Below are 140,749 nucleotides of genomic sequence, written 5' to 3'. Positions count from 1 at the left end.
AGAAATCCAGAGCGTGCCACACATTCCTGTCTGGTCTCCAAATCGGACCCAAGTTATTCACACCAAGCACTCAAGTCCAAGCCACTACTCCACGTCTGATTCTGAGCCCTAGTGTCTGCTGTCTCCCACCTCCCTCCATCAGCACGCCCTCTGGGTCTTCCCTCCCAAGTATGGTTTCCCAGCGTCCCCTGCCCTCTGTCACTGCAGCCATCACGCTAGTCAAGCTGCCACTCTTGGTCACCTGGAATATGCAATAGCTTCCTCTCTGGTCTCTCTGCTTTCCCCTGGGGCAGAAAGAAGTATTGAAAAGTTCCCTCTCGACCTCTCCATCTTTGGCCTCACTCCCTCGCCCTGCATTTCATTTTTCAGGCAGGTAGACAAACGTTATGATCCCCTGATCTTGGATGTACGGAAAGGCTATGAAGCGGCCCGTGTCTGTATTTGTCTGTATTTGTAGGAGCCTGGATGACTTTTTTGCTACATGCCCCGGGGGCCGTGGGGAGAGAGTGTATGTCTGGACCCAGCCGCAAAGTCAGACCTGAGACTGTCCCAGAGTGGGGAAGGAGAGAGTTCTTTGTGCTTCCGGAGAGCTGTGAGGAACCCAGCCAAGGCTCCAGGGAAGGAAGGAACTAAATCAGACAGCCTAGCAGCCCAGGGTGCCAAGGAAGGGGGATTCTACCCATGGCCGGGCACAGAGTCACTGGGGGGAACACCCTTGTCTTGAAATGTCAGGATATCTGCTGTAACCAAGTCAATTACCAAGTCAATTAGAAGCCCTCAGCCAGAGTTCTGAGTGGTCCTGAATGGAGAAGGGGGGTCTCAGTAATGACCTTTCAGGAAGGAAGGGGCTTAAGGCAGAATTAGGCCGAACTACTAGAAACACAGCAATGTTTCTTGACGATCGGATGTGGATCAAGATTCACACCTACGATACACTTAGGGTCGTCCCAGTTTGCTCCAGCTAGAGGCTCTCCCAGGACGTGGGACTTTGAGGACTGAAAGGCAATCAGGGATGATTTGTTCTCCCTGCCCAAAATTCCTTCTACAAAATGGTAAATTAAAAAAAAAAAAAAAAATCAGATCATGTTTCGAACCCAAATTCCTTACTAAGGCCTCCAAGCCTCTTGTCACCTGAATCTCCCCTCCCTCCTCATCCCTTTCTGCTCTGGGACCACTCTGGCCTCACCCCTCCCATCAGCCACCTTGCCTCCGTCCTGCCCTCAGCAGGCCAGGTGTATCCCATTTTCTCAGTCTAGGTCACTTCCCTCTTGTTCCTTCTGCCTGAACTTTTTTTTTTTTTTTTTAAGATTTTATTTATTTATTTGACAGAACAGAGATCACAAGTAGACAGAGGCAGGCAGAGAGAGGCGGGGGGAAGCAGGCTCCCTGCTGAGCAGAGCGCCCAATGCAGGACCCGATCCCAAGACCCTGAGATCGTGACCTGAGCCAAAGGCGGAGGCTTAACCCACTGAGCCACCCAGGCGCCCAGTCTGCCTGGACTTCGTCGCGACTTCCTCCTGAGCCTTCTCAAGAGCCATCTCCTTCCGCCATCTCACACCATCGCTCTCAAATAGCCCGCTCTACCCGGACCCCAGGTCCCGTCTCTAATATCATCCTCTTTAATTTGCTCTCGGTATTTTTCACGTGCCGAAGGTAGCATGTTGGTGTCCTTTGTCTATTGCCGGACTCCCCCTTGGCATAGAAGCTCCCAGACTCTGACTCAGGGCACTAAATAAAGCTCCGTAAGTGGTTGTTGCCTGGCTGACTGCAATTTTTTGCGATTTCAATTTTCTCTCTCTTTTTTTTTAATTTTACCAAAGAGAAACAGTGAATAAGCAGATTAAATTTTTTTGAGACTGACACTTATTTTAGTAGATCAGATGAAAACCAGTCATTCACCCTGCTTAGCATTGGGGATTATTAAAATAAGTGTTATTTTCTTTTTCTTGGCAACCATTATAGCCTAGTTCCCTTTACCCCAATCCTCCTTTGGCATTTTCTTTCTAATCTCTATATGGAAAGAACCCGTCAGAGGGAAGGCAGGAGACGGGGAGAAAAACAGAACAATAGAGCTGATAGCACAAAGTAAGAGAGTATTAAAAACAAGCACGTATGTATGAAATGTGCAATAAATTTAACTGTTCTTCATTTTTCATTTAAAAGACTGTAAGGAGCACTTGGGGTGGCTCAGTCAGGTAAGCATCTGACTCTTTTTCAGCTCAGGTCATGAGCTCGGGGTCATGAGATGGAGCCCTGCATCCGACTCCACACTGGGCATGGAGCCTGCTTGGGATTCTCTCTCTCCCCCTCTTTTTGCCTCTCCCCCTCCATCTCTGTCTCTCTCTCTCCAAGAAAGAAAGAAAGAAAGAAAAGTGAAGGAAGGAGGGAAAGAAGGAAGGAAGGAAGAAGGAAGAAAGGAAAAAAAATGTTGTGATTAGATTTTTTAAAAAGTCAGCTATGTGCTCCTTACATGAGATGCACCTAGAAATAAGGATATAAAAAAGCTGAGAATCAGAGAATAAGAAAAGATAGATCAGGAGAATAGTAACCAAAAGAAAGATGATGTCAGATAAACTCGATTTTTAAGATAAAAAGCATTACTAGGAAAAAGGAGGATCACAACATAAGGGGGAAAAGTTCAATTCACCCAGGAAGATATTACAGTTCTAAACCTATATTGTGCTTATTTAAATAGCCTCAAAATACATAAAGCAGAAATGAAAGACTTACAGGGAGAAATTAACAAATTTGACATATCTCCATCACATACCATTGATATATCAAGCACACAAAAAATAAAATTTAGAAAGATTTGGGGGAAAAAAAGTTAACCTGTGTGATTTAGTGTACTTACATAGTGTAAGGGAGGCAGTTCTCCACTGGTCTCTCTCATGCTTCTGCAGACCTTATCAGTGCAGCTTTTGCTCAGGATGTCTGTTCAAGGATGCTTGCGTATTAAACGGCCTTGGAATAATATCCATACTGTGTCTCCCTTCGGAACTGAGGAATAATTTGTTCATTATCCAGTATAGTCTAGATGAATTTTTCCCTCCAGAGCAAAATCTGAGCAAGTTTGCTTAGAGCCCATTATAAAACTGGAGCTTCCTAAGCTTGGGGATCCTCAGCTGTGAAGGAGGCACGTTCAGCATCTCCCTGGGCCCCACCACATCGCCCTGTGGCACTTGAGGGACCAGGGGCTAGGACACCCATACTCCCTGCTGCATGGTAATCAAGTGACCCAGAAGCCTCCTGTCTTCTGTCAGTGTTCCTGAAACTCTAGACAGCGAAGTCACTATGCTACAAGTAGGATAAAACAATGGACCCTCTACCGTTTTCACACGTAGAACCTTGCACCCAACGGTAGATGAGACCCCATCTTCTCAAGCAAAACACAGAGAGCGTGCAAATGGCCTAGCACGGCGCTTACCATGAGGACGACATTCAGTTACCATTAGTGCTCACGTCCCTCGGGCACACCAGCTCCTCTTAACTTCCGTGAGCAGTTAGTGGCCACGGGGAAGGAATGAACCAGGTGAACAGAAATCACAAATGAGCTTTCAGCAGCTTGAGAGGGGGTTCTGTCCCTCCCTAGCATGAAATGGGAGCCCAGGGAAGGACAGTGATACGCAGCAACTCTTTCTGGGTTGGCCCCACACTGTGGGGCTTCGTGATTTGGGGCAAGACCATTGCCAGGACAGCAGCAAATATTGTATATTTATATTCAAATGTCAAGAGTCTTCCCTCAGGTCCTATGGAAATTAAATATCTCCCAGTAACCATTTTCTTATAGCTCAAATCAGCAATAATCTGGTTTACTAAATCATTATGAACTCATTTCTTCACCCTCCTTCTCCCAGAGCTACAGAGCTCAATCTTGGATTACCTCTATTTTTTCTGAAACTGGCTTTTCTTTCTCTAGCACCTTCCACCACCGTAACACTCAGATGGGGAGAATAACATGTGTTAGATCTCAGTCCAGTGCCTGAAAACTCACTCTTGGATGACGAGAGCAGATCTCCAGTCTGGGTGTCTATGAGCAGACTCAAGGGCTGACCCCTACTCGGTAGCCACACTCTGGAGAGGAGGGGGCCAGTGGGCCTTGAATGTGTGGAGGGAGGCCTGGCCCTGCCTGCTACACTCCTTTCCGAATCATCCCAGCTCTGGATGGTCCATAGTGACTAGGCCTTTGAGGGCAGCCGTGTTCTTCATCACACATTTGCTTAGGGACCAATCGCAGCTTATCCCCAGAGCCCCTGAGTCACAAAGCCAGTTTCAAGGCACTGGTGTGCAGGGTAGACGCGCTGGGGAAGAGGAGATGCGATTCCAATCCGTTCTGTCTCGGAAAACCCTGTGCATCTGCCGAGTTCTCCTAGAACATCAACTCCTTCCTTCTCCCTCTCTGCCACCCCAACCTCCTCTTTTGGCCTCGCAAACCAGACAGCCCCAGCGCCCTCCCCAAATCTCCTTCTCCAAATCTGGGGCTGCTCGGGACTCCACGGAGCAGGTCCAAACAGCCCGTCTGCGGTTCGGTCACACACACTCCTCCCAGCCCTGTGGCTTCTGTGGGGATGTGCGACGCTAGGACTCACGGAGCGAGACTCCCACCCTCGCCGTGGTTCCCGTGGGGCGCGCACTCCGACTTCACAGGTTTTCTGCTTCATCATTGCCCTGACTTCCTGCAGATGAGGAGTCTGAGCTACAGACCGGCGAGGGCTGAGGCTCTGCAGCTGCTGGCAGGGAAGCCTGCGGCACAGCTGAGGCCTCCTGACATGAGCTTAGCGGCTTCTACCTCTTTAATTCGTCGTGGCAAAGGAGATGCCTGTGAAGTGAGCAGGTTTCCCAATCATTGCAAATTTTAGGATGTTTCTGGTCTCCCCCGCCCCCCTTCCCCCGCTATCCTCAGTCTTCAGGAAAGGCAAATGAAACTCACTGGGTGAATTTCTTGGCCTGGATCCCAGGCAAATTAAATGTGAGACATGTTTTGTGGGATTTTTTTGTTCATCGTTTTGTTTTGTTTTTAAGATTTTTATCTATTTATTTATTTGACACAGAGAGCGAGAGAGAGCACACAAGCAGGGGGAGCGCAGGCAGAGGGAGAGGGAGAAGTAGGCTCCCCCACTGAGCAGGGAGCCTGAGGCGGGGCTCCATCCGAGGACCCTGGGATGATGACCTGAGCCGAAGGCAGAGGCTTAACCTACTGAGCCACCCAGGTGTCCCTTGTTTATATGTTTCATAATCCATACTCGGTGACCCTCTAGAAAATGGCGATTTGCCTGACCCAACCCATGCACAGTTCCATTGGATTTTTCCTAAATGAAACAGAGATGACACACAACATTACATTAGTTTCAGGGGCACAGGGTAGTGGTTCAACACCTGGATACATTACGCTCCGCTCCCCGTTCATGTGGCTAGCATCCGTCACCTTACGGTGTTACTACAATACCTGGTTTAGTTCTCCGTCTAGTAAGTGGGAACTAGTTACGAGTTCATCCCGTCGTTCTTTCATTCGACTGGTATGAAGACGAGGTCTGTCCTTGCAGAGCTCCCATTCTTGTCTGGGATGGCAGCCAACGGGAGGACCAAGATCAGCATAAACCCCCATAACACGAGGCGATGTCCCCAAGCCCCAAAGGAATATGATCCGTTCATTCTGCTAAGGGAATGAGACCTCACAGACACTGGAGAACTGAGCTGGGTCTAGGATAATCATGTCAGGTGGAAAGTGAGCAAACTGTCAGCTTGCAGGGTGCGGGTGCTCAAGGCCTAGGGTGCCCTTGGTTGTTCTGGGGCCCGGTACCCCTCAGCTTCTGCAACGTGTGACCCAAATTTGACCCCAGTGTTATTCTAGTCATGTCCCTAAGATAGCGGTGGTGATGGTGGTGGTCACGATGGTGTCCTGTCTTCCCAGAGTCCCAGGATAGGTCCAGCAGCAGATCCGTCTCCTAGAGAGGTTGCTGTGGTTTTGCCGAAGCATCCAGGGACTAACGAAGTCTTGTTCTAGGTTAAAGGTGACCATTGTACATAGACACACCCAGGCATCAGCTCCCAAATCTCCTCAGGTCATCAAACCTCTACAAACGCCCCGAGGTGAGGGGCTGGAGGAAGGAGCAGAATCTGAGAGAAGCGACAGAAAGCGTCATTTGCGTAGCTGCTGCGACCCGTGTTCGCCAACCCCCCAGGGTGGGCAGGGCGAGGAAGGGAGGCAAAAGCAATGGAACCAGCACCTGAGTGTGGGAGAATGAGGGGTTTGGAGGAGAAGCCCCTGCCAAGTGGGAGAGCTCGCCCGCTGGTGGGAAGAGGGACACACCACATCATCTCCGAGGCCTCCCGAAAACAAGCCCAGGTGGCTGTGTGAGGGGCCCTGCCACCGCCGAATGAAGAGGAAATGTGTCTCTCAAAGATTCTGCCTGACACCGACATGAGTCCAGGATGACACACTCGGGGAGAGAATTGGGTGTGGGTGTGGGATTGCATCGGCTGTTTCCGCAGTGATTGGCTGGAACCACACCCCCCGCACGCCCCCGATCTCCAGATGCTCCATAGCTGCACCACCTCCCTTGTCCCCAGAGCTATGGTCACCTGAAAGCACGTCCTGAGTCCAGGTCCTCTGGCCCCTCACATAGAGCCACAGAAAGACAGCTCATTGCTAAAACAGCAGAACAGGACGGCTCAGAAGGTCTCCACGTCATGGTTCGTGTCCCCTTGATAACAGATGTGGAAGCAGGCAGCGAGGGACGTCAGCCTCAGAAGCGTCCTCGAAACACGCCTGGCTCCCCACGGGCACGTAAGTCTTCACTCTATTGCCTGGCTTTCCCCATCTGCCCCAGGGGCCCAAGTCAGTCCATACCACAACTCAGACCTACAGAGAAAACAGATGTTTACATTTTTGTAGAGAGTAGATCCAACCTTCCCAATAAGATACTATCCGCTGAGCAGAAATGAAACTGAAATGGCTGTAGTTCATTCCAGAGACTGGCTTCAACGGGTGTAGTAGTTTCCATGACTCCTCCAGACCGTGTTACTCAGGCTTCCTATCTGTCCTCCTGCCTCTCTGCAGAACGGCATCTGGGATGTGGGTGGGGTGCGTCTGTGGCTTGTGTCCCCACCGCAGTGGGACGGTCCCTTAGATCTGTGCGGTGGCTCTGATCCTCCCTAGTCTGGTTTACCTCTGCCCCAGCCTGGCCTGGTTCCAGGCACAGATTCAGTCATAAAAGCCCTGGACGTCTGAGTCTGGGAGGGGGTCCGGCCTTTGTGTGGCCAGGTGCTGCAAACCGTGTTGATTTGGCAAAACCCAGATAAGGCCGCGCCGGGTGGTCTGTGAGGGAGCCCACGCCCAGCCCAACGTCAACCCTGGGGTCAGCTGACCCAGTGGCACCCCCCAGTGTCCTCAGAACCCCCGTGGCCACCTGGGGGCTAGGGCTGTGTGAGCTGCCCTGCTGAGCTCCCTAAAAGAGCCCCTTCACCCCACCCCTTCCACAGTCCACCTCAAAACCCCAGCACGGACGAGGGAGTTGTGGCCCAGGAGACACGGGCCAGGATCAGACTGGCTCTGCCAGACGGTGGCCCTGGAGTACAAGTCCTGGCTCTCTGGAGCAGAAGCCCCCAGAGGGCTGTGGGGAGCCTGACTGCCATCTGGTGAGAGGCCCCAGCTAATCCCCCCACCCTACCCCCCACCACCCTCATCACCCCTACCGTCCTACCCCACCCCCACCCCTGGTGCTGGACCAGGAAGGAGCCGAGATAAAGCTGGAGCTGGGTGCATCAGAGCTGGATCCTCCCGGCACACAGGAGCGCGGGAGGGGCAGCCCCAGCGGAGAAACACCATCGGAGATCAGGATGGTGTTTCCTCCGCTGTGCTTCACACTCAGCCCTCAGGGCCTTCGGAGGCCCAAACCTGGCCCATCAGCTCAGGGCATAGCAGAATTCCTCGCTTTGCCACATCTGCGACCTTTGTCCCCTGTTCAAGCAGCTTAGGTCACACTCCATGGACGCATTGGAGCCCTACCCTCTGCCAGGCCCAGGCAGGGGCGGCGAGGACGGAGGTGGGCCACCACGGTTCCTTGCCTTGAGCAGAGATGGATGGATACACGATCGGCAATAATGACAGTGGCTCCTATTCTGGGAAAGGCCGCTAGGCGCTGTGGCACAGTTTATATACATTTTTAGTGTCCATTCTGTCGATTCCTCTTCCTGGCCCTGGCGAGGGAGTCCATCTCCGAGTCATCAATGGAGAACGGAGCTCAGAGTGGTCAGGCCCTCTGCCCTTAAGTGGTAGAGCCAGGATTCCGCTCCCCTGCCATGAGCCCCCATGGCCACAGAACCGCGACATCGCCAGAGAAGCCTGGTGCGGAGACCGGGTCTGCCGGGTCTGTGGTTCCCAGGCACAGGGCAACGTGGGCCCTGCCTGTGCAGGCACCCCTGCCTTCTGATTCACAGGAGGGGCTCCCTGGAGACTTCCATGCACCATGCACAGTGGGAAGAGGAGGCCAGAGAAGGAGGCACACCCCGGCTGACCTGGGCACCAGGTCCGGGGACTGGCGAAGGCTCCCCCTCCCTGAGGCACAGGCCAGCTGCTGATGGCGCTGCTGTAACCACGAGAGTCCCAGTGGGAAGTGGAACGTCTGTGTCGGGGCCAGAAAGGGCAGGAAATGAAAGACCCTGGAAGGTTTACTGAAGCCACTACTACAGAGTGTGGACAGGATTAGGGGGATTAAAATGGGGTTACTAGGGCATCTGCCTGGCTCAGGTCATGATCCCAGGGTCCTTGGATGGAGTCCCACATCGGGCTGCCTGCTTGGTGGGAAGCCTGCTTCTCCCTCTCCCACTCCCCTGTTTGTGTTCCCTCTCTGCCTGTCAAATAAATAAATAAAACCTTTAAAAAATAATTAAGATTTAGCCAATAAAAAATAGGATGCCAAGTTAAATTTAAATTTCATGTTAACAATGAATCATATTTTTAGGATAAATACTGTAATATTCGGGACATGCTTATACTAAAGAATTATTTTTGATTTACTAGAACTGCAAATCCAACTGAGCATCCTGTATTCGTTTCTGGCAGCACTGGGTAAGGAATCACGCCCAAGGACTAACTAGAGCAGTCACTAGGCCGAGAGGGCCTGCGGGAGGGGACTGGAGCTCCTTGGAAGTGGAGAATCAGTCAGCCCCGAACTCGGCAAAGCAGGGAGGAAATGCCTCTGGTCTCCTGCTCTACCGCCCTTCAGCAAAGGAGGCCCCGATTCAGTATTCTGAGGGTCCTTGGTACCAAGCAGGACAGAGAACAGATCTGGGCAGAGAGACAGACAAAAAATATCCAACACAGGTCACATACATATTTCTCTCCTCTCCTCACGGACCCTTCAAGGGTTTGGGTTAAAGGTATTACAACCTCCTTCCTGTAGGACCCTCAATGGCTCCCACTGCCTACAGGGCCAAGTTCAAGCTCTTGAGCATCCCAGGAGTCTTTGCCTTATCTTCCTCAGAGCCAGCAGGGCTCCCGGGTGAACAAGAAATTCACATTGGCTCGACCCAACCTCAGGGCCTTTGTTTATGCTATTCCTTTGAGCAGTCATGGAATTTAGAGCTGCAAAGGCCCTCAGGGAAATCTGTTCTCACCCCCTTATGGGCAAGACATGAAACTTCAGGCATGGTAAGGGGAAAGGACACGCTTAATGCTACTTCGTCTCCAGTCAACCAGCCTTCCTGGACCTACTATGGTCTGCACCAGGAAGCCAGGAGGACTCCCAGCCAGGGCGTGGACGCACAGTGAGGGTTCCCTCCTGTCCTGATGGGCAGCCTTGTTTCGACTTGTTGTCTGTGTGTCCCTCTTCCCTGACCAGAATTCAATGTTCTTCTTCTAAGCTTTCCCTCCGGCACAGTGCTGGCAGTGCGAACACAATGATTTTCCTTTAAAATTACATCCTTTTATTATAATTCAATGATTTAATTATAGTTATTAAATAACTAAAGATCTGCCTAATTTGGTACTTGTGGTATAATGAGAAAAAACAACCCAAAACACAGACTTTAGAATCAGAGGACCTCAGTTTGTTTACATTTTTTTTTCTTCAATAAATCATTGCTGCATTTGCTCTGGGGACAGAAATTCTTCCCGCAGCTGGAAGTGTCACGCGGGGTCAGGGATCCTGGGGGCCGGGGACTGTCCTAGTAGAGTGTGGAATTTTCTGATGGACGTTTCAACTCCTGCTTTCTGCACTGCTCCCCTGAGGATACACACAGAAGCATTCGAATGAGATTACCTTTTCCATGTCAAGTTTTCTTTGTAAATTGAACTCAAGAGCACCAAACATCTTTTTCATATTTTTTAAAAGATTTTATTTATTTACTTAGAGAGAGAGAGAGTGAGCCAGAGGGAAAGAGAGAAAGCACAGGAGCCAAGGCAGAGGCAGAGAAGCAGAAAGCCCAATGTGGGACTTGAGCCCAGGGCTCTGGGATCATGACCTGAGCCGAAGGCAGATGCCCAACTGCCTGAGCCACCAGGTGCCCCTTCATATTTTTTTTTTTTTTTTAACAAGGGCTTGATTCAAATGATTTGTGCCGCTTCTCCCAGGGGAGAGAGCTTCCTCTAGTTTTTGCTGTTCTGAACTTGGTGTCCCTGGATGAGCTTTAAGGAGCCTATGAACTCTTTCAAGAAGCAGAGGGAATGTTGTGGGGGGAGGGTTCACTGCAGCCCCCTCTGCTCATCGTGTACACCCCGAGAGCTCCTCTCCACGTGGGGTTGCCATATGTGACACGCACATGCCTGAGGACCAGCTTGGGGACGGACTAAAAGTATACTGTTTCCTGACCATCTGCATTTGCACACATCAACTATTCATTAATTCTTGCTAATGGTGCAGCTTTTATTAGTCTTATTTTTAAGAAATAGTCTTTTGGCCCCAAAACAATGTTATACAATTATCTGTTAACATGTACGTGGTGTTAACGGACTTAGAATGTTCATAGTCCTGAAGAAAAGTCTTAAAAAAAAAAAAAAAGAAATCACAGGATGTCTGGCTCAGTGTCCCCCTATTTCGTATTGTAACAATCCCCTATTTCCTCAGCAATGAACAACGGTCACTCATCCTAGGCCCTTCTCACAGGCTTTCTCCTTCCTTCCGTCCCCCCTGCCAACAACACACGCACGTTGCCAGCAGCTTTGGTGACAAAGTTCAGACACATCCATACGTCATCCTTTATGAATTAACATCGTTATAGTTTTCCTCAAGAATAATGGCCATATTCTATTTGTGGGGCTCAAGGGCCCTTTTGGGAGGTGAAGGAAAGAAGGGAGCGGGGGGGGGGGGGGAGGACAGAACAACAGAAGGGAGGAAGGAAAGAGGCAGGAGAGGGAGGGAAAAAGAAAAAAATAGGTTTGCTCTAAAGGCCAATGAAGCGCTCACCGCTGGTGCCAGAAGCCACTTGCACGTGTGAAAGCCCTTCCTCCATGCAAGTGTGAAAGCTCTCGGGGCTCAGCCTTAGGTAGAAGCCCTGTGCACAGATGGGAGCATGGGGGTGCACGATGTTAGCGTGCACACGATGCTCACATGTGTGGAAACACAGTGACCGGCTTCCTTGGATGTCCCAAGAGCCCATAGCCTTCTTCTGCCATTTCTACCTTGTTTGTTCGTTTTTTCAGTAGATTTTATTCATTTATTTGACAGAGAGAAAGAGAGCCCAAGTATGCAGAGCGACAGGCAGAGGGAGTGCGAGTGGGAGAAATAGGCTTCCGGCTACACAGAGAACCCCGATGCGGGTCTCCATCCCGGGAACCCGGGATTACGACCTGAGCCAAAGGGAGGCTCTTAACCAACTGGGCCACCCAGGCACCCCATGCCAGTTCTACCTCTTGAGAACTTCAAACCCACCTCCTCCTTGGAGTTTTGTCTGATACTTTTCTTTTGATTACAACAACTTTCTGTCATCTGCTGGGACCTTGCAGACAATGGCAGGGCCTCGTCGGGGGACAGTCTAAAGGATGTCGCCAAAGCGAGACTGGCGGGAAGGAGCATTCGGGGCCCTCTGCTGGGAACGGCTGCTGGCGGGGATCTGCACCGAGCCCATCTCTGGCTCGTGGCCGAGTGTCTTGGGATGGGCGGCCAAAGGGACGCCAGACTCTGAGCAGAGGGACAGCTGCAGGGGATTAGCGCAGCTGGCCCCCATGGGCAAGGAGGGAGGGGTTCAACTGTTCGTTTTCACACGCTGTGATTTTTTTTCTTCCTCAAGGGTACAAATGGGACAGAGAAGACGCTCCAGAAATAATCTTAAATGAAAATGAGTCAATGAATGGTTTTCCAGAGGTCGGGAACTTCCAGGGGCCGGGAGCCCCACGAATCCAACAGCTGGGGTCCTGTGAAGAGGAATCCCCAGGTCGAGGCTGCTGAGGAAACAGCGGTGTGGTCCAGCACAGCCTGCAAGTCGCTGTGGCGGGGCTCCCAGGCTGGGGAGGGAGTCGCAGGCCTGGCGGCCAGTACAGGCCCCAGTTTGGCCAGCAAGATCCAACAGCATCGTCCAAAGGAAGGTTCCCAAGGACCCTCTGGATCCGATTTCTCTCCACATCAAATTTTCTGCGCCTCAAACATCAGATACCGAGATTATGGGTGATTTCAATTTTCTTCTTTATATTCTTCTGGATTTTAAAAATGTTTTGGTCTATTCAGAGGGCTTCACCAGCCCCCCACCACCTTTCCTGACATCCCCCATTCCCTTCTCCAAACATCTGGCTCCCCTGTGGAGTTTCACGGATGTCCCGGGTGACCGTGACCGTCTGGCCTCAGGGTAAGGCTGAATCTCAGCCTGAGAGCCTTCGGTCAAGCCTTGCTGTGGACCGGAGGAGAGGGGCTGCCTCGTAATTCATCTGTCCAGACCGGGCTCCGCTTCTTCTAATTCTCACGGATGTGTGCAGGTGCCCGCGAGGACAGGCTGATGTTACCTGGGGGGGCGAGTCTAGACAAAGGTACTCAGAGTGGCCACCACTGCCCCCTTGGGCTGTGCTGTCAGATCCCGGTGGGCTCAGCCGCAGCCGCCGGGTCCCCTGCCCCTTCTGGAAGCACGGCCATGGCTGCAGGCGCCCACGACACCATGATGGGAAGCAGGGCTCTCCAGGAGATGCCACCGTGGCGCTCTGGAGTCTTCAAAGGCACATGAGTCCAGGAAAAGTGACTCATTCTGCCCATTGTTTCCCAGTCCAAGCCTCCGTCGCTCAGAGCGATGGTGACGCCACATTTTATAAGCTCACTCTACGTTACTTTAACTATGGGATTAATTTAACTGTTGAGGACGTGGGGGTGCCAGTGAGGGGGTAAAACTGGCTCCTGCTCATTAACTGCTCGAGACACCTGCTGACTCAGGCAGCCTGGCGTGGACCCTTGGGTCGGGTGGCTGCATGCTTTCCGGGCGACATTCCCAGTGCAGGGTATCTGGCTCGGCTGGAAGCCCCAGTGTGGGGGGTCCAGGAGGCCCCGATGCGCACACGGTGCCAGCCCCGTGTTCACACGCCTCCCGGAGATCTCTCTCAACCCTGGGGTAAAAGCATGGGTCTTCGGCGCCACTCTCAAGGCGCCCCCTGCAGGACACCAACCGAGCTCTTCTGGGCCGTGGGCTTTTATTAAGGACACACCAGGCCTGCTTGCAAAGTCCCCCCCACCCGCCCCCAGGCAAGAACTTACAAGCACACTGGGTGAACACATTAATATCTCCGTGAATCGGGGGCGCCTGGGTGGCTCAGTGGGTTGAGCCTCTGCCTTCGGCTCGGGTCATGATCCCGGGGGCCTGGGATCGAGTCCCGTGTTGGGCTCTCTGCTCAGCGGGGAGCCTGCTTCTCCTCATCTCTCTCTCTGTCTGTCTCTCTGCCTATTTGTGATCTCTCTCTCTGTCAAATAAATAAATAAAATCTTAAAAAAAAAAAAAATATCTCCATGAATCGTCCCCTCACCTCTTCCTCGGAAATCTGACCCCTCCTGTATCCGCTTGCCACTTAACGAGGGTGAGATCCTGGGGGCAGAGGGACAGAGCAGCGAGGGGAGCGCTGAGACACCAGTGAGTGGAGACCATCTTTGGGAAGCCTGCAGGCCAGTGCAGCGGGGGAAGGAAGGCCCTCTCGGTCCTGAGGGCAAGAGAGAGTCCCGTTCGGTTCACATCACAGGCCAGGGTTGGGTTTTCTGGATCTCTCGGGAATTTCCCCATATGCGTCCGGCCCTGATGAGAAAAGCTGAGATGGAACAAGTCCAGCGAGGGGCCAGACATGGCAGTGCTGGTCCTGTAGGAGACAAGGATCAGGGTTTCCGGACCTCACGGCCTGGTGGGGAGGCAGCCTCGTGCACTGAGCCAGAGACCCTGGTGAGTGGGATGTCCTCACGAACTGACAAGGGACAGGTCAGGGAAGGCATCCTGGACAGAGGTGACAGCTTCTGGATGGGAGACATAATGGAGGCTGAAACACCACAGGTGTGTGCGGAGAGGAAGGGGAGTGGAAAAATAAGCTTAGAAAAACAGCCTACTTTGGGGGTAAAATTCAAAGAGCACTGAAGGCCTGGCAGAGGGGAGTGTGTGTTTTACTTTAGGAACTTCATCGGTTTTACCTGTTCATAGTTTGGAGGCCTTTGTCCTCAGACCCACCTCTCACCTTCTCCCCCTCCCCACGCTTCCAGTTGGTTCTTTTAGTATATATCTCCCCTGCTCTAAATATGACAGGAGGGACGCCTGGGGGGCACATTCGGTTGAGCCTCCCACTCTTGGGGTCAGCTCAGGTCATGATCTCAGGGTCATGATCTCAGGGTCGTGAGCTCGAGCCCTGTTTTGGGCTCCCCGCTCAGTGCGGAGTCTGCTTGAGATTCTCTCTCCGTTCTCTGCCCCTACCCATCCTTCAATGCACTTGTTTGCATGCTCTGTCTCTAAAATAAATCAATCTTCTTAAAAATAGATATATAAACAAGTAAATATGACATATATTACCACCATTTGATTTTCCAATTTTGAATTTCACGGAATTTCCACCACAGAAGATGAGGATTTCACTCTTTCCCACTAAACCTAAACATATTTCCTATCCCTTAAAATATTGTTACATGAGAACTTTAGCTAGATGAATATTTTGCCTTTACTATTTTATTATTTTTATAACTTTGTTTATTTACTTTACTACTAATTACTATTAATATGTTAATGATACTGAATTAAACGATACACAATGATCGCTTTTTTTGCTTGCTCTTTTTTGGCTTTTCCTAAAATTAATCATTATCTTTGGTTTGTTTTGTTTGGTTCTAATTATTTATAACTAATGAAACCCCAAAGTATAAAATAAACTCCAGGGACACCTGGGTGGCTCAGTCAGTTAAGCCGATACCTTTGGCTCAGGTCATGATCCCAGGGTCCTGGGATCAAGTCCTACATCGGGCTCCTTGCTCAGCGGGGAGCCTGCTTCTCTCTCTGCCTCTGCTTGCCACTCTGCCTGCTTGTGCTCTCTCTCTCTCTCCAACAAATAAATAAATAACATCTTAAATAAATAAATAAATAAAATTAAACTCCAATGTTATAAATCTGGAGTAATATAGAGTATATACATCTCCTTTCAAGGTTCTCAGACCGCTGTGGCAGCCTACCAGTTTTGTCTTCCTGGGAGTCCCTCCTGACACTCTCATCTGAATGATGACCCCAGAGGCCTGTGAAGGATGCTCATCCCCTCCCCTGGGTTAATGTTCCCTTGCCTTCCTTCCTCTTGTTGCCCCCCACCCCGTATTTTGGAGGAGCCCATCTCCCAGTAGCTTCCCGGGGAAAAGTGCATTAGAGGCAAATTTGTCAACACTTGAATATCTGGAAAAATCTTTCTTCTACTCTTGCAATTGATTGATGGTTGGGCTGGAAACAGAATTCTACATTGAAGATCATTTTCTTTGAAAATTGTAAAAATGTTTCTCCATTGCCTTAAAAATTATTGCTATTGAGAAATATGAAAACATTTTGATCTGCACTTCCTTTGTACGGGACAGGATTTTCCTTTTAAATGCCATTGATTTTCCTTTGTCCCCAGTGTTCTGGAAAAATTCGCCACGGCTTGCCTTGCTGTGGCTCTCTTTTCATCCACTGTTCCTGGTCCCTTTCAATGTGGAAACCCTTCCTTCCAGTCTAGGAAATGTTCTTGAAATACTTCATTGAGGATTTCCTCTGACAGTAGGTTTTTTTTCCTATGTCCTGGCTATAGATGGAGATACTATTTCTCTCCAACGTAAGCAGATTCTGTGGTCCTAGAACACATCAGGTTTCTCATGTCCACAAGGTGCCCAGGCACCTGTCCATAAGTCCTACCTTGTCACTGAGACTTTCTCTGAGGAACCCGCCTAAGGTCACACTCTGTCTCGGTCCATTTGGGCTGCAGCTACACAATACCATCAACTGGGTGCCTTATAAACAACAACAAATGTCTATTTTCTTACAGCTCTAGAGGCTGGAAGTCCAAGGTCATGGCACAGGCATGGTCAGGTTCTCTGAAAGCCCTCTTCCGGTTTGCAGACTGCCAACTTCCTGCTGTGTTTTCACATGTTGGAAAGGGCGAGAGGTCTCTCTGAGGTCCCTCTTGTAAGAACACTAATCCCATTCATTTGGACTTCCACACTCATGACCTAAACCCCCACATCCTAATACCATCGCCTCTGGGGGTTAGGATTTCAACACGTGAATTTGGGGGCGACACAAACATTCAGAACACAGCACACCCCATCCCGCAGACCCTGGCATCTTACACTGCTAAATTCTACTTGCCACATCGTAGGTGCTCAGTGTGTGTTGGCCCCGGGTGGAGCTGGACTCCCTGAGTTTTAACTTCTCCATCTTTAAGCTGAGGGGGTTGGACTAGAATTCTCAGGCCCTACTAGCTCTAATGTCCCATAACTCTGCTAACTATGCTGGAAAATGACTTGAAAATGAGAACAAAATAGTAGCTGTGTGTTTTTTCTTCCTGTGTTTAACGAATTCTTTAGCGTAATGTTCATGGACGTGTATGTCCCATCAGCTGGAGGCACTGAGCACCCCCCTCCCTCGCCCCTGCCCCCAAAAGTCCTTGGGGGCAGCAAGTCACAACACCTGCCCCACCTTTAGGGAAGGAACAAACCTGGAGAGCCTGGAGCAGGTGAGGAAAAGGACGTCCATTTCCAGGAATGTGTGACTCCTTTCTCTCCAGTCTCCTGGGAGCGGTCCCAGGCTATTCCTGTCTTAGAACCTCCCTGTCCCATCTGGCATTACCAGGCTTCCTCCATTCACCTTCTGAGGTCTCTCAACACACTCCACTCCCCCTCTATTCCTTTCACCTCCCCAGGACGACTTTCATCTTCTCTCCCCTGGTCTCTAACAGTGGCCTCCTAACTTATGTCCCTCCACCTGTATTGCCCTCCAAAACTATCTAAGACACAAAACAGACTATATATCCTTTCCCTATTAACAACCTGTCATTGCCCGCCCCTCCCGAAGTAGGGAGCGCAGGCCATAAATCCCCACGATCCATACCTTAGTGCCTTATGGTCGATGATGTTCGTTGCACAGATGGGCCCTCTGGTACCCAGAACAGCCCTCTGACCCAGGGGGAAGCCTTCTGGAAGACAAGAACCTTGGCCCTGTAGGATGGACTCATGAGCAGTCCAAGCCACTCAGGAGGCCTATGAGGAAGCCAGATTCCTGACCTCCCCCGTCCTCCTCCTGGTGCTGCTCCCCTCCAAAGGCCACATCTAACTGGTGGTTACCAACCGGGCTCCAGTGTGGGTGGGTGATCACAGAGATGATGGCACAGAGTAAGAAAAAAATAAATAACAAGAACAAGAAAGACAGCCTGGGACATGACACAGCAGTGTCCAATGTCGGTCCTGCCTGGTGGTGGCTGCCACAGCACTGTGGCTTCCGTGGGAGCTCCATGTCCTAAATGCAGCCTTCCCTCCTCACCAGGGCTGACCGGAGGTGGAGGTTTCAGCGGCCATTTCAGGAGACTCAGTGTCATAGGCATGGTGCCATGCCTTCCTGACACCCTCCTCAGGGGCTGGAGCAGGGCCATTTACCCACACGGAGGTGACCCAGAAGAAGGCAGTGCAAACTTATTGGCGCACACACTGAACATGGGAAACACAAGAGAGGTTAAAAATTACCTTACCAGGGCGCTTGGGTGGCTCAGTGGGTTAAGCCTCTGCCTTCGGCTCAGGTCATGATCTCAGGGTCCTGGGATCGAGTCCCGCATGGGGCTCTCTGCTCAGCAGGGAGCTTGCTCCCCCCAGCCCCTGCCTGCCTCTCTGCCTACTTGTGATCTCTCTCTCTCTCTCTCTCTGTCAAATTAAAAAAAAATTTTTTTAATCAGAGAAAGCACATTTCTTAAAAAAAAAAAAAAAAAAATTACATCACCAGTGACAAGAGACTGAATTTTTTTAAATTCTGTGAGTAAAACGCCCGTTGGTAATCTCAGCGTTCCGCTGGACGGATCTGCTGATTGGCAAGGGCGCCCCCCTGTGTTACTACAGGGTAATGTCAACTCGGTCGAGGCCGCGGCAGTCTCCATCTCCCTGCGATGGTCTCCTGCCTGCACTTTCTCCTTGTCCAGGGCTGCTGGGCCCACTTCGGGCTCCCTGAGAAGAAACGCCAGGCTAGGGTCAGTCCCTGCGGGCGGGAGCAGCAGCAGCCAGACGGAGCGTCTGTCCCTTTACACGCCACACACATTTACACTCTTAGAAATGATCAAGGATCCCAGGACGTTGGTGTGGGTTGTATCTCTTGGTTTATACTGTTAGAAACTAAAGTTGAGAATTTTAAAAAAGTATGCATCACTTCATTTAAAATAGCAGTACTAGGGGCGGCTGAGTTGCACAGTCGTTAAGCATCTGACTCTTGGTTTCCATTCAGGTCACAGGGTTGTGGGATCTCGGCCAGCTTTCAGCTCTGGACTTAGTCAGCTGAGTCTGCTTGTCCCTCTCCCTCCCCCCACCCTCTCAAATAAGTAAATAAAATCTTTTTAAAAATAGTAATAATAAATCCATGTTAACACCTTTTAATGAAAAATAACTAGAGTTTTTAAAATGATAAAAATTAGTTTAAAAAAAGGGGGGCATTTTACACACTTGCAAACCTGTTAGTCTGGATCAGAAAACAAGAGCCAGAGTCTTATGTTCACTTCTGCATTCGGCCTCTTGCCATGTCGCATGTCACGCAGCCCCTGGAGAATTCCCGTGTACACTCATGCAACGATGAGAGTGAAAAGGGCGAATAACAGCTTAGTATTCTCGTGAAAACAGGTTTGACCTCAGGACCCCCTGAAAGGGTCTTAGGGACCCCCAGGGGACCCTAGAGAACTACGAGAATGGCTAAGTTAAGAATACAGACACATGAGCTACAGGCCTGGGTACAGGTCTAGAACACAGTATTTTTGGTAATGGCCACCTTTGCCGTTCCGGTTTCCCTTCTTCGCCGACCAAAGAAGACATAGCCCTGAGATGGGCAGGGAGCCTGCTCCCACAGTGCTCTATACACGAGAGAGAGGAGGAAATGTCCCCAAATGGTCCCTGTGTCCCGTGAGATCCTGACCCGCAGGCCCACCGCAGGCAGGAGGACAAGCCTTCCAGGGAGTCACCAACATCTGGGTGAGCACTTTTCAGAGAGTTTCTCACCCATCCTCCTGTCTGGTCCCGCCCTGTAGCCTGTGCGGGCGGCTAACGTCGTCAGGCAGCCGAACCATCTGTTCCAGATACTCCTGGACCCCTGAGCAGAAAGAAGCAGGAGACACTCTTTCCTCAAAACAAGAAAGTTGAGAAAGATTTCTTGCTTGTCCCAAGAAACAGCCCTGTCCCTGAGCCAACACGTGCCACCAAAGAGCACTGCTCAGAGGGCTTGGCCCTGCACACTCTACTTTCTGCCTCCCTCGAGGTCCCTGGGCAGCTCTTCAAACCCTAAGCCTCACCAGGTTTAATGATCACCTCCCACACAGGGGACAGTGACCTCTAAGGCCTTACCCCTCAGAGAAATCTCTGCTGGTAGGGACTTCAGACATTTCAAAGAACCATTGAAGGGAACATTTTAGGGTAGGGGATTTGAGGCTGGGTTCACCATTGAGGCTGACCCCATGACAGTATTGACTGAGATTTCCAGGGAGAAAGTGTTCATTCATGATACCCTTGGGCCTGGGCAAAGGGGTTTCTGGAGGAGTCTGGCTGGTGGGATTTTGAGCCAGCCACTTACTTACTACCTATGTGACCTAGAGACGCTCTCTTTGTCCTTCTCAACTTCAGTGTCTTCTTCTATAAAATTGAAATTAATGGAATCCCTTTTCCCAGTCGTGGTAGGATTCAAAGATGCTGACCAGGGATTCTGTAGACCTGAGGCCTCAGCCATACCATTTCCTGATTGTGTGTGACCTGGGTGAGTTCCTTTTAGGAAGACCCTACTTTGAAATGTTTCTAGATTCTGACCACTCTCCGCATCTCTTCTGTGTTCATCCTTGCTCGCAGCCAGTATCATCTTTTGTCTGAATTAGTGCAGGAGCCTCCTAAGTCAGGGGTGACTTAGCTCTGACTTAGCTCCCTCTGCCCCAGCTCTCCAGCCCTGCTCTACTCTCTGCCACGACAGGAACTGATAGTTCTAAGTCAGACTGTGTGACGGCTCTGCTTAAAATCCTCTACTAGCTTCCTATCTGACTCAGAACAAAACTCGAGTTCTTTCAGTGGCCTTCTGGGCCTACAAGATCTGCCTCGGGCCCACTCTGAGCTCACCTTCTACCTCTCACCACTGCCTTTCATGTCCCATGGCCCAGGCACAGTGGTCCCCTGTGGTCTCCTGTTTCCTCCCCGTGCCAGGCATCCTCTGACCTCAGGAAATTTGTACTTAACTATTCCCTCTACCTGGAACTTCTCCCCCAAACATCCCACGAATTTGGATCCTCATTTCTTTCAGGTCCTAACTCAGAGACTTTCTCTGGACATTCTATCTAACACCCCATCTGTCAGTCCCTGGCCTCTTACTCTTACTTCTACTCGTCACATCAAAGGTGCTCAATATTTGCTGAACTGAGTTGAAATGATCTCCTGGACAGTAACGCCAACCTTAAAATGAGGGAGTTGGGCTAGAATTCTCAGGGTCCTACTAGCTCTAATCTCCCATAATTCTGCTTATGCCCCTATGTTGGAAAAAAAACTTGTGAGAATGAAATCGTATCTGTACATATGTTTGTTTGCCTGCACTTAATGACTTATTTAACACACAAGCAAGGATCCCGTTACAGTACCCCGATTCAGCTTCCAGAACACCACGGGAGCACGAACCCTGCCCGCCTCAGTGCACTGTATGGTCTTCGGGAGAGCACAGGAAAGGGAATCCAAACTCCAAAGGAGAGGTGTTAAAAAAAAAAAGTAGGTGCTAGACCTGGACCCAGGCCTGCGATTCATGTGTCCACGTTCTTCCTTCAGCAGTTCTCCAAGTGGTCTAGAGCTCTTTGAGGGTCCCCAGGACCCTTCTGGGGAGCCCCAAGTTTAAAACAGGCTTCATGGCTGCTCCCCTCTTCCCCGGCCCCTGCAGCAGTCCCCCAACTCCTTACCCTCCACTGGAGCAGCCAGCGGGCCGGAGGGATCTTCCTAAAAGGCCCCTCACCTCTTCTCACTTCCCAATAAAGCGTTCCCCTCCAAGGACTTCCCCGGGCTCCGCCTGCCTGTGCACAGACACGTGCTCAGAGCGTGGTGGCCAGAATGGCGTCCCCAGACCCGAGGACACATCCTGACACAGCCCTCCGGGCTCACACGGAGTGCAAGTCTCCTGTTCTAGCTTTAAGTGCGGGGGGGGGGGGGGGGGGGGGTGTTTGCATTACAGACTCCATAAGCCATCCATCTTTACAAATGTAAGTTTATGTATTTATGTGCTCTCAGGCAAACTCAAGAAAGGCAAGTCACGTGTCTTTTGTGACCTCTGGATTTCCTGGCAGGTCATCAAACGCCTGGGGTGGGGGTGGGGGGCTCCCCGCTCTCCTTTGCAAAAAAGTCCCAGCTCCTCTGTGGGGTGCTGAGGCCCCTCAGCAGGCGTCCCGCCTTAGACCCTGGGGCCTCAACCCTCCAACCTTTGTCCCCCACTCTTGTGCTTCTCTCCCCACAGAACCCTCCTGTCCCACCGGGATGGATCTTCCTGGATCTCCGGTCGCATTCCCCTCCGAACACTCCTCTCCTGCCACTGCTCCTACACGGCATCGGTCACTCTGCCACCCGACTCCGGGCGGCCACGGGAATGACGCCGGATTCCCTGCACCCGGGGATGATCCGCGGAGGCTGGTGGACTAGGTCGCTGCGGGGCGGGCGGCGGGCAAGGGACGCGCGGCAGTTCCGGCTCCGGCCGCGCGGGGGGGTGGGTGCCCGGCCGGCTGCGCTCCCGCTCCGGCTTCTGGGCGCTTCCCGCCTCCCGGGCGCCTCCCTGGGGAGGGCCAGCGGGGTACCTGCAGCAGGCGCGGCCCTGCCTGGATGGCGGCCGGCTGGGGACGCGTGGGATGCCCTTGTACCTTGTCGCCGTGGAACCCAGGAGCCTCCGTCGGTTCCACACTGTGGAGTTTCGTGTCCCCCATCTCCAGGCTGGTGGCCTTCCTGTGTCATATCAGGCCTGAAAGCCGCCGCCAGCCTGTACTTTGCCAGATGACCCTGCACTATTCTGGGCCTGGGAGGTCTCATCTGGACAGAGCCGAGACGCAACTGTCTACCCAGAGGATTCAATAGAAGGGGAAGGGGGTGAAGGCTGCGATGTCCACGCAGTCGTCCCGGCTCCACTCCTGAGGTCTCTGGAGCGAAGGCCTGGAGCCCTACCAGGACCACGCTCCTGCGAGCTAGCGCTGCCTCCGAGGCCCCGGTGGGCTGGGAGCCAGGCGTGTTGGGGCAAGGCCCGTCTCAGGATGGGCACGGATCATGCACTGATTATCTGAGCGCTAACAACGTCAGGCGACCACAGGGCACCTCTGAAGCCCTTCCAGGGCCTTCCTTGGGACCTTCAGGACCATATCTCCTGGGACATCTCTGCCCTCAAACCAAGCTGCCTTGCTGGTGTAGGTAGGAGGTGGACAACGATGATCCCCCAGCCCCTCCTGCCTGTGTGCAAGTGAGCTCCCCCCCATGGTACATCTGAAAACTGCTTTCTTGTGTGTGTGTGCAAGAGGTGTGTGAGGGAGATCTTGTGCACGCTCAATTAACATTGCTTGAAACCAGATCACGATTCCAGCAGGCTGCAGAGACCACGCACCACAGCCGCAACCTGGAGAAGCTTGGGCCTTGAGCTAACTGTCTGAGCTCAGCCTGAGCAGACTCCCAGGGATGCTGGGGGAGCTCGGGCACCCCTCCGTGCCATCTGCCCCCGTCCTAACCTCGCATGCCACCGTCGCACAGCCTGGACTCTGACCTCCTGGCAGCCCGGTCCACTCTTTCTCTCTGCTTCCTGGTGTGCTCCCTGCCCCGGCCCCAACTCCAGGTGTGTCGGAGGAAGGCCCACCGTGGCCTCGGCCCGTCCTAGCAGCCCCACACGGAGTGCCTGGCCGGGCACCGGGCACAGAGGGGCACTTAGAAAACGCAGGTGTAACCCAAGGTGGGCGGGTCAAGCTTGTGTCGGGGCAGGACCAGAGAAGCAGTCTCCGCCCTGAAGTTACTGTGAATGACAATACACACCAGTTGCAGGAAGGCGGAGTATGTAAAACATCAAGAATCTAAATAACTAAACAAAAGAGGGTCACTGACAGGGCACCAGCTACAATCACACTTTTCTTAAGTGGAGCTGTTGGATTCCATGATTCATACTCTGGAATCCCTGCTTTTATGAACATCTCTAACAAACACAGGCATCTGGTTAGTAAATTCACAACAGATTAGGAGGAACAAATCAGAGCATCATGAAGCTGCTTTGGGTTAATGCACAGGTGAGAGCCGGCAGCCTTCACAAGCGAAAAGACCCATTTTTGGGACCGCGCTATCCTAAGGACGTCAGCCCAGCCGCCTGGGGCCATCCGGCAGGCTCAGGGCACAGAGCCACACCTAGGCAAGGCAGTGCCCTCTAACCTGGTGTCACTTTGCAGCTCAGTATGGAAATGATGTTCCTAATGATTAACCCTGAATCACTAAGAAAAATTAAATGACGTTCAAGTGGCTGACTGAGGTAAAGGAAGCATCTTGCTCGTTTTACGTCCGTTTCCCCACCGAACAGTTAAAATTGTTTGAAGGAAGCTTAAAAGACTACGTCCTCTGCTAGCGAGAAAATGAAGTGGCAGCTTCCATCTCTGGTGTCTGAACACTTTGTGCACAGTTTCTCAGCACTTGGGAGACAAGGGTGGGTGACTCACTGGAGGGTCCCATGGCCAAGGAAGAAGGGCAAGTCTCAGTGTTAAGTGTTCTGGGCACTTCCAGCAGCTCCACTTCCCCATGGCTGCCCCTCTTGGGGATGACTTAGCCCCCGAGGGCTCCAGATGGACGTGACTGTCCCAATGTTGCAAACTGTCCTCTTAGCGTTTATTTCCACTCTGGCTGTCACTCCCAGCACCTGGGAGACCCTGGGTGTGACTTTCACCCCTGCTGCATCTCCCACATTAGCACAGCTCAGCACTAGGCAACCCATCGTGGGTATCACTTTGGTTCTAGCCCTGGATCTCCTCAAACTGCTTCTTCAGGAATGTGCTGGACACTCAGGCCAGAGGCACATCTAACCCAGAGTTAACCATTTACCAAGAGACGGAAGGGCAGAGAGGGCTCCAAGGTCAAACTTCCCGAGTTCAAATTCCAGCTCTGCTACCTACTAGCTATGTTGCCTTAGGAGAGTTACTTAATCTCTCTGTGCCTTGGTTTCCCCACCTGTAAAATACATGTAATAATAATACTTCACTCAATGGATTGTTGTAACTGTCAAATACGTTGATATGCGCCAAGTGCTTAAAACCGTGCAAGCGTTTCACACATATGAGCTGTTATTGATAATCCAAGATGATTTACATACATCATCTCCATAACCTGTCTCAAATCCTTTTTTAGAACAAGACTCGTTATAAAGAATCTCGAGTTGTCATACCTATCCCATAAGGTAGGTATCAGCTTTCCCATTTGCAACTGAGGCTCCTGAAGCATAAAGTCAAGTGACCAACTTGAGGACAGAGTGCCAGGAGGTGGCAGAATCGGGATTTGTACCTGGGGGCTATGGTCTGAATGTTTGCATCCCCCACCAACATAGGGTCTTAGGAGGTAGAGCCCACACGATTGGAGTTACCCTTGTGCAAGAGAGCTAACCTATCTCTGCTGCCCCATGAGAGTCCAGCCAGAGGCACTGGCCATGAACCAGAAGGTGGGCTCTTACCAGACACCAAATCTACCTGCATCATGACTTTGAACTTCCAGCCTCCAGAACTGTGAGAAATACGTTCATTGTTTCTAACCAGCAGTCTCTGGTATTTTGTTGTATCATCCTGAACAGACTAAGACATTGGGTCTACCTGATATTTGAGTCATGATCTTTCTGGAACATCGTAACTGCCTGTCTCAGGCAAAATGCCCGAGAGAATAACTTCCTTGGGAAAGTGAGTAACAGGGTAGTCTTCCCGCTTCTGAAAATCAGAATGTGCCTGCTCTCAAATTCTGCTTTGCGAGATTGAATCACCCAGATATTACCATGTTCCAGAACCTAAGAAGGAAAGCTTGGGAGGAAGGAGTGAACTTACATTTTCCATAGTAGGAAAGACTGAGAGGCAAAGGTTGTCCGTTATCATCATTTGTGAGTGCTCTGGTGACCTCTTGCTCTGCCAATCACCTCAAATCTTAGTGGCTTAAGAGAACTACAGTTGACCCTTGAACAACACGAGTTTGAACTGCACAGGTTCACATATATGCAGATTTTTAAAATAAATGTAGTACAGTACCATCCGTGTATCTTCTCTTCCTTATGAAGTTCTTAATAACATTTCCTTTTCTCCAGCTTCCTTTATTATAAGAATGCAATGTATAATACACACAACATGTACAATATATGTTAATCAACTGTTTATGTCATCAGTAAGACTTATGGGCAACCCTAGGCTTTTAGTAGTTAAGCTTTGGGGGAGTCACAACCTATACATGAATTTTCAACTGCATGGGGTGGGGGTCAGTGCCCCTAACCCCTGTGTTGTTCAAAGTCAACTGTACGATCATTTTATTATCCTTTTCCCAGTTCTGGGGACAGGCTGGGCTCAGCCTGGTGGTTCTCACTCAGGGCCCTTCTGGAAATTGCAGTCAGATGCTGGTTGGGTCAGTCATCTGGACAGTCTCCTCACTCACATGGCTGGTCTGGCTGATGCTGGTGGCCAGCCAGGACCTAGCGGGAGCTGCTGGTCAGATCTCTCACATGTGGCCTCTCCAGGTGCCCTGGGCTTCCTCCCGGCATGACTGCTGGAATCCGAGAGCAAGAGCTCCAAGAGAAAAGGGAGGACGTGTATGGGATTTCTCTGACCTAGCTTCGGAAGTCACATAGTGATTTCTGCGGGGACTTCCACTTGTCAAGGCAGTCACAAAATTTCATCCAAGTTCAATGAAAGGGGACACAGACCGCTACCTGCGGGGAGGAATTCAAGAAGAGCGTGCAAGATGGGAGACGCCACAGGGGCCATCTTTATAAAATATAAAAGCCTCACGGCAGGCTTTTCTGGAAGAATTTTCTATTTGAAGGAAAAAGGTAACATGAATTACGGCTCTGACAAGGACGCCTCCCTGTAGTCACGTCTGACGGTAGCTCCTTCGGGGAACCGGCCGCAAGAGACAGGACTGGCAGCAAGATTTACGGCGCTGCCAAAGCTGTCATTGAAATAAATAGGATTAGAGCTGCAGTGACTTCATCATCCGGACTGTTCTAATAACATGTAATTTGCAGCCATGCTGTGACCAGCAAAGCTGCCAGGGCGTGTGAGTGGGAATGCCTGGCCACCTCTGGGCTGGGCTCATTTGCTGCGAATCTTGCGGGCCCTTGACTTTGTCCACCAGGAGACAGATCTTAAATCCTCCCCTTACCAGCTTTTTTCATGCCGACAAAAGCTCTGCTTTCCCCAGCCCCCCTCTCTGAGGTCCCAGTCCTAAGCCAGGGAGCTCTGGAAATCAAGTCAAACCAGTTGAGAGCTTTCCTGCTGGAGAGCACAATTGTGCTGGGGCCTGGCTCTCAGGGGACCGATGTCCAGCCTCCAGGCAGGCTTGGTAACCAGCCATGATCCAGGCCGACAGCCCTGTTACACGGTGGCTCCTGAGAGGCAGAGCACAAGTTACAGGTTTGGGAAAAGACCGCCGACCCCACCTGGCACCATCGGTTTCCCCACAGCTCCCTGACCCGGCCAGCTGCTGGCTTCCTTCTGGGTTCTCTCACTTCAACTCCCAAACCCTGTTGCATAAAGCACAGCCTCTTCCTGACCCTAGCATCCGAGGCCCTCCTGGGCACCTCCTCTCTCCCAGACTTGGTGTTGCTCTGGGCCCTGCCCCCTCTGGTCTGAGCAATGAGAGGCAGGGACGGCCTTCCTCGAAGACCACAGAGCAGAGAGTGCCTTCATTCCATCATCGAAGCTCAGGCTCCTGTGGGACCATCCTGCTTACTGGAACCGTGGAGTGAGGCTGCAGGTGAGCAGAGGAGCTGAGGAGGGGCAGGGCTCAGGCCCCTGGAGGAGATGGGCTGCTGCCCTGGACTTTGATCTCACTGCCTCTTTTAACCCCAGCAGAGGCTCGTCCCACCATGGGCTCTTCTGATCCCACAGGAGGTTCCCCTGTCTAGTGAATTGCCCTTGATCTCAGCTCCCCACCTGTGAACTCTCAGTAGAGAGCAGCAGGGAAATCCAGAAGTTTCCTAAAGTGCTGGGTGGCTTGGCTTCACCCAGAATACCCAGATCCAGAGGAAGGTTAGTAGTGACTATGGCCATTTATTGAGCATTTATTATATGACAAGCACAATGCCCAATGCCTTCTTCTTCCCTCATTATTTAATCCTCACAATAACCCATTTTACAGGTGGGAAAACTGAGGCTCCCAGAAGCAAAATACACTTCTCACTGTGTCATGCTGATAAGTGTGGGAGCTGCTCTAGGAGTCCAGATCTGTCTGCAATTCTCCATGAAGTGTTTCTGACATATCCTGGGCCTTAGGAGGCAGCTCCTGAGCCCATAAAATGACCTGACGTGGGAGCTTCCCATCCCGTCTTCAGTCCCTTTGCACGGGGTAGAACGAGGCGGCTGGAGTGAGAGGAGACAGGCAGAGTGGCAGGCAGGCTGGTGGGCTTTGGCGGGTGAGAGGAGGGGCTCCCCACCATGGGAAGTTGGAGAGAATTCTGCCTCAGACACTAAAGGTGCAAAGATGAGGGGACCCCTGAAGATGAATCTCAAAGGCCAGAGGTACTGCTGTCAATTGTGGACAACTGAGCTAGACCCAAGGGGAAAAGCCCCACCCATGGCTGCCCCTGAGAAAGCTCCTCGCTCTTGCCTTCCTCTGCCAGGAAGCACTCCCTTCAGTGGGAAGTGCATGGACTTTAGGGTCAAGTCTGTGATTGGTCCTTCCTAGATGTGTGACCTCGGGAAAGTCACTTAACCTCTCTGAGCCTCAGTTTCCACCTCTGCGAATGAGGACAATATCACTCATCTGACTGTTGTTGGGAGGATTGGCGATCCCGAGCGTGAAGCCCTCAGAGCCCGGCAGGTGGGAGGCATGACCACGTCAGCATGATGGTCCCGGCCCCCTCAGAGGGCAGGGTGCTGCAGTGGGGTTGATCAAAGCCAGTTCAGAGTGTGGAGGGGCTCCTCCATGAAGACCCAGAGTGGTCAGCAAATTTTCCAGTGCAGGCATGGATGGGGCTCTCTGATAAGTCCCAGGGGCTGGCTGGTGCACAGGACAGACATCCCGCAGCCAGCAGGGAGCAGTCGCTGTCTCAGGGGGTGCCCTGATGCCACTCATTCAGCCAGGGGCAGGAGGGGGCCTGCAGAAGCAAGAAGGAAGGGCCAGCGGAGGGGCAGGGGGCTGGGCAGCAGGGTCCACGCCTGCACGAGGCTGGCAGGTGGGACTTAGCCCATCGGATTCCGAGGACTTCTCAGGAGCCACTGGCTGGGAGCTCAAGGGGACAAGAGCAAGAGCTTCCAGAACATGGCCTGACTCTGGGGGCGCTGAGCAGCCAGCAGGCACCGGCCAGGGGTGCGGGCGAACTAAGGGCTCAGGAGTCTGAGGGGAAGAACTACCAACCAGGAACAGCCCCCAGTGTGCCTGGCCTTTTTGTCTCTATCTTCTCAAATTATCCTCATGATCACCACTTGGTTTTTACAGACGAAAACATCAGGCGCAGAGAAAGTTAATAGGCTTTGCGTCAGGTCCCAGTAGGGAAGAACCCGAGCCAGACTGTGAACCCTGGTCTGTCGATCACTTTCTTTTGAACCAGACGGAGAAGAAGGAAAAAGCAAGTGGGCCCCAGAGGGTGAGATCTTGTTTGTTGGGAACCCAACCCCAGAGAGCTTTGTGGGAGAGCTGGTGTGAGGGCCCTGCCCTCACCAGGGAGCCTGAAAGGGCCCGAGAGGGCTGGACAGGAAAGGCAGGTTTCCTGCGGCCTTGGCCTCGGGCTCTGGGGCAGCCGGGCCAGACCAAGAAGATCTGGCAGAACAGGCCCATTGGCGGCCACCACTGCCCACTAGGCCAGCCGCTCACAACCTCTAGACGCAAGCACCCCCTTACCCCAGCCCCGGTCCCCCGTGATAGCCTCTGGAGTGGCAAAACTTAGGAAACTACCTTTACCGACAGTATGGAGGAAAGGGAGCACAGGGTTGGCGCAGCGAGGGTCCCCTGGGCCCCTTACCACTCCTCCCAGTGGGCCAGGTGCCGTCCTTGTGAGGGGCGGCAGAAGGACATGATGGTCAACCCTGCGGCCACAGCCACGTCCTCTCATGGGGAGGGGGAGCTCCCGTGAGCCCCTTCAGACCAGGAAAGGCAGTCCTGGGAACCCACGCAGGACAGACGGCATGGAGAAGCAGCTGCCGCGGGGCCCTTGGAAGCCTGGTTCGCACAGCAGCGTCCATCAGAGGTCGCCCTGCTACTGGGCCCTGGATGGATTCCACCCCCATGGCCAACTTCCCCTACATGCGGCCCAGGGGGGGCTGAAGGCCACGTTCCCACGCCGCTCCTGCTGGAGTCCGGCCAGGCCCCAGGCAGCGCCTCTCACCGCCGTGCCAGCTCACAGCCCTGAGCACCTCAGGGCTTGGTCTGAGGGGAATCAGGCAGTCTCAGTTACCTGCCAAGAGATCCCACACAATCAATGCCTCTTTATTTCCTGAACTGCCCCATGCTCCACCAACGGCTCTGGTCAGACCCGCAGTCTCTTCCCGTGCAGGCAACCCCCTGTGGGGTCTTGGTGGAAATGGAGACGTCCCTGGTGCCTGCACCAATGGGCGAGCCGGATCCCGAGTCCTCGCCCATGCCCCCTGCTGGGAGGGGCCGGCAGAAGGGGACTTGAACTACCTGGGGACCTGAATCCGTTTATTCCCTCAACAGATACAAGGATGCTTGAATGTCCACCACCTTCCAGGCGCTGGGGTCATACAGCACGATTAAGGCAAAGCGAGTGGCAGCCCACGGACCTGACCTGAGCAAGTGGGTTCTCTGGCCCCATGTCCGCGCTGTCAGTGAGAGGGTCTTTAGGGGGCCCCCGGCCGGCAGCGGTTGCTTACTATGTGCAGGCCTTGGCGAGGCTGCGCCTTAATGCTGGGGCAGATGAGAAGAGATCCTAAGTGGCCCAAGCCGGCTAGGGGTTGTGGACGCCCTCACAGGCTCCCGTGGTCAGGCAGGGAGGCCCCAGCAGCCACGGATAAACCCGAAGTTGCAGATGGGACCCTCTGGGTCCCTTCAGTCCTCGCTTGGCTAGAAGACACTGACAGTCAATGAGCAGATCTCCAGATCACGGTGGTCCTCCCAGGGACCCCTCACTGGCCACGGCCAAGTCAGGGAAGGACCTGCCCTCTGGCTTTTCATCTGCCATGGCCACAGAGGAAGGTACCCGAGAGCCTGAGCTCCCTGGAAGTTTCTAGATGAAGCTTTCCAGTAGGAAACCAGGGTAAAGGCCTCAGCCTGTGAACAAGACTTCCCTACTCGATGGGACCAGGCAGGGCTAATTCAAAGAAACGCCTTTTATGGCTTCCATGACAAACTGGCCAGTGTCCTGGAGACCGGGCATTCCAGCATCCCGGCTGCCTTTCGCACCCTACCTTGCCTGTCACAGCCCTCATCCCTCCACGGAAGACGACTGGTGAGCTGAGCCCCTTCACACCCACATGGAGAGACCAGGGTGAGACCTGGGGGTACAGGGTTCTCGGGTATGGGAAGGATAGACACCCCCAAAGAGCAGGAGCAGAGGTTGTTGGGGGGCACTGTAGCAGGAGAGCTACAGAGGGATGCACGCAGGGGAGGTCTCCAGAATCCAGCACAGGGCCTCGGGGGGCCTGGAAACAAGCCCTGCCCTCTGGGTGCCAGGACCTGTCTGACCCTGGGCCAATCATGAGCTTGTCAGAGCCTGAAAACGAAGTGAGTCAAGGAGATAAGACAGTGCATCAGCCAGGAATCTTACGGGCCTCCCGAATCCCTTCACCTCCAGGGAGCATTCTGTCTCTGCTGTTCCTCCTACGTCGCACAGGTAGAGAGCGTGCCGATGACAGCGGGGGGCTCCTCCAGCACGTGGCATGAGACCATCACATGTGGCCTCGCTGGGGAGTGTGAGGCAGTGGACCAGGAGCATGTGGGACACCAAGGCAGCCTGGGACATCGTGCCAAGGCTGCCACTTGTCTGCCATGTGACCCGGGCAACTTCCTTCAGCTCATCTATAAAATGGGCCAGTAATGGTGTCCTCCAATGCTCTGGGACCAATCAGTTGAGCCAAAGGAAGTGGGCCTGTGGGGAAAGAGCAGGCGCTGTGCCTGTGTGCGTACACACACACACACACACACACACACACACACACACAAGGAACTCCTGCTCTTGTCGGTGTTGGTGTTGTTTGGGCCCAGCAGTCAATTGTTCTATGACACGCACAGTCACAATGAGGATAAGCTTCCCATAGTCACCATGTCCCCCCAAATTCCTATGTGGAGGCACTGGTCCCCACTACCTCAGAAAGTGATGGCATGTGGAGAGCGGGACTTCAAGGAGGTGACCAAGGCTAAGCCGGGTCCAAATCCAATCTAGCTGGTGGTCTTATAAGAAGACAGAGACACCAGGAAAGGCCACGTGAGGACACAGGGAAAAGGTGACCATCTGCGAGCCCAGGAGAGAGGCCTCAGGAGAAAACCACCCACCAACACCTTGATCTTGGACTTCCAGCCTACCTGTGAGGTTGGAAGCTGTGAAAAAACAAATTTCTGTTGTTTAAGCCCCCAACCTGTGGTGCCTTGCTCTGGAGGCCCCAGGACACGAATACAGTAACAGAAGGGATCCCCCAAGGGGCCTCCTTGCTTGTCCCAAAAGCTCCTCTAAGGCCTTCTCCCAGGCGGTATTTCCCTGGACCTGGGCGCTGCTGGGCAGGACAGGCTCCTCTCTCAGCCGTCGCCCTTTCTCACCAGCCACGGCCAGACCATCAGCCCTCTCAAGCGTCCCTGGCGCTCAGGGCCTGTCCCCGGCTTGCAGCCTCGCGGCTGAGGTGAGGCCTGCTTCCACCCAGTAGGGCACGGTTAGCCCCTCCACGGGCGTCTGGGGCTAGGTGTGGGCACCTCTCACCTGTGCCACTTCTGGGCCCTCAACCCACTTATTCTCTCACCTGGCTCCCAGCCAGCTTGAAAACCCCTCCAGGAGGGCTCAGCAAGTATTTCCTGAGGCTGAGGGCTCAGAGCTCCTCCGGAACGCCAGTTGGGGTTTCCGGTTCTCCCCTAGCTGACCAGGGTACTCAGGACAACCCTGGAGCCAAAGGAGAGGCGGGAACTGATAGAGGAGCAGGAGACTGGGCATGACGGCCCATCTCCCCTCAGGCCTGGTCCCCGGGGAGGGCACATCTTCTTCAGCAACACTGTCGGCTTGAACCAGAACTGGGAGCCCTACTGGACATGACAGCTGCTTCTTGCTGTGATCCCCGACTGGACGACCTCTTGGCCCCGCAGGGCCCTCAGCCTGAGGTCAGGAGTCTCACCACACCACGTGAGCAGCCGGGGCCTGTGGACCTGAGGCTGCTCTGGCCCCCAAAGCCTGATGACCAGGAGGCCACGAGAGAAGACAGTCAAGCTGAGAGGCCCAGCACGGTGTCCGGAGCTGAACTGACACCCGGCCCTTTTGTACTGGCCTCAAGGCGGGGAAAGACTCTTTCTCTCCTCAGCCCTTAAGGACTGTCTCCGCCCTCCCCTCTCAGGGGGAGCTTCCTCTGAACCTGGAGACCTTCCTGCTCTGCCTGAGCTGGTCTCCTTTATCCCGGCTGCACTGCAGGGACGCGATGAGAGAGGGCGACAGGCAAGGGTTTCCCCCCCTTGGATGGATGGCTGCTTTGATGGGTCCACTCATTCATTCGTTCAATAAGAATTTATGAAGCATCTTTCTGTGGCAGCTACTGTGCTCGGCCCTGGCCCACGGTGGGTGAGAAAGCTGTGGAAAAGGCCTGTTGTTTGTGCAGGAGTGGATGACTAACCCAGGGATGAAGGAGCCCTTTCTCCAGAGGCAAGTGGGTGCCTGACAGTGAAGGAGAGAGACACACACACGCACCCCAATAAAACTCCTCTGAGAAGCTCTTTGTGGCTGGGCTGGCTCCCGGGACAGCCTGTTTGTCAGGGGCCGGGACCTAGCCCCACACTGTGCTATCTTTGTGTGCCTGGGTCCACCACAGGGGAGCGATCGCTGTACGTCGCGCTGGAGCGGGGGCGAGGAGGCCTGGGCGAGCAGGAGCGGGCGTTGCACGCAGTGATCTCATCCTTCTATCCGGCCCCCAGGTAGCTCCCCCAGCCGCTGAAAGGGCTGCTGTTGTTTTGACCTCGGAACATAGTGGGGGCTGGCAGGGGCGGCACAGGACTCTCCGCTGGTGCGGCCGAGGTCCGCAGGAATATTTGAGACGCTTCTCAAATGAGACCATTCTCTAGATCAGGCCCGAACTCTGGGCTGTCCAAAGGCCCATGTCGGGGAATGTGGCTGGAGAGAAACAGGTCGCACTTATCTGACAGAATTCTCGTGTGGGCACCCAACATGGTGTTACTCCCTACACAACGCTGGCATATCCACTCTACCGTCTCTGTCCCCAAAGGCCACATGTTCCCCACTTTGTCCTGTATGACACTGGGAAAATAGAAATGCTTCATTGTCCCCCCACTACAACTCTAAGCTTACTTGGATCTGTAGCTGTCAACTCAACCCAATTCCTATCTAAAGCCAGCGGAGTCTTGAGCTCTGGCTCCCATCTTTCTTGCTCTGCCAGGATGTTTGCTCATGACATTCTCTTATTATCTTCCCTTCTCCGTCATGATTTTCCCTCTCCACAGGATCTTTCCCACCAACATACATAAATGCTCTAGGAGCTCCCGTCTCTTTAAAAGCAAAAATTCGGGACGCCTGGATGGCTCAGTGCATTAAAGCCTCTGCCTTCAGCTCAGGTCATGGTCTCAGGGTCCTGGGATTGAGCCCCACATCGGGCTCTCAGCTCTGCAAGAAGCCTGCTTCTCCCTCTCTCTCTGCCTGCCTCTCTGCCTACTTGTGATCTCTGTCTGTCAAATAAATAAATAAAATCTTTTTAAAAAATAATAAAATAAAAGCAAAAATCCAAACAAAAACAAAAGAAATTTTAAAATCTCTGGGTGCCCCATCTCCTCCAGCAGTGTCTGCCCTGATGGCTTGTTCTCCATCACAGTGAAATTCCTGTAGGAAGATCTCCCTCCCCGGTACTCTCACTTCTTCAGCCCCATTCTGTCCATGGACCCACCCCCACTGGCCTCCATCTCCAGCAGTCTGCTAACACTCCTGCGTCAAGGTCTCTAGCAACCTTCACATTGCTGAAGCCCGTGTCGCTTCTCTGCCGGCATGGGGGATCCCTCATCAGCGTCAGAACGGTCGCCTGGTCTCTTCCTTGACATTTCTCTTCTCTTGGTTTCAGGGAAAACCACCTCCCTACTTTACTTCTCTCTCTGTCTCTCTCTCTCGGACCATCTCAGGCCCCTCTGTTGGTTTCAGTCAACCTCTAAATGTTGGCATGTGTCAAGGCCTGGTCACCGTTCTAATAGTCTCTAAATGTGCACTACCTAGATGATCTCATCAAGGCTTTCAAACCATCTGTAAGTTGAGGGCTCCTACACTTGCATCTTCAACCCTGACCTCTCCACTCTGCTACAGGCTTGTATCTCCTTGTCATCTCTTCTGGAGATCTACCAGGTGTTTCAAAACTGACACAGGCAAAACAAAACGTTTGCTTTCTGTCCCCACCCCAAACTGATCTGCCCCGTCTTCATAACCGGTACCAGCACGCTCTCAGTGTCCCAAGACTAGCAGGCCTCCTGGGTTCCCCCTTTTCTCTTTTGAGCCATGTGATTTTCATCAATAGGTCGTGTAAATTCAACTCAGTGTATCCTGTTTTGTCCTTTCTTTTCCATGTCCGTGACGGCCTGTCTCCCCCATGGGACTGCTAGCCTCCTCTTGTTCCCTACAATCCATCCTACCACAACAGCCCGAATGATCTTGGAAGATTTCAGATAGGAGCATCGCCCTTCCCTATTGTAATTTGAATAAAACCCGGATTCCTTACCATGGTCTGCAATTATATAAAAATAGAGCCGCTGCCTGCCTCTCCGGCCTCGACTCTTCCTCATCCTTCTCTGCCTCAGCCTTCATCCTGCTGTGCGAACTCGGGGGGCCGGGCCTCGTGTCCTTCTTGGGGCAGTTCTTCCCTCTGCTTGGAATATTCTCCACCAGACTGCTGCCTGTCTCCACACCAACACTGGCTCCTTAAAAAGGCATTCTCTGACCCCTCCCAGCTCTCAAGGCTCTCAGCGGTGTCGCTACGATTTCTGTCCTCTACAGCACTCAGCCTCTTTGAAATGATCTGTTTGTTTCTGATTCAAATATTAGTCTGCTTGTTTGTTGTCTCCCCCCGGCCCACCCGCACTGAGGGGGAAGCTCCATGAGAGCAGGTAGCTTCTCCATCATGCTCATTTCCACATCGCCTGGGTCCAGAACGGTGCCTGGTACCCTAGCAGGTGTTCAGTAAAGAACTGTCCCTCAAATGAACACACGGAAACCAGGCAGGGGAAGGGAGATGGGAGCAGAACGTGTCGTGATCCCTGCCCCCAAGCACTCAAACGTGGAGGCCCAACGGAGACAACTGGCATTTATAATGCGATGTGATAAGGGCTTCCATAAATTTCAGGGCCTGTGCTGGGGGGCCCCTCAAAAAAACACCTACCCAGAGTGTGTGGGAGTCTGTGCGGAGCGGTTTCCTGGGGAAGCTGTGTCCGAGCTGAGATCTACCGGAGGACAGGCTGTGCAGGGGAGAGGGAGGTAGAGGAGTGTTTCAGGTAGGGACACCTGACCATGCAAAGCCAGAGGAGAGGAGAGTACAGTGAGGGGGTCAGAGGATCGCCCCACGCAGACCATCCGACCTGCTCGACTGGAGAAGGGGTGCTACTGCCTCCCTGGGCTGCTTGAAGGGGGGAGGCCATCATCTGACGCAGGGCACGCCTCCTCCATCGGTCCCTTCCACATGACCCACTGGGCTCTGACAACGTGCCGGGACCTGCGCTAGCTGCTGGGGAGTCAGAAAGGAGAGGGCTGAGGCCTCTGTGGTTGGAGAACCTGAGCGGAGCTATGAAGTCTCAGCCAAAGGCCACACCATGACCCCGCAGCCACTCTGCGGAGGGCACTTCTGGGTTCCTCTGCCACACATGTGCCTGGGCTTCAAGGCTGAACCAGGGACACTCCTGCCAGCCCTGCAGGGACTTGTCCCGGAACCAGTCTCACTGCCTCTCTTTCTGTTTCCATGATCACACATGCAGGTGTGCACATCACCTTTGCTCTGGTCACACGCACACACCCATACAGGTGCCTATGCCCTCACACACTCACCCACCCCGCCCCAAGCAGGGAACCCAGTGTGCAGAAATCCACAGCTCACATAACCCGCTTGAGCCCTCCAGAAACTCCCAGGCTTCTTAGAAGGACCACGTGGGTTCCAGAAACATTCACTTCCCAAAACATTTATAATATTATAGACAAAGTAGTACAAGGTATTGAAATTGGAACCACATGTATACTGCATGACAGGGTTACTGAAGCAGGCCTCTTGGGAAAAGAGAATTTGAGTCAGGTCTTGAAGTCAGTCATGGAAACGTGAAAATGAACAGAAAAGAGGGTTTGGGGCTGATTTTGGATTTAGACACACTGAATCAGGCTACAAAAAAAAGATTATGTATTGATGGACGCATGGAACTGAAAAGTCAGGGTTGTTCTGGCTTCAGGCAGTGTTGGAGGAAGGACAGAAGGATGTCTTTCTGTATTTCCCAATTGGATTCTCCCCTTATGGGATACCAGGCTGATTTTAGCAACTTAAGTGACTAGAAACTATTTTTGCCAAGAACTCCTGCAGAAGGGGCCCCTGGGTGGCTCAGTGGGTTAAAGCCTCTGCCTTCGGCTCAGGTCATGGTCCCAGGGTAATGGGATCGAGCCCCACATTGGGCTCTCTGCTCGGCAGGGAGCCTCCTTTCCCCCTCTCTCTCTCTCTGTCTGCCTCTCTGCCTACTTGTGATCTCTGTCTGTCAAATAAATAAATAAAATCTTTAAAATCTTAAAAAAAAAAAAAAAAAAAAGAACTCCCGCAGAAAAAGCATGGAGGACTCTGACTGGTCTTGTCTGAGATCCCATGCCCACTTGCGAACCAATCCTGAAGGCCGTCTATCTGGAGTTCTCTGACTGGCTAAGCCTGAGACACGGATCGACTTCTCAAGCAGCCCTGCCTCACCCAAACCACGTGGAGTAGGTTTCTTAAGGGGAGGAGGGGCCCTGTTTTCAGAAGCAAGGAATGGCCACTAGACAGGTGAGCAGACAGAAATCCAATACCCCTTCCTTAAATATCAGTCCCTCCCTGTGCTATAGCATTTTACACTTTTAAACTTTTCCACATAACTTGTCCAGTATGCGCATCAGGAGACAATCGTGAACCAGGCATGGGTATCCCCCCCACACACACTTTACCCTAGATTAAGAGCAGTTGCAGATGTGATTGAACTTGATTTTTCTTTTCTACTATGATAGAGAATCAACTTGCAGTCCCTTGAGCCATCTCCTCTGTAAGGACAAGCGACCTTGGAGCGCCCGGTTGAAGCTTCTCTCAGAAGCGGGGGGTGGGGGGTTAGCTCTTGACACTGAGCTTGAGGTGCCGTTGGGACATCTGGATGGAACAGCCCAGGAGGCAGCTGGGTGTATGAGCCTGGGACTTCCCCCATGATGGCCAGACGCTCACCGCCAAGCTCAAGGCTGTTTTCAGCCTGTGCATTAAAGTGGCCAGTCAGTGGACAACAGGGTCAAGGCCGTGAGCACAGGCAGGATGTGTGGCTGGAGTGGGGAGGGGGTTGTATAAAGGAGATTGGGCTGAGATCGGCACGGGGTTGAGAGGACAGGATCATCACCGACCTCCCAGGCCACCCCTCATGTCCCTCCTCGAGGCCTCAGCTCTTACCTGTCACTCTGCAGGGCTGCGTAAGCTGGTTTCCAACGATGGTCCCCAGTGAGGCACACTCAGGCCATGAGGGAGTCCCCCTTCTGCGCCGAATCCAGGTTGGCCGGGAACGCACACTGTTCAACAGAACGTGGCAGAGGTCTTCAGTGTCAATGCCAGCCTTAGCCTTTAGGAGAAACAGCAACGTCTACATCCTATCTCTTGGAAGGTTTGCTTTTGAGATCCTGGAGTCGCCACGTAAGATATCTGGCTACCCTGTTGAAGGGACCATGTGGAGAGCCCATACAGAGAGGAAGAGAGTTTCAACTGTCCAACCTGAGGATGACTCCAGCCCCAGCCTCGATCTGAGTGCCCCTGCTGGGGACACCCCGAAGCAAGGCCTGCAGAACCAGCCGGCTGAACCCAGGAATCCACAGAACCATGAGAGAGAATTAAATAGTGGTTGTTGTAAAGCACTGAGTTTTGGAGCAGCCTGTTAAACAGATTAACAAGAACATTCTTCCTTGGAGGAGACTGACTGGTATTCCTGAATCTTGTGCCCACTTCTTCCCTGCCCCCCAAAGCCTAAGATGGTTAAGTCAGGTCTTGGTTAATAACCAAGTGAATTATCATATTGATAACCATTCCAAGCAAGCCGGCCAGTTTTTAGGACAAGTCTAGAAATGGACGCATACGTGCCATCAGACTCTAGGGCTGAACTTCTAAAAATCACAGTTCCCACAGGGTCAGAGACCAAGACAAGGGGACTCTATCTCTGGGTGGTGGCCCAGAGAAGCAGATGGCAGAGCTCAGGTACCCCTCAGATGCCCTTGCATGGCTTGAGGTGGAAGGCCCTAGGGGAGGGGTAGGATGCTTGAGCCACCTCCCAGCCTGGGTGACAGAGAAGTGGGCCACCTGAACAGAGCCCCACTGGCTCACTCAGGACCAGGTCCCTCCAATATTGTCCCAGCACCCCAGACCCCGTGCTTCTGCTGCAACCCCCATGCCTCATTGGCCCCGGACCGGCTCTTTGCTGACTCCCGTCTTTGCAGCCCTGAACACCACTCGCAACCTTGATCACTTCCCTATGCTTGGGACACTTTCCTTCTCTTTCCTCCAGATCTCCAGGTTCACAGGGTCATTGTCATATGTGGCTTGAACGTGTCGTGTACGACTCTTATCCCACTGCTAGGCCTTGAGCTTCTAGAAGGCAGGTACTGTGGCTCCATTTTGCCCTCTAATACATTCCTTCACTCAACAATCTACTATCTGCCAGTGTCTCTGTTTGGTACAGAAGGTGAAAAAGTATTGTGCTTGACCAGGAGGTGGGTTTGGTCCAGCTGGATGGACAAGCGTGAATGTGCACAATTATTACACACCAATATAATCCTAGAATGAAGGTGTGTGCACAACACAGCGGGGACCCTGAGAAGTACCCAGGTCAGCCTTGGGGGAAGCGGGCTAACAGATAAAATTCTCTGTGGTTATTGCATGCCAGGCTCTGTTCAAAGCACGTCACTTGTTTTTATTTATGTTTTCATTATTTTGAAGTGCTTAAAAGAGTAAGCTCTTATTATAGGCAGATGTAGATACAATAGGTAAATGTACACAAACTGTAAAAAATTCAGAAGGCACTAATGTCACCCAAAGAGGCTTCCCAGAGGAGCGCACCCCTGCCCGTGTTTTGTGCCTTCCAGACATCCTGTACTTTATGAATCTAAGTCTGCATGTACACGTGTTCACATGCACACTCACCACACACATGCAGTCTTTGTGTAGATGGTTGCACAATACTCTGCATGGGTTTTTTTTAAAAATGTATTTAACGTATCCTAGAGCTCCTTTCATACTACCGTAGGGATACCTCATTCTTGGCTAAAGACAACACATTGCCGTAGTATTCCATTATATGACTATACTGTAATCTGTTAAACCAGTCATCTATTAATGGCAATTAATGCTTTTTTCAAACTGTTCACTATTTCAAATAATGCTACGCTGGATAACCCTGTGAATATGTTATTCTGAACAAGGGTCATATATTTACAGTAGACATTCATAGAAGTAGAATTGTTGGATCAAGGGTAAGTACCATTAAAATTCTAACAGCCCTCCATCTGACATTTTGTTCTTAGAGACACACCACTAAGCTTTTCAAAGCTTTTCCTCTAATCTCCTACTACAACTCCCTTCTGCCATGGCCCAGAGACCCAGCAAAGGCCAGCAGAGGAGAAAGAGGGGGAAAGGGAACATCATTTCCTTTAAAATTCTCTCCTTTTTCCTCCTTTATCTTATAAATATAAATTTCATATACAAATGTTCTATGTAAATTTCATATTGCATATGAAATTCATATTCAATCACATTTAATCATGCAAATAATGTATTTATAGAATGTAAACATACAGAGACAATTTGACAGGGGAGCGTGTGCTCAACTTGTAGCTGCCTTGGGACACAGACCTGGGCCATCTGAGAAGGGCAGACAGTTCCCTGGGGCGAGCCCCAGGCGAAGTTTGGCCTGCCGCAAGTCCAGCCGTGGGTTGTCGAGGCTCACAGGCCAGCATGCGGCATTTTTGCTCCCATCAGTTTGGGTTGAGTTTGCCCCGGCCCCCAGGAGAGACCGCGTGAGGCTGCAGGTGGAGGGGCCTCCTGGGGGCGTGGATGTTCAGGGGTGCCCGCCGGGAGCTCAAGAGGGGTGAAGCAGGCAGATCGGGAGTGGGAAAGGTGCTCATACAGAGAAAGCCAGAGAGCAGAGGTGAAGCAGGAGGCATTCCCAGCACTGGCACGGCTCCGAGCGGCTGGGACATCCCGGGTGAGGTTTTGTGATTAATCTGATTCATCCCAATCTTTCAGATGAAGCGACCAGACTTTCACCCAAGCAGTGATCACAGACGTCAACGAAAAATTGGTTTCAGTTTCCCGCAATCCCTGAGCATCCCCGCCCAGGGTTCGGATCTGTGAGACCCACCCCTGGCTCCGTGACCCGGTTGCCCCCAAGGGCAGTCACCTTTGGAGACCAGGCATCAGATAGGCCCCACGGGGCTTCACCTAGGGCGCCTGTCACTGCGGACAGTGAGCTGCCTCTCCCCGGCTCTGTGCAGGAGGCGGCTGCCAAGGAGACGGGCCGCGGGTGTGCTAGAGCCCCTCCCGGAGTAGATGTGTGTACGGGTGTGCGCACGCTGGGCATACACAGGGGCCAATAACTGCTTCCCCGCTGGACCCTCAGGAACATTCTCCAGTATTTGCTTTTCCTCCAAAGTCAATACCTTATCTCAAGCGGCCTTTTGGAGCTTCGCCCCCACAGCTGGGCGAGGCAAGGAATGAGAGCCCAAGGCTGGCAGGAGAGGACTCTGCCCTGTGTGGTGTCTCTCTCTCCTGGGACTGAGGAGGCCCTTGGCAATCCCGGAGTACCTCCCCCACCCCCCTTCTCGGCCTCCCTGGGCTACAGACACAGTGCTCTCTGAAAGCACCATGGCTCAAGCCTGAGCTCCTACGGCACAAAGCCCTGCAGACTCCGTGGCTCAAAACAGCAAGATGGATTACCTTCCAGTTCCAGAAGACGCAAGTCCACAAAAATGGGGCTTAAGGGGCAAAAATCAGGATGTTCCTTCTGGAGGCTCTGGGAAGGAATCGATTTCTTTACCTTTTCCAGCTGCAGAATGCCACCTCCTCTCTTGGCTCCGAGCCCCTTCCTCCACCGGCAAGGCTAACAGGGTGCCCTTTTCCAGACTCTCCCTTCCTGACCGCTGTGTGGGGGTCACACCTTCTCTCTCGGAGCCTGACACTCCTGCTTCCCTCTTGTAAGGACCTTTGTGATTGCCTTGAGGGCTGGCCCCGATCATTGAGGATCATCTCCTTAATTTAATTCCAACTACGCAGTCCCCTGTACCACAGGAAGCAGCTGATTCCCAGACTGCGGGGATTGGGACAAGGAGGTGTTCAGGAGACGCTGTGCCCGCCGGAGATCGCCCTGAGCCGTGGCGCCTACAAGCTGCTCATTACAGTGATACGCAGAATAATGGCTGATGGCCAGCTCCCTCTGGGGCTCAGGTAGAGGCCACCCCATGCGCCCAGGCGTGGGGCTGCATCCGCCCGGAGGGGACACTTTTCTCTAATTCCCGCAAAGTTACCGTAGGGACCGGCAGAGGCCCTTCCTGCAACGCCCACCCACTTCCCTCCCTTCCTCCGCCTGACCAAAATCTACGCATTCTTCACAACTCAGCTCAGCGCAGAACATTTCCCTACCTTTACCCTGTGATGCCCCCACATTCTCAGCTGGGCTGGTCACACCTTCCCTGCGCTTCCACTCTACCCCAGACTTTCCATATCCTGGCACTGACCACAGGGCACGGGGAGTGTCTCTCTGTAATTCTGCCTGGACAAGATCAGCCTGGGGCCCAGAAGCTTCTCCTGGTGCCTCGCTATTCCCCAGGCCCTGTCATCCTTATTTCCAGGGCAGGTGCCCCTTTCAGGGTCTTCCAGCTCCTGCCTTCATCATCTTCCGTGGTACAGGCCTCAGATGGGACTATCGAGTCCCCATGAGGAACGTGGAAAGAAAGCGGAGGCCGTCCTTGTCTCAGAAGTGCCCCCAGCCCCAGGGGAGCCCACCTGCTATACTGAGGCCTGTACCTGGACCGTGAGCAGGCTGAGGTCCTGCTCCCCCAGGAGCCCAGGCTGTGGCTGAAGGGACATTAGCCAGAGAGGTGAGAAAAATCAGGGAGGCTGCATGGAGGAGGCAATCTCCAGGAAGAGGAGAGGAAGGAGCAGAGGAGGACGGACAGGGATGCCGACTAAATGAAAGAGGAGCTTTCCCAGCCCCTTCCTTCCACAGAGGCGCAGAGAAGTCGAGCCCAGTAAGCCTCTGTTCTAGCTCCCAGCCCCACACCATGCCAGAGACCACCCTTGCTCCTTCCTCCTCCGACCCTCCTCAGCGCCTGCCAGCACAGCTTGACTCCCCCTCCTTGGGAACCCTCCTCTGCTTCCACACAGAGCATGGTACCTCACTCTTCTCCCAAGGGCTCCACTCGAGCCCTTCTCCCGGGCTCCAAACCTTCCCGGTTCTTCTCCCCTCCCCTTATCCCACTTCCCATGTCCCCCTGTCTTTCCATTTTTGTCTTTGCCTTGTCAGTCTGTTTCTCTTCTTGACCGTCCATCACTGACTGTCCATCTTTGCTAGAGGCAAAGTTCCAGATGAATTTGAGTAGATTCACTGGACAGGTCTCAAAACCCACAAACCCCTCCCAGAGCTTGGATTTGTGCCAGAACCAGGGGGAGGGGTGCAGAGGGAGGGCAGCTGTCCCTGACAGAGATGGAGGTGGGGAGGGAACTGAGACCCCAGGACTAGAAACAGAAATAACTCCTTCTTCGTGGCCACGCCCCATCTCCTTGAACCCCACACCCAAGAGCTGTTAGCACTCCAAGCCAAGCCCACTCCCTGCCAGGACCGTGGGAAGGGTTTGGAGGCAGAAAGACCTTTGCATTATAAAAATCCAGGGCTGTTTTCTACTGCCACAAACCTCCCCAAATCTGGAGAGGTTCACAGAGCCACTTGACCCATTTGGGGCAGAGATGCTGAAGGGGACCAGTCAGCAGGAGGTGGATGAGGAGGCAGGACCAGCCTCAGGGGGCGGGGCTGGCAGGAGGGAGCTGGCTGAGCTTGGCCCCTGGAGGGACACCTGGTGAAGGCAAAGCATAAGGCAGGGGGGTGGGGGAGGCAGGACGCAGATTGGGGAGCTAAGGGAAGGTTCCCAGGAAGAACATGAACATGAAGTTCTACCTACCATGTCCCCATTCACAGCTGTCTTAGTTTGGGATACCCCATTAGCAGAGCCTAGGACAGGACTTGGGCTCGACTGGTTTATTGGGACTGGGACCCCAGGAAGAAGTAGGGGTGGCTCGGGAGGGCTGGTTCCTGCCACAGGCACCTGGGAATTGGCTCCAGGGGGAATGTATGGAGGAGGAAAGTCTGGGCATCTCTCCTAACCTCCTCACCCCCCTGCCCCGTGTTGAGGGTGGCCCCTGGGCACATTAGCCACCCTTCACTTGTGGGGGATGCCCAGTTTTTGTAGCTTCACAAGAAACCCTCCAGGAAAAAAGACAGCAGAGAGCTGCTGAGGCCAATGCTGAGGTGAGACCCAAACACACGCCTGGCAGGGTCCATGGTGGCTGTGCCAGACTCAGGCTGACTGAGAGCCTGTGGCCCCAAACCCCAGAAGTGTCAGTCCACAGCCACTGCTCCTCTGAAGGAGCCACCTGGCTGGGGGCTCCCCACTGCCTTACGCCATGGGCCTGCCTGATGTGGGGGGAGCTCTGTGGTCTGGGACAGAGGAGCCCACGGATGGCCACTTTCAGCAGACAACAGGGATCCGGTCTGGATGAAGGAGGGTGGAAAGCAGGAGGGCTGGACGGCTTGGAGTAGGACATTGAGAGGAATCTGGGGTGTGGCCTGGACCTCATGGTGGGGTGAGGGCCTTGGAGGGGGGTGCGGGGAGGGCATCCAAGCAGCACTGGGGAAGCTGAGGAGCGGGAGGGAGAGGGCTGTGAGTTCTTGCTCTCAGGATGTGCCCGGGGTTCATGGAAGACGAATACGTGAGGGTGGGTTTCGGGTTAAAGTATCAGCTTCAACATACGCATCTAGTGCCACTTTTCCTCCAGATCTCATGAAAACAAGAGAGGGGAAGCATGAGGAAAACCAAAGAGGGAATGACCACAGCCCAACCTGGGAAGCTGGCAGATGAGCAGGAACCAACAGAGAAAGGCATCCCAAAGCCAGCAGGGGCAAGGGGGGGGAGGGGGTGGCACCAACCCCAAGGGCAAGCAGGATGCTCAAAAGGCTTAGAAACTGGGGTAGCAGGAATCTCTGCAGGGGGGAGAAAGGGGGGGGGAAGAGGGAGTTACAAGGGGGGATTGGTTAGAGGGTGTTCAAGGACCAGTCAAGGACCCATCCTGCTGTGGGGGTGCTAAAGAGAAGGCAGGGAAACTGGGGGACCTCACCCCCAGCACTCCCTCTGCCCCAAGAACCCAAAGCGCTGGTTGATACAGCTTCCCCCTCTGGGCAGGAGGTTGGAAGAGTCTTCTTGGAAAAGCCTGGTCTGCTCAAGAGGAAAACCTTACTACTGGTGCGTTGGGCTGTCCTGACAGATGCCACACCCAGATGTCTCTCCAGCAAAGTCTGGCCAGCCCCACCCTAGAGTGACTTAAAAAAATTAATACTCCATGAGAACAAAAACAAAACACTGTTGGACATTGAAAACATGATAGCAGCAGTAGGAGGTTTGGAAGATAAAGTTGGAAGGAAAAGTTGAGGCATTCTAGAAATCAGAAGGAAAAAAAAAAGACACAGAAATGGAAAATAGGACAGAAAAGATCTCAGTAATTGAAGAATTGGCCCAGGAGATCTGATATTCACGGGACAGAAATCACAGAGAGAAGAGCCTGGAGGAAAGGTGAAAACAGACCCATGCTAGGCACATCTGTGCAATGTTGCACACCCCAAAGACCATAGATGGACTTCTCTGAGCATTAAGGGGTGACAGAAAACAAGTCACCTGCCAAGGAATCAGAATGGATTTGACTGTCTCTTCAGCAGTACTGAGACACAAGAAGACAATGAGGGAATATCTGAGACGGTAGAGGAAATGCTCTCTAATCTAGAACCCTCCGTCAGGCCAAATGACCAATCATGTATGAGGATGAAGATGACTTGAGATGTGTGACATCACAATCTCTCCTGGGCAATAATTTTCAGGAAACTGCTGGACAATGTGTTCCCCAAACTTAGAGTAAGCAGAGGGAAGAAGAAAGGACACAGCAGGGCCCACCCAGAGAGGAAGCAGAGAGCCCGCCCCAGGAAGGCTGTCCCGCCACCAGCAAGCCCACTGGCACAGGGCTGTCTCGCCATCCTGAGGACAGAGGCCTGGGTGAGCCTGGCGCAGATCTGCTCTGCCCTGGGCTTGCCTTGACCATGTGCTGGCGAAGCACATGCCTTCCCGTCCTGGCCTGTGGCCACCGGACAGGACTTTCTGGTTTACCTGCTTCCGAAACAGGACTAGGCTGTAGGGAGCTTATAATGAATGGAAAGTGTAAAGCAGCTTACTCTCCTACCAGGTGTCCTCCATGGGACCCATACCCCAGCCCTCCCAGAGGGCTCACTCGTGGCCTTGTCTGGCGATGTTCCCAGACAAGGTTTTGCGGTAAATTCTTGGTGATTCAGAAGCCGCACGGTGGCCCAGGGAGTCCTCCAGCTCATCTTCTCTATCTTCAACCAACACCAACAGACTTTCCCTTAGATGCCAGGTTTGTGTTTGCCATTCTGGTTCTCAGTTCTGGCTCTGTCTGCCCCTCTCTCCCACACCTAATCCAGATCCATTCCTCACCCTTCTCCATCCCACTCCAAACCCAGGAGCTGACCTTTACAGTCACCCGGATGGGCTCCCTTATGGGCCGGGCTCACTGGTATCCGGTTGGGTCTGACCAGTGGAAGTAGTAGCAGGACGTGGAAGAAAAAGAGCAAGGCCAAGCAAGCTTGCCCTGGCCCCTGCTGGTCCCATCGCAGACGGCAGCTCCGCCATCTTTTTAAGGCCCCGGTGTGGGGCCCTGTCCTAGGACCATGGCTCTCCCTCTGGGTTCTGGGAACTGTTTCCTCCTCTTGTTTCCTCAGGTCTAAGAGTAGCAATGGCTCCCCACTGTTACCAGCTCCGGCTTCACTTAACTCTGCTCACACCTTGTAGACAGGCTCTTCATTGTTTCCCACAGCTGCCCTGGTTGTGTGCTATTTCCTGCCAGGGTGCTGCTGGACACATCCACTGGACACTCCACTCTCTGGGACATAGACACACAGAAAATCGAATGAAAGGATTGGGGGTTGGGGGGTAATTCAATAGGGGCGTGGTGCACAAAAGTATTCTAAGGTACTAGCAACACTACATGTAACATGCACACGGGTGCTCGTCTTATGAATGTCCTTCAGATCGCATCAACCCATTCCACACACTCTTCGGGATGTGAGAAATACTTCACAGTACGGATTATTTACCAGGGGCACATGCGGGGCTTCCGGAGGCAATGTCTTATGTCTTGCCTTGGGTGATGGTTATGTAAGTGTTCGCTTAAAAATAACTTGTTAAAATATATATTGATGTTTTATGTGTTTTTATTTGTGTGTGATAGAATTCATGATAAAAAATTTTTAAGAAAGGGGCACCTGGGTGGCTCAGTGGGTTGGGCCTCTGTCTTCACTCGGGTCATGATCTCAGGGTCCTGGGATCCAGCCCCGCATCAGGCTCTCTGCTCAGCAGGGAGCCTGCTTCCTCCTCTCTCTCAGCCTGCCTCTCTGCTTACTTGTGATCTCTGTCAAATAAATAAATAAAATCTTTTTTTAAAAATTTTTTTAAGAAAAAAAAAAGATTGTCTACCATGCTGTTATGTGAGATCATCTCCCCTTTATTATTCCTAAATTTCATTAAATTCTGCTCCACAGCTTGTGTTGGTGGTCACAGCCTTGTTGTGGGGGTGCTCTGAGAAACAGAGGGAGCCCCAAGGGAATGGAGTGTCTAGGCAGGGGTGACCCGATGCAGAAAAGGAGGAGAGGACTTCAAGCAGAAGCAGAACACTAGAGACCGACTGGAGTAAACCTCATTGTCCCCAAGACTTCCCCAAGATACTCGGGGTGGGGGGCTGTATCTTGGGGTCTTTGCCCTATCTGTGATAGAGACTCAAGCCAATGCATTTATATATTACAGAAAAGGGTAATCCCATAATCTTGGAGAATTTGGAGCTGCGCTAACCACTCAGAGATGGGTCACACAGGAGCAAGTAAGATGGCGGATGTAGACATGCTTTATGAGCACCAGCTAGTTTAAAGGGCTAATAACTGTTAGTATTGGCTAGGATTCCTTCTCCGTCCCCTTCTGGGGTGAGTTTTCTAAGAGGGCTAGGGTCTTTGGGGGAGAAAAGATAAGCCAGTCAGGGATCCGAGTTGCGAACAACACAATCTACTCTAGCTGCATTTTGCAAAAAGTAGGTCATTAAAAGTTATTATGAGGCCCATGGAACCCCCAGGAGGTCAAAGAGCCAGACTCGGATGCCATGAAGCCAAGAACAATACAGTGGAGCCTCACGGCGGGAACTGCCCAGAGAAAACAAAATGGCGCCACCACCCACACGTAAACCCTGCTCTAGGCATGGGTCCAGAAATTGCCACTGCTGCCCAGAAGGGCCAGATGCCCCCACCACCGTGCTTGCCCACAGAGGACCCCTACAAGTCACATGTAGGGATGTGGAAACAGCAGAGCCTCGTCGCAGTAACTGCCCCTCCGCAGGCAGAGGAACAAGTTCTGACTCCTGCCTTAACTGGGGAGACTCATAACGTGGAAAATTCTCCAGACGTAGGACGTAAATTCAAAAGATATGGGAAAGCCACAGACATGACAAAGGCTACTGGACGGGTAGAGCCATGCTGCTGGGTGGAGGAGGTTATTTTCAAGCCCAAGGCAAAGCAGGAAAGCAGAAATGAAGGGAGCTGGACCGCCCACAGACTCCGGGCTCCCCATCCTCAGGTCCTGCCTGGATTCAAGCTCCTATCCTGGGACCACACCTCCGAGACCGCCCTCTCTGCTCCGTGGGCCTGCTGCCCTGCCGGCCCTCCATTCCACTGGCTCCCCTCTACCCCGGGAACCAGGACCACGGCCTTGGTCCTACCATCTTCCAACTCACCTTGCTGCCCACACCCCACTACCTCTGTCCTTGGGCCCAGAAAGCCCCTGCTAACACCTGACCGAGGGACCAGAGGCTGAGGGCAGTCACAGAGCAGCTGATGGAGGCCGTGGTGCAGATTAGGAGAATGGTTTTCTGTTGGTCGCAGAACATTTGGGGTCTGAGGGCAAGTCTCTGAGACATCTGGCAGAGCTGGTCCCCAAGAGGGAGCCTGGGGGCAAGGTAGCCAGAGCTTCGGGAACATCTGTAGCCTGATCAGGCAGGGGACTACCCTAAATGACAACCGAAGGGCCTTTTGCTGGGCCAGGACGTGCACAAAGCTTTCAGGAAGTGGACGCCTTCCCTAAAGTCTGCCTGTTCGGTGGCGTCACTGTCCTTCAGTCTGGGGCCTTTGGTGTAACCACAGGGAGTCGGGGACCAGAGCGGGAGAGAGAGGCTTGGTAATGAGCGGGTGGGGGAGGGGAGGCTACCTTCGGGGATGCACAAGCGTTCAAAGACTTCCAGAGAAACATCCCAGAATCTGGAGAGGTAAGAGTCATCTGGGCTGTGTCTAACTCCAGCGCGTCTGCATGTCCCTAGGTCTGAGACAGGTGCTGGGGGACACGGAAGGGGGGAGCCAGGCCTGTCCTGTGCGTCCCTACTGCCACAGGCATCTGCAGCCCACTCTAGAACCCTAGGACGGGACGGGGTGCTGGCAGCCTCCTCCCACATTCCACAGACGGGGCGCCTGGGGCCAGGCTGCGGAGGCCGAGGGCCCCGCGTGGGCCACACAGAGCCAGCCCTTCAGAGAGGCGGAGGCAGCGGGAATGAACTCATTTTTTCCTGGGCTCAGGCACCCTGATCGTAAAACCAGGACGCTGAGCAAATGGCCCCAGGTGTGCGCTTTCCCAGTTTCGCTGGGATAATAGTCAGGAGCTTCGAGAGGCTGACCTGGTTTCGACGGAACGGCTCTTGCTCTGGTACAGCGTGGTTCTGCGGCTGCTTCTCTCCGCCCCCCACCTCTCCCCCTCTCCACCTGCTTTCTGCAGCGGGGGAGAGGGGGGGTCTTCACTGCAGCCCCAGGGAGCCCTGGCAGGAGAGCAAAGGGGATGTTCTCCAAGGGGCCCTGGAAAAGCCCCTTCCTTAGAGAGGCTCCACCAGGAGAGGCCCAGAGTGTGCAGAGAGGGAGGGACAGCACCTTGCACCTCCCTCGAGGGGCCTCTTGCTTTCAGTCTCTCTGACTCACTGATGACTCCACAAAGATCTAGAATCAGATGCGGCAGGACTCACTGCTTCCTTTTATAGTTGGGGAAACTGAGGCCCAGAAAGGGGAAAGGAGCAGTCGCGGTAAGGTAGTGGCCGAGCTGAGACTGCGCAGATTTCCGAACTTCCAGCCCCATTCCTGTCCCTCCCGCCCCCATGGAGCAGCACAAAAAGAATCATAAGCTGACAGGATGCCTGGGTGGCTCAGCTGGTTGAGCGTCTGCCTTCTGCTCAGGTCATATGTCCAGCGTCCTGAGATGGAGTCCCGCATCAGGCTCCCTGCCCAGCGGGGAACCTGCTTCTCCCTCTGCCTGCTGCTCCCCCAGCTTGTGCTCACTCTCTGACAAATAAATACAGTAAGTCTTAAAAAAAAAAAAAAAAATCATAACCTGAGCAGAGACTTTAGGAGGTGCTCCCGGGCCGCTGAGACTGAACAGAAGGGATTCTGCTTGTGGGAAACCTTAGATGAGGCTCCCAGACCCACATGAAAAGGCCTTGCTTCTAAGACTGCCCAGGAACGGCAGGAACCTGGTGGCAAAGCGGGAAGGCCCACGTCTCCCCTGGTCTGGGGCAACAGGGACCATCCCTGCCCAGTCCTTGCTGCTCAGTTCCTCCAAAGCTGCCCCCCACCCCACTTCAGAGCTCACCTCAGACACCCCAGGGCAGTGGGAGAACATTCCCCTCGCCCTCAGGAGACAGGAGAGCTTCCTGTCCTCCTCTCCAGGCCCTGGAGGCAGACAGCCTACCTACCACCAGTTACGGGGGACTCTGAGAAGGGTCCTTACCAACCTCAGAAGCCCTCTACCTGCCTCCCCGACCCGGCTGGTCTCACGGCCTTTTACCTCCCAAACTTCCAGAATAATCCCACGTCCTTCAGGAAAACAGCGTGGGGAAGAAGGGGCTTTGGAGGCCCACAAACTGAGGAGGCCTGGATCTTAACCAGCCACCGATAGCTCTACGACTCCAACCTGCCTGGCCTTTGTGAGTGAGCGTGCTCAAGCCGTCAAGTGGGACATAGCCCCCCCACCCCCAACCGGCCCGGCATGGCTTCACTGAGGACTGGAGAGGCTCACAGAGAGTGGGGTCTTAGACCACAGTGGTTGTTATTATTAGGAAGTCCCTTCAACACCCCGGCCCTCGAGTTCCTGGGCCCTGCCCTTCCCAGGGTTCCCGTGGTGATATGGGGTCAGGCTCTGGCCTCCCTCCCGCCCACCCGACTTGGGCAAAGTGACAGAGAGTGAAGAGGGCCCCTCGGTGCGACAGACAGTCACCCTGCCTTTCGGGCCGCCTCAGCCAGCATATCCAACAACGGGAAAAGCAAACATTCACCAGCTAGGGAAGGGACAGTGCCTGTCCGTAATAACCAGGAACAAAGCAGTAACGTACCCCAAACCCACAGGTGCTTTGCCAGAGTTTTAGCCAAAAGTTTCGCAGCTAAATGGAAGGAGACGAACACCAAAGACTACACGTGTGGTTCTGTGTACGTGAAGTGTGGACGATGCAAAGCTGGATGGAAAGCTCTCTAGGGCAAGCCTGAGGAGGGAAGGGGAAGTTGGGGACTGGCTGGAACAGGGCATGAGGGGATTTTCGGGGGGTCGGTAAAGATACTCAATATCTTGTTCAGTGATAGGTATGTGGTGCTTTCCATCTGAGGGAGCTTATCAAACTATATGCTTAGAAGGGGTGAATTTTACTACGTGCGAGCTACACTTCAGGGAAGCTGGTGGGGACGAGCTCTTCCAGCGTGGAAAATGCGGTCCAGGCCGTATATATGAGGAACAGTTTCTCCGCCTAGATAACCCTGAGGAAGTATCCAGCACTTCCCAGAAACACGCAACTGAGCGACCAGTACCAGAGCATCCCAGAACAATTGGCCTTGCAGAGGCCCTAGGGATAGATGGATTCTATCCCTTGGTGCATGTAGACCCTGCTTTTCTGCCTGAATCCGAACCTTGAGCCCGTATCTGATGCCCTCGCTCCTCCCTGTTCTGCCTGAGGACCCTCATGCAACCTGCACGAGTGAGAAGGAGCCATCTTTTCAGGAGTGAGGAACTCTTCTGTCTCCCCAAGGCCAGCGTGTCTCGCCTGGATCACCAGCCCGGGACGCAACAGCCTCTCTCTCTCCTCAGCCTGCTCCCGAGGCGTCTCCAGACCGACAGGGTGACGCGGGCCTTGGTCTCTTCTCTCTGCCTTTCTGGCCCAGAATGACAGCACCTTGCGGCAGCTTTCACTTGGAAGGGTTGGCTTCTCAAAACCAAGGTGGACTCGGGTGCGGGACCCTCCCTTAGCGGCTGCCCTCCCGCGAGGGCCCGGCGTGGGACAGGAGTGGGACGCCCTACGGAGGCTTGAGAAAGAAAGTCCACGTTCACCAACACGGTCGTTCCTTCGTTCGTTCGCTACTCCCCTTGTTCAGGAGAGAAGACCAGCTCCGTCTAACTTACGCCCAGAGAGAATTTAGGGGGGCAGAGATGTGAAAAGATTTGGCCTTTTAAGCTAAGTTTCGGAATCGCTGGAGTCCCTCCCCACGCTTCCTCCTGCCCCTCCTCTCCCCAGAGTCTGTGTCCAAGTTTCCCATGTATATACCTCCCTCCTCCTCCTCCAGCCGGAAAACAAACAGCACATCATAAAACCTTCATGCAAATGGACACCCTGGGCTGAGGGAGTCTGGGACTTCAAAGCACGGCCTATTATTTCGTGTTAGTTCCAGCTGGACGTGCACCTCGCCTGTCTGCTGGACAGGCCTCGTAGCCGCCCGGTGCCCGGCCCTGGGCTAGGTGCAGGGCGACCCCTCAAGGAAGGACGAACACTTTCCGGGTCAGGGTGAGCACAGAGCGGGGAGGGAAGAGGTCAGGGTCAGGATGGGTCAAGGCTGGGGCTGCTGTAGGAAAAGGATCCTTTGGAGCTCTTAGTTCTCCCTCTTTGAGAACTAACTTTCTGCACTTGTGGCCCCAGAGCAGGACCGAACCCCTGTCATCCTCCCAGACCTCGTCCGGGCCCATCAGCGTTCGCCATAGCGGCTGGGGCTGGGACGGAGTCCTGGTCAGCATCAGCCAGGCTGATGCCAATTAAGACCCAGGCGTCCCCTGCCCCTAACCCTGAACTCAGATCAAAAGACCTCCGCCCTCAGATGAGGGGCTCCAGACCATAAATCTGAAGGAGCTGGGCCTCCAGCTAACAAGCCGCCCTGGCTCAGACCAGAGCAGGATCCCGGATCCTGTTTCATTCTGGGAGAAGCCAGCCTAGAGTGGGGGCGGGGAGGGGCGCGGGAAGGGGGGACACAGAGGGCCTCTGACCCCCAGCCCAGGGCACCTATCCCCCCACCAGCACCAGCTTGCTCCGTCAGACCTGGGGTGAGTGTCCTGGAGGGCTCTTGAGAACCGAATTCATCCCTGGGCAGCGCTGCCCCACGGGGCCTCAGGAGCCCGCTCAGCGCCCATTGTCTGCCCCCACAAGAATTTTAACTGCAAACATCTGGGTGCAGGAGACTCCGGAAGAGCAAATGTCTTTACCTCCTTTGATTCCCTTCATACAGAGGGCTTTTTAAATTTTAATTTGAGGTGACCTTTGACCTGAGTTCCCATTCCCATAGATTCCAGATTTTTCCTGTGCCCTCAGATAACCTCCCGAGCCAGCACCCACCTGACCAGAAGCCCCTCCTAAGGGGGCACTGTCTCCCCCAACCATGACCCACTTAGGGTCTCACCCACCCCCACCTTGGGTTCCCTCCCAGGACCTTTTTTCTCAAGGGCCCAAGATGCCTGCGCACCCCCTAACATCTCCCAGGGCTCTGGGCCCAGCACCGGACCACTGGCGTAGCACCCACCCTGCGACGGGAAACCCGGTCACTCAGGAGTAACAGCTCTGAACTTACAGAGGAGGAAACCGATGCCAGAAAGGAAAAGGGACCACAGGAGCACGCGTGTGTGGCAGAGCTGGAGCCACGAACAAGGTTGGAGAGCCCTGAACCAGGGACCCACTGGGCGGGAAGCACCAGCCACAGGCCCCAGGGCTGCCTGGTCTTGGAGCTGCGGGAGCCTGGATGCGTCTCCACCCGGTCCGTGGGCCCGAGAGGCGAAGGTGCTTTCACCTGGGTGTGGGCCGCCCCCTCCACAAGGTGGCCAGCGCAGCAAAGCGCCAGGGGTCTCGGCAAAAGCCACAAAGGGCAGAGAAGGGACAAGGGCAAGAGAGATGGGAGCGAGAAAGGTCCGTCAGAGCCTCGGGCTCCAGCCCTCTCCTGGTCGCCTTTGGACTGGAGAGCTGCTTTGCTGTCGGTCCCCAGAGTGTGTCCTGCGTTGTGCTAAGCTAAGCTGGCAGGACCCTGTAAAAGGGGGTTTGGGGGCTCCTGGTTTCTGCCTTTGAGGCACTAAGGGACCGGCAGAGGGGCAGGAACCCGTGTGAGGTGACCCCGCGACTGGAGTTTCGAGAAAGAATGGGGCAGGCCCCTTGCCGGTGAGACTTGGCAGCAGGGCCTGGCTCCACAGAGGCCTCCCACACGTTGCCCACACAGTCCCAGGTCAGGGCTCCAGCAGCCATCACTGTCTTAAAGACCCAGCTCCTTGCGCCAGAGGCTAAATGGCCCTGATGCCTGGCTCCCCTGCCAGCCCCAGCCTTCTCACCAGCGGTTTGACCACATGATTCCTCCCGAAAGCCTTCCCTGGCTCTGCAGCCCCTCCTTGTCATGCCCAGTGACTCACGCTGCCTGCCCAGGCCCAGCTCACCACGGCTGACATCACCTTTACCCCACCCCTTGCCAGCAAACCCTCTCTTTCCTCTGATCCATCTTCTCCTCGGAGTCAAGAAATGCTAGAACCGGGATCGATCAGGTCTGCAGGAGTATCTGGGGCAGCTTCCCTTTAGAGCTGGGGCCCTGGGGCCCTGGCAGGGCCGGGAGCTTTTTCCAGCTCACAGGCTGTGAAGTGCCTCGAACCTGGCTCTTCCACTGAACGGGACAGATTTAGGGCTGCATCAGAATGTCAGGGGAAAAAGTCACTGCTCGGCCAGTAACTAAGCTCTTAGCCCTTACACCTGCCAGGAGGGCCCAGAATTGGGGTCCAGACTCCCCGGGGCCTGTGGCTGTACCTTGAGCACAGAGGTGCCGGGAGCAGGAGGCAATCAAAGGATCCCCCCAGCCCCGACCACTGCCTAAAGCGAGGAGAGGCCAATCCTTCTTCCTCGGAGAGATCACCTGTTGCAGAGGAGAGAACAGGTGTTAAGATCCTCCCAGGCAGAAGAGACTAAGCAGAGGCCTGGAGGGATGGTGTACAGGGACCCTCCGGGGACCCAGAGCTGACAAGGAGAAGCAGACAGGAGCCAGGTGTCTGCCCCCTCCCAGGGAATGCCTGGTGCGCCAGGAGGTAAGAACAGCTCACGGAGCAGGGCTGTTCGGAGTGTGGTCGCTGGTCCGACAACATCAGCAACATGTGGGAACTTGTTAGAAATACAAAATGCAAATCCTCCGGCTCTACCCCAAACCTAGGCGTGGGCCCAGCAAGCCTTCCAGATGATTCGGGCACATGGTCAAGTGTGGTTCTTCTTCCTGCCATAAAGAATAATAAAAGGCATTAGTAGGTCTGGTTCCTGGTCCGTACCTGCCAGTCCTGGTCCCCGGTGGGGCTCACCGATACTTCCACAAGCCCACTTTGCTGGGTCTTGCTGGGATTCCCTCCCTCTAAATCAGGCAGGACTTCTGCAGGCGGGTCTCATGGTCAGAGAGATGCCCTGAAGACATGGATAGGCACCCTCCAGGCACACCCTCCAGGCATTTGCCCGCATCTTTGCCACTGTCCATACAAAAAGGATGCTGCCTCAGTTTCCCGGATTCAAACTCCGGCTCAGGACTGGCTTTACAACTGGGCTCGCCACCATGCCGTACATACACCAAGCTACATGGGGTAGCTCTCCTTATGGGTACCATATCCTACTCCTGTTTCCCCAGTGCTGGCTGAGGTCATTTATGGATAGGCAGCCACCCAGTACTGTCCTGTGACTGTCCAGGGCCTCCACGTACAAATGCACAGGCTGTTTACTGACCAAGGGCAGCTGTCTGAAGGAGTGAATGGAGAGAGAAAATCCATCCCACATTCCACTCACTCATGTCCCCTAGTGTAAGGAGGTATCTGCCCAGTTGGGACACCATTTCCTAATTTGCACAAATGCATGATATGGGCTAGTGTTTGAGCTTCACACCTCCCTTCCCCAAGGTACCTTTGTTCTGAGCTAGACCTTCCCTTGCCTCTTTCACACTTCTACCAGCTGGACCTGCACTGTCTCCATATGTCCACATCAGCGAGAACCCAGCCTTCCCAAGCTGGCCATGACTGTTGGTGTCACAGGTGCCCCAACTGTCTTCTCTCTTTGGAGCCTCTTGGCCGGACTAGCTGTCCTACCTTTTCTTTCCTCACTGCCCATCCTCCCTGACTCCCTGTCATGTTTAAGATGATGTCATCAGATCCAGACAAAACATCTTTGTCAGTTGGGAGTTTGAAGTCATTTCATTACAGCATCTCCTAAGACATCCCATTCATAGTTGGACTGGAAAGGTTTCCGTATATGGCCTGCCTGACGTGTCATCCCTCGTAAGTCCCACGAGGTAGGGCCCCTGGCTCCCAGTCTCCATAGCGGTCCTCAGTCCTCAGAGACTTGGAAATCATGCCCCACACCTGGCCCCATCTGCATCTTCTGTCTTCCGTCCCTTTAACTAGCCCCCCTCCCCACTGTGGCTTGGTCTCCCTCATCGCTGTGGGTCAAGCTCTGCTCTGTTGAGTCTGGTAATTGATTTTCTCCAGACAACTGAACACACACAAGCAGGCACCTAACTTCTCTATTTTAACCATTTGTGATTAAGAAAAATATTTCCACTGTATATACATATACCATCTCTTTTTTATCCATTCATCTGTGGGTGGACATCTGGGCTCTTTCCATAGTTTGGCTATTGTGGACATTGCTGCTGTAAACATTGGGGTGCAGGGGCCCCTTCGGATCACTATATTTGTATCTTTGAGGTAAATATGACTTCACTCATATGTGGAATTTGAGAAACAAAACAGAGAACCATGGGGAAGGGCGGGAAAAACAAAACAAGACGAAATCAAAGAGGGAGACAAACCGTAAGAAACTCTTAATCATAGGAAACAAAGGGAGGGTTGCTGGAGGGGAGGTGGAGGGGGGGCTGGGGTCACTGGGTGATAGGCATTAAGGAGGGCGTGTGATGTAATGCGCACTGGGTGTTATATAAGACTGATGAATCACTGAACTCTAGCTCTGAAACTAACAATACAGTATATGTCAATTAATTGCATTTAAATAAAAAATTTTTAAAAGATTTTATCCATTTACTTGACAGACAGAAATCACAGGTAGGCAGAGAGGCAGGCAGAGAGGGAGGGGGAGGCCTCCCCGCCGAGCAGAGAGCCTGACTCGGGGCTCGATCCCAGGACCCTGGGGCTCGATCCCAGGACCCTGGAATCATGACCTGAGCCAAAGGCAGAGGCTTGAACCCACTGAGCCACCCAGGCGCCCCGCATTTAAACAAATTTTTAAAAAAGAAAGAAAAGTCTTTCCAGGAGCACTTGGGTGGCTCAAGGGTTAAGCATCAGCTCAGGTCATGATCTCGGGGTCCTGAGATGAAGCCCCTCATCACTGGGCTCCCTGCTCAGTGGGGAGTCTGCTTCTCCCTCTCCCTCTCCCTCTGCCCCTTCCTGCTGTCCCCCCATGCACACACTCTCTCAAATAAATAAATAAAATATTTTTTTAAAAAAGGAAAAAGAAAAGAAAAATCTTTCCAAAACAGAGTATTCTCCACCTCCCAGAGCAGGTAGCTGAGAGCAGACATAATGTAGCCTTCCCAGTGGGGACGGCCAGATAATAATAATTCTTTTTGAGCCACTATAAAAATGTTTTTTAATAACTCAAGTAATTTCATGAGTTTGTGCTGTAGGGAAAAAAGTGGAAAATACAGATAAATGAAAAGAAAAAAAAAAGACTAGTATCACCTGCTACCTGACCAGCGAATGGCAATGACTAATGACTTTTTGTTGTATAACTTTCTGGACTTTTTCCTAAGCAAACACACTTCACTAGTTTGGGGCTTAAATTCAGTCACTTCTACTTATTCAACAATCATTTGAGCTCCCATATGAACAGGAAACCTCACCCCACACCCAGTCTTCCACACCCACTCCCCCACAGAAACTGGGGGCCTACTCAGTCCTGAGAGTAATTCTGACTGCAAATGGTGATCAGAGAGGTGAGGGAAAATCAAGAGGTCCTGATTCCCGAGGCTTCTGGAAGAGCACCGTGGCGTCTCTATGGAGAACAGTCTTGCAGTCTGCTGTGGCCTGGAAAACTACCTGGAACCCGCGAACTTGCAATATGCCCATTGTCCAGATAAGGACATGGAGACTATCCCACTTACTCAAGAAGTAAGTATCCACTTACTTCTTGATCCTCCATCACTGAAGACTGGATCACAGAGCACGGCCCTCACACTGACACATGGAGAATTGCTCTCCTGAGGGCAGGAGCCAAGCTGCCCTCTAGCCCCAGCCCCCAGGCCACGGAACCCAGGGCTGAACTACCAGCCAAGCTTCCTGGCTTCCAGGAGCAGGAAGGTCTGTAGTCACCCCTCCGGTCCAAGGGCAGGGAGAATTTGGTTTCCAGGCTAGAGGCAGCCACACTTTATCTCCTGCTGTCTTGGCTGAGGAGGCATCTTGTTGTCAGCTCCCAGACATGCTAGAAGCCAGCCTGGGACTGTCCCCGCTGCTGGCACCCTCCTTGACCACCACAAGGACGAGAGCAAGGGAGGAACAGTTTGGAATGCATTTTTTGTGCTGATGTTCTGAGATTATTTGAGATCATCCAACATATTTCCCCCAGACTGGAAAGGAGAAATGAAGAGGTGGAGTGCTTGGGAGCCGATCACTCTCCCTTTCCCAACCTCAGACCCCCGCTATGGACCATGTGTCCAGCATCCCTCTGTGCCCCACCGGACTCCGCTAGGGAGCACAGCCCTGGGGTGGGGAGGTACAGGGGTTCTGCGTCTTCCTTCCCCTACTCCAGCCCATGGGCTACCACAATCTACTTTGGGGATCAGGGGACCTGGAGGGCAAAGGCCTGATTTGGTGCCATTCGATGGGGCACCAGCCTCTGAGAAGGGGAGCACTCAGGCATAGAGGCTGGCCCAAACTCTCAAGTTCACAAACACACCCAGTCTTGGGGCCTCCGGCTGGGTGGGACAGGTGTATATCTCACCTAACAGGTGTATATCTCACCTAACAAGCTCTACAAGACAGGAGACAAAGGAAGAGAGATGGATTGATCCAGAAGCTGGAGAAAAGAGGGACTGGGGTCTACCCAAAGGGTAGAAACTCTCCAGGGAGTGGCCTGGACATAGCAGGCCTGGGCCAGGGCACCAAGGCAGGCTTCCTGGGCTTCTCACAGTTCACAACAGGAGCAACTGTGCAAACAGCCCTCAGAGGACCTCCCTACGAGAGGCTGCCTCGGGCACTGGGGGAGCCTGACTGGCCCCTCACTTCTTACCTTTGTGTAGAAGAAAGAGGCAATGACTTGGGGAATGGACTTGTGTTGAAGTGAAGACTGCAGCAAGTGCGCCATTTTTATTTGAATGGCAAGTGTATTTGGAGTGGTCTTGGGGTGTACCTCTCATCCTAGCACGGTATCTACTTTCCATGGTCCCAAGTCAATCCTGTCCAGATTCCTCTGCCTTCCTGCCTCCGGCTTCTCTCTTCCAATCTGCCCAAGCCTGCTGTTTCCTTAATCTTCTTAAAGCACCAGTTTCAGCAGGTATCGATATTCTGCTCCAGAACCTCCAATGGCTCCCACTTGGGATGAGGTGAAGCACAAATCCCACAGCCCACGTTCAGGGTCTTCCACGGTTAAGGTGATCATGAGGTCCAATTGGTCTGGGGCAGTCTGGTTCATGCCTGCTGCCCTGACATGATTACTAACTGCACCTCCTCTCAGGGACAATAGGTGCTGTGACCAACCTGTCTCCAGTCCACTCAACCTAGTGTTCCAGGTTAATGTCCAACAGTCTCTCCTCGAACCCTCCAAGTCAGTGGTTCCTGACTCTGGATCCTCATTAGAATCACTTGGGGAGCTGCCTGGGTCATCCTCAAGCAATCCCATTAAAACAAAATCTCAAGGGGCAGGACTTTGGGGGGTTTTTAGTCCCCAGGCAACTCTAATGTGCAGCCAGTGTTCACGACAACAGACCTAAGTAAGACAGGTGTCCCAGAACTCTGTCCCTGAGCTCATGTCAGACATTTCTGTCCCTGACTTCTTGGTAACTTGCTCTCACTGTCAGTCACCCATTTAAGTCCTATCCAAGCTGCCAAGTTCACTTCTAAGGCTGCTTCTCCCTTCATGTTTTCCGGTCCCTGAGCTGGAAGGGGTTTACCCCTCTAACCCCTCTGCCCTACCCTCCATGGCTACTCTGTATTGTACTAATTTGGGCCCATGTTTTGCCTCCCTCGTAGTCTGTAAGCTCCATAGGGTAGATCCCATCTGATTCCTCTCTGGGACTTCAGGGACAAGACCCAACCTCCAGTAAAAGCCACGTGGGTCCTGAATGGGTCCCCATCACTGTGGGTCCTAAACGTGGGCAGTGTCACCTACCGACCTGGCTTCGCACCATGCTGCCTCTCCAGCTAACTTCCTTTTCTGATGTGTGTGGCCTCTGGTTCGTTCATTCTTTGGTTCATTCATTCATTCTTTCTTTCTGCTTCATGCCAGATGCTATCCCCTTCTCTTTTTGATTCCCTGCACTCTTGGAGCAAATCCATTTCCATCCTGTGGGGAGCCCCGCAGACCATCTTGCACATAAATGGCACACGGCAAATACTGATGAACAATCAACTGATGAATGAATAAAGAACACGTAAATCATCCATGTGAGGGAATATTACTCAGCAACAGAAAGGAATAAATTCTAACATGCTACAATATGGATAAACCTTGAAAACATTATGCTCAGTGAAAGAAGCCAGACACAAAAGCCATAAGTTATATCATTTATATGAAATATCTAGGATAAAAAAAAAAGAAGAAGAAGAAGAAAAAGAAAAGAAATATCCAGGATAGGCAAATCCATAGAAACAGAAAAGAGATTAGTGGTTGCCAGAGGCTAGAGGAGGGGGAAATTGGGACTAGCTGCTAAAACTTACAAGGTTTCTTTGGGGGAAGGGGATGGTTAGAACTGCTTCGAAATCGGATAGTGATGGTCACACAATCTTGTGAATATACTAAAAACCACTGACTTGTGCATTTTAAATTGATGAATTTTATGACATTTGGATTATATCACAATTAAAAAGAAATATTGCTTAAAAGAGAGAGAGAAATACTTCTGATGGGTTTTTCTTCCTTCATTCTGTTCTCAAACATTAATGTGTGCTAGAATCACCTGGAATATTTGTAAAAGTGCAGTTTCCTGGGCCTCCCCTTGAAGCTTTAGATTCGGTGGATGGGGACAGAGCCCAGGAATCTGCATTTGATGGTGGTATTCTATGTGCCATCACTCTGTTCCCCAAAGGACTTGGGTCAGAGCATTTCTGAGCCAAACTCAGAACTTCAGAAGACAAAAAAAAAAAAAAAAAAAAATTCTTTAACCTATTATTTCAGAAAAAGAGCTGAAGATTTCAAACACAACCAAAACTTTGTTTTTAGTCTGCTTCTTATTAAAAACAGACTGGGACCCAAAGAAACCCCATCAGGGGTAGGTAATGAAGTAATCATGATCATAATAAAAGAACAGAATGGAAAAACTGCCTGGCCTCCAGCAAACCACAAAAAAATTGTCTTCTGCCTCCAGTGCTCAACTGAGCCACTCAAATGAAAATATCCCCCTAGCCACATGGAGAGCTTAATTTGGGGAAGGAGAACTAAGCATTAGTCAATCTCCGCTTGCTGCCCCTACACAAACACAGCCTTACAGACTCCCCCCTCCTACCCAACCCCAATTCGCATTTCGGGTATGCGCTCCATGATTAGGGCTTTCTTTGGGGTTACGAGGAAGCAGAGTTGTAAATCCGAATTAGGATGTGATCAAAAGGAATGTCTGCATGCAATTACTTTGTTTGGAGACCAGCGTTCGGAGGCACTGGCTCCACAGCGCGGACGTGGTCACGTGGCCGCTCTCACGCGCGGACCCGTGCAACCCGCGAACCCCGGGACGCTGGTCCCCGCGAAAGAGGGAAGACAAAGGCCCGGGTTTGATCCTCGCTCCGGCTTTGGTAGGGGATGAAGTCTCACCCCGGGAGCGCCAGGGTCCCCTCCCCGGCGGCGTCTCCGCCGGCTGGTCCTGCACCATCGGCAGAGGAAGCGGGCTAACCACCGCCTGGCCCGGAAGAGGGCAGTTAGCTGCAATCTGAGAGCAGGGCAGACCGCACTTGCGCCGCGCACAGTCGCCGAGCAAACCTCCAGCTGCCCGGGGTCAATGAGCCGGACTCGCTGTCGCGCGTCTCCCGAGCGCCGCATTCCGGGCACCGGGCCGCGCGGTTCCGCACGCGTGTTCGCATTTCCCCGTGTCACCCGAGGAGCCATTGTGGCGCAACGCTGCCGTGGAGGGGCTAGAACCTTCCATAGGACCGCAGACAGTCTGAGGCCCCGGAGGGGCTGGGCAATCCTGTCGCCGTCACAGGTTAGTAAGTGACTCGTAAATGCAAGTAAAAGATCTCCTCAAAGGAACCCTCCCTGGACGCACACACACGCACACACACACACGTTCTAGGGGCTGTGAGTGTCCCGTGAGTCCACCCTGTCCTGTGGTGGCCGGCTTGCTGAGGCTGCTGTCATCTGCTCTACACAGACGTGGGGAAGCTGGTCAGGTAGCGTCTGAAGCGCTCAGCGCACGGCGGGGTCCGGCGGGCCCTCGTCATCAGTGGCTGCAAAGCCAGTGGGTGGAACTTGGGAATGGAGCACATCTAGCGGCTGCGTTACTGGCACCTGAAGTCCCTAGGCTCTGGTCCGGGCCCCTCTCTACCCGCCCAGCCTCTTTTGTAGCTACCTCTCCCTTTCTGGGGCCCAGCCAAACAGCACATGGCTGTCCCTTGAGAGCGCCATATTCCTGTCTGCCCCAGGCCCTTGGTTCCTGCTCTCTCTCTCCCTGCCCTTCTCATGACCCTAAGGTCATTCGTGAACTGTGACCAGAGGCAAGCTCCGTGAAGACAGGGACTTTGCCTGGCTTATCACTACATCCCCATAGCTTAGAATGGGGCCTGGAACACAGTCAACATTCAATAAATATCTAGAGAGAGAATTAATTAATTAAGTAAGTAATAATTTATCAGATCTCAGTTCACACCTTACTTCCTCAGTTTAATTTTCTCTGGGTTATAACCCTCTTATTAAGTGCTCTGATTTCTGACCTTTTTCTTCATTATAATGTGCATGTATGTACATATGTCTGTGTGTATACACACACACACACACACACACACATCTGTATATATATATGTATATATTTATTTGCCTAATGCCTGACTGTCCCACAAGGCTATAAGCCCTATGAGGACAAGAATACCGTGATATTAGTAGTGACAGTTGTATTGAGGTATTTAATAAATCTGGCATGGAGGTGTAAATAGCCAAGCAAGGCTTAGAGAGGTCAAGTCTTTCTGAGCTGCTAATTTTCATAATATAGTACTCAGAGGAACTGACAAAAAATGTACCAGAAATCAACAGATAAAAAAGACAATAATCTGATTTTAAAATGGGCAAACATGGGGCACCTGGGTGACTCAGTGGGTTAAAGCTTCTGCTTTCAGCTCAGGTCATGATCCCAGGGTCCTGGGATCTAGCCCCGCAACTGGCTCTCTGCTCAGCGGGGAGCCTTCTTCCGTTCCTCTCTCTCTGCCTGCCTCTCTGCCTACTTGTATCTCTGTCAAATAAATAAAATCTTTAAAAAAAATAAAAATGGGCAAACAACTTGAATATATATTTTTTCAAGAAGACATGCAAATGGCCAATAGGTGTATGCAAAGGTGCCCAGCATCACTAATCATCAGGGAAATGCAAACCAAAACTGCCAGGAGATCTCATTTCACACCTATTAGGATGGCTATTGTTTTAAAAAAAAATGAATGTTCCTAAAGATATGGGGAAAAGGAACCCTGGGAATGCAAATTGGTATAGCTATTACGGAAAACAGTACAGAAGTTCCTCAAAAAATTAAAAATAGAATGACCATATGATCCAGCAATTCCACTTCTGGTCTATACCCAAAGGAAATGAAATCAGCGTCTCAGAGAGAGATCTGTACCCCCAGCATTATACATGCAATCAACAAATGTACTTTTATTTTTATTATATGTATAATGGAATATTATTCAGCTCCTAAAAAGAAGAGCTGTTCACGGAAGCAATGTTCAGAAGAATGAAGCTACGGAAACAACCCTGGTGTCTGTTGACCGAGGAGTAAGTAAAGAAAATGTGATGGAATAGCATGACGTATCATGCAACCGTTAAAAATTAGAAACCCTGTCATTTGCAACAACAGGGATAAACCCAGAATACATTTTGCTAAGTCAAATAAGTCAGACACAGAAAGACAAATACTGTCTACTTTATATGTGGAATCTAAAGAAAAAGCAAAAAAAAACAAAAAACAAAACCAAAAAAAAACAGAACTCACCAACCCAGAGAATAGAGTAGTGGTAGTCAGGGCTGGGGATGTCAGGGGAAGTTCTGGGGACCTAGTGTACAGCTTGGGGAATATAGTTAATGATACTGTGGTATATACTTAAAACTTGTTAAGAATAGATCTTAACACACACACACACACACAAAAGTAACCATGAGATGATGAATGTGCTCATTAACTTGATTGTGGGAATCATTTCATAATGTATATTTATATCAAATCATCGTGTTGGACACTTTAAATATATACAATTTCATGTGTTAATTATACCTCAATAAAGCTGAAAAAGTAAATGACCAATTATTTTTCTCCAGAAGAGCATATTCCTGATTTCAGAATGAGAATCAGTGGGAAAATGAGGTTCACTTAAAAGCCCATCGTCTTGTGGCTACTTTGACAGAATCCGCGTGCTCCATGAAGCAAGGGACCTTCCCGGGATTAATCTGATTTATTGCTCCTGCGTTTCCTGAAGCACATGGTGGCGGGCAGAAGCTGTGGGCTGTGGGAGTCTGGAAGGATGTATAAAATCTGAGGAGCCAAAGGCCATTTCGTTTGCCTGGTTTCGTTTGCAGGCTCCACTTGGCAGATTCTGATGCAAACCTCAGCTGCACGGAGCAGGCTCAAAACCTGGACATGTGGAGGCCAGAGACTGAGCTGGAACAAGCCATCAATTTATGAACAAGCTCCCCTCAGACCCTCCTATTTTTTTAATTATTTGCCACTTCCCATTTGCTGAAAAAAGTTTGGTCAGTGGTGCCCACCCAGGGACTGTCTTGGTTGGCGGGTTGCAGACGGGCACAGACCCGGGTCCTCCGTGACTCCCAAAACTTGCAGAGCTCCGGGGAATGGGCAGGACTCGTTAGAGCAGCGAGCAGCCGTACCCCGGGAGCAGGGGCTAGTGGCTGGTGCTGCCAGGACCCGGACGTCAACCATCCAACCCAGATGCCTTCTTTTTTACCTCCGTGTTGGTGCCCACGGGAGCTGGGAATAGCTTTGAAAACAAGCTAGATTTTTTTTTTAACCTTCTCTACTAGTCTGTAGTCTGGTGGGTCTGGCTGCCAGGAAGAAAAATGAATAATAAATCCCCTTCCCTCTCTTTGCAGGTCTGAGGGGATAAAATATATACAAAATGTAGCATTTACCGCTTTAACCTTTTCTAGTTTCCAGTTCCGTGGGATCACACGCATGCATGGTGTTGGATGCCCTTTACCACCATCCATTTCCAGAACTTTTGAATCGTTCCAAACAGAACCTCTGTCCCCATTAAACGAGAACTTCCCATTCTTCCCTCTCCTCAGTCCCCAGTAAGCTCTATTTTACTCTCTACGAAAAGTACCTCGGGTACGTGAGATCACACACGATCGGCCCTTTTGCGTCTGGCTTATTTCACCTGGCAGCACGCTTTCAAAGTTCCTTCAGCCACATTGGAGCATGTGTCATAAGTTCCTTCCTTTTTAAGGCTGAATAGTATGTCATGATATGTATATGCCACTTTTTTCTTACACATTCATCTGCTGGTGGACAGTTAGGCTGTTCCCACCTTTGGGCTGCTGTCAATCATGCTGCTCTGGGGGCGCCTGGGTGGCTCAGTGGGTTAAAGCCTCTGCCTTTGGCTCAGGTCATGATCTCAGGGTCCTGGAATCAAGCCCCGCATCGGGCTCTCTGCTCCGCACGGAGCCTGCTTCCCCCTCTCTCTCTGTGCCTGCCTCTCTGCCTACTTGTGTTCTCTGTCAAATAAATAAATAAAATCTTTAAAAATAATAATAATAATGCCACTATGAACATGGGCATGCTAATAACCTTTGAAGATCCTACTGTTTGTTCTTTTGGACATCTACCCAGAAGTGGGGTTTCTGAATCATATGGTAATTCTATTTTTAATTTTTTTTTCAGTTGAAGTGTTAACCAAGGTCACCAGCTGGATATAAAGTGGGTAGGGGTTGTGGGAGAGGTGAGAAGGAAGAAGATACAAAATAATGATTTTAGAAAGAAAAAATAAACTTAGGAGGGAAACATTTTAGGATTACCAGGCTGTGTGGCATGATCATTTGAGGTTTGTGGTCATGAACTTAAAATGAAAATTACGTCCAGGAACCGTGTGTGTGTTTACGTGAATCGTTATCTCTCATTCTCTGTGATTCGGCAGCTTTGCTTTTACTACTTCTGATGGGCTATGTGTACAGTATTTCATATAACTGAGGCGCCAGACCTTGTGTAACCATTCCCCCAGGGATGGACCACAGGAAAGCCCTTTACCTGCTGCCTTGGGTACACAGGACTGTTGCCCTAAGAATGTACCAGGAAGCAGATTTACTGGATTACAAGGTAAGTGCCTCTCAAAGTTTAACAGATTCTTTCGATTGCCCTCCAAAGTAATTCTCCTAATTTATCTTCCCACCAACAGAATATGAGAACAGCCCACATCTTCATCAGCCCTACACCAATCACACTTTGTTTTGCTTATCTGTTAAATAAAAAGTGGTCTCTCGCTCTTTTTCTTTCCGTTTCCTTCATTTCTGAGCTATTACCCCCTTCCCTATGTTTCTTCACCATTTGGATTTCTCCTTCTGTGTCTTTGTCTTTTCGTATCCCTTGCACTGTTTCCTTGTGCACTTTGCTTTTTCATACTGATTTATGATATACGTATATTTTTGAATATTAATTGTGTACACATTGTAACCGTTGCAAGTATTGCCCCCCATCCCCCACCCCCGTTGGTTGCTGGTTTTCAGTCTCGGTGATGGTGTTTTCCGATGTGGTTGAGTTTACGGATATCCCTTCCTCAATGGCTTCTGTGTGGAGTATCTTGTCTCACAAGCTTTCCCTGTCACAAATCCATAAAAACAATATCTTGTGTTTTTCTCTAATTCTTTTGTAACCATTGTTGTTTTTATTTTTATTTTTTTTTAAAGATTTTATTTATTTATTTGACAGAGAGAGATCACAAGTAGGCAGAGAGGCAGGCAGAGAGAGAGAGGAGGAAGCAGGCTCCCTGCGGAGCAGAGAGCCCAATGCGGGACTCGATCTCAGGACCCTGAGATCATGACCTGAGCCAAAGGCAGTGGCTTAACCCACTGAGCCACCCAGGCGCCCCCCGTTGTTGTTTTTAAATATTTTATTTTTTTCTTAAGTAGTCTCTCCACCCAGCACCGGGCTTGAACTCACAGCCCCCACATCAAGAGTTGTACCCTCCGCTGACTGAGCCAGCCGAGCCTTCCTCTTTTGTAGTTGTTTTAATTCAACTTATGATCTTGAGGTAATTGTAGATTCACATGTGGTTGAAAGAAATAATACGGGAGGATCTTGTACCTCTCTTACCCACTCTCCCGCAGTGGTAGCCGCTTGCGAAACTGTAGTGTAGTACCACAGCCTAGACATTGACACTGGGGCAGTCAAGATCCAGACAAGTCCCTCCATGCAAGGAGCCCCCTTGTTCTCCCTTTAGAGCCACATGGAATTCTCGATCTCCTACCCCCACCCCTTACCCCCCCGCTGCCCTATTTTGAACTCTGGAGGCCACTAATCTGTTCTCCATTTCTCCAATTTTGTCATTTCAAGAATGTTCTATAAAAGGAATCACCCAATATTCCAATTCCCCTCTGGGAATTGGCTTTCTTCACTCAGCATAATTCCCCGGAGAATCATTCCAGTTGTCTTGGGTAGCAATAGTCTGCTCCTTGTTATTGCTGAGACGCGGTCATTCCAGGGTGGAAGGCATCTGCTTTGCTTACCCTTCATCTGTGGAAGAACATCTGGGTCATCTCCAGTTTGGGGCTATTCCACATAAAATTATTAGGGACGTTTGTGTACAGATCATTCAGAAATACAAAATTGTTAGATTGAATGACAGTTCCAGGTTTAGTTTTTTTTTTTTTTTTTAAGATTTTATTTATTTATTTGACAGAGAGAAATCACAAGTAGAGAGGCAGGCAGAGAGAGAGAGAAGCAGACTCCCCGCCGAGCAGAGAGCCCGATGCGGGACTCGATCCCAGGACCCTGAGATCATGACCCGAGCCGAAGGCAGCAGCTTAATCCACTGAGCCACCCAGGCGCCCCCAGGTTTAGTTTTTGAAGAAACCACCAAACTGTCTCCCAGTGGCTAGACCATGTTACATCCCCACTGCAAAGTAGAGGCGATCCAAGTTCTTCTCATCCCTGTCGGAAGTTGAGGTCGTCACTGTGTTTCCTTAAAGCTATTTTGATAGGTGTGTGACTGGCATTTCTGTATGGCTCAGAATGTTGAAGATTTTCTTCATATGTTCATTTGCCACAAGAATATTCTCTTCAGTAAAATATCAGTTCATGTCTTATGCCCACGTACTAAATTTAATGGGTTGGGTTTTTTTAGTGCTCAGTTTTGAAAGGGCTTTATGTATTCTAGGTGATAGTCTTTTTTTTTTAATATTTTGTTTATTTATTGGACAGAGATCAGAAGCAGGCAGAGAGACAGGCAGGGGGGTGGGGGGAAGCAGGCTCCCTGCTGAGCAGAGAGCCCGATATGGGTCTCAATCCCAGGACCCTGAGATCATAACCTGAGCCGAAGGCAGAGCTTTTAATCCACTGAGCCACCCCTAGGTGATAGTCCTTTATGAGATAAGTGTTTTGCAAATATCCTCCCCACCACCACAACCAATCTGCAAGATTGGTCTTTTTTTTTTTTTCAAGATTTTATTTATTTATGGAGAGAGCATGAGCGACGGGGGAGGGGAAGAGGGAGAAGGAGATGCAGACTCCCTGCTGAGCAGGGGGCTCAAATCCAGGACCCCGAGATCATGACCTGAGATGAAGGCAGCTGCTTAACCCACTGAGCCACCCGAGCACCCCTACAATTTATTTTTCTATCCTCTTTCCTAGGCCTTTCACAAAGCAAAAGTTTTAGATTTTGATGAAGTCCAATTTAATCAATGTTTCCTCTTACGGAGAGTGCTTTTGGTGTCAAGGCCAAGAACTCTGCTGAGCCCCAAATTCCAAAGATTCTTCTCCCATGTTCGTTTGTTTTTCTAAAAAGTTTTATAGTTTTATGTCTCACATTTAAGTTTATGATCCATTTTGAGTTAATTTTTATACAGGCTATGGGGTCTAGATCGAGGGTCACGTTTTTGTGTGTTTGGATTGTCTGAATGTTCCACACCTTTTGTTTCAAGGGTTGTCCTCCCTCTAGTGGGTTACTTTTGCTTCTTTATCGAAACGGAGTTGGGCATAGGTGTGGGTCTTCTTCCGGGTTCTCTGCTCTGTCCCACCAATCTGTGTCCTTCACACCAACAACCCACAGGGTTCATTACTGTGGCTGTATAACACCTGCAAAGTTGGGTAGACTAATGCTTACTTCATCTTTTCTTTTGCAAAACTCTTTTAGCGACTCCAGTTCCTTTGCATTTCCGTATACATTTTAGAATAATTCGTCTCCATCTACAAAAAAATCATAGTTGTTTCACAAGCTTTCCTGACCACAGAACCATAAAAATAATCTCCTATATTTTTTTCTGTTCTTTTGTAGTTTTCAAAAAATGTTTCATTCCTTAAGTACTCTAGAGTTCTTTTTTGTTTAATGTTGAATGGTGTGGAGTAGGATGCAAACTTGATTTCCATTTTTTTTTTTTACTCATTTCTCTCAACGTTTTTAATTGAGTATTTTTTCACTCATTTAAAATACCAACTTTATCATATACTAAGTTCCTATGTTCATGGGTCTGTTTCTGCACTCACTGTTCTATTCCACTGGTCTATTTGTCTATTTATTGTTATGCTGTTTTTAATTCTATAGCTATAGGATGTTTTGATACCTGGCAGGATACTTTTCCCTTCCCTATTCTTCCTTTTCTTCCATGTGAATAATAATAAAACTGTCCATTTTAACTAGAAATCCCAGTGAGATGGCTATTGGAATTGTACTGAATTTATAGATAATTTCTACAGTGGATATTTTCATAATATAGAGATTTCCATTTATAGTATATATCTCCCTTTATTTGAATCTTCTTTTTGTCTGTTATTAAGTTTTATGGATTTCTCCCCATAAGTCTCTCATTGTTTTTCTTTTCCTTTTTTTTTTTTTTAAGATTTTATTTATTTATTTAACAGACAGAAATCACAAGTAGGCAGAGAGGCAGGCAGAGAGAGAGGGGGAAGCAGGCTCCCTGCGGAGCAGAGAGACAGATGCAGGGCTTGATCCCAGGACCCTAAGATCATGACCTGAGCTGAAGGCAGAGGCCTAATCCCCTGAGCCACCCGAGCACCTATCTCGGTTTTTTCTTAGGACTAGTCCTAAATATGTCGTGAGTTTTCATTGTGCTGTGAAGAGGATCTTTTCTCGCGTAATATTTTCAAATTGGTCATAATCATGTAGGAACAAAATCTTTCCATGTGTATGTTCCCATAGGATACATGTAGGAACATTTTTGGGAAGGACTAGAGTTCAGAGAGTGAAGCCCAGGGCCACATGCAGGTCCTCTGTCCCCTCAAGTGCCTGGAACAGCCTGGAAGGCTCTGGAATGGAGGGTGGGAAGGGCAGCAAAGCTGAGGGGTCTCTCTTCCACTTGATGAGTGGAGCCCCAGCTGATGGCTTTATTTAACTTGGCCTCCCTCAGTGAGGCTCTAAGAAGACTCAACTACAGCACCCCACACCCTCCTCCCCTCACTTCCTCTCCCCTGCCCCGCTGGGTTCCATTTGCTTTACAGCTTGTCTCTCCCAAGCCAGGCCTGCACATCTACCCATCTCTGTGACCAAGACCTACCTTATGTAGGCCCTAGGGTCCAACCTGCTAAGTGGATGCCATGATCACTAAAAGGTTAAAGGATGATTACACCATGGCATTGATGGTGGGGACCAGACCCCTGACTGACCACTCTGGAAGACGAGGTGAGAGGTGAGTGTGGGAAAGCCTGATTTGAATCAAATCCCTAGGTTAGGCAGCAAAAGGGTCCAGGGATGAAGGAGACCAGCCCTCAAGCCCTAGAGTGCGGGGTGACACCCTCTCTGGGAAGGCAGGCCTACAGCAGGAATTGAGGGACCTGGCCAATGACTCCTAAAGCAGCCGCCATATAAGGCAGCATGCGGGAAGGGATGGCCCGGGAAGCAAGAATGCTGTGAGTCTACTTCTCTGAATCAGAAGTGTGCTGGAGGGGCTTGATGGTGTGTGCCACACTCACCTGCATTGTTCCTGTGTTTGTCTCATTCAGGATTCATCATGCTGTTGGGAAGAGCCCCAGCCCATGTTGGCTGAGTCAGGGGCCTGAGGGAAGGAGCATCTAAGAGAGTAGAGAATGACTATCCCGGAGGCCAGTGTGGAGGTGTCAGAGGGAAGTAGGCAGAGAGCCTCTAGAGGGAACAAAGCCTTGGGCTAGAAACTGCCCGGCTCTTCCTCACCTGAAATACTAGCTTCAACTGTACCATATAAATTCAGGTTTCTTTAGTAAATAAAGGTTATTCAGCAATTTAACTTTGTGACCATTGTTATTTTTCTCATCCAAAAAATAGAGATAATAATTCTACAGAGTGCCCCAAGTTGTAGAATGCCTATTTTATGGGAGATATTGGGTGGTATAATAGGTTATTTTACATAGTGTGTGGATATGCCCTTAAATAATGATGAATTACCTGCTGATAAATGTATTCCTTTTTCATTTTTTTCTCCTTCAGTTCTGATTACATAAAAAGAAAGTCTCTAGTACTTGTTTAAGTTGGGATGCTTTTGTTGCAATAATCAAACACTCAGATTAAAAGTAAATAAAACAATGAGGAAAATGCATTACCTCATGTAACCTTACAGGGAAACACAATTCCAGAGAAGTTCAACAGCGCAGTGAAGTCATCGAAGGCCCATGTTCTTCTCATCTTTCTTCATCTTCTCATTGGCTTGGTTCTTTGGCATGTCCCTTTGCAGCTACAAAATGGCTGCCCCTGCGCCAGGATTAGTATGTATCTATAAAGACGTGTACGTTAGGTCTTTATACTTTAAGACATATAATTCAATGTTATTTAAAGACATTAAGAGTAGCTTAAGTTGCAATTTATTTGTTTTTGTTTTTTTAATTCAATTTCTTTTCAGTGTTTCAAAATTCATTGTTTATGCACTACACCCAGTGCTCCATGCCCTCCTTAATACCCACCACCAGGCTCACCCAACCCCCCACCCCCCTCCCCTGCAAAACCCTCAGTTTGTGTGACATATTTATTTTTAAAGATTTACTTATTTATTTGAGAGAGAGAAAGAGCAGGAGCAAGTGGAGGGCAGAGGGAGAGGAAGAGAGAGACTCTCAAGCAGACTCGGGCTGAGCATGGAGCCTGATGCAGGGCTTGATCCCACAATCCTGGGAACATAACCTGAGCCAAAACAAAGAGTCAGATACTTAAACAACGGCACCACCCAGGCGCCCTTTGTTTGTTTATTTTGAGACATATACACGTACACACACACAATGTTTTATTGAAGTGAAATTCCCATAAAATAACCATTTCAAGAGAAACTATTCAGTGGGTCACAAGGTCATACAACCATCACCACCATCTAATTCAAATTTTTTTTTATTATGGTAATAAATATCTATAACAAAATTTATCATCTTAACCCTTCTTAAGTGTATAGTACACTAGTGAATGCATTGTTGTTCAACAACTCTCAGAGCTTTATCATCTTGTAGAACTGAAACACTATACTGAATTAACGACTCCCAGCCACTGTTCTATTTTCTGTTTCTAAGGATTTGACTACTTTAGATATTTCATAAAAATATAACTGGAATCTCACAATATTTGTCTTTTGGTGCCTGGCTTATCTCACTTATCCTAATGCCCTTAACATTCACCCACGTTATAGCCAATGACAGGATTCCCTTCCTTTTTTAAGGCTGCATAATATTCCATTGTATGTTGTATGTATAGACTGTATTTCTTTATCCATTCATTCTTTCATGGGCATTAAGGCTATTTCCAGGGTTTGTTTATTTTTTAAACAGAGAAATAAATCTCTCCAAGAAGCTCCCGGGAGATTTCACTCAGATTTCAGGGACCATAGCTGGGCCATAATGCCACACTGGCTGAAGGGAGGCTGGGAAAAGTATAGCATGTTTATCCCCCTCGGAGGAGGAGGGTTCTTCCAGCAAGAAAGAAGGGGTGAGAAGGCTGTAGATCACCAGGGTCAGTCACAGTGAGCCTGGAACCTCTCAGGCAGTGGTTAAAATACATTGGAATACCCCTGCCTCCAGTCTCCCCTTACACGATGGTATCCAGCAGACAACATAACAATAACATTGCACTTAATTGTGCAGCTATTTATAACAAGTGCTACTGGATATAATTTGTTTTAAAAGTAAGTGGATTTAAATAAAAGTTTAAAAATTTGGGACGCCTGGGTGGCTCAGTTGGTTAAGCAGCTGCCTTCAGCTCGGGTCATGATCCCAGCGTCCTGGAATCGAGTAGGCTCCTTGCTCAGCGGGGAGGCTGCTTCTCCCTCTGCCTCTGCCTGCCATTCTGCCTGCCTGTGCTTGCTCTCTCCCCCCGCCCTCTGATAAATAAATAAAATCTTTAAAAAAAAAAAATTTTAAAGTAAGTGACTTTTTTTTTTTTTTTTTTTTTTTTAAGGAAATTGGAGATGCCCGGGTGTGTCAGTCAGGTGAGTATCTGCCTTCAGCTCAGGTCATGATCCCAGGGTCCTGGGATCGAGCCCCACGTGAGGCTCCCTGCTCAGTAGGAACCCTTCCTCTCTCTCTGCTGTTCCCATGCTTGTGCTCACTCTCTCTCTATGTCAAGTAAATAAATAAAATCTTTAAAAATAAATAAAATTTTAAAAAGAAATTGATCTAAATAAAGAAGTAAAGAATACTATAAGTACTATATGTTGGCTGGCTGACATAATAAGATTAAAAAAAAACAATACAAGTGGTACGCAAAAGATATGGCAAACATCATCCAAATTTGGGTTGTGGGATAATGGTGAGGTTTAAAGGAAATAATGTATGCAAAGTCTCACCTGTTGCTAAGAAGGGGCGCTCTCAACAACTTGGGACAGAAACTGTGGTTCCCTTCAAGTTCAAGTTCAAGTTCCCAGATTCCACAAACAAAATCAGAGGACACTGAATTAAATTTGAATTCCTGATAAACAAAGAATTACTTTTTTAGTATAAGCACATCCCATGCAGTGTTTGGGACATACTTGTGCTAAAAAAAAAATTACCTGTTGTTCACCTAAAATTCAAATCTAACTGAGCAATCTTTGCTTTGTCTGGCAACCCCCTTTCACCCGCTTTCCCTGGAATGAGGAGGAGCTGGATGTCACCAGCCTGCCCTCCACCAGGGAGTCGGGCAGAAGATGAAGGAACGGGGAGAAGCAGCCAGAAGCAGCTCTCAGTCCGGACACTGCACCCCTGGCCTCCACTTCCCCCCAACCCTGGGATGGACTCTCCAGTCCCCTGCTTCCCCACCTCCCAGCGGCCGTGACGTGGGAGGGACCAGGTGGCCTGGGAGGGAGGTGTTGCTGGAGCAGCATGCTATAGACAACAAGGATCTTATGAACACACAGGAGTCTCCTGTGCGACTTTAAAGGCTTACCGCGGGGACCTGGGCCCATAAACACTCAGACAAAGAGGTTTTATGAGTGTTGGGCTGGACGCATCCTTCCCTCACCTCCTCCCCCTCCCTGTCTACACCGAGCCAAGCCAGGGAAGCTCTTCTGTCCATAGAAGGGCACAAGCCTGGCCCGTGTGCTCCCAAAGCCCCAGGATCTCCGGATATGAAACTTGTATGTTCACCACCCTACCTGGCCATGCAGAGCAAGATCTGACCCCCCAAGTACACATGCATGTGTGCGGGTGCGTGCACACACACACACACACACACACACACAGTGCCAACTACAGCAAAACATGCCTCATCACTTCCATTTGCTGCCTCAGCTCTTTGAGGGCATGGGGGACACGTCAAGCCAAGAGTTTCAGGCAGTCAGTCTCCGGGACGACAGGCCAGCTCGTTGGTCGTTCCCACAACTACCCCCAGCAGCCGGACCGGAGGACAGTGTTGTGAGTACACAGGCCTGGACTCCCGGCTTTCCCTCTCCTTCAGCACTTCTGTACTCTACGGCAGACCTCCCGACTTCAACCCTCCAGAGTTTCTGGGGACTGAGGCTGCCTGCCACTTAGACTGTAGGAAAAATGAATTTCCATGGGACTCCCTCCAGACGACAGGAGAATCACAGTCTCTAGGGAGAATGACCTCGAAATTCTGTGCATCCTCTTATCTGGAAAATGGTGGCTGTGATTCACGCCAGGCCAAGAGGAGAGAGATTCCTGAGTCCAGAATGCCTTCTGTGGGTCCCACAGCGTTGCTCGGCCCCATTACTCACACCACAGACAAGGGTGACACAGCTACCGCCCCGGGCTTACTCATGCACTGCTGCTCCCCTGGGTGTCTGGCCTGTGGGTGGGGGTGTGGGGGTGTGTCCTTCCCAGACAGACTGAAGCCCCCTGTGGCAGAAAGCTCCTCTTCTTCCTTGGTGGCTCCACGGAGACACAGTCAGTACACGATGACTGCCCGCTCTGCTCAGGGCTTCTGTCTGCAGCGTATGTCACCCCAGCAGGGTGTGTGTGTGTGTGTGTGTGACGTGCACGCCAACTCCCCGGGTCCAGCACCCCCATCAGCTGTTAATGGTCTTAATCGTTATTGTGTCCATCGGGCCTTTCCAGGGAGTCCTCAAGCAAATATGGGCCCCTATGTCTGCGTGATGTCTACCAGCCCCTTAAGGAAGCCTGGTTGGAAAAGGGGGTTTGCTGTGGCCCCTTTCCACTCACCCTTTCTTCTCAAGCACACCCTCTTGCAGATCGCAGCCCCCACCCCCTTGGGCCTCTCTCTTCTGTTCCCTGGCATGGCCCTCAGGCTCTTTGCCCTTCTCCCTTGTGGCAGGACACTGGCCCCTTGTCCCCTGACCGCTGGCTTGTGTGGCCAGCTCTTGCACTCCATCTGGTCTCACTTTAAAGATGCCCCGAGGGCGGGAGTCTGGCTTCAGATCCCACCACTACGGTTCTCCCGGGTCAGTAGTTCCTGCGTGTTCCTGCGACAGGCCACCTGGGAGTCGGTGTGAAACTACGCTCAGAGCCTCTGTCTTCACCGTGAGTTCAATGACCCATTTACTACCCCAGCCTTGGTGTGTGCCAGGGATAAGGTGTTTGTTGAGCCCCAGCAAGGGGAGTGTGCACAACGTGGGAAGAAAGAAAAAAATCCAGCCCACAACTTGGGGACACAGGAACACAGGGGGCCCCACCGGCCTGCCCAGCTCATGTTCCTGGTCTCCTGAGTTGGGGCATGAGTTCCCTTTCCAACTAAGGGCAGTAGGCTCTGAGAGCCTCTGTCCCCAGCACAGCAGAGCAAGCGGGCAGACAGGAGCCCTGGGACTTGTGACCAGCAAACCCTGCCCAGCTTATCAGGTACCCCCCACCTCCGCCCCCCGCCCCGGAAACTGTGTGGTAGCTCCAGGCAGGAGGTGGGCCAGGAGTGGAAGAACCAGAGGACCCAGGAGAGCCCCACACCCGCCCAGCAGCTGTTCTCCAGAGACGAGGGACTGCGCCCACCATCCCCACTGTCAAGTCCGTGCTCCTGAGAGCCAGGGTTAGGGTTAGGGTGTCCTCACAATCTCTGGGCGCACCACGGCCAGAGGAACATCGTCCCCCATGCTCCTGGCTTCCCTCTCATTTCACACCATCGACTTGCGCTCCTGCGGCTCCAGCTCCGGCCCGCACCGGCGCTCAGAAAGATGCCACCCCTGACTCTGGAACGTGCGGCTTCCAGGCCCTCCTGGCCTGGGAGCAACGCTGAGGCATGGCGGGGTCACACGGCACAAGGGTGGCCTGTTTCTCTGTCAGAGTAGCTCCATGATCTCAGGCCAGGACATCTCGTGTCGGGGGCTCTGAGGAAATGGAGAGAGTTGTGCGCATGGGAGAGCCCCCGGCTCGGCTTAGAGACCGCCCCAGCCGCAGGGTGCTCGGCCAACAGCCCGATCCTGGGCTGGAGGGACTGCTTTTCTGTTGATGGTTAATGTTCACAGCTATTTCTCCGGCAGCAGGTTAAGTCACATCTGCTCGGGGCAGATATCCAGGCACAGGGCGGGCAGGCAGAGGGAGCAGCCAGGGCCCAGGGTCCAGAGGCCTGGTGGGCAGGCCTTCCTGCTGTAAAGCTTTGGGTCTATTAGGAAGTGCAGGCTGGCGGAGGGGCAGGGGGCAGCCAGGCCACTTCCTTTAAGGTTCAGTGCCCCCAGACAATTCCGCCTGTTCTTGGGGAGCTTTTGACATGGATTCTGAGTTCTGGGTCTGGGAAAAACCCTTTCCAGGGAAACAGCAGTCAGAACTGATATCAGACTGTGGCGTGTGGGATGAGACAGGCGGGGAGACAGTTGTGACTGAGCGAGGGATCCAGAAGACCGGCCCATCAGTGCGTGGGGAGCCGGTGGCGAGCCCAGCCCCGGGATCCCCGTCCTACAGGACTCATGGTGCTGGGCAGGTTACTGCCAAGGGATCGGATCATGGAATGCAGGGCTCAGAGCAGGCAGGGACCTCAAAACTGGCCTGAGGTCAAATGCTGCCCTCAGGGTCTCCTCTCCCCACTGGGAAGGTGGGGGACGGGGGCAGCTTGAGAATTCTGCCACCAGCCCGGGGAGCCTTTTTCGTGGGGCCTTTTCATTTCATAGCCCGCCCATGCCTTGGACCCTGCTATGTGGTGAGACGCTCTGACGATGTCACACTCTTGCCAGCTTGTGTACTCAGCTCTCGGTTACAATGTAAGTGAAACACGGTGCCCTGCAGGTTGTGGGGATTAGAAGCAGCAAACAGATCTGCAGGGGGGCAAGGCTAACGGAATGCAGAGCCGGTCTAGGAGGCACAGAGGGGAGGCCCCGGCCTCAGGGGCTGGGGACAGACCCCAAAGGGCCAAAGGGCAGACTGTGGATTCTGAGGGGACGCCCATCACCCAACCCAGCCTCAGCCCACTGCTCCCAGGCCCACCTCGCGCTCCCCACCCTTTCCTGGGCAGCCTGTCGTGAGTCAGGCCAACAGGACAGAGAACACCCTCCCTCTCCACACTTATCCCACGGCCCTAATTCTGTCCTGGGGATGCATGCCCCCCCACAACGAACCAGCTGATTGGCTGGGCTGGGGCGATGGACACTTTGCGCCTCCAGAAAACCCAAAGCAACTTAGCTAAACCGAACTCCCAGCAGGAGGAAGCAGATCATCCTGTCACGTGACCAACAACGGCTCACACCCACCCAGTTTCCAGATCACCCGTATTTAGCTTCATTGAGTGCCTACCACGTGGAAGGGATTGTGCTAAGCGGTGTTTACAACGTCCCTCGGAGATAGGCAGGGTGTTGGTTATCATCTAATTCTGCCTGCTTATCTGTGCTCCACTTGGCATCAGCTGGAAGACTGCGTCCACTCATCGTCTGAGGCCACTCGCATGCCTGGTTCTGGCCTGGGAAGAGCCAGCAGCTGGGGGCGGGAACAGCTGGGACTCCTCACACACACCTCTCTCTGCAGCAGCTGCCGGGTAGCCAGACTCTACATGGGCTCAGGGCTCCCGGGCAAGAGAAAGCTAGGCAGACACCATATCCCCTTTTCTAAACTAGAGTCTAGAGTCTAGAATGATACACAGTATCATTTCTGCCTCTCTGCATTGCAAGCATGTCATCAAATCCCCCCCAGTAATGAAGGGAGGACGATTCGATTCTGCCTTTGGATGGGAAGCATGTCAAAACAATGGGTGACCATGACTGTGAACATGTTTTTTAACTCACCACACAAGACAGGGGCTATGGTCCTGTTTTAGAGAGGGGCTTTGAGTAAAGTGGCTTTTCCAGTTCACAGAGTAATTTGGAATCAGGTGAGAACTCTAAGCCATGGCTCCCAAACCAAGCCTCCCTTCTACCCACCACCTGGCCTGATGACACAGGACTCAGAGTTATTGGCGCACCTGATGAAACCTACAGACAATTTTCTCAGGGGGGAAATGTACATATATGAAAATGTGTGTCTATAAACTGGTGAGGGCACTTCCTCTTTCCCATCCAACATGTACAAAGCTACAAGTCGCCATTCCTAACAGCAAGTCAGAAACTGGACAAACTGAGAACACAACACCTCTTCTTAGACCGCTCAGCAAGGTGGGGCACTGAGCAAACCGCTGCCCCCAGAGCCAGCAGAGTGATGGGTGAATGCGTTGCAGGTGGCAGGGGGCAGAGACCGCCACCGGAGCCAATGCTGGGCAAGGCAACCAGAATGGGGATGGGCAGATGGCTGGAGGCTCAGTGAAGACAAGGTCGAGAGGGGAGAACAACAGGGGACCCAGTCCCGGGGGGAGGGGCACTTTTGTGAGTTTCATCTCCAAGGGCTCCCGGGTTCCCATAGTGAAAAGCAGAGAGAAATCCCTTTGCTTCCCACAGGGAGAGGGGAAAGGAACCATTTTGAAAGTTCTCCATAACAAGTCCTACCCTGGGGGAAACTAGTTAAGTAGAGCATAACCTGCTGGGGTTTTGTCAGAGCCTAACTGACCTAGAGGAAGTGAAATACCCAGCTTAACCCAGTCTAGTCATCTTGTCCCACCTAAGCAGGAAGGAAAAATGGAGAAACACTTGTGAAGCTCACAGCCCAGAAGCACAGGCTCACCGAAAGACCGAGACTTAATCCCAGGACCATAGAACGTTCCCGTCACTCCATACCTCACAACCACATCACTAGAGACCTACTTAAAGCCATTTCTTTTATCTAATACATCATGTACAGCTAGCAAGAAAAAGTTACAAGGCATACTAAAAGGCAACAAAACAAAACATACTTTGAAGAGACAGAGCAAGCATCAGAACAGACGTGGCTAGAATGTTGGAATTCTCAAAGCAGCAATTTAAAGCAACTATAATTAAGATGTTGACGACGCTAATGAATAAAGTAGACACCAGGCAAAAACAGATGGGCAATGTACAGAGATATGGAAATTCTAAGAACCCAAAGAAATGCTAAAGAACAAAAACACAAGCAGAAATGAGGAATGCCTTTGATGGGTTTGTTAGTAGACTAGACAGCGCTGAGGAAACTCTGTACAGCACAGGGACTGTAGCCGGTGGTATTACTGTAGCACGGCGTGGTGACAGACAGAAGCTACCCTAGTGGTGAACACTGCTTACCGCACAGACGTGTCAGATCACTATGTTGTACACTTGAAACTAATGTCACATTGTGCAAAACAACTCTATTTCAATTTAAAACATGAAAAAAAGGGGCACCTGGTTAGCTCAATCGTTAGGCATCTGCCTTCGGCTTGGGCCATGATCCCAGGGTCCTGGGATCGAGCCCTGCATTGGGCTCCCTGCTTGGTGGGATCCCAAATATATAGGGAGGAATGGGAAGGGTCCCCCCAAACAGACTCTCTGGGCAAGTCTGACAGTGAGTTTCTTTGGCAGTCCTATGGGTATCCTTTTCAGTGAGTAGGTTTGCCCAAAGGTTTTCTTTTCCCCTTTTATTGATTTGGGGAGGTGATATTGTGAAAAAAGGGAAGCCTCTGGGGCCTGGGGGTTTTGGCTAAGGGGCGGAGAGAACACAGTGCCATGGGGGATGTGACCTTGTCGGTCCCCGGGGCTGTGTGACATTTAAAGTTGTGTGGACATAAGGGTTAGAGACACAAACTGGAAAGAGTTTTGTTTCATTTTATTTTCCTGAAATAAAGAACTTTATGAAAGCCCAGTTATAGTTAGCCTAGCAGTTAACTACCTTAAGGCCCAGGTGACAAAGCATGAAGCAGACTGAAGGAGAGAGGACCTACATGGGCGGCCCAGCCCTGAGGTGATGCCACAAGGGTTCTGCTGCTTTGGGATGCATGGGCGCCTGTGCGGAAGGAGCAGGTGACAAAGGTGCCGGCAGGTGGGACAGATGCCCCTGGGCCTGCAGGGAGAGAAGGCAGCAGGGCCCAGCAGGGGCAGCCCATTCTTGAGCACACCTCACCCCGTGGGGGCAGGGTGACTGTGCTGCCCGGAAGTCCTGCCATGGTGTGCAGGGGTGGTGGAAGGCCTGGTCTGTGTCCCCACGGTGGCGGGAGCCGAGAAATTCCATCCCACCGGGGACACCGACAGAAGTTTTAAGAAAGGGATATGCAGCAGGCGAGTGAAGTTGCAAAGAACAAGAGAGTAAAACCTCACAATCAGTTGGGAAAGTGACCTTGAACTTGGCCTTGAATGACCACTACAAGGGCTGAGACACACAGACAGAAGCCAGCTCGTTCCAGGTGGAGTATCCAGGGATACACGAAAATGCTCCATTCCGAGTGGGGTCCTTGCTAAGTTCCTACAGAAATGTTGCAGGTCTCTAACAGGGGATTTTAGAGGGCTTCAGTGGGGTCCCTGTGACCTCACAGTGGGGTGGAGATGCTGGATTCCTGCTGGCCTTCTGCTGAGGGTAGGAAATCTCCCCAAAGGCTGGCATGGACATGCTCTGAAATATGACTTTATTGATGGTTTCAGAGATGGGGTAGTTGGTCCTCGGGCCCAACAGTAGCCCAGAGACACTTAGGAGGGCAGAATGGGAGTCAGCCTTGGCCCTGCTGAGGTGCTGTCACAGACCCGTGGGGGACATTGTGAGAAGGAGAATGTCAACGGACCCAAGAAGGCACGGCCCACGAGCAGCACTGTCCATGTGAGGGGGATCCCGGGGGGCTCAGTTCACTGGGCGTGGGACTCTTGGTTTTGGCTCAGGTCATGATCTCACGAGTCATAGGATGGAGCCCCACTAGGACTCTAGGGTTGGCAGGGAGTCAGCCTGAGGATTCTCTCCTTCTGCCCCTCCCCCCACTGGCGCATGTGTAGGTGCTCTCTCTTGCTCAAATAAATAAATCTTAAAAAAAAAAAGAGTCACACTGTCCATTCAGTTGCCCACTAGCCACATTGGACAATTTGTATTTACACGAATTAAAATTAAGCAAAACATAAAATTCCATTCCATTCCACACTAGCCACATTGCCAGCCCTCAACAAGCCACCTTTGGTCGGGGGTGATGGGCTGGGTAGTGCGGGCTGAGAACACTTCCATCATCACAGAAAACCCTGCTCCAGCAGTGGCCCTGGAAGGAACAAAGTCAGATGAAAGGAAAACCAGCGCTCAGCCCGCTGGAACTGAGCCACAGGCAGAGGAGTGGGTCTCGGAGGAGGCCTTGAAGGACCAGCGAAGCAGAGCAGGGCCCACCCCCAGGCCCAGGCCCTTCCTCCTGCCCCTCCTGCCCGGCCTCAGCCCCAGCACCAGGGCTGACCTGGCCTGAGGCCTGTCTGCAGCTGTCCCCATCACCTGGGGTGAACAATGGGGCTTGCAGGGGACAGGGACCTGCAAGGAGCTGCAGCTGGAGACTGTGGCCCAGCTGGGGTGGGGCCAGCAGGAGGACTGCCCACCTTCCTTCCTCATCCTAGAGAGTTTTGAGGAAAGGGAGCTGGCGGGCGTTGCAGGCAATTGGGTTCTGTCTGCCATCCAGAAGCCGCTGGCCTTCGGTACCTGCTGGCCCCAGGAGGGAGGCGGTGTGTGGGGGTGGGGAGAGCACTTGTGTGTTTGCTTCACAGACTCTTCAATGGCCTCAGAGCCTCTGATGTCAGAAGATGTCCTTGGCTAAGCTCCCCATGTGCTGTTTGCTCTGGGGTTTTCCTTTTATTCGTTTTTTAAATTCATCTCGTTAAATTGGTTATGTAAAGAGCAAAAGAAGGAACCCAGCGGAAAAGAAAAATGCTACAGTTTATAGGGGAAGGGGAGGTGAAAGCCCATCTGTGTGCGGCAAGTGGGGCACAGCTGAGAGCGAAGGACGGCTCAGCAGCCTCACCCTGCAGGGCCAAGGCACTTGACACGTTAAAGTCTCTCAGAGTCTTTCTGGAAGCCGTGTCTACTTCTCGTGGATGAACATAAAATCCTTACGAGATCTTAATGAAATCCATGTTGAAGCTTCAGAGAACCCTTTCAGAAGCCATATAAAATCCTCATAGAATTCACCAGAGTGCTCCTGGAAGCCTAAATCCCCACTGCCACACACACACACACACACACACACACACACACACAATCCTGTTCCCACCAATAGAAAGAATGAGTCACCTTGAACGGGCCTCTTTTCCTCAGAGAAAAGCCATGGGGCACGTTTCTCTCCTGTATCATCATAGGGGCTGGAGACACCCACCCTCCAGGGTAAGGGGATAACACAACTTTCTGTAGCTCGACTAGAGCAGACATCTATTTTCAGGTCCTTTGGTCTGTAAACCTGGTCCCTTGGGAAGAGGGGAATTGTGTTCATGAGAATCCCAGGGCTTTGAGAAGAGAAGGAGTCCCAAAAACCCGTGTGAAAAGTCATCTCAGTGGCTGAATGTGAGCCCACGGGGCCAGGGGTGGGTTGGTGTATACTGCTTACCCATGTCCCAGCACCGGCTCCTGGGCCTGGCACATAGCGAATCCTCAATAAATCTTTGTGCCGTGAATAAATGAACAAAGACATGTTTGCAGGAAAGGACTATAGGAAAGGAAGGGCACCCACCAGGAGGACCAGGCAAACGGGACCTGGGCCACAGGTCAACACAAGGCCTGGGTCAGGCACTAGCTGGGGATTGAGACAGACAGGTAGACAGAGAGAGACTCAACTCATTGGGGTGAAGCCAAGGAATGGGAAGCACCAGGGTCAGGCCGATCTTGAAGGCATCTTGGTGACGAGTGGCTGGGACCTGCAGGGCTGGCCTCTGGCCTGGCCTGGGCACGTGGGGTGAGCCAGAACTGAGGATCAAGCCTTTGCAGGATCTGGAAGACTTTTCTGGTCATGTTTCGTTTCCTCTCAAGGAGCATGGCTTGCTGTCATTCTTTGGAGTTGCATTCTTCCAGAAACCCCCAAATTCAACCTTCGGGAGATTGGTAGAGGCACACGGAGATGGGGCGGTGGTCACACCCGGCCAGTCTGGCTGGGGAGCTCGGGTTGCCAGAGAGGAAAGAGATTCTGCTTCTTCTAGCCAGAGAGGGCAAGACTCCTTCCCTGGGAGCTCCTCCCAGAAAGCAGCAGGGCTGACTCTGGTCAAGCAAGCTGAACTCTGCTTTTCTGTCTGTCCGTCTGCACTGGGGGGGATGGCACCACCTGTCTCAGCAGCTCCCTCTGCCCGCCCGGTGGAGCCACAGCTCCTTCCCTGGGCATGGCTGAGCACAGACAGGGGCCCTGGCATCTGGAGGGAGTCATTTTGGTCCCACAAGAGCAAAACAGACCCTGGATATTGTGTTTTTAAAAAGAAAGAAGGGGGGAAAGAGACAAAAAAGCAATTCGGGCACCTCTAACCTCTAGCCCAGCACTTTTTTAAACAGAAAACATCAAACATCCTACTTCTGCCAACATTCAAATCCAGGTGCCTGGAAGGAACAGCTAGAATTTAAGGGAGCAAAGAGCACACTCTGATCAGTCCCAGGGCCTCCCTGCACAGCCCCCCGTCCCATGCGCCAGCAAGGCGTCTGGGCAGCAGGGAGCAGGAGTTGGCGTTCCCAGGAGCATTGCTCAGCAGACACAACCTTGGCAGCAGCCGCAGAAGGACTATGGGAGGATAAGGCAGAGCACGTGGGCACCTGTCACGGGGCCCTGGGGGTCTGCTTGAGTCAGCACTTTGTGCTTCAGCACCGGGGAGCCTTTGGAGGCTATCGAGCAGGAGAATGACTTTTTAGACATGTGCATTAGAAGTGCTCTATTTAGGGAAACCGAATGTTCCCGTGTGCCTGGCTCCGTCCTGGTTTTCCGGGACAGTCCTGATTTATACCTGCTATCTCCATGAACTCCCTGTTACTCTCTCAAAAGTATCTTGGTTTTGTTTACTGGATATTTTATGATATTATGGAATTATTTTTTAAATTGTTGAGGTATGATAGAAACACTGCAGGTAGGTTTAAAAAAGAGATCTTATCACTTAGAGATATATATTTCAATATTCATAGCTGAATGTTGTCTGACATTTGCTTCCACATGAGCTGAGGGGTGGGCCAGCAGCAGAGAGTAGGCAGGAGTGGAGAAGACACAAGACTGGCAGAGTGCATAATTGTCGAGGTTTGCTGCGGATACGTGGGGCTTCATTATACCACTGTATTATACCAGTCTATTACAGCAGTTCGTTTGAAATCGTCTACTATAAAAAATCTAAAGGGGCACCTGGGTGGCTCAGTGGGTTAAAGTCTCTGCCCTCTGCTCAGGTCATGATCCCAGGGTCCTGGGATCGAGCCCCACATCTGGCTCTCTGCTCCTCAGGGAGCCTGCTTCCTCCTCTCTCTGCCTGCCTGCCTACCTGCGATCTCTCTCTGTCAAATAAATAAATAAAATATTTTTTAAAAAAATCTAAAAACGGGGCACCTGGGTGGCTCAGTCGCTTAAGCATCTGCCTTTTTGCACAGGTTGTGGTCTCTGGGTCCTGAGTTTGAGCCCCACATCAGGCTCCCTGCTTAGCAGGGAATCTGCTTCTCCCTTTCCCTCTGCCGCTGCCACCCAACCCATTCATGCTCTTTCTCTCTCGATCTCTCTGTCTCTCTCAAACAAATAAAACAAACAAATAAAACTCTAAAAAAAAATTTTTTTTTAAATGAAAGCATCCCAGACTGGACAATATATATGGTCGCTCTAGTTCAATCACCAGGAGGGATTTTTTTCCCCAACAGTTGGCAGCATCTAGCAACATCTTGAGTTGTCGTAACGTGGGGGCATGTGTTACTGCATCTCGTGGGGACAGGCCAAGGACTCTGTGCTACTATGCACAGCACAGCTCCCCCAACAAAGCATTATTCAGCCCGAAGTGTCAGTGGTCCTGACTGTGGCTGGGGGACCTGGGCTAGTGACACTGTCTATCATTTACTTTAAAGCACCAATCCACGAACAGGAGGAATGGTATGTTTGTGTAGGAGTCATTGTAATTTATGCTCTAGGGATGATTAGTGAACACTGAAAGGAATTCACACCATAGGAGCAGCTAGCAAGAGCTTCAAACACAGTAATCTGAATCTGATCCCCAAAATTCACTAGTTATCATGAGAGGTGTTCTAGATAATGTGTCATGGGTGAAGTGATATTCAAGAAACATGTTTGGCTAGAAAGATGGTACAGGCACCCATGTCTTGACTTGAATAACACCCATGGACGGGAGCTCTAGGTCTGTTCCCATTTGGTTTGGGGTCTCTCTCTGAGCCCCAAACACCGCTCCCCCAACTCCAACAGAAGCTTCTGTCTCCTGATCCGACCGAAAGGTGGGCTGGTCCTGCCAACAGGACATGGGCTTATCTTTGGGGCACTGAACTTTTCATGCAATGCTTGCTGACACACATAAGGACAAAGAAGGGGGCAGCCCTGGGCTTAGTGGAGAGGCTCAGATGCTGGTTTTTATGCCTACTAGCTATTAAAAATAGGCCATGGTGGCAGAGTCTGGTCTGAAATTTGCTTTCATTATAACATCCCATCACCTGAAGTCTCAGAGCCCCCACCTAGTCCCTGGGGACACCAATGTTTACTTAAAAACCTGAGAATCGTGGAACAGCCATGATGACCGAGGTCAGGAGGATAATGTTGGTGGTGGGCGGCAGGGCACAGATGGCAGAGGAGACTGGACCTTTTCTTTCCTTCTGCATCTTCTCGCATCTTTCTAGTATCGCTTCCCTTCCTGGCACCAGTGCTACGTCCCACACCTTTTCCCATCTGCCGGGGTCTCAACCATGTCTCCCAACACCCACATCCGTGGCCTCAGCCATGGCCAGAAATGGTCTCTTTGTGCCCAGGGCCTCCAAGGCAGGGCAGTAAACACTCAGGACAGCTCTGGGGCCTGAGATTGGCCTCTGGGGCTGGAGTTCGTCACGGGGGCCAAGATGGGCTTTCAGCTTCCTTTCCTCTGCCTCCAGCAGCAGCCAGGCAGGAACAGGCTGCCTCAGTGTCCTAGAAAGCCAGGGGGGCCTGGGTGCTCAGCGCTGGGCTTCCTGCCCCCGACATAAGAGGGGACCATGCATCTAGGGGCAGGGCGATGGGCAGTGAAGAGTGAGACCGGCTGGGAGGGCCACAGAGGAAACCTTTTCAGCCCTCAACAGCTCAGAGCAAGTGCGCTTATCGGAGCATATTCTGAAAGCCTTTTTGTCTGGAGAGAAGTGGAGAGGGCAGGGAGTGTGGAGTGTTTGGGTGGGGAACGGGGTGGGCATCTCAGGGAAAGTACACCGAGGGAGGCGGGACGATCCAGAGAGAACTTTCTAGAGCTGTCACGAGATGAACTCCACTAAAGCCACCATTCTGAGGAGAAGCACTGCTGCCCTAGCCCGTCCCCAACACACGTGCACACACGCACACACACACACACACCTAGAGGTCCCTGGGCTGTGTTAGTTAGCCTCATGGCCCTTTCTTTCCCAAAATCTCAGATTACACGTCTGACATGGAGTTTTTCTAGCCACTAATCCCATACTGTGCCAGCTCCCACAAGACCCCCAAATGTTCCTGCTGGCCCAAAGGCAAGCTCCCTCAAGGGGCACCTCTGAAATAGACAGAAGAGTCCTTGCAGGAGGCCAAGAGCCTCCCTGGAGACGTGTGTTCTTCTGTTTAGTGGGAATCTCTGGCACAAGGCCATTATGGCCAAGAGTTACACCATGGGGAAGCTTCCGGTGGGAGGGAGAAGGGGTTCTGGGCCTCCTGACATCCCCATAGCTCCCCTTCCCCACCCATGACAAATAAACATATACTGTAACAACAACAACAACAACAAACCAGTATGCTGCTTCCAGGCCCTTTTCCCACCAGCTCCCACCCACGCCCTGGCCGTCAGGGGGTTCCAAGCTCCCCCAGATCCCAGCCCACAGCAGCACTGGGATTCTCCAGGGATTGTGCATGGCACTGGCTCTGGCCTCATCCATCGGAGGTTCTCTGAGCGCAGACAGAGGCCGGGGCTGGCTGTTGTCGATCTCTATCTTTCCCACAAGACAACTCAGTCCTGAACCCCCTCGCCCCGTCCCCACCCCTGCCCCCACGCGCAGAGGATGTCAATGAGTGTGGGCAGAAGTTAATTGCCTGGCAAGTTTGGATTCGCATCTTTGATCTGCAAACCTGGCAGTGTGGGTAGGGGAGAGAACTCAGGATCTGGGGGCAGACGGACCTGGGTTTGCGTCCCGGCTTTGTCATTTACACCGTGTGACCTGGGGCGGTCACTTCACTCCCCTAAGCCTGGCTGTCCTCCTCCGGGAAATGGGGACAGTTGTACCTAACTCACAAGGGCCCCCATTGAGGGACGATGACACAATGTGCACAAACAGTCCAGCCCAGCGCCTGGTGACCTCTTGGCTTCCTATTGGGGATTAGCCATGCCCAGTGATGAGTGTTTTAGTCTCGGTTTGGGGTCCTGGGCTTTCTGTGTTACTGGCATAGAAAGCCCTTGATATAGATCCTAAGCCTCACAACAGTCCTTTGAGGAAAGCAGCATCATCAACACCACCACCAACTTTTCAGAGCCCGAGAGATGGTGATGCTTGGCCCAAGTCCCAGAGCTGGGAAATGGCATCGCTGTGGTTCGAACCAAGGCATTTGGTGTTAGTACCTGCCCTCCGCACTTAGCAACCGCACTGCTCTGAGGCCGCTCTGACCAAAAGAGGAGATCCACAAAGGGACGTTCTTTGCTGCGATCAGACACAACTGCTCAGTTCCTACTGGAGAATTAGGGGAGGTGGTCTCAGGCCGGCCTTTGGCTTTCACTGTGGGGTCCTAGGGAACGGCTCCAGCCCAGGCCTGCGGGGGGAGCTTTGCTGAGACCTGGCAAGGGTGGCCCTGCCCATCATGTCTTCCTCCGCAGCCTGTTCGCCTGCCAGGGCCTTTGAACAATGATTAACTGCAGCGAGCAGGCCAGCGCAGGCCGGGGCGGGCTCCGCGGGTGAGCTCAGCCCTTGCACAACGGCTGCCGCACCCGCCTACTGGGCTCAGGGGTGACCCAGGGAGGGCAGGGCCAGGCAGGCTCCAAGAAGCTGGGGAGACACCCCGGGAAGGACAAGGGACAGCCTGGCTGCCAGTGATCACCACCACATTCTGCGCCCCTGGCCCCCAGCTTGTGGGGCCACTTCTGGGGGCTCCCGTGGGTCCCAGGAGCAGACTCCGGCCTCAGGGCTCGGGGGGATTGGCCTTGCTGGAGGTGTTTGTCAAATCCTGAGCCTGTCCCTCTCATCCAGCCACAGACCAGCATACGCAGATTGGACTGGAGGAGGCAGGAGCTCACCACGAGGACTCCCACGTCCCCGCTCCAGGCCCTCGGCTAGTGGAGTCACACAGCTCCCTCCTCTGCACCTCCACCCCTGTCCCGGCTGCACCGGGACGCACAGGCACATGCATGTTCCCGGCCTGGTGCGCCCACCCACGCGCCACCCCTGGGGCCCCCTCCACAGGGGTACCCTGGTTCCTGGAGTGGTGGTGGCAGTGAACCTCCATTCAGACGGGGCCAAATCTGCCTCCAGAGGCGCTGCTGGGCCCACACCCTGGCGCCCGCCTCCCTGGAGGCTGGGCCTCTCCCTTCGCTGAATGAACTGCGCATGTCCTTTGTCCTGCGTAAGTCCTGTGCCCTCTTCAGGTTTCAGAAGTTTCAGAAGTCCAGGGAGCGCTGAGCAGTGAGGGTGGGAGATGGGGTGAGGGAGGAAAAGATCATTTCTCTGAAGCTCGGAGCGGGAGCGGGAGCGGGTGCCGCAGACGGGGCTGACCCTCTTCCCAGCCCCTCTCCCCTACTTCAATATTCCAGGAAGGCCGGGTCTGCTGGGCCAATGAGGTGTCTTAGCTGACCTGCGCGTGCCCCTCAGAGGACTGTCCCCCACCTCCCCACAGTCCCCAGAGGCAGGGGGCACTAAGGAAGGCCTGGGCCCGCCGGGGCTGTCCGGTCTCTCCTCATAATCTGGGGACACCGTGACCCTAGGCTTTCTGCAAACTTTTCAGCCATAAACAAAGGTGGGTTCCCCCTGACTGACTGTTTGGGGCCCAGATTCACCTGCCCAGCCTCTGGGAACTCAAGTTTTGAGGCATCCTGTTTATTCTCCCACAGCGCCATCCCACGCCCGAGCCTGGGTCTCATCCTCTCCGGGCCCTGTGAGACCCCTGCCCGGACCCCTCCTTCCGGCCTCCTTATAGTAAATCTGTTTTTTTACTCAGCACCCATTCCTGACATGAAGAGAACAGAAGCCGCTCACTGCCCCCAAGAGCACAGGACCTCGTGAGGGAGACAGGCCACGTGAGCAGATGGCAGAGAATGGGCCAGAATTTCCACGAAAGAGGCCATGCCTGCCTTCTACACAGCATCTTCTGGATACCAGGCCCTGTTCTGAGCGGGTCCCCTGTAGGTGCTGGGTTTTATCCCATGAGGTTCACAGCAAGGTATGGCCCCCACTGTAGCTCATGAGAGAAGAGCAGGGAAATTGAGTAAGTCGCCCAAGGAGGTAAGCGGCAGGGCCAGGATTCCAACCGGGCACCTGTGCTCTTAGCCGCCAGGTAGGCTGCCTCTGAAGCAACGTAGAAAAGAAAAGGGTGGCCCAGTGGTTCCTAAACCAGGTGGCGGCTGAGCTGGGCCCGAGGTATGAATGGGAGTCTGCCAGAGAAGCTTGGGGCCACCAGGACGGAAGAAATAGTAACAGCAACGCCAGGCAGGGGATGGGGACAGGGCTCCTCGGCCCCCCAACGCCCCCCCCTCCCGCCGTCTGGTCTGAGTCTCCTATAGTGAGCACCAATTTTCAAGTTGGAGGTAAAACTGAAACGTACCGGAGCACAATAGAGACTGATAGAGTGTCAAAAAGCAGCCCCCTGGGGCAGGAACTGGGAAACTTCTCTTGTAAAGGGCCAGATGGCAAGCATTTGAGACTTAGCAGGCCCTATTTTTTCTGTCACAATGACTCCGTTCTGCCATGGGAGCCCCAAGGCAGCTACGAAGGAGATGTGAACAAACGAGCACGGCCCTGTGTCAATAAAACTTTATTTATGGACACGGAAATGTCGCATGATTTTCACGTCTCAAAATGGGATCCTTTTAAATGTTTCGATTGCTTAAAAGGTAAAAAGTGTTTTTAGCTCCCAGGCTGTACAATGACAGGCCGGTGGGGAGCCATGAGCCCACCGTTGGCCAGCCTCTGCCCTAAACGCTCACAGAGGTGAGAGCAAATGGAGGCCTCAGAGAGCTAGTTACACAGATCAGCTAGAGCCCGGGAGCCTCGGGAGTGGGGAAGGAGTCTGGGCCAAGACCTGGGAGAGCCAGAGCTACCCCCGGGGCGCCTCCTGACAGGAGGGATTGTCACAGCAGCGTGAGCTCAGGTTCTCACGGCTCCAGGCCCTGGCTATGGAGACCCAAGTGTTTGCTTCTCTGAGCTTCAGTCACTTCCGCTATAAAATGGAACATGCCATTGACCTTGAAAATCCTATGAACGGGGCCAGCTGGCGGGGGCAGGGGGGGCATTGGAGGAGTAGCCCTTATTAATTCATACCATTATTTTGTTTATTCTCAAAATTTTAGGCAGGAACTTCATTCAGATACAGGTTTGGGACACATCTCCCTGGTGGCCACGTGAAGAATGGGTCAGCCTATGCGTGAACTCCTTCCATTTCCCCTCCAGATCCCTGCTCCACCTGCTGCCCTGGGCTGGGGAGACCAGCCTGTGAGGACAGCGTCAGCCCGCTCCTCTACGCTCCCACCGCTAGACAGACTCAGCCAACAGGGAGCCCCAGCAGGAGGTGGGGGAAAGACAGAGACCCAGCTCCTGGCATTAACTCTCTGCAGGGTGTCTGCAAGCAGGGGAGGGAAAGCCAAAGCGCTAGGCGTGGCTGACCTCACTAGTTCTCAATGTCTTCCTGTCCCTTGCTCACTTGTTCGCAAATTCTTCTGTTTATCTAAACTTGAGGGCAACCTGGCTGATTGACTCAAAGAGACTGAGACTGGAAAGAGCTACCAGTTAGGAAACCACTGTCATTTTGATGAAGGAAGGTGAAGCAATGGGACTGTGAGGGAGAGGAAGAGTTGGGACTGGGAAGACGGAGATGCTCAGGACACCCAGGAGGTACCCAGGAGGAGAGGATACCCAGGGAGAGAGGCAGGTATATGCAATGGAAATGATGAGTTTGAAGTAGTGCCTGCAGCACGCCCAGGTAGCTGGATGACAGGTGTACCCCAGCCCTCCTACAGTCCCGATTTTCTACCCAACCATTAACCACCACCATGTAGGGATTAGCCTGGGAGCCTTGGAGAGGGATCAATGCGTAAATGGTTGCTGGCTCTTTAGATGTAGGGAGAAGGTCTTGGATCCATGAACTTAGCAGTGAGGAGTGACAGGGCATGCTGGGGCTCTCAGGAAAGGCCCAGGAGAACTGCATCCCCAAGGGGCCATGGGTGAATTAAAGCCGGAGCCACCCAGCCGGTGATATTGACAAGGGGTGCTTCCGCCCATCAGCCAAGGATGCTGAACACGAGGAGGCACCTCGATTTGAGATATATTGGGTTTGTTTGGGGTTTTTTTTAAGATTTTATTTATTTATTTATTTATTTATTTATTTGACAGAGAGAGACACAGCAAGAGAAGGAACACAAGCAGGGGAAGTGGGAGAGGGAAAAATAGGCTTCCTGCCGAGCAGGGAGCCCAATGCGGGGCTCGTTCCCAGGACCCTGATCTGGCCAAAGGCAGACACTTAATGACTGAGCCACCTAGGCACCCCAGATATATTTGGTTTTAAATCTTCCTTTTAACCCCCATTCATTGTGACTTATTGGGGGCAGGAGGTCTGATCCAGGCTTTCCTCCAGAGGGGGTCCTGGTGTTGGTGCACATGAGGGGCAAGGGGCAGGGCACTGCCTTTCAGACCTCTCCAGGGTTCCATGTCCTTCATCAACACACTGCCTTCTGATTACGCTGTCCTTCCGCAAACACTTGATTGAATAATTCTCAGCTGAGTCACTGTTCAGTTTTCCTTCTCCCAGCAAATCAAACATACGCTGGCTTTGCCTCTTCATCATTCTGACCAAGGCCATGCCTGACCTTCTCCTGGGATGGGCATTCAGGCTTCTCTGCTCTCTCTCACCCACAGAATGCTGGGCATTTGCAGTCATTTCAGATTCCCTGCCTTTGAGAGCACAGTAGTTTGCCCAATGCTTCTCTCCATGTGCCCACAACGAATTACCCCATCTCCTTCTCCCGCGAGGCTGGCCTGCCTCCAAGCTCCCCACCCCCACAACCTAAGCCCCAGTCCCCAGGTCTGGCATTCATTAGTGTCTAGTCGAGGTCTGATTCAGACCCATCGCTCCCCAAGCAGCCCTAGCAGGCAAACAGCTCATGCTTTAGGCAACCCAGGTCTGGCCAAGGGGTTGGTCAAGTTGGATGGTCCTAGAGCACACGGGAACAGCTCTGTGGACCTCAGCCGGAGGAGGCTGAGACAGGGCCTGTAGAACAGCCCTTTCTTCTGACTCACCAGGTGATGCTGAATCCTTGAAACACATAGGAAGGCCTTTTTGCCCAGAGAGGCTTCCTGGCTCTGCCATCAGGCCCGGGACCCCTCCTTAGGGTGGGCACCCAGCGGACGCTCCTGCCTGGTCTGCGCAGACCACAGGGTGTTAATTGGCTGAGCACTGTTTTCTGGATCGTTCTATGACATGCTGGAGACAGCGGAGGACTTGAGTTCCCCAGAAGCTCCACTAGGCTTAGCTCCATTTAGCTACTGAACCTACACCTTAGTGGGCATGAGGCAATTAACCTATAGTTCAGTCCAGCGGGTCAGGGGGGAGGACAGAATGAAAAGACATTATGCAGGGGCACCTGGGTGGCTCAGTGGGTTAAGCCTTCGCCTTCGGCTCAGGCCATGATCTCAGGGTCCTGGGAGCCTGTTTCCTCCTCTCTCTGCCTGCCTCTCTGTCTACTTGTGATCTCTCTCTCTCTCTGCGTCAAATAAATTAAAAAAAAAAAAAAAGATGTTATACAAGTTCGTGCATCTTTGTTTTGGCCAAACCATTTTTGGCTCAGACTTCATGCAAGAAGCAGGTTTCCCACCACAAAATTCCCCAGAAACACCGAGAGGTGCCCCACAGACTGCAGTCCCCGGGCTCAGATTAAAACGAGGGCCTCCAGATCCCATCACAGAACAGCCCGAGCGTCACAGAATTGGAGGGACGCAAATCTCCGTAGAAATCAGTGGATAGAGACTTTTTCTTAACACACATCCCAGCTCGCACAAGGCGGTGTTGAACAAGGACATTTCTGACAAGAATCAGCCACCTGGATGAAGGCTTCTCGAGGACTCCTCCGTATGAAGGTAAACATCCCTCCCAGTCCCTTCCATGTAAGCAGTGGTGCCACAGGAGTCCCTGTGCAGTGAGGGCTTCATCAGGCATTCTCAGGAAACCCACGGGCAATCAGGAAATCCGAGGGGCCCTGAGGAGCAGCCTGGGTCGCTTTCACACTTGGGAGCCTTGAAGGCCCGGGGTTCGGTACCAGCTCCCAAGGCTCAGTTCAGGATCCATTTTCCTAAGTGCTCTGGGGAGGGGGTGGGTGTGGGAAACACCTTCAGATGGGAAGATCTGCTTCCTGTTGGGATTCCCCGGTTGGTTTCCTGAGCCTCAAGGTCACCAAGCAGCTTCTGTGGCAAAAAGTCAGATGAGCTTACAGAGCAGGGGATTCTGGATTCTGGGGCCCAGGGCAAGTGGGGCCTGCCAACAGCTCTGTTTAGGAAATTGTGACACCCCCCCACCCCCCCACCGGCCTCATTCTGACTTTCTGACCGCACGGACATGTTCAGAGGTCAGGAGCCCCAGGGGTCACTTGAACAGGAAGTTCTCAGGTCACATCAAATGTTCCATGTCACAAATCCCCCATTGAACCCCTTTTCAGGAAGTCATCAGTCTGGGTGGCAGGGTGGGGGAGGGGAGGGGTAGCATAACTGTCACGAGTAGGTAGTATCTAACTGTCCCTCCTGTCTGTGCACCTGGCTGCAGGGCCGGCTCTCCACACAGCATCCACGACAGCACAGCACAGCACAGGGACAAGGCCCCTGAACTAAGACTGCCAGGAGCTGCAGCAAGAAACTGAAAACAGGGAGTCTGGCAAAGACACCTCAAGACACTGGTGTGAGAGCATCGGACACTCCTGCGTTCAGGAGGGTGGAGACACTGAGGAGAGATGGTCTCACCCCCTTCTCTCTCTCTGTGCCCATTCCTGCTCTCTCCCCACCTCAGGGTTCTAAATCCTCCCGTTCTGTCCCCAGTCAGCTGCCCCAGCTCTGCACATCCCACGAGGCAGACAAAATTCTTTGTCCCATGGACTGAGAACTCCTCAAACCTGCACCCCACTGCCACGGGGCTTGAGGAGAATCTGTGGGTCAGTGTAAGGGTGGGTAATGGAAGACAGAGCTGCTTCGACTCACAGCCTCAGCCTTGTCCTGGAAGGCTCCTAGAAACTGCTGGAAGTTTCTAGAGTTACAGAAGGATCCTCCTAGCACTCCAGGATCCAGCTCAGTGACACCTCCTCCTGGAAGCCTGCCCTGTGAATGTGGGCAGTCTTAGAATCAGTGGGCAGCTGCTGAGAATGTAATGGAGGGAAGCAGAGGCCAAAAAAGTATGTGGGACAAGGAGGAAGGAGAGGGAGGAGAAGCCACAAGGTCCATCCGGGGCTCTTGGTCTCCAGGAGGCTGGCTCCAGGGCTGTGTGGCCCCACCTCCCAAGGATCTTTCTCCCAAGTGGCTGCCCGTGGCACAGGTGGCACTGTGAGGAGAGACAGCATGTAAGAGGGAAGACTTTCCTGGACAGGGGAAAAAAAGCATCCAGAAGGCCACAGAGAGAAACTGCCTCCCCAGAGGGGGTGGTGTTGAGTGGGCAGGGGTCACACTAACTCTGGTGTCTGAACTCCCCACCTGGGGGAACCCACAGAGCTGACCGCTTCATCCTGAACCCTACAGGAAGTCTTCCCCGAACAAGGAGGGCATGCTGGGAATCAGGGGCCACTCCTGAACCCCGACTCGCGGGAGCTCATGTCATCACCATCCCTGCATTGTCATGTCTGGGGGGCCGGGGGGGTGGTCTGCTTTGGCCACTGTGGCGCCTGCTACAGGGAAACCATTCTTGGAGAACCAGCACCCACTGGCAACACCCAGAAAGACTGGAGTGCCCCACTTCCCCTGCCGGACATGGTTTCTTAGCTCCTTATTTTTTCTTATCTCTAGACCAGGCTGAGAGCCACCCCCACTCCACCCCTGGCACCCACAGCCCTCAGCAGGCTTCTCCCTCCTCCCCTTGCTCCTACAGGGCCTGGAGGCAACTCATGGTGCCAAGTGCTCAAGTCTGGTGGGTGTCTTCCCAGCAGGACCTTGGGGTCCCTAATGGCCTATTCCACTGGGGAGCCTAGGGCTGGGTTTCCTGTAGGTGGCCGTGGGAACTCAGCAATGGACTGAATCCTCAGCGGTAGCCCCTGGGGCCCCTCCCTCTCCCCGGTCCCCGCACCTGCAGGCCTCAGGAATTCCTGCCTGTGGGGGCAGCCCTGCCCCAGGCTCTGCAGGCAGGAGCGTGGCTCCTTCCAGGCTGCGCAAACTCAGGGCCTGGTCTCAGCAAACGACCTGCCCAGGGAACTCTCAGCAACTTCGCACCAGTCACCGGCCAAGGCTCCTTTCTCTTCAAGGAACTGACAACCATTCTGTGAGTCAGTAACTGGGGACAAAGGGAAAGGATGGCCTCATGTGACAGCTACAGTCACGCGGGAAGGCGCATCTGCTTCTGCTTCTCCAGAGAGACTGTCTCCTCCGGCGGGAAGGAGGCCCCAGTCACAATCCAGGTGCCATGTGCACGCAGTGTCCCCGGCTGGGGACCAAGATGACCACCTGAACAGTGGAGAGATACTGTACTGGGAGCAACTGGCTCCCTCTTTGATGAGCCAGGCTCTCTGAACCTCTGAGCCTGTTTCAAGACTATGGCCTCAAGAACCCTAAGAATCCTCCATGTTGTGATTTCCAGAAATTCCTCTGTGTGGAGAAGCGCTGAGGGGTGGCCACGTCCTAAAGGATCCACGAGGGGTGTCCCACTCAGCACGGCCTGTCCCTCTGGCCGCAAGGAAGCTTGCAGCCCTGGCTGTGGGGTTCCAACCCTAGCTCTGCCTGTCACTGGCCCACGACCCAACTCTCTGACCATGTTTCACAGATGAGGAGACCTGAGGCCCCAGGAGGGAACGAATGTCCCCAAGATCGTGAGTCTGTCCCTGAGCCTGCTGGCCCACAGCTCTGGGCTCCTTCCCCGTCTTCCCCAGAGGACAGACTCACCCTGAAGGGTCAGCTTTCTAAAGAGGGCCAGGATGTGCAGGGGTGTTCGGCATTCAAGGCCTGGGATGATAGCAGCGCCGTTCACAGCCCGGCTGGCAAGGCAAGGCCAGTTCCTCTACCCAAGAGCGTTTATGGCTGCACGGCTGACTCCGTGGGTCTGGAGGTAGGGTGGGCGCTGGGTGGGACCACATGGCTCCAGAGGGAAACCCTGCGGCCGGCCCTGTGCCTTTCATCTCCAAATGCCAGGGCCTCCTTCCCCACATGGTGCCCAGAAGGAGCGTGGAGCTTCCCCTCCTGGAGGCGGCCCAAGGCAGGGCTGTCAGCAGGGGGTGGGCGGTTAGCCCGTGGGGTTTCGAGTGGGCTACACCTCCCCCAGCCCTTGAAGTGTGTGAGGACTTCTGCCTTCAAGGCCCTCCTCCCCACCCTGCAGCTCCCTCCCCGCCTTTTCAGGGTCATTCTTAGGGAGGGTTGGGGTGGCCCACGGGTGGGGGAAGGGCAGAGAAGGCAGAGCTGCGTGTGTGTAAGGGAAGTCTACTCCTCTGGGACAGGCTTGAAGCGAGTGTCTTCCTTTCTAAGGACAATCAAGGCCATGTCCACTCACCAAAGCCCCCGTCCCACAGAGCTGGACCTGTCCAGAGGGGGCGCTGTTTCTAATGTGCGCAGAGATACTCTGTCCTCGATGCCCTGAACCTGGGCTGGGAGTCGGTCCCTGGGTGGGAATTTGAGCGAGGAGCAGGGTTTGGAAGGCACATAACAGGTGGGAGCGCAGTTAACAAAGTGGCGTCCTCTCTTCTTTCCCCGCATTTCAGTCTTTTCCTCCCTGCACTCTCTCCAGCGGAGCCCCCACCCCGCCCACCTCCAGGCCTCTGCGGGGAAGCCAGGGGAGAGCCAGGACCTAGGCTGGTTGTGGCTCTGACACATAGGACCTTCACTAGAAGCCTCCATAGAACAGACACCCATGCAACCAGTCCTTTGGCTCATGCGATCACTAGGGGCCCGTGCCCATGACCCCTGCCGCGCCTCCTTCCGCACCTCACCAAGCTCGCCAGCGCAGGCCCCGGGGGCCCCATCCAGCGCAAGCGAGAGCTGGAGCACAAGTGAAGGAAGGGGTGGGGAGCCAGTCCTCCAGGCTCAGCCTCGGTCCCTAACCCCCCTCCCCTGCTCTCAGCAGGGCGGGCAGAGCCCAGGTGTTTCCCATTAAGGCTTTTATTCCGGGTTCTCAGGCTCTGGCTGAAGCAGGCTGAAGGAGCTCCCCACTCCACCACGCCCCCCACCCCAGGCTGCGCCAACACAGCAGGGCCCGTCTCCCACCACCTAGCCCTTTGGGGGCAGCCTCTCACAATCCCCGGGGGGGGGGGGTCACCCAGGGCCCCCATCTCCAGGCTCCGGGTCCATTCCTCCCATCCGTCCTTCACATAGCAGCAGCCAGAGCTAATTATCCCCTGCACCCACCAAAGGCTGCCGTGTGTGTGTGTGTGTGTGTGTATGTGTGTGTGTGTGTGTGTGTTAACAACTGGCTCTGGTCTGTAGCACTGACCAGGTCCCCCGGTGTAAATATTCCCACCCCAGCTGATTTCAAAGTAACAGCATAAGGTCGCCGAACTCATGCCCCATCAGCGCTCACACAAGCCAGGAGTTGTTAACCTCAGCACACCGTCATCTCTACCCCTTTCCCCTTGACCCAGGGTGCAAAGTCCTCCTCTCCCGGCCCCCGTCGTCCCTCCGGCTCATCTCTCACTGCTTTCCCACACCCCACGAAGACACTGAACGCGGGAGGGCACCTGTAGGTCCCCGAGTGCGCCCTGCACTCGCCAGAAACACCGTCTCCTGTGTGGCCTGGCCAGCTCCTTTGTTAATACCCAAAGATGTTCCCTCCTCTAGGCTATCTTCTCTAACTCCCCAAGCCCGATTAGTGTCCTTCCTCTGTGACCCTAGAACAACTGCCCTTGGACATCTATAGTATTTAATAAAGCATGCCCGTCCTTGTCACAGAACTGATGGCTCTGCAGAGGCCAGTGCCATGTTCTGGGGTCTCTGGGTCTCAGCCCCTAATCCAGAGGAGGCCTCAAGACGGAGCTGAGGCAGTGAGAGGCACGGAGTAGCAAGCTTGGGGCCCAGGGTTCCATGGGAGGAGCTACCCGGGGACCCAAGGTCCTCCCTGGGATCCTTCCTAGCTGAGCCCACTGCCGCCTTCTTGGCCAGCTTTCTAGGAGAGCCGCCGGAGAGGGACAGGGGACACGGCCCATATTGGAAGAAGGGGCGCCCTCCCCACTCCTGGGTCTGAGAGTCACCAGGTGTCAGCCCCAGCCTGCCCTCCTCCGGCACAGAGGGACACAGAGTTGGCGGGTGCTGGGGCCCAAGTGACCTGCCGTCCCTCCCAGTTGTTTGTATCGTGGTGACCATGGTTTCCTGCAGGGCGGGCTATCATTATTGACTTTGGCACCAGCATCCAGGCATTTTGGGGAGGCCACCCTTTCCCGTGCCTGGGAATAGCCTCGGGGGTGGCTGGGGCAGCCCGGGGCCTGGAAGAGCCCCGCCTACCCAGTGCTGCCCAGGTGGTCCTTTGTGAGCAGAATGGGAGAGATTGGAAGCAGCAGTGGCACGGGGAGGGCTCTGGGCTTCCAAGGGAAAAAGACCTGAATTTGCAGGTCAGCGTGGACGCTCAGTAGCTCTACAAAGCCCCGATGTGGAAGCTTGATTTCCTCATCTGTGAAATGTAGTTATGCCTGCCTTTCAGGGCTTTTGTGAACGTCAGAGTAACATCCACTGTGTATGGAGTCGTTGCAAAGTATCCACAGCAAAACCCACTCACATTACTCACATTATCTGTGTGATTCCCCCCCAGAGCCCTACAGCAGCAGACCTGTTAGCCCCATTTCACAGATGAGAAAACAGATTCCGAGGAGTTTATAGTCACACAGCAAGTGAGGTCTAACACCAAAGCTTCTGCTCCCACCGCTATGCTACCTTGTGTCCCTATCACATTTGAGGGCCTGTGGGTGTGGGGCCTGGCACCTTCTAGGCCCATGATAGGTGGTAGCTCTTATTAATAATTACCCCAAATCCTACTGTCCAGAGATGGAATTTCTTAAAAATCTCTCTCAAAGTTTTACCTGAACCTGAAGGTAAGCACTTGTGCTCCTGGGCTTCAGATGAGGAAAACAGAGACCCAAGGCTGTGTGGGCTTCTCCGCAGTCCCATGGCTAGTTCCCGAAGACCTGGGCTGAGCACCAGGTCCAAGGCTCGGGCCTGTGCTCTGCAGGGGAAGGGCTGGCGAGCGGCTCCTGGGAGAAGCCTGGTGTGTCCGCGGGTGCTGGCTGGGAGGAAGGCTGGAAAGACAGGGCTGAAGAGGGCTGGCTGTTGGGCCGGGACGGAGAGCGGGCAGACAGGCCGGCCCCCCACCTCCTCCACCACCCTCTCTTCTGCCCCTATCTTGGGCCACATAACTGAGTTGGGATGGGGATGGGGAGGCATGAGGCACCTGAAACTCCAGCCCTGGGACCTTGTGCGTGTCTCTCTTTCCAGACCTGCGTCCCCACCTGGGTAATGGGAATGATGATAACACCAGCACCAGCGCCCAGTCCCAGGACGTCCGGAGAACGTGAGAGGCTGATGGTGGTGCCTGGCCTGGCCCCGTGGGTGGGAGCCCAGCTCCGGGAGGGGGCTGGGGCGGGGCTGAGAGCCTGCACTGAGCCGCAGGGGCAGGACACATCTCCGGGATGGGGATGGCTCAGCCCACATTGCCCACAGCGACACACCCGCTCGGCGTCTGCACTCTGGAGCCTGACAGCGGCTTGTCTGTCCCACCAGGAGAAGAGACTTCCCTAATGGCTTCCAGCGGTAGCACATTGGGTTCGTATGGCAAAACATCCTAATTTAAAAGGAGAAAAAGGGGGCACCTGTGTGGCTCAGTGTGTTTAAGTGTCTGCCTTCGGCTCAGGTCATGATCCTGGGGTCCTGTGATCGAGTCCCACATTGGGCTCCCTGCTCAGGAGGAAGCCTGCTTCTCCCTCCCCAGCTCCCCCTGCTTGGGTTCCCTCTCTTGCTGTGGCTCTCTCTGTCAAATAAACAAATAAAATATTTTTTAAAAAGGAGAGAGAGAAAAGTATATAAACATTTCATATAGCCTTGAGGACCCATTGTACAGAGAAAAGCAGTTGATAAAAATTCTTCCTCCTTCTGCAGACTATGGACAGCCGGCCAGTAGTGGGCCTGGAGCAAAGCCTCAGCTTCTTCTCTGGTTTGGCAATAGCCAGGCTGGACCCACCCCAGGGGCGCGGCAGCTTCTGCACTGGGGACCCCTGGGGCCTGGTGTAGACCTTCTGCCCCTGACCCTTAGGCTGCAGGGACACCCCCCCTCCTAGGAAGGTAACTCCCAGGGTCTGCCTCATCAAAGCCCCTGGGCCTGGTTAGCACCAGGTCTGGTCACCCTGCTCTGCAAGGGTTCTGGAAGGTGTGAGGGGTGATCTCACCCTGTCTATGTCCTAGGAGATGGGGAGACGGTGTCCAGAGGGAGAGAACACTGGCTGGGGATGTCCACGCTGGGGCCCCGGATGCCCTGCTAGTCCGTGGTGCTGCCCGGGTTTAACTACAGCATCTGTTACTTACCACAAGGCAGCAGCAGACCAAATGCCGTTTACCTAGTACCTCACGGAGTCCTCAGGACGCCCCATGGAGGAGATCACGTGACTGGCAGACAGAACCACCAGGATTCTAAGGCCAAGCCTCTGGTTCCAGTCTTCCCCTCAACCACCACGCTCTTCTGCCTTCTCCCTGAGCTGTGGAGGGATGACCACCTCTCCTGTGCCCCCACAGCACCTTCACTTCGGGTGTTAACAGGAACCCTGGGAGTCCCCATCCTGAGAAGCCCTCACACCTGGGGCTGGTGCAGCAGGCGTGCCAGCCAGTGTGGGTCCTGGCCGGTCTGGCCTAGGAAGGGCTCTACAGACCCAGGATTGAAGATGTTCCCCTGCCAAGGTCTCTGGGGTCCAGACCTCCCATTCCGGGTGAGGGGGAGGCCCTGAGGCAGCCCAAGGACACCACGCAGGCTTCCTCTGAGGCTTACACAGGCCCTCATGCTTGCTTGCCTCCCGGATCTGCAGAATATAGCATTTTGCTGTTTATAAGGGTGAGAGGCCCCAATCTGGCTTGCCCCTGTGGTTGTGCAGCCTTAGCCTGGGTCAACGGACCAGGAGGGGCCAATATCCTGATTTCCAAGTTCAAGGTTCATGGGCCTGGAGGAAAAGGCTCTTGCTCTTATAGTCTGCTGAGCCAAGCCCCAAATGGACAGTCTTTTTTAATTCACCAGAGGTGCTGCATGGGCTCAGCGTGAGCCTGCTCAAAGGAGGGGGGACAGTTCCTCCAAGAGCCCTGGAGCAGGCCTCCTGTCTTGCCCTCTGGCCCAGGTCTCTCTCCTCCCCAGGGGCCTGCAAGTTTCCGCAGGCTCTCACTGATCTCTCCTTCAGGCAACAGGGACCATGCCTTCGGGTCTGAAATCAGGACTTGAACTCGGACAAAGGCAGTATTGATGTATGAATCTAGAAATAAGGAAATCCTCACAGTTGGAGAGCATGTGGTTCATTCTAGTTTGGGGCGATTCTGAGTAAAGTCACCATATCCGTACCACGGAATACAACTCAGCAATAAAAAGCAGCGCACTCCTGATACACCAGCAGCTTGGCTGGGGCTCAAAGGCAGTCTCCGAAATGAAAGAAGCTGGCTCAAAAAGCTTCATGCTATACGATTCCGTTCCTAAGACATCTGGGAAAGGCAAAATTCCCGGGACAGAAAACAGATCAGTGGTCGCCAAGGGGCCAGGCGCCGAGGAGGCTCTGGGCGACAGAGGGGTACCGGGGATTTTTCAGGGTGCTGAAGCTGTTCTGGGCTGTACTGGGGAGGGCAGTACACGGCAGTCCGCGTTTGTCAAAGAATTGTACGACAATCAGAACAGGTTTTCCTGTATGTAAAATAGATCTCAATTTTAAAAATTAAAAAAAAAAAAAACAGGAAGAAAATTATATTTCCTTTTCTGTCCCTTTCCATTCATTTTGACCTCCACATAAATTTGAGTAACAACGAATTTGAATTAGTGGTTATTTCCAACGTGCCTCCTGCGGGCCAGGCCCTCTGCTCTGCCCACAGAAGGGAGCCTCACCCAGAAGCCTGCACTCACTTGGGGACCTCCCCACCCCTGCTCCTCCTCAGCTCGTGTCTCCTCCCACACCTCCCAACATGCGTGTTGAGGCCCAGTGCACCCCTATTTCCCTCTTAGGGGACTCTGGATGGCTTCAGCCTCATGTTGACTGATGGGTCAGTCGGTAACTGTGCTGAAATACTGGAATTTCCGAGACATTTCCATGGTTTATGGGACCATAATATTTGAAGTGGGAACCTGGGAATCATCCTTGACATGTCACTTCTCCTTGTCACCCCATGCCTCCCATGGCCCACACAGTCAGGGAAGGAGGGGCACAAACTAGCGGGCAGGGGGCTCAGGCCTACATGGTGGCTTATCGGTATGAAACCTACCTATGTCACAACTTTGGAGGAGGGCAGTTGGCAATGTTGGGGTTTTTTTTTACTGACCCCCAAAGTGCCCTGAATTGTTGTGCAAAAAAAAAAAAAATCAATCCACTGGCTCCTCCTGTGGATCTTCCTGTCTGAAGGTCTTCACACCTCCCCTCCCCAAGAGCACCGCTCACTCCAGGCCGTGTACCTCTCACAGGGACCCCTGCGCCGGCCTCCCAGCTGGCCACACCCTCATCCCCCTTTTCCTGCAGCCAGAGGGACCCCAGAACCTGACAGGCTGCTCCCTCGAAATCACCAGTACCCCAGGAGCCCACGCCAACCCACTAGGAAAAGACAAAAGGCCCATTAGAAAAACAGGCCAAAACACATGAAGAAGCAGTCGCTCTATGAAAAAAGAAAGGTGAACAGCAAAAACCTATTCAAAGAATTAAAGAAATGAAATCAAAACCACCCTGCGACACGATCTACGTCCCCCAGCTCCTGGGGAAAGGAAGATGGAACCCATGGCTGGTGTGCGTGGTGACCCGTAAGGGGGTGTCCGGCATCTCTCACATGCCGTCTGGGTGTGGCGACAGCCGTGGCCCAGTGCTGACATTTTGGAGGGTCACCGTGAGGGACACCTCCTTCCATCCAGAACCCAGTGCTCTAAAGAGGCCCGTGGTGTGTACTTGAGATGGTGTCCTCGGTCCATGTCCCCTGCCGTGTGTGGGAGGTGCCTGCCGGGGCGGCTTCCCCCTCCGTCAGCCAGAGCAGAGCCCGCAAATAAGATGCCCACCAAGAGGGGAGAGTTGAGTCGGTCATGTTCTGTCCAGACAACAAAATGCTCCCCAGACGTTAACAAGAAAGAAGTAGGGCCCAGATGACTCTGGTCAGGGAAAGGAGCTGCCCATCTCCCCAGTGAGAGCCTTTCTGTCGCTTGCAACTCTTGAAAGCGTGGGCTTATCCTCACAAGGCTATGCATGGAAAAACGTCTGGAGGCACGCACCAAAAACCCTGTGAAATGAAATTGCCTTTGGCGAGGGAGACAGGTGGGGAGAAGGAGGCTTTCCCTTCTCCTAGTGTGCTTTGCTGTTCTGCCTGGATTTCTAATCGTGGGCACAGAGCACTTTGATTTTTTAAAAATGTCATCGGGAAGTATCTGCGGGGTGGGATATGAGGCCAATTGGTTTTCTTCTTTGTACTTTTCTATATCAAAAAGAATCAAAATCAATGTGTTTAAATGTTGCAAAACAAACAAAAACTTTCGCTGCCCTGGGGATAAAGTCCATGCTCCTGAGCTCGCCCTGGGAGGTCCTTCGGCGTCAGCGGCTGCTTCCTCTCCAGTCTCCAGACTCCTGGGTCCCTGCCACGGCCAACCCCAACTGCTCTCCACACCCCAGAGCCCCTTGCTCTCTCTTAACGCCGGGCCTTTGGCCGTGCTGTTCCCTCTACCTGGAACGCTCGGCCCCTCTGATTGCCTCTCCCTCTCGCCTTCCTCCTCCTCCAGCCTGGCGCCAGGCGCCTGCCCACCCTCCCCCCACTGGCAGCGTGGCCCTGCCTGGCCTGGCCTGGCCCGCTCCCCAGCACCCTGGCCTCAGCGCTGTCCACCCAGCGCTCCCATCAGGCGGGGAAGGCCTTTCTGCCGGCCGCATTTCCTCACCCTGACCTGGAAGGTGGGGACAGGGCCCGTGTCACCGACAGCGACCAGGGCCCAGCACTGTGCCTGGCACACAGGACACTTCAGGAACTGTTGCGGGCGGATCGGACAGGTGACCGCCGGAGGGGAAGGAACACACAACACTGACAGCCCCCAGGCTCATCCACCCCCACCCCCGGCCGGCCTAGCTGCGGGGTGGGGTCCCGGGGCCTCGGGGTCCCCTGATGCAGTCTGCAGGGGCAGACGGAGCCACCCGCAGCAGCGCCGCCCGCCCGCTCCACGCTGGCTTCTATTTCCTCTCCGGCGGGTGCCAAGGCCCTGAACAAATATTTTCCTGGAGTGGAGGAGCGGCTTAGCTCCCAGCCCTGAGTGCTGGAAACCCCGCTGGGTCGGGCAGCTTCCAGGAACCCAAGGAGGAGTGGGGTCTGGCCGCAGCTAGGGGAGGGGAGGGTCCTCGGGGCGGCCCTCTGTGCCCGGTGCCCGCCCTCCAGGCCGGCGTCGGACAGGTCACTCCACCAGCCCGTCGCGAGCCCCCCCTCGCTCCCCCCACCCCCGTCCCTCCTCACCCCCGGGTAGCAGCCTACTTGCTCTGTGCCGCTCAGGACTGGGGAAGGCTTTTGCCCTGGGCCTCTCTGCCCATAAATTAGAATCCTCTGGGATCCTGAAGAAAACGTGGGCCATGTGGGCCTCCCTCGTTTTTGCTGAAAAAGCTCCAGTGGGGTTTAAAGGAACTAATTAGAATCTCAGAAGCCCTTTTAAAAAGCTCCCCCCTCCCCCCGCCACCCGCTTTAACTCTCTTATTGTAGAATAACATACAGAGTGCACTGGTCTGGTGTAGAGCCTGACGGTTTCCGTGCAGACGCAGACACCCTTGTAATCACCACCTACATCAAGCCAAAGAAACTGCCAGAGAAGGTTCCTTCATGTCCCGGCCTTGCCAACCGCACAGCCCCAGCAGGGGCACCCCTGGCTTCTGTCAACATCAATCAGCTCTGGGGCGCCTGGGTGGCTCAGTGGGTTAAGCCTCTGCCCTCCACTGGGGTCATGGTCTCAGGGTCCTGGGATCCAGCCGGCATCGGGCTCTCTGCTCAGCAGGGAACCTGCTTCCCGCCACCCAACTCTCTGCCTACTTGTAATCTCTCTGTCAAATAAATAAATAAAATCCTTAAAAAAAAAAAAAATCGATCAGCTTTGCCTATTCCTGAGCTTTCTCCCAATGGAGTCATGTGGTAGGTGCTCTTTGGCGTCTGGTTCCTGGAGCTTTATACATTGCCTGTGATATTCATCTCTGTTGTATGTGAAACTGTAGTGTGTCCTTTTTGACTGCTGAGTAGCACTCCGTGGTATGAATGAATCTGTTGCTTCCCCCATTGTCCTGTTCGGGGGTTGTGTCCAGGCTTGGGCTGTGCTGAATGAAGATTCCAGCACACACACGCTCTCATTCCGCTTGGATTATTTGGAAAACATATGTGTGTCTTCAATAGATACGGCTCCAGTGTGCTCGCATCCATCGACACACTCCTCCCCACGCCCCCCCCGCAAACTATCGTCCATCTCTAATGCCAGCCTTTGTGGGGGGTGTGGTGGCGCCCAACTTTCAGAGCAAGACAGCAGCACCAGGCGGCTACAGTGAGCATCCCAAAGGCCAAGACTCGCTATGTGCGCTGAGCCCATGTGTCACGCTGGGTCTTAGCAAAGCGCCTGCCCTCGAGAGCCACCCAGAGGAGCAGAAAGCCACTGTGGCAGCAAACACCTCAGGGACACGGGGAGAGGTGCCAGAAGTGAAGGGCCATAGAAGACACAGGGCCCCTCCCTTGAGCTGTGAGCCCAGCCTTGAAGTGAAGCGGGTGATAGCCCAGCCAAGGGCCCCGTTTGGGGGTGTGTTCACACTCATACGCACATTCTGCGAGTGGGTGTAGAGCTGGCAAGGCTCAAGGACAGCACTGGGTGACAGGACAGGGTGCAATGGTGTTCAGGAGTGGGAGGAAGCGCGAAAGCCAGGTAAGGGCTGTGCCCATGGGCAGGCAGAGCCGGCAGGATCCCAAGTCCCTTTAGGGTCCCTTGGCTCAGGGCCCTCTCCTCCAGCTCCTGCAACTCAAGGAACCAGCAATTGCCTCTTCTAGGGTAGCCCACCCGCCTTGCTCCTCTATCTTGCCCTCCAGGCTGGAGAGATGGGGGATGGGGTAGGATTGATGGGGAGAGAAGACAGGGATCCCTCAGAGGTGGGAGCACAGCCCCACACTCCTCTCTGCACGGGAGCCCTCTGCAGACTCATTTAAAAGAAGGCTTTTCCCCCAGCTGCTGCTTGGGGTCCCCCTACCAAGCCTAGCCTAGGAGGGGGCATGAGACCAGTGGGACTACTGTCCCTTCTGCTGCCCGTTACCCTGCCCCCATCCCATGATGGGCCAGCCCAGAGGACAACCTCAGGCTCCACTGGAGAAGTGCACCCGGGGGAGGGCAAGGCGAGGCCCAGTGAAGTGGGGACAGGCCTCACAGGTTCTGCCAGTTCTACTCCAAACCAGGTTTCAAAGTCAGCCCCTCCTCCCCATCTCTCTACTGGCCTGGGCCTCGGCCCCACATCCCTGTGCAATTCCCAGAGCTGCTCCTCAGAGATGCTCAGAGAAGCTGCAGGTGACTCTCCCCACACCTCTCCCCATACCGAGTCTCCCGAGTCCCTACTTTTGCCAAAGCCTTGCCTTCTGCCTGGAATGCCTCCCCTCATCCCACAGTCTTCAAGACCCCGTTCCAGGGCACCTCCCCTGACCCTGACGCCATGCTGGGTTGGGTGCCCCCCCCCCCAGCAGCCCACACCGCGCCCCTGGACCGTGACACCCCTCAGAGCAATGCTGTGCATCTTTGTTCTGGAAATGAAAGCACAGGATGAGCCTGGGAGCCGGAACCAAACCTGAGAGGCAAGCTAGGCAGAAAGTGCCATTTAAAGCAGAAACTGGCTTAAACCAAGAAGGCAACACCACCAATAGAAGAAAAGACAGCTCATTAGTTTAGAAAAAGCTCGAAAGCACTCTCGGCAAAAAATTCCACGAGTGCCCCACCCCCACACAACGCAGGGACACGTGACCAGGTGCACACGGGCACATGATGAAAAGGTGAAGAGAAAAGGAAATAGCGCTCCGTTGCTCCATTCCCAGGAGCGGGGAGGGAGAGTTACGGGAAAGCAGAAGATAGGGGAGAAGCAGGTCAAGGTCGTGGGGAGTAGGGCAGCAAGCCGAGGCCTGAGAAGGGGGCGGCAGAGAAATTCCTTGAAGTTCGGGGGCCTGAGGCACGTGGAGATGCTGTGTAACCCCCTCACACTGCAGCTTTCTCCCTGCTAGGCTCCTCAGTGAAGCCAGTTTTATGGCCCCTTCCTGTAGGGGCAGTGCCCTCCGTTGGGGGGGGCGGGACTCCAGCGGGGGTTCAGATCAGGAGGGGCACTTAGCAGAGCAAGAGAAGCTGTGGGTAGTGGCACAGCTTCGCCCTTTGGAGAGGAAGGGAGCAGGTGGCCTGGACACTGGGTCTTGGAACCTTGCAGGTCCCATGCGGAAGGGCCATCAACCCTCCTGGGTCCTAGTGCCGCCCTCTGGGGGTACACGGCCAGGGTGGGCTCAGGGGCCAAGAGGCCTGCTTCCAAAGCCCAGCTCCCCTGCCCACGGGCACGCGACTGTGGGCAAGCGGCTTCCTCTCTGGGCCAGTTTTTGTCTGTGAAGTGGTTATAGCAACAGTGGCGCCGTCTCTGAGACGGGTTAGAAGTCCGTAGTGGAGGAAATAGGAGATAATGGTGGGGTGGGGGCGGTGTCCAGCAGCGTGTGGCCCACAGTGAGCTCAGTCAGAGTAGGAAGTTGCCTGTTCTGCAACTGAGGCCTCAACGTCCAGACCAATGGACATTCAGGGTTTTCGATGCTGAACCAGCGAGTGAGCTAAGGGTTTTGTCTCCGCCTCCAAACCCTTCAAGTGCATTGTCAGGGAAAGTCCAATTCACTCTGCAAAGCAGCCCGGAGCCTGCTCTCCCCAACCCACCCACTGATGGCAGGGCCCTGGAGGGAATGGTCCCTCCTGCCCTGCGCTCCGAGAACACACCAGGGGTGCCCGCCAGCACCCAGGACTAGAGGGGCAGATGACAAGGGCCATAGGCAGAGAGATCTGCCACAGAGGGACAGCTGGGGGGCATCAGCTTGGATGGGACCGAGTAAGGGGAGGGCAGCCAGATGCCCTTACAACACCAGGGCTCCCACAATGCACTGCACATTTTTAAACTTCGGGTAGGTAGAGAGCCCTCACATCCACAAGGTAGGGAATGATCTAGAAGAGCAAGAAGGCGGGTTGGGCAGGAGACAGTAAGACCAAGAGTCCTGGAAGGAGGGGAGATGACAAAGGCGAGATCCGGGGCAGCAGGAACACAGCCCTCCCTTACTGCAGAGGGCCCGGCACTGGTCCCGTGTTCCTCACCAACCGGCAGCACAGCCCAGAGCCGGGATCCCTCCAAGAAGAGGACAGGTGAGGGCACGGCCAGGCCAAGAAGAGACTCAACCACCACCACAGCCCAAAATGACAAGTGCTGTTTATTATAGTTACACGAACGGGCCCAGCCACAGGCTCGGCCTCATCCCAAGGATGAGCAGAGATGAGCAGTAACAGACCCTTCCCCACCCTTCTCCCCACACCCCCTCCCCCCCAGTCGTGTCCGGTCACACACTCCGGACAGAAAGTCCCAGTACTGAGCACAGGTTCCCTTCTCCTGGCGGCACACCTCTCTGGGTCACAGACGGCCCCCCTCCTGGAACAGCCAACAGAGCAGCTGGAACGGTGTCAAATTAAATAGGCAAGCACAGGGGCTCCCAGGAGGGTTGCGCTGGGGGCCTCGGGTCCTGGCGAAGGTGTGAGAGGAGGTCCGTCCAAGGTGTCTGAGAGGCAGGCCTTGGCTCCGGGGCGCTGTGGAGCCAGTGGCCTCCGCCGAAGGCTGGGCTGGAGGCGCCACAGCTTCTCCAGTCGTTGAAGTGACCATGCTTCGAGCTTGGCAACAGAAATTTACATCAGGCCTTCTATAACCTTGGCTGGACTTACTGACCTCCAGAAGAACTTGAGCAAAGACAAAAAAATGAGAAGCAAAGCAACCAGAGGGACTCTGGTCCCAGAACCCACCCCTCCTCACAGGAAAGACAAAGGCACAGAGTTTTTGGCCAAGTTTCTCAGTACCATCTGTGTTTAAAGAAAAGGCTGGTCACGTCCACACGACCAACACAGAGAGAAGCAGCAAAGGTAGAAGAGTTCACGTGACTACTTTATATTAAAGTTTATTACATTTGGAAAATCTACTGTACAGGGAAAAAACCCATTGGATTAAGTAGAGTTTTGCCAAAAGCAAAAGACTATCACTCTTTGGAACATTCCTGATTCCAGCCCAGGGCAGGGCCACAGAAGCACATTGAAGGGGAACCTGGTCCTGCGTGGAACAGCTCTGTGCCAGGTATGCCCAGGCCCCTCACACCACCTTCCAGAAGCAGATGTCCCCCAGAGACATTTTCTGGGGCACCCAAGGCAGGGCTCAGTCTGCGGGAGACTCTCTGGGCCCACTGCCCCATCTCCCGGCCCACAGTCCTCTCTCCTCAGTCCCCAGCCAGAGGTGCCAGGATTCCATTCTCCCCTGGCTCCTCTGCTTCACAGCAGCCTGGCCACGGCGGCGGCCCCACGGCCTAGGGCACGGCTGCTCCAGCGGCGTCTGCCCATGGGCCCCCACGATCAGCCAGCCCAGCCCAAGGGCCACTGGGCAGACATTCCATACCCTGTTGTACACATGAGTGACAACTCAGAGATAACCGTCAAACTAGGCCTATTATGTTGTTTTCCCAATTTGGTTCTCCTAGTTAAAAAAAAAAAAAAAAAGACAAACAAAACAGAAAAGTCTGAACCCTGATGCTGTCTCCTTGCCATAGATGAGGGGAAGCAAGACGGGGGTAACTGAATGAACTTACTTAACTTACCTCAGGAGTAACAAAGTCTACTGGGCTATGAACAGAGAAACTAGAGGAAACATGTGCAAAAACAAAGTTGTATCTAAAGGAGACCCCCCCCTAACAAAACAATGGGAATCTGCCGGAGCTCCAAACTCCTCTCCCCCACCCCTCGCCCCTCGGGGGAGGAAACGCCCCCAGATCAGGGGTCTCGCTGGCAAGTGCTACAGATGTACCCGCCGCAGACCCATCCAGGGCCAAAGCGGCCGGGTCCCCTTTCCCTCCAGAGTTGGACCTGGGGAGGGGCTGCTCCAGGTTGGAGAAACCGAGTCAGGAGGAGGAGATGCCAGGTGCTGGCTGTGGTGGAAAGGTCATGTGCGAGAAAGCCCCAGCGCCCAAGTCTCCAGGCAGAAGTCAGAGAAGCAGAGTCGAGAGCCCCCAGCGGGCCCCAGGAGTCCGCGGGCAGGGCGCGGGGAGGGGGGCATGGTGGCGGGGCCTGCAGTTCTTCACGGACGAGGCAAGTGGGGGCCTAGCGAGTGGCAGGGGGAGGAGGGGCACGGTCCCCGTCAGGCGTAGAACTCCTCCTGCTTGCTGGGCTTCTGGTAGGCTCCGCCATTGGCTTGTTTGGGCTCCTCCAAGGAGTAGCTGCCCTCGTCCTTCTTCTTCATCCGGTAGAGCATGAAACCCACCAGGCACACGGCCAAGATGAGCCCCACGAGGCCTCCAGCGATGACCCCTGTGAGGGCAGGCAGGCCGGCTCAGCGTGGGTTAAGCAGCAGTGTCCCCCACACCAGGAGGGGCCCCCAAGGCGGCCTGGGTCAGCCCCGCTCCAGGGACAAACAGAGCCCACCCCCCACCTGAGAGAAACGCACCTCCCAGCACTTCCTTCCTGTCCAGGAGGCCCTGTGAGGCCTCACGGTCCACTGGGGGTTGATTCCGCTTGTCGGGCTCCACCGCAGTCCCGGCCATGTTCTCCCCGGACAGGTCAAAGGTGAAGTCCTACGGGAGGCAGGGACAACCTCAGGCTGGGGTGGGCCACCTCTGGCAGCAGCATCCAGTTTTCTTTCCCAACCCAGAAGCAGCTCAGGCCTCCCTGGTCACCACAGCCACCAGCTCAGATGCACCCAACCCAGACCTCCTGGACCCCCAAAGCTCATCCTATCACACCAGACCCCGGCTGGACTGTGGCAGAGACATCACAGCAAGTGAGACAAGGCACATGTATTTATATGAAAATAGACAGGGCGACCCCTGGGTGGTTCAGTCAGTTAAGTGTCCACCTTTGGCTCAGGTCACGATCTCGGGGTCTTTGGATGGAGCCCCGCATCGGGCTTTCTGCTCAGCACTGGGTCTGCTTCTCCCTCTCTCTGCCCCTGCCCCCAACGTGTGTTTACATGCACGTGCGTACCCTCTGTCTCTGTCCCTCTTTCTGATAAACAAATAAAAATCTTTAAAAAGAAAAGAAATACCGTCATTTTAATGTCAAGTGTAAAGTTACCATGACTGCAAGACAGACAGATCGAGTAGAATTTTTATACTCTCTTGCTTAAGTTTGGGAAGACTTCTCACAGGCAATCTTGAAGGACTCCTTTGCTCTGGTCTCCTAGTTAGTCTGCCCTGCCCTGGGCCTGGCCCTGGAGGCAGGGGGAAGGTGGGACCTTGTGACCTTCTGTTCATGGCGGGGGATGGGACATGCTTACAGGACACAGGGTGCTGGGGGCGCCCGATGTCTGAGCCAGAGTCCGTTGGCACCATGCACCATGGAAACAGAGGACTACAGCGGGGGGCACTCACCTGCTCCCCAGAGCCCTCGCCTACTGGGAGCTGAGTGGACACTCCATCCTCCGCGGCCCTCTCGGTGGCAGAAGGACCTCTGTCCTCCACATGGGGAGTGTGAGGGTCGAGCCGTCTGGGTCCCGCCGAGGGCTCATGGTGCTCAGGCTGCATGTCCCTGTGCGGATGGGAGGTAGCCGGCCCCGCGGCTGTGGTGGCTCTCACAGTCGAGGCCCGGTGAGTGGTCGGGTGCAGCGTGGTCTCACCGGGTGGGTGTGTGGTCTCCTCCTCCCGGTCGGCGAAGCCAGGCTCCACCTTGGCCAGGAGCACGGCCTCCCTCTCCTCGGGAGCCTCTCCCGTGGGCAGGACGGAGGTGGAGACCGTGGGGTTATCTGCACCAGTGGGCTCTGGAGCCGTGGGCACGGCTGTCAGGAGCCCCACGTCCTTCCACGTGGACGGGCTCTGCTGCGACAAGGTGGTATCTGGCAGAGCACCTGGAGGCCCAGAAGCAGCTTGTTGGAGCAGGCAAGGCCCAGGACATCAGACCGGCCAAGCTCCTGCAGGGAGGAAGGGCCGCCCCAAGACTCCCCGGCCGGCAGAGCAAACCCTTCCCTGAGAAGCGGTTTCCCCAGGGGAGAAACTCTGCTTTGGAAAATGGAAGAGGAAAGCTGCCCTTTTCTGCTGCACGTGCCTGGGGACAGCATGGTGTCTCGAGGCATGACACACCAGGCCCTCTGGGAAGGAAGATTTTCTGCAGCCACAGAAGCCTGCTACCTGGGTGGAGGCATTCTCAGGAGCCTGACTGCCTTGTCCCCTGCACACACACCTCCCTGGCCCCCTCCCTGTTCACCTGCCCTCTCCCCAGAAAGGCCTACCACACCCCCACCAAGAACAGAGGCCTGTGTCCCACTTCCAGCTCTCAGGCCCTTACTTCGGCCACTTTCCCCACAGATGGCCTCAACCCTCTTCCAAAATCCTGCTCAAGAGCACCTCCTCTGGGAGGCTTCCCTGGTCACCTCCCACTCAAGGACTTCACTCCCCCAGAAAAAGGAGAAATAGGAGAAGATAAGGGGACATTCATGGAGGATCTACACCCCACCAGGCTCTGTGTTACCTTACAGCCCCCAATAATCTTATGAAGTCAAGATATATTCCCATTTTACAGATGAAGAAAGAGAGGCCTGGAGAAGTCCCCCTTTCCAAAGGTTGCCCAGAGAGTTAGGACACTATGAGCCCAAGTCTGTCTGCAGCAGACAGCCCCTGGAGCTTTCTAGAACCCCAATACTCACTCCCCGCCAACCCACACATGCCTTCTCCTTGCAGCATGGACCTCATTCTCTTCCCTAACATCACCCCCCAGACCCTGCTGCCTGATGGCCACCTTGGGGGTCCCTCGTGTCAGCTCACCTGCACCAGAGCCAGAGAAGTTGTCAGAGTCATCCCCAGAGCCGTCCTGATCTTCAGGGGGCACGTTTATGGCCACAGTTTGCTGGAAAAGGATATAAAAGGGTATGAGTGGAAGCTTGGCCAAGGCCCTGCTGCTCTGAGGTCCCTGTCCTAGACAGCTGAACTCCTGTACCACACACACACACACACACACACAAATACACACAGCACAGGAAAGAAGCCTTCGTATGTGGTACCAGGACCCTCAGCTCGGGGCAGCTCGCTTGTCCCCCACACACCCCCGAATGCTATGATGACCCAGCCCTGCACCAGGTGCTGGGGGTACAAAAACACACCAGAGGGGGCAGGCTTTGCCCCAAGAAACTCAGCCTGGTAAGGGGGCCCTGGACCTCTTAGAAAAGCCACAGAAGATATCATTGCTGGGAAGAGAGACTGTGGCCCCAATGGACCCCATCAGCTCAGCCTACACTGAAAATGGGGCCATTGGCCAGGGAGCTTCAGGGTCCAAGACTGGGGTTTTCTAGAGCCCTAGGAATAATCCCCCAGTAACCTGATTCCAGAGAGGCATGCTGGGTACCAGGGTATGGACATCAAGGGTCTCACAGGGGAAAAGATCAGGGATGGGTATGGGACATAGCCACACAGGACAGCCCCAGGCCTGGCCGTGCTCCCTCCCACACAGCCTGTCTTCTCACCGACGGGAAGGACTGGGTCCACGCCCCCTTGGGGAAGCAAAGACAGGGTGCCCATTAGGCTAGGGACAGATGAGACTGATCTAGAAGAGGCCCGGCACTCAGGAGGCACCGACACACGGGCTATGGGCCTGGTAGGGACCCTGTGTGCAAACAGCAGTCCCAGGACACTGCCTGCCCAGGGCAGCTCAAAGCGGCTGCGGGGGCCAGAGGGTGACTCTCGAGGCAGGGGCTGCCGCTGCAGGACTAGTGAGCAGGCCAGGAGGAGGCAAGACACACCACAGAGAGCCCAGCAGGCTGCAGAGAAGCCTGGAGCCCGGCGATGTGGGGGTGTGGAGGGCTCCCCAACACTAGTTCCAGAACGTCAGTCGGAGAAGGGGAGACCCAACAGCCAGGTGGCAGGAAGGATAGCTATGAGTGTCCTGTTCAGCAACAAGCCTTTGACCCAGAGGAGTTCGGGACATCTCCATCTCTAGAGGGCCCCGATGTCAGGGGCCCCACCCAAACATGAATAAAGAGGCAGAGCATGGGGCGCCTCGGTGGCTCAGTGGGTTAAAGCCTCTGCCTTCAGCTCAGGTCATGATCTCAGGGTCCTGGGATCGAGCCCCACATCGGGCTCTCTGCTCAGCAGGGAGCCTGCTTCCCTTCCTCTCTCTCTGCCTGCCTCTCTGCCTACTTGTGATCTATCTCTCTGTCAACCAAATAAAAAAAAAAAAAAAAGAGGCAGAGCAGTACAGTTCAGAGCACATGGGGTAGGATACTCCCTGACCTTAGCCACTTACTAGATGAGTGGCCCTGGGGACATCACTAAACCTCTTAGGGCCTCAGTTTCTCCATCTGTAAAATGGGGACAGTAGTAATATCTACATTCCAGGACTGCTACAGAAACTCACTGAGGTTATGCACCGACAGCAGCCGCTGCTTTAACTCGGGGAGTGAGAGCTGCTTAGCATGGATAAAAGGATTCTGGAGCCTTCTGGGGGAGAGCTGGGATGGAGGTGGTGGGGTGTCAGAAGAGAGGCAGGACAGAGCCAGGTCACAGGAGACCCAAGGCTGGGCTCCAGGGAATGAGGCCTCCTCAGCCCCGGAGGCCTCCCTGGGTCCCCGCCACAGGCCATGGGGTTTCGCTCTTGAGTGGAGCAGAGCAAGGAAGAGACAGATAAGACCTTTGGCCTCCCTGAGGCTGCCTGGGGCACCGCTGGGCCAGGTGGAGGCTCCCCATCAGACCCTCGGGTCAGAGGGACACTTCAGACACGTGTAGAAACCACCAGGCTAGAAATATCACTGAGCTTCCTCTGAAAGTACAAAACCCAAATTCTACCTCTCCTCCCACCCCCCCAGAAAAAGGTTCCGGCCCGAGAAGAGCCCATCTGGGCCCTCGTGGCCCACCCACACCAACTGGCTTGGTCCCTGTCCTCTACCCGCCCCTCAGGCCACTTCCTGCCTAGGCTGTCCCCAGGTGGTGCTTCCCACATGGGGCCTGTCTCCGCGGAGCTCACCTCCACCAGGCCTGTACCTGCACCCGAAGGGAGCAAAGAATACTGCTCCCCAGGCAGGCATCGAGCAGGTGCCCCCACCCCAGCACGGCCCCACCCCAGGCCCACAGCAGACTGCCACCCACAGGGCAGCTGGCGTGGGTGCAGGGGGAGACACAAGCATTCGGGGGTGGGTCAGGGCGCCAGCCAGAGCAGCCGTGCCGCACTGAAACTAGGGCCAAATCTTCTAGCAGAAGCCGGAGTCTCGGGCCCAGGTGAGGGCAGGCAGACGCTGAGGAGGCCCAACCTCTCACCTACCCAGAGAAGCCCCAACAGGTTAGCCCGTTTCCCAAGCACAGGGCCTCTTTCACCACCAGATAAGACTGTGAATCTGCCCAGTCCCTAAAAACAATTTGTTCCCTCAACTCCGCTCAGCTTATCCCTGTGCGATCTTGTTTACACAACAAGCTCTTAAGCAAACGCTTTCTCTGCTGAAACCAGCTCCCTGACCTCAGGGGCAGCCCCTCCCCTCTCAGGGCCTGGTCTCCAGCAGGGGAAGGGCTGCACTGACCTCCTGATCCCCTCCGGTGTGAACCTTAGTGAGGGCTTCCACTCCCTGGGGAGGAAATGAGCAGAAACTGCTGAGTTTGAACTTGGATCACTAGGTGCCAGAGGACTGGCATTTTTGGGTGAGACTTCCAGTTTCACTTAGGCAGCTGTGCTAAGAGTCTGTGGCCAGCTGCCCCCAAGGCCTCCTGGGGGGCTCTCCGCAACCTTGTCTCTGCTTAGGGCCCCTCAGAGACCACCACGTGGCCACAGGTCAGGGCTGCTGGGGGACAGGTGAGTAGCCCAGCTTGGAACCCACATCAAGTAGCCTGGGAAGGTTAAGGCAGGCCAGCTCACACCTTTAACCTCTGCAGAATCCTAAGAAGCTCAGCTTTTCCTCTAACACACCAAAATCCCTGTAGGAAGATCTAAACATCTGCACATTCAGTTTGCCCAGAGGAAGGGCCAATCTGCTCCAGACCTTTAAGCCCACCGGCCCAAGAGGCCAAAGCCAGGTTTGGCTGCAGTGGAGGGCACAGGTCATGGGGCAGACACACGGAGGCTGGGGGACAGGGAGCAGGAGAGGAGCTTAGCCCATCTCCATCTCAGAGCTGCTGGCCACACCTGGGCTGCGCGGAAGGACTGAGAGCGGCGACCCAGGGTCAGGGCTCCAGCAGAGCAGAAAAGAGATGGTACGAGAAACTGAGGCACTCTCGCACACTAGAAACACTTTCTACCCCTTTCCACCTTTACCCTTCTATTTGAGGCAGGCAGGCCTGAGATTAGCATCTTGCACAGATAAGGAACTGAAACAGACAAGGGCAGGGACTTGCCCAAGGCCACGGGCTGTGGCTACACGTGCTCCCCTCACCTACCCAGCTCTGTCCCTCCCCCTCTAGCCCTCAAAAGACCCCCTGGCAGGCCCATCCGGTTTAAGGGGCCCATCTACACTTATGCAACACATACATGAAGATGTCAATCCCGTCAACACAGCCGCCACCCCCGCCCCCGGCCCGGAGCTACAGGATGAGAGTGTCACAGAGGAAAAATGCCTGACCCCTACCCCAGCAGCCGAGGGGACCAAGGTGCCAGCCCACGAGTCACAGCTGCCAAGGGCTGGGAGTCTGCATCGGGCTGCTGCCTGCCATTCCCGAGAATAGATCGGAGGGTCTGTGGGCAGAGGCCAGCAGAAGAGCCTCAAGAAGGCAGAGCCTCAAGCCAAGCCCAGCCCGCTCTCACCCCGCACTGGCCATAGACAGCAACCTGTGCAACCTCCACCCTGGCAGGCCGAGAGTGCAGTCGTGGGGCAGCACACTAACCATGTGTCATCGGCTGCCTGACTTAGTGATGGAGAAAGCACAAAGCCTTTAGAAAACATCACTGAGCTGCTGCTCTTCAACCAACACGTGGCTAAAAGTACAGTATCGTGTAAGGAGGTCATAGATGGATATTAAACAGGGACCATGACACCAACACTCAGGGGATCACCATCCAGGGGCTTTGGAGAGAAAAGACATGGTCTGGTCCTGGCAAGCTCCCAAGGCACACAGCCAGGAGCCCCATTTCGGACTTCCAAACAAGTGGCTGGGGCACAGAGGGTGACCCTTCAAGCTAGGCCTTGAAACCCCCCAGGCAGACCTGGAGACAACACTCAGCCCAAGTCACTAAGCTTGGCGACATGGGAACCTCAGGAGTGTGGCAGGCATACACAGCCGCAGGGAAGGAGGCTCAGGTATCCGCTAACCGTTATCTGTCCCAGTGGGACGATGAAGCCCGGGCTGCTGTGGTAGGACCAAGTCACGGAGTCCACAGCCCTCCTGGTCTCCTTCAGAGCTAAAGGGGCTGGCGGCAGCGCTTCCTAGGCAGCCAGCCTGGGTGCTGGCTCTGGGGCTATTGACTGGAGGGGCCCCCAACTTGCTCCAGGAGCCCAGCTGTGGGGCCAAATGCAACACAGGCCCCACAGACCTGCCAGGACAAACACCCACTGTTCCCACCCACTGAGATTCCACGGGGCAGCAGACACTCTTGGGAGGATTAAGAGATTCATATTTTCTTTAGGAATTGTTACTCCCTCAGTTTCCTGGTCAGAGCCATGGAACTAAGATTCCCAACCCCCCACCCCCCCCACAGTTCCTAACTCTTGGGTCCCGAGATCTCAGAGCTAAAGAACCCCAGCCTTCAACCCCCACCTATGCATCAAGATGCAGAACTGACCCAAGGGGACATCCAAACCATCGCCTTTGGCCGGGCCCGGGGCTCTCTTTCTCAGGATCCCGAGAATCACCAGATGAAGTCCTCTGAGCGCCATCCCTGAAGCTGACTCAGTGGGTCTAGGGCAAAGGCCCAGGACTCTGACAGCGAACAAAGTCCCCACTCGAGTAGGGATGCAGCCTATTCTTGCAGAACACTAATCTCAACAGGAAAACTTCTAGCCTGGAGTTGCCCAGGGCCTGGGCGCCGGGGAAGGCAAACCCCTAGAAGGTCCCAAGACCCTCGCTCTGGTCATGTTCAAGAAGGAGGTCCCAAACGGCAACAGGGACCCATAAACAAGCCCTAGCGGCAAAGGGATCCAAGATGACTCTGGAACAATCTCTGTATTTCTGATGCCGCCACTCTCTACAAACAGTGCACCGTAGTGCCGGCCTGGTCTGTGAAAGAGCCTCACCGAGGAGTTGAGGAAACCCTGAGCTTCGGAGGCCTGGGTCCTCTGGCTGCTCACAGCACGAGCTGCAGGGGACACAGCGGAGCCTCCCTCCAGCCCGCCCTGCCGGCTCAGGGCTGCGGGCTCTCCGTGGGATCTCAGGCCTCGGCACTGACCTGGCAGGAGGAGCCGGGTCTCTCGGGGCGGGCCCACCGGGGCAGGGAGCAGGGGCCGCTGAGCAACCCTGCAATCTTTCAGGGGCACCTGCTTTCCCGGGGTTGGGGGGTAGGATGGGGCGAGAGACGGGGGGGGGGGGGGATGTTGTGGAACACGCAGCCTCACTCCTATGGCTCACCCAACACCCTGGGGCCCTACTTTCCTCGTCCGGGACACCATCTGTACCCCCTCCCTTAGCACCTGGGCAACATGGCCTGAGCACGGACCCAAAGGGCCAGGCAGGTCACACCCAAAGCACCTTGGATCCGGGGTCGCAGGGAAATCACCAGAACCAGGATTGTGGGGGTAGGGAGCCTGACCAGGGTGGCTGCCCCAGGGCGCATCTAGCCCTACTGGTCCCCTGCTGGGTGACCTGGGCAGCTCTCTGCCTCTCTCCAGACAACAGAAGGGGCCAGGCTAGAGTCCCCCAAGCTCCCTTAGGGCTCGGACAGGCGAGGCTGGGACATGGGAGCAGGAGCCCCAGATCCTTGTCAGCAGGTGACACAGTGGCCCCAGATTGCCACACCAGGGTTTGTAGGAGGGGCAGGACAACAGGCCAGGGCCCAGGGAAGACACCAGGCTCCCTCTTGCCCCTGGCTATCCCAGTGGTGGCACATAAATCACTTTCTCTCCAGAGGCTTCTTTCCTACCTCGGGAGCTGCCGGGGAGACGTGCTTAGGAGAGTGAGAGGCACCAGTCTCCCAGCTTTGGCCTCAAGACCCTGAAACCTGCCGCCACTGAAGACACTCCCAGGAGGTGGGGGCCCCCCCAGAGCCTCAGAGCCACCCCAGCATTTCCGGCCCGACAGGCACCCTGATTTATCAGCTCAGTGTCTCTCTACCAGAACCAGGTCAAGCCGGGACTTGCAGAGGGCATGACAGGCCTGGCCTAGGGCGGCAGGGGCCCAGGCAGCAGCAGCTGAGTGACAGGGGACTTACTCTGCCCTCAGCCTGAGCAGCCACAAGGGCACCCGGGCCCCAGCCCCCATCGGCACTTCTACCAGGAGGAGCGCCTTTCAGGGGACCTCCCACGCGTGTACCCTTCCCCCCATTCACACACACAACCCACCTGACCTGTCCCCAGCCTGCCACTCAGACACAGGCCTCACCACGTGGGGGGTTCCGAGGCAGGGCATGTCCAAACCGGCCTTGGAAACACCCCCCTCCTCCCCGGCCAGCCCTGTGGTAGCATTTCCCACAACACTAATGCTGGGCTTTCCAGATGGAAACCTGAGGTCAAGGTCGCAGAGCCCTTTGCCCTGGCGCATTCTGCCTATGTCAAGTACCCAGAATAAACAAGGCTGCATTGAGGGAGGGAGGATCCTGGCAGCCAGCCCCAGGCCCGATGCCCAAGCCAGGTGAGAGCTGCCACCGGCACCCCCAGACCCACCCCTCCCCAGAGCTGGAGCCCGCCTCACAGCCCACGTGCTGGGACTCGCCTCAGAACAGGCCCAGCTGAGGGCTGGGTGTGGGGCCGCAGAGCTGGAAGACCAGTCCCTCAGCTTCCTGCCCCCCCAACCCCGCCCGCGAGCGCCCCAGGCTGGGCGTTGAGCAAGGCTGCCCACCCTGGCCCTGCCAGCCTTTGTGGCCAGGGCTGCCCTGGGAGCCAGACAAGGGACGGCCAGGGGAAAGTGACCAAACCCGACACCAGGAAAACCTGGTTATAGCCTGGGCTCTGTTCCCAACTTACTGGATGACCTTGGAAAACACACTGTTTCCAGTTCCCCATCTGTCCAACGAGTGACGACAAGGGGGCTCCGAGTTCCCAGTCTACGGCTGGGAGGTCGAGACCCGCCCTCAAGGGGCAGGCAGGTGCAGCAGCCGCAGCAAACATGGTGCTTAGTGGGCAGAGGACCCACTGTGGCTAGTGGGGATAAGGGCGCTTGGCCACAGGGACTCGGGGTCATTGCTCTCAGCTTCCTGAGGAGGGTTATGGACCAGGCAGGATGTCCCAAATCAAGGGGACTCTGAGATGGCAACTGGCAATCCATGAGGACAGAGGGAGCAGCTAAGGCCTCCAGAGCCTTGTCCCTCCCCAGCCCTGGCTATCCAAACAAGACAGCTAAAACCAAAAGCTCAGTGTAGGGTTCCCCACCAGCCCTCACAGGGGCCCCCTGCACTCCTCTCTAGCTGATTAACCCCCAGATTCCACCAGGCTTGGGGGCCTGACACCTCTGGCACACCGGCCTCTAGAGACAAACCCTCCCCCCCCGCCACTGCTCTAAATAAAGTATCCTCAAGTTTCACAGAGGCAGAAACTTGTAGCTTTGGACACACCTGCAACCAGTCAGGGCTCCAGCTGTGTATGCAGGGAAAGGGAGCTCTTCTTCACCCACTTACCCCATTGGTGTCCCTGCTGTTGCAGAGTATCCCCATTAAAATGCCTCTGGGAAGGCTAGCCCGTGCTAGTCATTCACACTAGAGTATAAAGCAGCTCTATAAGAGGTATGTGCTCCTTCTGGAAGTGAGGCACTGTGGGTGGGTAGGAGCTCTGGAGGATGGGAAAGGTCACAAAAGAGAGGCTGGGAGACGCCAAGAACAAAGTTTTTGACCTGTGTCAGAATATGGTTGCCAGCCAACCCCACACCTAAGAAAGACTAAATTCTCTTTGTTCCCACTTTGAGCTACAGACATGGCTTCTCCTCCCACAAGCAGAAGAATGGGCTAGCCTGGGAACCTGCCTCTGGAATAAAGTACAATTCAGACTGATTAGGCACTGAGGCTGCTAGAAGCCCAGACAAAGACACAGGAAGGGCAGAGCGTCCTCGAAGGAGTTCCACGGGGGTACCGTAGCAGAGTGGAACTGGGAGTTTGGGGTGTAAGCAAGATGTGGCAGAATCTTCCATGAAGACCAGGTCTGAATAGGTTGAGCTTGCTCCCCAGGTGACTGGTGGGCTCCCGCCTCCACAGAAGCAGAGTAGCCTGGGTCCCTTGACATCAGCATACCATCCGCCAGGGGCTTCTTGATGGCTGGAAGGCCCACCGAGCCTCAAACGCCCAGCCCTGCCCTCCCAGGCACTAGCAGCACCGGTGCACAGTAGGTCCTAAGGCATCTGAAGGGAGACTGGACGCAGCCCCAGTCTTAGGAGCTCGGAGGCACCCAGGAGGCACCTAGGAGGCACCCAGGAGGCACCCAGGATGGGGAGTAGCCCTAACACCATCCCCAGGGCTCAAGGACGGTCAGGGGTGGCAGTAAGAATCTTGGGCTTTAACCTGGGCTGGGGGTTACTCGACAAACAGAAATACCTGAACTAGGCCTTAGGGGGAAAGAACAGTTATAACAGCTAATATTTATTGTGTACCCTGTGCCTGGCACTGATCTAAGCACTTTGGCTGAATTAATTAATCTTCGTAATAACCTTAGATTCTAGTACCATAGTCATCCTCCAGATAAAGAAACAGAGGCAAAGGGGACAAGCCGTTTAGTCCCAGGGCACACAGCCAGCGAAGGGCCAGGGGGAGGGTTTGCGGGCAGGCGGGCCGGCACGCAGGCTGTGAGCCACCCTTCAGTGAGGACCACGTGGCTCCCCCGCCCTCAGGAAGAAGGAGCCATCATTTCCATGGGAGCTGGCAAAGGGGAAAGTGCAGAAGGCAGGACCGTAAAAGTGGGGCCCTCTTCCCCCCAAATCCTGCGGCCCAGCCTAGCCCAGCTCCCTCTCCTGGGCGACCTTAAGTCTGCAGATCTAGGGACAAGCCACTGTCCCCCCACAGTCTGGGGGTCCCTGCTCAGCTGGCCTGCGCCCCTACCCCGGTGCCCTGGTGTCCGGCCTCCTCGCACTACCCACCGGCCCAGCCGACACCTCCTTGGGGTCAGGGGCCTGCCGTTGGCAGAGACTCGGGCACAGGTGAGCAGAGTCTGGCCTGCCAGGGAAGGATCCAGTTTCCAAGAAGGGGCAAAAGCCCTGTTTTCAGACCCTACAGTATCAGCACACGGGAGTAAAACCAGACAGCCACGGACATGAAGGGACAGCACGCCGGGACAGGTCAGACAGCCAGCAGGGGGTCTCCACAGGGCACGGCACCCCCAAACCCTGCTAGACTTGCTCCTCTGAGCCCAGGCAAGGAAGGGGCTCTCACTCATGCCATATATATTACTTCCTGGGACCTTGTCCCAAGCCCTCTGAGGCAGATAAAAACCCCCAATTTACAGAAGTGTTAACTGAGGCTTAGGGGCAGGTGAAGAAACAGGCTGGAGGTACCCAGGGAGCCTGGTAATGACGGAGCCTGGAGCCTGGTAACTCCGTGTCCAGTGCTCGTCCTAGCCTCCACACGTCACCTCTCCCTGGTCCAGTCCCCAGGGATGCTCACCTATGCCCACTAGCCCACCAGCTCTAGACCCCACCTGGCCTGCCCAGCCTTCAGAGCATCAGGACTCCAGAACCCACCCCAAAGGTAGACAGACCCAAACAATCAGGCTCAGGCTGCTGCTGTCATACTGGGGGAAAGGTGGATCAGGATGTCCCTTGGACGCCCAGCCCCTAGGTCGAAGGATGGCCCTGTTCAGCGGGGGGGTGGGTGTTAAGGTCACAGGTTCTCTGCTCCTCACACAATTCCCAGGATGAGGACCCAGACCTCAGGGCCTTCCCAGGACCTTACAACATCCAGGATGACCCCAGGAAAACACAGCAACTATGCTCCTCCCCTACCCCTACCCCCAGATGCCTGCGGGGGTGGGGGGGGGGTGGGGGGAGGCGGGGCAGAGTCTGAGGAGCTCCCCTGAATAGGGGGCCCATTCTCCTAGCCCAGCCCACAGCCCGCAGGCCCTGGCCAGCCTGGAGGTCTCACTGCCCTGACGGTCCCCACAAGGCACCCTGGAGCAGGTGCGGTCCCCACAGACAGCAGGGCCGCACCCCTGCAGTTCCCTCTGGGAGAAGGTGGAGTGACGTCAGCCTCTGCCAGTCTCAGAGGCCTCCCAAAACACCCGCAGCCTGGGGCCCTGCGAGCCCAAACCTGATCACACATCCGTCAAGGACACTCGTCAGAGATGGGACTCCAAGGCCCGGGACAGTCCCCTGGGCAGCAGGGACGCTGACAAGCCACGGAGAGAAGAGCCGGTGCTGCCGACACAGTCCAGGCCCCAAGCAGGCTGGCGAGGCCCCAAACATCAGCGGCCACTGTAGGGCAAGGGGCACGGGAACAGCAGTCCTTGAGTCCCCCAGGACCGCCTGCGATCATTACTTGCTGGGTCTGGAGCGGATGAGCACACCCCGGCCTGCAGAAGGCCCCTCCTTACCTCCACACCTTGCACCCACCCAGGGCCAGAGGGCCACCAAGGACAGCGGGTGTGGCCACAGAAAGTGCTGGGCAGCCCTAAGTGGGAAAGACGAATTCAACGTGGTTGCGATGGGACAGGACTCTTAACACCGCTGGAGATCACGGTGCCCGTGAATGGTCCCGGAACAGGACTGGCAGCCTCGGCCACCCCCACTGCCCTCAGCGGGGCACCACCTCTGCTCTTACTTTGCATGGCCAGAAAATGACCTGCAAGCTGCGGTCTGAGCTCCTGACTAGGTACCGCTGAGGGATTCTGGGAGGAACCCTGTCCCAGTGAAGGACCTTTACTGTCACGGCCCCTCTGGCCCATCTGCACAGATCAAGCCTCCTGTCTGGTCCGCCATGGCCACCCTCTCTTGCGTGGGCCCCCTGATCGGCTGTAGAGCGCTCCCCACCTACATGGGGCTGCGTACACAGCAGGTGCCCAGGCTCTGGGCTTTAGATCTGGTCAAGCCAGGAAGGGCTCAGGACCCTCAGGGACTGAGGCAGCGGGAACAGAGGTAGGCCCCGCCCCCAGTCCCGTGACCCAGCAGGACATCATGAACACCCCAATGCATGATGGTCACCGGCTTCTTTGCCCCCTCCTTCCATTTCACAGATGGGCTCACTGAGGCCAGGACAGGCCCTTGCACAAAGTCACTCCGCAGCAAAGAGGACGGCCAGGGTTGAAGCCAGGCAAGCAGAGCCTTAGTCAGCCACACTGGGCTGTTCCCCATCCCATCTGGCACATCGTGGGCTCATGGTCAAAACTGGTTGGGTGAGTGTCAGGGGAGGATCTGTGGGCCTGGCACCATGACTCAGCTGACAAATGGAGCGATAAACATGCCCGCCTGCCCCACTGCCCCAACCTGCCCGACGGGGCTTCCGTTCTTGCTGATGAACGGACCTGGGGCGCGGGGCCAGGATGCCTGGGTGTGTGCACAGAACAACACCAAGTCTGACCTTGCCCAGGGTCCCCCGTCCACCTCTGGTTCCCACTCTGAGCTCTAAGTCTACCTCCTCCAAGCAGCCTGCCCGGCCCTCCACAGAGGACCTCTCAGGCAGTGAGTGTCCCTTCAAGAGTCCCTTCAAGACCCAGAAGAGTAAGAGCAGAGGACCTTAAGCCCCTGCCATGTTCCCCACTGCCACCTTCACCGTCCCCAGGACAAGGTCTCTCTGCAACCACGTGACCATCAGAGCTAAAGACGGGGAAGGAAACCCCTTGAGCAGATGGGAGAACTGAGGCACAGAGACGGAAAGACCTGCACAGGCCAGTCAAAGGCTAAACCAGGACTAGGAAGGACAAGTGTCCTGGCTGCACTTTTCTCTAGGAAGAACTTCCAAAGTCCTATAACGCCAGTGACAGAGGAGCGTCAAGAGTTGTAGCTAAAGAGGGAAAAGCCCACCAGAAAAGGGGAGAGAGAGGAAGACCACTTGCTAGCTTCTGGAGAGGAAGCTGTAGACGGGTGGGAACCAGGTTCCCCCCGAAACAGACTGCGGCCTACTCAGTACAAAGGCCCATTGGAGAAACAGAGTCAGGATGCCCCAAGCAAAGCTTAGGTTTGGCTTCAACCCACGCTGCGTGTCCAGTACCCCACCCCCGTGTGTACACGTACACACGCACGCACGTGCGCAGCCTCTGGTGGGGGCGGGGGAGTCACGGAGTTTTCCCAGCACCGAAGGCCAGAGGAGAAGCAGCCTCCGCATAGGACCACGCAGCCCTTAGAGCCATAAACAGAGGCCAGGAGGAGAGAGACCCCCAAAGAGACCAGAAGGGGGTGCATCGGGAAGCTTCCAACTTTACAAGTCAAGTAAACACTTGTGGGCAGACGACTGCGTCGGGGAGCAGGTCCAGCCACCAGCCTTCCCCTCTCCTGGCCCTGTGGTCCCAAGCCCCAAGGCTGCCCACTGCACTCCCCTCCCCCATAAGCCTGCCTCCCCGAGCTTGCGAGCTTGCGCCCCTCCAGACACCCTGGGTCCCCAGACCTGCACAGCAGGACAGGAAGCAGGACACTTTCCAGAGGAAGCTTAGCTCACCTTCCCTCAGGTCACCCCCCATCACCGGCTCACTCCTCTGGGCCCCAGAGCACTGAGCTGACCAGATGCCCCCGTCTCAGGCCCAGAAATACCGGAGAACTTCGAGAGCCTACTCCCCACCCAGCGTAAGCTTCGTGAGGCCAGGACAAAGCCGTGCCATCACGCAGACAGAACTCGCCGTCCCAGCGGCTGTGTGGATGCTGCCCATGTCTTGAAGTCACAGTTGCTGAGGTGACCGTGGGGCACACGGTCTTGCCTTTGTGGCCTCAAATGGGCCTCCTTGTGTTGAGGGATACTGCCTGCCCTCCCTCGGCACTCCTCAGCCCGCTCAGAGGGAGGTTCCAGAAGGCACACTCCCATCTAAAGCCCCACGTCTGCTGGAACAGCTGAGAGGGAAATGACACCGTGCTGAGTCTGTTCCAGGGCGCAGGGACCTGGCGCCAAAAGCCTTCTTTCCACAGACTCCCTTAATCCCACTCCTTCTCTCTAGACACACTCAGGCAGGCCCTCAGGGTGGGGGGTGGGTGTGGGGGGTAGCTTTCAACCCACGCCTCCAAGACTGGTTGTTGAAAAGAAGGAAGAAATCGGGAAATCGTTTGTTCCCTAAAACTAGCAAGGTTCCAGGACTAGAAAGCACTGAATGACCATTTCTTCACAGGGCTGCTCCTGCAGCCAGAGCGGGAGCTGGAGGGAGCCGGCAGGGGAGCCCAACCCAGGAGCCAGGAGGACTCACCTGGCTGGTACCATGGTGCCTGCCTCCCAAGCTTAAAAATGGGTCCACTAATTCCAAAAACATTTCCCCGGTGCCTAAGATAAAAGTCCATGGAGACCGGCTGGTGCCCTGGGGACAAACACACAAGCACCATCCAAACATGGGGACAGTCGCCCCATCAGGCCACTCTGCACCAAGCCAAGGACATATGGTCCCTCCATGGGCATCAGACCTGGGAGCACATCCTACCCTGCTCTCCCGGGTCCCACTGTTTCCTGACTGAGGCTCCTGGGAGCAACTCTTGCCTGTCCCTAAGCCGTGAGCTGAACCCAACCCAAGCCCAGGACATTGCCAATGGTCAGGGTTCACCTAAAGGCACTGTTCAGGCCAGCTCTGCCCAGCCCAATGCCCTCTCCATTCAAAGCATGTCCGTGCACAGTTCTCTGGGACAGAAGAGCAATCACCCATAGGGCCTTGCAAGTAAGTGTCAGGCAGCCTCCTCTACTGGGCTTTACTGGGGAGACGTCAGAGTCCAGCAACTCATTTGTGCCATACACATATGGCCCAACATCTGTACAAATCCTGCTTCTTCTACACCAGTCCCTTGGAGGGGCTCACTTCTAGAGGCCTCACCCACAAAATGAGGACAATGACATATCTTGTAAAGGTTTGGGGAAAAAATGAAATAAGAATATAAGGTGACAGGGGTGCCTGGGTGGCTCAGTGGGTTAAAGAATATAAGGTGACAAACCATAAGTGACTCTTAATCTCACAAAACCAACTGAGGGTTGCTGGGGGGAGGGGGGTTGGGGGGAGGGGGGTTGGGAGAAGGAGGGTGGGGTTATGGACATTGGGGAGGGTATGTGCTATGGAGAGTGCTGTGAATTGTGTAAACCTGGCGATTCACAGACCTGTACCCCTGGGGATAAAAATATATTATATGGCTATAAAAAATTTTAAAAAAATTTTAAAATTAAAACAAACACACACACACACACACACAAAGAATGTAAGGGAAGCAGTGAGCGCTTGACAGCAGGCATTCAATCAAAGGGCCCCGTAATTCTATCCACAGCTCCCTTCTCCTCTGGCACTTTCACTTCCAAACACTTTCAAGTGCTCATTATGAAATGAACACGCAAATGACAGAAAGAGGACAGGGAGAACAGGTATGATGTCCGCTTTTCAGAGGACACCAAGACTTGGAAGTGAAATGACTCACCCAAGATTACACGGTGAATCAGTGGCAGGGTTGAGACTCGGTCCTGGGGCTCTACTTAATCCAAAGCTGTTTGTGGCCTGCCTGGCAGTACCGGCACTAAGAAAATGTCCTTCGATCCAATTAAAACATGGTGAAGAGACAGGACCCATGCTGAGAACAAGGGCCCTTCCGATTACGAGTTACAAGGAGTTAGCCTCGCCTGGTCCAGGCTACCTCTGTGACTAGAGAGTCGCTTACAACTCAAGCCAGATGGGGGAACTCAAAACATGGGGGTCACCAGGGGCCTCCTTCCAGTGGTCATCCACACCTGTTCACCCTTGACAGCCTTTGTTATTCTAGGTACCGTCAGGGGTACTGCAGAGGTCCCAGCTGGGCCCGTGAAGGCACAAAGTGCACGTGTCACGGATCACGAACGTGGCTCACAATCGAAACTCTCAGCACGGAAATCTGGTCTTCTGAGAAATGGTTCTCCCAACTCTGATTAGTGTCTTAGCACTGCTGGAGAAAAGTGCAAGTTAGAAACGAACAGAAAAGCTGCTGACTGCACTTGCACGACCATGACTGTCACCTCAGGCTGCTATCAGAGATGGAGGAAGAAGAACAAGCCAGAATTCAAAAGGCACCAACCGGGGGCACCCAGCACAGGAGGCAAAGTAGTCTTGGGAGCTCAACAACCCAGGAGATTAAATGCCTCACATAACACGGTGACAAATGAGGACCCCTGACTCCCTGGATTAGATTATGCTTTGTATCCCTCTGTTACTAAGGGAAGGAAAATACACTGCAGACAGTCCTGCCCAAAGTAAGAATACTTCTGAGGCTAATGTGAATTCTTAGCTCACTAAGGAAACCTGGATACCAAGGATACCTCATTCCCAAGGGATTTCAGGATCCCAAATTTGGCAATAGGAAACAGTCCTCTATAAAAAAAGAAAAATACTACAAAATTCAAGCTTTTCACTTCTTTCTAATTCTTTCCAGGCCTCTCTCTCATCCGTCTCCCACCAGCCTCGGTTAATGAGGTTTTATTGGAACCCACCATGAGCCACAGGTAGAGATGAAAACCAGCTCCACCCTCCTGGAAGAGCTGAAGCCAGGAGTGACATCACCTCTAGAAGGCTCCGAGCCCAGGAGGAGGCAGCTAAGGCCTCCCCCACCCCCCACCCACTCTGCCAGGCCTTTGGGAAATGTCTCTACTGGCCCCCATAATTAGGGCAAAAAGGAATTTTATGCCTTTCAAGAAAGAGAAAAGGGAAGGAGAGAAAAACAACAAGTAACTATTCCAGAACAAGCAACTTTCCTGGCATGGAAGAAACAAAAGACCACGGGAAACACACACTCCGAAGCCTTTTTAGGCAAACCTGTTCTTGTCTCTTGGGAGTGGTTTCAAGCAACCTTCTGCCCTAGCAGCCTTCCTTTGCCCATTCAAAGTCAGGTGCCCAGGATCATACCCTACCTCACCGGTCCCCAGGGGGGCTCTGACCTGCTTTCCCACTGGGACCAAAGTGAACCCTGGGAGTAGACCAGATGTCTGCAACCTGTCGACCCCGCCTCCTATTTTAGGCAAACCCCACTGCCTTACTTCTTTTAGGAAGGGGGTAGGGGTGGATACTTTATGCCACTTTATGTCCCCACTTTTAACTCAACATGGACATCCATTATAAAAGGAAAAAGCAGGGCTGGGCAAGAGAAAACACGCTACACTTTATAAAAGAAAAAAGAAAACCTGAACTCCAAGCCAAGGTCTGACTCCAAAGCTTAGTGCTTTCAGGCTCCACTCAGCCACCAGGAAGCCCTCCCGCCGCCGCATTCTAAGGAGACTCCCTCCTTTCATCCTGTCCCCCTTGAGACACAACTGCCTCCCAGTCCTGTGTCTCCCTCTGTATTGGGTCAAAGTTTCCAGGCAAGACATAATGCCTCCTACTGCAGCATCTGCCCTTACCCAGTGCACAGGAGACTGGGAAACATGCTCCACAGAGAGCCTCAGATCCCATCTCAGGAGAATGCCAGCCCCAATCAAGGGGGGCAAAAGAACCACCACCCACACTCCCCCCGATTCTGCTGGAAATAGGTGGAGAACCCCACCTCAGCAATCTTTGCTGAGGCCCCATCTTGGACCTGGAGAGAGTGCAGCAGCCAGGTAAGGCCAGAGGGGCCACGGAAGTAAGCCACACACCTCCACTCTCTTCTCCCGAATATTAACTAGGATTCAAGGCACCAACTGAATCCCACAGAAACTGCAGTCCTGAAGAGAGAAGAAGCCAGATGCCAACTTCCTGGACCTGAAAGCCAGGAAGGCACCGGAGACGGAGTTCAGAAATCCCATGAGTCCCCCATGGCTCCCTCAGATTTGGCACCCTCGGCCCCCCACCGCCAACTCATCAGCAATTCCAGAAGCATCGGGGACTCTACTCTTCAAAATACTTCCAGAAACAACAATCGCCTGGAAAGCAGATGAGCCTTCCCAGATGAGCCTGGGAAACATCTCACCTGAGCCAGACCCTGTAAAATACCCGCCAGCTCTCAGGAGCTGGTAGTTTCTATCATTGTAGAGGGACCCGCTTCCAGACGGTCGGCGTTGCCGAGACTTGCGCAGATGCCACATTACCAGGGGAAGACCCGGCACCTCCCCCCACCCCACCCCCAACCCGGCCGCGATCCTTCTCTGCCCACGTGCCTCCCTAACCAAGAGCTAGGGAAGTCGAGCGGTCCAGATGTGGCGAGAGACCGCCACTTCCGGAAGGGGAAGAGCCCCCCGCTCCGTCCGCACCTCCCCTCTCCATCCCGGGGGATGGCCGAGCCAGCCCGCGGGGAGGGCCCCGGGACCCCCGCAGCGGGCGTGGGGGCTGGGAGTGGACGTGGGCACCCGGCGGCCAGCGCTGACACCTGGCGGCCGCCCGCGTCCTGGCCCACGGCAGGGCCGGCGCGGCGGGGCGGTTCCCAGGAAAGGGTTACAGGGGCCGAGAACAAAGCGCCCCCATTGGGGAAGGCGGGCTAGCGGACGGCGGCGGGGGCGGGAGATCACTTTCTGGGGGCCCTCGGGATGCTCTAGGTCGGCCAGGTCCCTCTTTAAAGGGGGACCCACCCCCTCGCCAAAGGTGGACGCTGGAGTCCTCCCCGAAGGCCTCCTCCCTCAGCCACGGGCTCCACATTTGTCCCTCTTTCCCCTCCGCTCCACTGGGCGGGCCAAGGGACCCGCCTTCCCTCCGCGCGGCTCCAGCACAAAGCCAGGCCGGGGGAGGGGAAGAGCCATTCCGGGGTCCACTCGCGTGGAAGCCGCAGCCCGCGCCGGCCGTGCCCGGCCCCGCTCGCGCCCCTCCGCGGGCAGCACAACTTCAGCAGCCCCGAAGTTGGGTTCCTGCGGGGCTCTGGTGTGCGGGGGCCAACTTCCCGGAACCTTCCGCTGCCAGCTCGGCCCCGCTCCCTCAGGGCAGCCGACTGGAAGCCGAGGGCCCCACCTCCGCCGCCACCGCGACCCCCGCGCAGCCCTGGCCCCGGCTCCTCGGCCAACGCGCCGGCCCCGCTGCGCCCAAACTCGTCTCCGCCGAAGGGGCTGGGCGCCCGGGCTCGGCGAGTCTGCTTTAAATTAGGCTCTGCGGGCGGGGCGTCGTGGCCGCGGTCACTGCATCTTCTCAGGTCGCGGGCGGAGCGGAGGGGAGCCTGCGACCCCGGCGCCGCCGCAGGCTGGCGGGCTCCGACGCATGTGGAGCGGGGTCACATAATTGAGCGCGGGGCACCGGCGCAGGCTCCTCTCCGCGGGACGCCCGAGCCCCCGGCTCTTGGCGGCGGAACCCGCGCGGCGCCCACCGACGGCGGAGGCAATTGAGGCGGAAGCCCCGGTTTCGCGGTCACGGTCCCGGGCCCGCCCGGCTAGAGCGGGAAGGAAAGTCCCCGCTTCCCCTCCCCCTCCACGTGCCGCCGGCGGCATCGGCGGGTCTGCAAGCACCGGCTTCCCGCCGCTCCCCGCCCGGCCCCGGGCCGCACTCACCGGGAGAGCCGGCTGCAGGCGCAGCGCCAGCGCGCACAGCCAGAGCCAGAGCGCCGCGCGCCTCATGCTGCCCGGACCGGCGGCGGGAGCGCGGCAGGCTGCGGGGATCGGGGCGGCGCCGCGCGACACGGACTGCTCGGGGCTCCTGGCCGGCTCCGCCGGGTCGTTGCGCTCTGCACCCTCGGGCGCTGCCCCGCGCACAGCTGTCTACGGCGAGGGCTGCGGGACCCGCCGGCTACAGTCCGCTCTCTGCCGCTGGATTCCTCTTCGCGCGACTCCGCTCGCCTCCCGCCCGCACCTCTCCCGCCGAGCTCCGCCTTATAATAAACCCACAGGCCCTTAGCCGTTGCAAAAACTAGCCCCCCACCCCCAGCTCGCCAGGTCTCCCGGCCAGCCCCAGTCCCCACCCCCTAGGACCCCGCCCCCTGAGCCACACGGCCCGGCCTCCTCGCAACGCCCCACCCCCGGCGCCCTGGCCCCGCCCCCGGCCCCGCCCCCCTCTCGCTGCGCGAAACAGGAGAACCTCGCCTTCCTGCGGAGCTGTGGTCCCCCACAGGCTGTTGTGCCCGGCGTTTCAGCTGTGCTGCTCCTGGGTGGCGGGGCCCGGGGCGCACCCCCTTCCGCCCCAACCCAGTGTAGTGGGGCGCTGTCCGGGAGAGGGGCGGGAGAGGCGGGCGTCGGTCTCCGACCGTGAGCGCCAGTCTGCAGCGCCCTCTGGGCGTGGGCACCGAGCGTTCTCCAGGTGCGTTAGACTCCCCAGATCCCGGCGGCGGGAACCTTTTCGGGCTGTGCGGCGCCTCGGGGTGAAGGGGCCTTAAACCGATGGAGCCCTCCTCCATCCTCTGGTCCGGCTTCGGAAGGGGTCCCAGCGTCCCCACTTCCCCAAGGACAGGTTCCCACATGCCCTCGCCTTCTGCCAGCACTCCAGAAAGTGCTGAAAACTTGGGGCCTTACTTTGAACAGCAGGACATGCTCAGGACTGGCTGTAAAAGGGAAGGAAAAAAACGTTTTCTGTGTCTTTCTGTAGAAGACTACCTTCTCTCTTTAGGCTCTGAGTCTAAATGGAAAACTGAAGGGCTTTCTTCCCAGGTCAGGCCTCCTCTGGCCTGCAGATCTGAGGAGAACCACTTGAGTTGTGATCCTTTGTGATTCCGGGAGAGGCCCTGCCCCTCTCAGTGTGTCCAACACCCTTCAGGAACCTCTGTGCAAAAAGGTTATGGAAGGCCTGTGGGTGTAGTGCAACGGGCCTTGAGAGAAAAGGGGAAGAACCTGCCGGCCCTGCATGGCATCTAGTAGGCGGTGGTCATGGTGCCAAATGACCTTCGTACCTGGACCAGCAGATCAAAGATGGCGTGTCCTCACGCATCTTCTCCCCGCAGCTGGCAGGGCTGTCCTCCGTTGGCCTGAACTGGGAACCAACAAGGGCTTCTGAAGTGTCTTGGCCTCTCAGCAGTCCCCAGTATTTCTCTTTAAGCCATTTAAACATTCCTGAGTCTTGCTTATACAGGTAGGCTGAGACAATCTGCTGTGGGCCACTGGGTTCTCCTCCTTCCCAGCAGGCCGGTCCAGACCCATGCAGCCGCACTCCCCAACCAGAGCACTAAAAGATAGATGCCCTCCGAACAGCACTCAGCCCTATTTTTGTCCCTGCTCTGGAGGGACAGACCTTGGGTAATCCTGGCAACTCCCCATTTTGGGGTCTGATTCCCCAGGTCTGCCATGGGGATGATAGATGTTCATCAGGGTTTGGGGGACCTAATGTGTGGTCCCTGAGTGCCTTGGTATCACGGGTCACCCAATAGCATGACACCAGGCAGGGTCTCTCTGGGAGCTCTGGGTGTCCCGGTGGGTTAAAAAGCCCTTTCCGTAGAAAAGGAAATGTGATAAATGTGATAAATGTGTGTCTCCTGGGAGCTGGCTCCATGGTCTGAAGTTAGTTCTCTAGTCCTTTTAACCCAATGTGGAGGAAAAAATAGGTCAGTTTGGAATCTCCCTTTTCCCTCTGCATAAAATAGAGAAGGAGGGGTGGGAGGTTGATGGTCTTTTCAAAAACCACCAGTTTAGTGTTTCTTTCTGACAGTACATTTGCCCCAGATCAAGGTGGATTTCTCTGGGCAGACTGAGGGACCCAAAAGAGAAGCCACAAGAGGGCATGGACGGAAAGAAGGGAAGTAGAGGGTCAGAACTCGCTCTTGGCCCAGCTGCCCCCTGGCCTGCTTGCTTCTTCTCCAGCCCGATGTCAACAAACTAGCCTTTTCTTTGAAAGCAGCTGACATGAGCCCATATGCACAGATACAGCCATCCGCCCCCGCTGTGCTCATCAGGTCCCTACCTTGGGACCCACCCCCACACCCTCCAAGACCTTCATAAATCTAGCAACTAAAGAGTTAATATCTGACTGAGCTCAGGGCCTCTAGCCTCCTGCCTGGAGGAACCAAGGCAGGGTCCTCATCCTGATCTGTGTTCCTAACATGGGTTATGAAATACGTTCCGTAGCATCCCTGGTGAATCCCTAACTGCCTTAAATGTTTCTTCCCTTTCCCACTAAGAGAAAGAAAGTTCCAGGAAGGCAGGGCCAGTGTCTCCTGAACCTCATTCCTCTCATTCTTCCCAGGGTGTCATTGTGGGGCAATGCACACGGCTGCCCCCAGGGGGCGGCCGGCGGGGAGGGGCCGGACCACAAGAGGTGGGGCGTGGTGTCTGTGGGACCCTGGGTGCAGGGCTGCCCTTTGCTGAGTAGGCACCTGAACTGGCACAGGTGTCCTCAAGCAAGTCGGCAACTATCAACACTTAAAATGCTCTTAGTTCTCCACTCGGGAGCTCTGCCTCGGTGAGCTTACTCTCCCCAAGAGTTTTCCCCAGGGTCCAACGGGCATGTCTTAATCATCAGTAAAAGAAAAGTGATATAGGGGCGCCTGGGTGGCTCAGTGGGTTAAAGCCTCTGCCTTCGGCTTGGGTCATGATCTCAGGGTCCTGGGATTGAGCCCCGCATCGGGCTCTCTGCTCAGCAGGGAGCCTGCTTCCTCCTTTCTCTCCCTGGCTGCCTCTCTGCCTACTTATGATCTCTACCTGTCAAATAAATAAATAAAATCTGAAAGAAAGAAAGACAGACAGACAGAAAGAAAGAAAGAAGAAAGAAAGGTGATATAAATGTGAGTATTCCCACCCTGTGGAAAACTATACAACACTTTTTATTTTTAAAAAAATATTTTATTTATTTATTTGAGTGAGAGAGAGAGAGCACAAGCAGGAGGAGGGGCAGAGGGAGAAGCGGACTCTGGGATCAGGACCTGAGCCCAGTGCACAGGCTGACCGGACTGAGCCACCCAGGCATCCCTGTACAACAGTCTTGAAAATAAAGCAGGTGTTTAAGTCCTGACATGCAAAATTTTTCAAAGCTTATTTTTAGGTGAAAAAAGTAAGTAAAGGAGTGATCTTTATATGGTAGGGCCACAATTTTTTTTAAAAAACACAAAACCTGTGTAATGTACAGTGACTATGTATGTATGGAAAAATGTTTCTTCTAGGGGAGGAATATGGGATGGCGACAGGGTAGGAGAATTTTTAAGTCTATAGTATTATTCAGTTTTTAAATTTCAGGTATATCAATCTATATAGAGAGAGAGCTGGGTACCGGTTCAGTCCATTAAGTGTGTGCCTTCAGCTCGGGTCATGATCCCAGGGTCCTGGGGTGGAGTCCTGCGTCAGGCTCCCTGTTCAGCGAGAAGTTTGCTTCTCCCTCTGCCTGCCGCTCCCCCAATTGTGCTGTTGCCCTCTGCCCCCGTCTCTGTCAAATAAATAAAATCTTTTTTTAAATGGTAAAATTTACATTACATATATTTTACAATAAAGAATGAGAAAAAACTCCACCTCACTTGCAATACCTACCTCCCAAAATAATAACATAATAAAAACTTATGCAATGACTACTCAGTTTATCAAATCTTAACATAGTCTTTTTTTCTTTTCTTTTTATTATTTTCGTGTGAAATGAAACATTATCGATTCCACTGAGTCATCCCAATTTACCTTTTGAGATTACCCGTATTAATCCCTGCGCCTCTGGGTTGCTTGCCTTCCTTGCTGTGTTAGTATTTATGGGATGCATATATCACAGTTTGTTTACCCCCGGACATCTAGTTGTTTCCAGCTCTTCAGTATTATATACAATGTTGCCATCAGTTCTTGCACCTTTCTCCAGGAGTGCATGGGAGACTTTCTCTAAAGGTAGATACAGCTGGGTTTTAGATACAACTGTATTCAGCTTTTTAGGAATTGCTCTAATTTGCCCAAATTATTCTCCAAAAGGGTCCATAGCAATTTATACTGAGCAGCAGTTATGAGAGCTCCCATTTTTCCACATCCTCTATATAACTTGGCATTTATTGGACATTTTATATTTTGTCAGTCTGATGCAAGTAAAATATCTCATTGTCATTTGATTTTGACCGACCCTTATTATTATGAAATGTTTTACTGAAGCCTTTTATTGATGGCTGCTTGGGCAGACACTCCTGGTTGCTCCCCATATTTGTTTTTTTCTCCCTTTTTTTTCAGTGAAATCACTCCTACATTTTTAAAAAATACTTTATTTAACAGAGATCACAAGTTGGCAGAGAGGCAGGCAGGGGGCAGGGTCCCCACTGAGCAAAGAGCTGATGAGGGTCTCGATCCCAGGACCCTCAGATCATGACCTGAGCTGAAGGCAGAGGCTTACCCCACTGAGCCGCCCAGGCGCCCCAGCACCCCTACATTTTAACAGGCCTCTTGGCCATTAGAAATAAAGACTATCTTTGGCACCATGAGGATTTTGCCAGTGGGACAGGAGCAGAGATGGTGTCCATACACTGAGGGAGGTGTCAAAGGGAAGAACAGGTTCTTCTCCTTCCCTGTTTTTCCTTCCTCCTGGCTGGGATGCAGATAGGATGGATGCAGCTGGAGCAGTCATCTTGGACATGAAGTAACCTTGAGAACAGAGACCGCGCATGGCAGAGGACCAGGTAGAAGGAGCTTGGGTCCCCAGGCAACGAAGCAGCACACCAGCCTGGGACTGCCCACGCAGCTGTGTGCATGATGGAGGGATCGACTTCTGCGTTTCTTCAGACATGGTTATCCGGATTTTCTACCCTCGCCAGGGACCCTGACAATACACTGGTCAACCTGGCCTTCTGCACCTGCCCCAGAAGAGTGTGGGGAGGACCGTTGCGTGTGGGGAGGTGGGAGAAGGAGGTTTCTGAAGGTGCTGCTGATAGGTCCCCAGGGGGGGGGGGTGACCCCACTAGCTCCCCAGTCCTGGACTGTATTAAATTCTGGATTTGATTCACATCCCCTAACAACCTCTTTCCCCAAAAGAAATCTTGACGAGAAGGAAGTTGGAGGGATGGGGTGTTTCCATGCAGTCCCTCTGCTCTGCTCACATGGCTGGGGCCACTCTCACGGGGTGGCAGACATGCTACCGGGGGCTCCACAGGAGGTCTTCATCCTGGTCTGCAGGTGGCTCTGCTGGAGTCCAGGGGGATCCGTGAAGAATGAAAGGTGCGAGGTAGTTTTTGTTGCACGTTTGTTTTCGTGGAGAGCCAGAGCCGTGTAACTTACATGGGTCTGTTTGCACTCCTGGGCTCAGGGATGTTTGAAGCTGCCAGTGCCTGGGGCACTGAAAGTGGACTGAACTGCACATGCTGCTTCTCTGTTGCCATCCACACATCCAAATCAGAGTTACTTCTCTGAAGCCTTCCCCTGGGGGGGGGATTGTGTTTATCACCTGATGCTGCCTATCCCGCCACCCTAAGGAGACCTGAGGACTCTCTTGTCTCTGAGCATTTTTGGGTTCTGTTTTTTGTTTTTGGAGGAAGATGAACTGTTGTTCGTTCATTTGATAAAACGTGTCCAGAGCTGCAGGGCTGCCCAGCTCCACCTCGGGAGCAGCCTTTGTGGGAAGCTTGGACAGGAAGCTCTTTGGCAGGCAGGCAGGTGAGCCAACGCCAGCCTCACCCTGCAGGTGCCGTCAGACTGATTCATCTGGAGCCACTTCCTGGGGTGGGGCTGCTTGTCTCTGGCCCATGGCAGCCTGTCCCTACTTCCCAGGGACCGGGCATCTGAGACGCCGCCGGGTTTTCCCTGACTCAGACCCCTGTTGGCAAGAGGCTCAGGGGCTGATGTTCTCAGATGGCACACCGTGTCTGTCTCACGCACCCCTGCCGTC

General features: G+C 53.8%; 2 protein-coding genes and 2 long non-coding RNA genes across 16 annotated transcripts; 2 read left to right on the top strand and 2 right to left on the bottom strand.

Annotated features, from left to right (window-relative positions):
- Positions 1-69,118: 69,118 nt before the first annotated feature.
- Positions 69,119-102,007, bottom strand: LOC131807329 (uncharacterized). The gene is made up of 4 exons (XR_009344403.1): positions 101,591-102,007; positions 75,185-75,306; positions 72,366-73,138; positions 69,119-70,625 (listed from the first exon to the last, which is right to left on the bottom strand). It is a non-coding gene; the product is annotated as an uncharacterized LOC131807329 (long non-coding RNA).
- LOC131807328 (uncharacterized) lies at positions 97,280-104,491 on the top strand. 13 transcript variants are annotated; one of them, XR_009344401.1, is made up of 5 exons: positions 97,280-98,640; positions 102,003-102,078; positions 102,228-102,329; positions 102,418-102,845; positions 102,966-104,491. XR_009344401.1 is itself a non-coding variant. In XM_059132569.1 (4 exons), exons 1-4 carry the CDS (start codon positions 98,359-98,361, stop codon positions 103,499-103,501), a joined length of 870 nt encoding a protein of 289 aa, XP_058988552.1. In that variant the 5' UTR covers positions 97,289-98,358; the 3' UTR covers positions 103,502-104,491. The 13 variants fall into 13 exon arrangements, 4 of the variants coding, with proteins under 4 accessions (XP_058988552.1, XP_058988553.1, XP_058988554.1 ...); XR_009344402.1 differs by having other exon boundaries at positions 97,281-98,640; positions 102,288-102,329; XR_009344400.1 differs by having other exon boundaries at positions 97,283-98,640; positions 102,288-102,845.
- Positions 104,492-111,180: 6,689 nt separating this feature from the next.
- Positions 111,181-134,907, bottom strand: SDC1 (syndecan 1). The gene is made up of 5 exons (XM_059132568.1): positions 134,548-134,907; positions 115,767-115,848; positions 114,381-114,853; positions 113,459-113,585; positions 111,181-113,322 (listed from the first exon to the last, which is right to left on the bottom strand). The coding sequence occupies exons 1-5, from the start codon at positions 134,611-134,613 to the stop codon at positions 113,153-113,155; spliced, it is 918 nt and encodes a 305-aa protein (XP_058988551.1). The 5' UTR covers positions 134,614-134,907; the 3' UTR covers positions 111,181-113,152.
- A 145-nt stretch (positions 134,908-135,052) lies between these two features.
- Positions 135,053-139,872, top strand: LOC131807326 (uncharacterized). Its single transcript, XR_009344393.1, has 2 exons — positions 135,053-135,289; positions 139,468-139,872. It is a non-coding gene; the product is annotated as an uncharacterized LOC131807326 (long non-coding RNA).
- The last annotated feature ends 877 nt before the right edge of the window (positions 139,873-140,749 follow it).

This window comes from Mustela lutreola, chromosome 9 (genome assembly GCF_030435805.1).
Source record: "Mustela lutreola isolate mMusLut2 chromosome 9, mMusLut2.pri, whole genome shotgun sequence".
Taxonomy (NCBI): domain Eukaryota; kingdom Metazoa; phylum Chordata; class Mammalia; order Carnivora; family Mustelidae; genus Mustela; species Mustela lutreola.
This window is presented reverse-complemented; position numbering and strand designations above follow the sequence as displayed.

Excerpts from the sequence above, each read along its gene's own strand:
- SDC1 (XM_059132568.1), bottom strand. The coding sequence starts at position 134,613 with ATGAGGCGCGCGGCGCTCTGGCTCTGGCTGTGCGCGCTGGCGCTGCGC. Across the intron at positions 113,586-114,380 it reads GCGAGGGCTCTGGGGAGCAG|GACTTCACCTTTGACCTGTC; the intron begins GTGAGTGCCCCC and ends TGCCTCCCGTAG. Across the intron at positions 113,323-113,458 it reads CAGGAAGGAAGTGCTGGGAG|GGGTCATCGCTGGAGGCCTC; the intron begins GTGCGTTTCTCT and ends CTGCCCTCACAG.
- LOC131807328 (XM_059132569.1), top strand. The coding sequence starts at position 98,359 with ATGAGGAGACCTGAGGCCCCAGGAGGGAACGAATGTCCCCAAGATCGT. Across the intron at positions 102,079-102,227 it reads TCCCAGGACGTCCGGAGAAC|CGACACACCCGCTCGGCGTC; the intron begins GTGAGAGGCTGA and ends CATTGCCCACAG. Across the intron at positions 102,330-103,091 it reads TTCCAGCGGTAGCACATTGG|GCAGCAGCAGACCAAATGCC; the intron begins GTTCGTATGGCA and ends ACTTACCACAAG.